Source organism: Lupinus angustifolius, chromosome LG03 (genome assembly GCF_001865875.1).
Source record: "Lupinus angustifolius cultivar Tanjil chromosome LG03, LupAngTanjil_v1.0, whole genome shotgun sequence".
Lineage (NCBI taxonomy): Eukaryota > Viridiplantae > Streptophyta > Magnoliopsida > Fabales > Fabaceae > Lupinus > Lupinus angustifolius.
This window is the reverse complement of record NC_032011.1, coordinates 25,035,529-25,173,131: the sequence shown is the minus strand read 5'-3', so window position 1 is coordinate 25,173,131 and position 137,603 is coordinate 25,035,529. Positions and strand designations below refer to the sequence as shown.

The 137,603-nt window shown below is 32.8% G+C and overlaps 25 protein-coding genes, 1 long non-coding RNA gene and 1 other non-coding gene across 45 annotated transcripts in view; 14 read left to right on the top strand and 13 right to left on the bottom strand.

The window, feature by feature from the left end:
• Window positions 1-4,973, top strand: part of LOC109344029 — a 5,994-nt gene extending 1,021 nt beyond the window's left edge. Inside the window, exons 2-3 of the long non-coding RNA XR_002107283.1 lie at window positions 2,286-2,288; window positions 4,850-4,973. This is a non-coding gene — a long non-coding RNA (uncharacterized LOC109344029). The remainder of the gene's footprint in view (window positions 1-2,285; window positions 2,289-4,849) is intronic.
• On the top strand, window positions 3,733-4,940 carry LOC109344028 (BURP domain protein USPL1-like). 4 transcript variants are annotated; one of them, XM_019582611.1, is made up of 3 exons: window positions 3,733-3,883; window positions 3,980-4,034; window positions 4,086-4,940. In XM_019582611.1, the coding sequence occupies exons 1-3, from the start codon at window positions 3,839-3,841 to the stop codon at window positions 4,823-4,825; spliced, it is 840 nt and encodes a 279-aa protein (XP_019438156.1). In that variant the 5' UTR covers window positions 3,733-3,838; the 3' UTR covers window positions 4,826-4,940. The 4 variants fall into 4 exon arrangements, with proteins under 4 accessions (XP_019438156.1, XP_019438154.1, XP_019438155.1 ...); XM_019582610.1 differs by having other exon boundaries at window positions 3,735-3,892; XM_019582609.1 differs by having other exon boundaries at window positions 3,980-4,940.
• Window positions 7,971-8,813, bottom strand: LOC109344027. The gene is made up of 2 exons (XM_019582607.1): window positions 8,706-8,813; window positions 7,971-8,584 (listed from the first exon to the last, which is right to left on the bottom strand). Exons 1-2 carry the CDS (start codon window positions 8,748-8,750, stop codon window positions 8,303-8,305), a joined length of 327 nt encoding a protein of 108 aa, XP_019438152.1. The 5' UTR covers window positions 8,751-8,813; the 3' UTR covers window positions 7,971-8,302.
• Window positions 15,761-17,398, top strand: LOC109344026 (BURP domain-containing protein BNM2A-like). Its single transcript, XM_019582606.1, has 2 exons — window positions 15,761-15,938; window positions 16,214-17,398. Exons 1-2 carry the CDS (start codon window positions 15,882-15,884, stop codon window positions 17,246-17,248), a joined length of 1,092 nt encoding a protein of 363 aa, XP_019438151.1. The 5' UTR covers window positions 15,761-15,881; the 3' UTR covers window positions 17,249-17,398.
• LOC109344025 (mediator of RNA polymerase II transcription subunit 32-like) lies at window positions 18,397-19,975 on the bottom strand. The gene is made up of 2 exons (XM_019582605.1): window positions 19,822-19,975; window positions 18,397-19,018 (listed from the first exon to the last, which is right to left on the bottom strand). Exon 2 carries the CDS (start codon window positions 19,011-19,013, stop codon window positions 18,573-18,575), a length of 441 nt encoding a protein of 146 aa, XP_019438150.1. The 5' UTR covers window positions 19,014-19,018; window positions 19,822-19,975; the 3' UTR covers window positions 18,397-18,572.
• Window positions 21,490-22,299, top strand: LOC109342464. The gene has a single exon (XM_019580445.1). It carries the CDS (start codon window positions 21,490-21,492, stop codon window positions 22,297-22,299), a length of 810 nt encoding a protein of 269 aa, XP_019435990.1.
• On the top strand, window positions 23,082-41,967 carry LOC109344024 (phosphatidylinositol 4-kinase alpha 1-like). Its single transcript, XM_019582604.1, has 26 exons — window positions 23,082-24,168; window positions 24,506-24,850; window positions 24,980-25,141; window positions 25,545-25,712; window positions 25,861-26,019; window positions 26,121-26,248; window positions 26,399-26,705; window positions 28,167-28,335; window positions 29,049-29,266; window positions 29,941-30,099; window positions 30,766-30,948; window positions 31,464-31,997; window positions 32,098-32,457; window positions 33,334-33,548; window positions 34,712-34,895; window positions 35,027-35,163; window positions 35,255-35,405; window positions 36,944-37,210; window positions 37,802-37,879; window positions 38,059-38,103; window positions 38,928-39,100; window positions 39,191-39,386; window positions 39,652-39,792; window positions 40,780-40,988; window positions 41,215-41,376; window positions 41,462-41,967. The coding sequence occupies exons 1-26, from the start codon at window positions 23,218-23,220 to the stop codon at window positions 41,718-41,720; spliced, it is 6,060 nt and encodes a 2,019-aa protein (XP_019438149.1). The 5' UTR covers window positions 23,082-23,217; the 3' UTR covers window positions 41,721-41,967.
• Window positions 44,048-50,546, top strand: LOC109344023 (AT-rich interactive domain-containing protein 5). Of its 2 annotated transcripts, XM_019582602.1 has the most exons (14): window positions 44,048-44,266; window positions 44,355-44,488; window positions 44,881-44,920; window positions 45,911-45,963; window positions 46,200-46,245; window positions 46,461-46,553; window positions 46,964-47,083; window positions 47,216-47,267; window positions 47,345-47,420; window positions 47,976-48,042; window positions 48,193-48,243; window positions 48,514-48,606; window positions 48,706-48,825; window positions 50,533-50,546. In XM_019582602.1, exons 1-13 carry the CDS (start codon window positions 44,063-44,065, stop codon window positions 48,808-48,810), a joined length of 1,134 nt encoding a protein of 377 aa, XP_019438147.1. In that variant the 5' UTR covers window positions 44,048-44,062; the 3' UTR covers window positions 48,811-48,825; window positions 50,533-50,546. The 2 variants fall into 2 exon arrangements, with proteins under 2 accessions (XP_019438147.1, XP_019438146.1); XM_019582601.1 differs by lacking the exon at window positions 50,533-50,546 and having other exon boundaries at window positions 48,706-49,095.
• On the bottom strand, window positions 51,157-51,996 carry LOC109342462 (agamous-like MADS-box protein AGL82). The gene has a single exon (XM_019580444.1). It carries the CDS (start codon window positions 51,973-51,975, stop codon window positions 51,157-51,159), a length of 819 nt encoding a protein of 272 aa, XP_019435989.1. The 5' UTR covers window positions 51,976-51,996.
• On the bottom strand, window positions 53,984-55,638 carry LOC109344022. Of its 4 annotated transcripts, none has more exons than XM_019582599.1 (3): window positions 55,311-55,638; window positions 54,940-55,021; window positions 53,984-54,306 (listed from the first exon to the last, which is right to left on the bottom strand). In XM_019582599.1, the coding sequence occupies exons 1-2, from the start codon at window positions 55,545-55,547 to the stop codon at window positions 54,953-54,955; spliced, it is 306 nt and encodes a 101-aa protein (XP_019438144.1). In that variant the 5' UTR covers window positions 55,548-55,638; the 3' UTR covers window positions 53,984-54,306; window positions 54,940-54,952. The 4 variants fall into 4 exon arrangements, with proteins under 4 accessions (XP_019438144.1, XP_019438143.1, XP_019438142.1 ...); XM_019582598.1 differs by having other exon boundaries at window positions 53,984-54,299; window positions 54,949-55,021; XM_019582597.1 differs by having other exon boundaries at window positions 54,950-55,021.
• Window positions 58,543-62,496, top strand: LOC109344020 (RNA-binding protein 24-B). Of its 3 annotated transcripts, XM_019582593.1 has the most exons (9): window positions 58,543-58,746; window positions 58,847-59,025; window positions 59,151-59,274; window positions 59,984-60,113; window positions 60,624-60,660; window positions 60,744-60,981; window positions 61,626-61,733; window positions 61,812-61,912; window positions 62,042-62,496. In XM_019582593.1, the coding sequence occupies exons 2-7, from the start codon at window positions 58,858-58,860 to the stop codon at window positions 61,718-61,720; spliced, it is 792 nt and encodes a 263-aa protein (XP_019438138.1). In that variant the 5' UTR covers window positions 58,543-58,746; window positions 58,847-58,857; the 3' UTR covers window positions 61,721-61,733; window positions 61,812-61,912; window positions 62,042-62,496. The 3 variants fall into 3 exon arrangements, with proteins under 3 accessions (XP_019438138.1, XP_019438136.1, XP_019438137.1); XM_019582591.1 differs by lacking the exon at window positions 58,543-58,746 and having other exon boundaries at window positions 58,753-59,025; XM_019582592.1 differs by lacking the exon at window positions 58,543-58,746 and having other exon boundaries at window positions 58,753-59,025; window positions 61,799-61,912.
• Window positions 60,465-72,328, bottom strand: LOC109344018 (cysteine protease XCP2-like). 2 transcript variants are annotated; one of them, XM_019582589.1, is made up of 7 exons: window positions 71,804-72,328; window positions 71,025-71,260; window positions 70,719-70,859; window positions 70,362-70,605; window positions 69,887-69,894; window positions 61,376-61,379; window positions 60,465-60,480 (listed from the first exon to the last, which is right to left on the bottom strand). In XM_019582589.1, the coding sequence occupies exons 1-4, from the start codon at window positions 72,261-72,263 to the stop codon at window positions 70,390-70,392; spliced, it is 1,053 nt and encodes a 350-aa protein (XP_019438134.1). In that variant the 5' UTR covers window positions 72,264-72,328; the 3' UTR covers window positions 60,465-60,480; window positions 61,376-61,379; window positions 69,887-69,894; window positions 70,362-70,389. The 2 variants fall into 2 exon arrangements, with proteins under 2 accessions (XP_019438134.1, XP_019438135.1); XM_019582590.1 differs by lacking the exons at window positions 60,465-60,480; window positions 61,376-61,379; window positions 69,887-69,894 and having other exon boundaries at window positions 70,235-70,605.
• LOC109344021 (psbP domain-containing protein 3, chloroplastic) lies at window positions 62,938-65,465 on the bottom strand. 2 transcript variants are annotated; one of them, XM_019582595.1, is made up of 10 exons: window positions 65,361-65,465; window positions 65,209-65,269; window positions 65,001-65,113; window positions 64,835-64,900; window positions 64,650-64,730; window positions 64,460-64,542; window positions 64,278-64,353; window positions 63,676-63,794; window positions 63,494-63,538; window positions 62,938-63,196 (listed from the first exon to the last, which is right to left on the bottom strand). In XM_019582595.1, the coding sequence occupies exons 1-10, from the start codon at window positions 65,422-65,424 to the stop codon at window positions 63,170-63,172; spliced, it is 735 nt and encodes a 244-aa protein (XP_019438140.1). In that variant the 5' UTR covers window positions 65,425-65,465; the 3' UTR covers window positions 62,938-63,169. The 2 variants fall into 2 exon arrangements, with proteins under 2 accessions (XP_019438140.1, XP_019438141.1); XM_019582596.1 differs by having other exon boundaries at window positions 65,001-65,114; window positions 65,225-65,269.
• LOC109342461 (AT-hook motif nuclear-localized protein 10-like) lies at window positions 67,706-69,609 on the top strand. The gene is made up of 5 exons (XM_019580443.1): window positions 67,706-67,952; window positions 68,111-68,160; window positions 68,728-68,853; window positions 68,983-69,144; window positions 69,523-69,609. Exons 1-5 carry the CDS (start codon window positions 67,706-67,708, stop codon window positions 69,607-69,609), a joined length of 672 nt encoding a protein of 223 aa, XP_019435988.1.
• LOC109342460 (protein CUP-SHAPED COTYLEDON 3) lies at window positions 76,197-78,473 on the top strand. The gene is made up of 3 exons (XM_019580442.1): window positions 76,197-76,424; window positions 76,870-77,162; window positions 77,797-78,473. Exons 1-3 carry the CDS (start codon window positions 76,211-76,213, stop codon window positions 78,343-78,345), a joined length of 1,056 nt encoding a protein of 351 aa, XP_019435987.1. The 5' UTR covers window positions 76,197-76,210; the 3' UTR covers window positions 78,346-78,473.
• Window positions 81,646-84,670, top strand: LOC109344017 (monosaccharide-sensing protein 2-like). The gene is made up of 5 exons (XM_019582588.1): window positions 81,646-81,730; window positions 81,906-82,466; window positions 82,910-83,826; window positions 83,945-84,132; window positions 84,226-84,670. Exons 1-5 carry the CDS (start codon window positions 81,652-81,654, stop codon window positions 84,668-84,670), a joined length of 2,190 nt encoding a protein of 729 aa, XP_019438133.1. The 5' UTR covers window positions 81,646-81,651.
• LOC109344016 (protein MULTIPLE CHLOROPLAST DIVISION SITE 1) lies at window positions 85,729-88,591 on the bottom strand. The gene is made up of 5 exons (XM_019582587.1): window positions 88,479-88,591; window positions 88,214-88,363; window positions 87,331-87,488; window positions 86,732-87,119; window positions 85,729-86,219 (listed from the first exon to the last, which is right to left on the bottom strand). The coding sequence occupies exons 1-5, from the start codon at window positions 88,512-88,514 to the stop codon at window positions 86,010-86,012; spliced, it is 942 nt and encodes a 313-aa protein (XP_019438132.1). The 5' UTR covers window positions 88,515-88,591; the 3' UTR covers window positions 85,729-86,009.
• Window positions 88,661-88,732, top strand: TRNAW-CCA. Its single transcript has one exon. It is a non-coding gene; the product is annotated as a tRNA-Trp (tRNA).
• LOC109344015 (RING-H2 finger protein ATL80-like) lies at window positions 91,478-92,243 on the bottom strand. Its single transcript, XM_019582586.1, has one exon. It carries the CDS (start codon window positions 92,160-92,162, stop codon window positions 91,599-91,601), a length of 564 nt encoding a protein of 187 aa, XP_019438131.1. The 5' UTR covers window positions 92,163-92,243; the 3' UTR covers window positions 91,478-91,598.
• LOC109344014 (MLO-like protein 9) lies at window positions 94,083-98,836 on the bottom strand. The gene is made up of 15 exons (XM_019582584.1): window positions 98,472-98,836; window positions 98,323-98,380; window positions 97,989-98,239; window positions 97,612-97,728; window positions 97,413-97,470; window positions 97,239-97,327; window positions 96,725-96,799; window positions 96,554-96,642; window positions 96,272-96,321; window positions 96,143-96,183; window positions 95,876-96,049; window positions 95,386-95,421; window positions 95,235-95,302; window positions 94,753-94,813; window positions 94,083-94,643 (listed from the first exon to the last, which is right to left on the bottom strand). The coding sequence occupies exons 1-15, from the start codon at window positions 98,622-98,624 to the stop codon at window positions 94,341-94,343; spliced, it is 1,623 nt and encodes a 540-aa protein (XP_019438129.1). The 5' UTR covers window positions 98,625-98,836; the 3' UTR covers window positions 94,083-94,340.
• LOC109344013 (protein S-acyltransferase 21-like) lies at window positions 99,509-104,402 on the bottom strand. 3 transcript variants are annotated; one of them, XR_002107282.1, is made up of 11 exons: window positions 104,270-104,393; window positions 103,755-103,868; window positions 103,542-103,662; window positions 102,927-103,114; window positions 102,432-102,500; window positions 101,942-102,013; window positions 101,717-101,845; window positions 101,497-101,577; window positions 101,226-101,432; window positions 99,840-100,812; window positions 99,509-99,804 (listed from the first exon to the last, which is right to left on the bottom strand). XR_002107282.1 is itself a non-coding variant. In XM_019582583.1 (11 exons), exons 2-11 carry the CDS (start codon window positions 104,315-104,317, stop codon window positions 99,904-99,906), a joined length of 1,938 nt encoding a protein of 645 aa, XP_019438128.1. In that variant the 5' UTR covers window positions 104,318-104,322; window positions 104,353-104,402; the 3' UTR covers window positions 99,509-99,903. The 3 variants fall into 3 exon arrangements, 2 of the variants coding, with proteins under 2 accessions (XP_019438128.1, XP_019438127.1); XM_019582583.1 differs by having other exon boundaries at window positions 99,509-100,812; window positions 104,270-104,322; window positions 104,353-104,402; XM_019582582.1 differs by having other exon boundaries at window positions 99,509-100,812.
• LOC109344012 lies at window positions 108,616-111,256 on the top strand. Its single transcript, XM_019582580.1, has 5 exons — window positions 108,616-108,770; window positions 108,885-109,002; window positions 109,808-109,904; window positions 110,195-110,281; window positions 110,790-111,256. The coding sequence occupies exons 1-5, from the start codon at window positions 108,740-108,742 to the stop codon at window positions 110,922-110,924; spliced, it is 468 nt and encodes a 155-aa protein (XP_019438125.1). The 5' UTR covers window positions 108,616-108,739; the 3' UTR covers window positions 110,925-111,256.
• On the top strand, window positions 112,239-115,462 carry LOC109344011 (glyceraldehyde-3-phosphate dehydrogenase B, chloroplastic-like). Its single transcript, XM_019582579.1, has 9 exons — window positions 112,239-112,474; window positions 112,831-112,944; window positions 113,440-113,601; window positions 113,697-113,864; window positions 113,988-114,148; window positions 114,241-114,302; window positions 114,379-114,428; window positions 114,534-114,940; window positions 115,099-115,462. Exons 1-9 carry the CDS (start codon window positions 112,376-112,378, stop codon window positions 115,229-115,231), a joined length of 1,356 nt encoding a protein of 451 aa, XP_019438124.1. The 5' UTR covers window positions 112,239-112,375; the 3' UTR covers window positions 115,232-115,462.
• Window positions 116,061-120,295, bottom strand: LOC109344010 (glutamate receptor 3.3). Its single transcript, XM_019582578.1, has 6 exons — window positions 119,860-120,295; window positions 118,326-119,659; window positions 117,959-118,236; window positions 117,607-117,638; window positions 117,111-117,517; window positions 116,061-116,602 (listed from the first exon to the last, which is right to left on the bottom strand). Exons 1-6 carry the CDS (start codon window positions 120,134-120,136, stop codon window positions 116,144-116,146), a joined length of 2,787 nt encoding a protein of 928 aa, XP_019438123.1. The 5' UTR covers window positions 120,137-120,295; the 3' UTR covers window positions 116,061-116,143.
• Window positions 125,532-128,025, top strand: LOC109344008 (F-box/kelch-repeat protein At5g42350-like). Of its 2 annotated transcripts, none has more exons than XM_019582576.1 (2): window positions 125,532-125,548; window positions 125,974-128,025. In XM_019582576.1, the coding sequence occupies exon 2, from the start codon at window positions 126,042-126,044 to the stop codon at window positions 127,788-127,790; it is 1,749 nt and encodes a 582-aa protein (XP_019438121.1). In that variant the 5' UTR covers window positions 125,532-125,548; window positions 125,974-126,041; the 3' UTR covers window positions 127,791-128,025. The 2 variants fall into 2 exon arrangements, with proteins under 2 accessions (XP_019438121.1, XP_019438122.1); XM_019582577.1 differs by lacking the exon at window positions 125,532-125,548 and having other exon boundaries at window positions 125,676-127,791; window positions 127,861-128,025.
• Window positions 129,587-134,802, bottom strand: LOC109344007 (U-box domain-containing protein 44-like). 2 transcript variants are annotated; one of them, XM_019582574.1, is made up of 4 exons: window positions 134,581-134,802; window positions 133,274-133,834; window positions 132,510-132,819; window positions 129,587-131,359 (listed from the first exon to the last, which is right to left on the bottom strand). In XM_019582574.1, the coding sequence occupies exons 2-4, from the start codon at window positions 133,820-133,822 to the stop codon at window positions 129,780-129,782; spliced, it is 2,439 nt and encodes an 812-aa protein (XP_019438119.1). In that variant the 5' UTR covers window positions 133,823-133,834; window positions 134,581-134,802; the 3' UTR covers window positions 129,587-129,779. The 2 variants fall into 2 exon arrangements, with proteins under 2 accessions (XP_019438119.1, XP_019438120.1); XM_019582575.1 differs by having other exon boundaries at window positions 133,274-133,838; window positions 134,609-134,802.
• LOC109344001 (epidermal growth factor receptor substrate 15-like) overlaps window positions 135,585-137,603 on the bottom strand; it is a 16,042-nt gene continuing 14,023 nt past the window's right edge. For 3 of the 4 annotated variants that reach the window (XM_019582561.1, XM_019582557.1, XM_019582558.1), the window contains exons 11-14: window positions 137,268-137,336; window positions 136,862-137,165; window positions 136,620-136,698; window positions 135,585-136,453 (exon numbers count right to left, since the gene is read on the bottom strand). In XM_019582561.1, coding sequence (XP_019438106.1) covers window positions 135,854-136,453; window positions 136,620-136,698; window positions 136,862-137,165; window positions 137,268-137,336 — 1,052 coding nt within the window. In that variant the 3' untranslated portion in view covers window positions 135,585-135,853. The remainder of the gene's footprint in view (window positions 136,454-136,619; window positions 136,699-136,861; window positions 137,166-137,267; window positions 137,337-137,603) is intronic. The other variant, XM_019582560.1, reaches the window with a different exon arrangement.

Below are 137,603 nucleotides of genomic sequence, written 5' to 3'. Positions count from 1 at the left end.
TGCTCGATTCGCCAGGTTTTCTTTCTCCTTTTTGGAATGGGTTTGGAATCCAACTAGTTACATTTCTTGTAATAGTTAACGTCTTTGTGGAAAGGAATACCATTTGTTCTCATAACTATTTATTTTTTAATAAATTATTACAGATCAAAAAAAAAATTCATGGTATTAAAATAAATACATTTTTTCAAACAATTGATACATTTATTATTAGCATATGGTATAAAACATGCTCAACCTCCATGAGCAAGATCAACATCACTTCAAAATCAAACTATGAATGCTCTAAGGTATTTTTTTCTTTAAATTCATCGCTAAAACTTCAATTTTTTATATAGTTGGAATATTAATTATCATTTATGTGTATTATTTTTGTGGATTTAGTAACTATATAAAAAACACTCCCTTATAAATATCAAATCCAAATCGATATAAGAATCACAATTAATAATGATATTTAGAGGAAAGATGATGAAAGGAATTTGCAATGATCGATAGGTAAACTTAAAAATAAATTGAACCTGATAATTTAAAAATAATCTCAATTTTACAAAGAGCAACATACCCAATCAAAACTTGTCATTGAGGTAAGGTAACAAGAAGGGAATAGGAAGAAATTTTTGTGTGTAAGCAATAAAAATTTGAAACTCTATATAGCTTTTGGCTTTAATTTAGTGCATATTAAATATATAATTCGATTTCTTCCATAAACTCATATGAAAAGATTGTTATAATGGTATTGGTTTCCGACACAAGTTTGCATCCTTTTCTTTTTAGGTAGTTTATTGGTTTTTAAGGCGGTTAATAAACTATTAGAGTTGTTTGGTAAAGAGAAATTGGATGAAGTTTGTACAAAAAGAAATTGTAGTATTTTTTGGTAGAATGAGGAAAAGAAAAGAAAAAAAGGCGCTAACGCCTTAAAAATGAAACTTCCATAGCTCTATTGCGTGTGAGCTCCTGGTGGGGAGAATAAAAAATCAAGATATCATGACCATTAGAGGTCTCATGCTTTGCTAAGAAGCCAGCATAAGAATTGTCTTCACGAAGAATGTGTTGAAGCTTTATGTGCTAGTCTTGTTGCAACATCTCACAAATAGCATAGATTATCGAGGAATAAGCATGGGTAGTCATGGAATTCTGAAGGATTAGAGATAGAGAGTCCTTGGAGTTAGTCATGCAAACGATATTTTTATAGCCTTTACTTCATGATATATGTAAACTATGGTGGAGGGCTGTGAGCTCCGCCTTCAAGTTGTCTGCAGTACCAATAGATCCAGAGAAGCTAAGGATGAATCTACCATCAGAGTCTCTCAGGATACCTCCAAAACCAGCAAGACCGGGATTTCCAAAGGAGCTACCATCAACATTAAGAGCTATGCAACCATCAGAGGACAAGTCCAATGCACAAGATGGGATCAGCTTCGAACATCGTCTGTCGGAAAAAAGCATTTGAAAGCTAATTTTTAGAAACCTAATTTTTAAAAACCTAATTTTTAAATTCATTCAAACAACTTTTCAAAAACCATGAGTTTTAAATAATTCATTTGTTAGTTTTAGCCATTTAAAATTTACCAAATTTCATTAATTACAACATATTAAAATGCATACCAACAATTATAGATTAATTATAAGTAAATATACAAATAACTATTAGAAATAACTACTAATAACTCTACCAAATTCCTAATATTTATTTTATTAAAAATAGTAATAATTTTACCAAATTACAAATATTTATTTAATTATCTACACATTTAATTATTCTAATTAAAAATAAAATTCAACTAATAAAAAACTAAATGATAATTAGATAAAGAATATATGTCTTTCTAATCATTTATTAAATTTTAGCTTACTTTGCCATTAATTTTATCAAATAACTATAATTCGATAAATTATGGGCCTAAACTTAATGATTTTGTGTGGGATTCCATTAACTTTGTCAAACATATGAGTATATTAAACATATATATCTAATAAAAAATGATATATCTTCATATTAATTTCTCATACAAACACTTTTAACTATAAGAAAATGACATATGTCAAAAAGTAATATATTTTTTACGGACTACTAAAGATATTCCCTTATTTTATAGGTAAGGAGTTAATTTCTTTCAAGATACTTTGATTATTAATGATTAATTTAAAAAAATATATATCTTTTATTGTGTATATGACAATTTGTAAGGAGTTTAATGAGAAGATATAGTATTACTCATCCAATATAAATAATTGGAATTTGTGGGGCAAGTGTCCCCTAGTCATCATGATCCATTGGCAGAAAGCCTGTGTTGAGCCATGTGACTCATGTCCCCAAATTATGAACTATACTTTGGTTTTTCTCATGTAGATTTATCTTGTGTTCTCTGAAAGCTAAATATAGGGATCCTTACATAGATTCACACTCACTATATTAAAATAGTTATATGAATTTAAAGATAGATTATATATCTCTATATTTTTAATAATCAATATCTATGTACTAGTTTGTTATTATATTTCAATCATTAAATTTAGTTAAAAGATGAATCATAATCTTATTTAGACGTGTGATCATGTTTGTCTCCAAAAAGATTATTCATTTACTTATCAACTAAATATTACTCCACAAACGAATAATATTTCTCTAATATGAGACTATGAGTACACTTTTGCTGCTATCGTTTTCAAGTTGTAGTAAAATAAAAAATTTGATTGAATATATACAATCATTAAAAAAGACACCAAATATAAACAAATATAAAGTAATCAATACGTTTGTGGATCCCCAACATTGCATGCTGAAATTTATAAAGACTTAAGTTTTGCAATATAGGAGAGTGAACTAGTCTTCTTTATCATTGGAGCTTAAGCTAATAATAATATAAATAGATTTGACATCATATTTTAAATGGAGATTATTTTAATTTTAGTAATGTATTAACTTACACGGATTAGTTTAATTTATCAAAATAATTGTCTCTATTGTGAAAGTGTGATAATGTTTCTTGGTTATCATAATATTCCTTAAATTTGATCGAAGACTGCTTATGGAAAATCTTGTTTAAGGAAGAAAGAAAATTGTTTATATTTTGTGTGAATCCAATAATGCAATCAACCTTACATAAAATGATTTGTGGATTAAATATAAAAATAACGTTCTATGTTCAATAGTTATGGGAGTAGTTGCTCTAATGTACATGAATTCATACCATTTGTATAAATTCATCAATTATATGTAAAAGTTTCAATCATTCAATGGTTTAGATTAATATATAAGGCCTATCTTAGCCTCCTAAACTACCCCTCTAACCTAAACTTTTATAATATAAAAAAAATAATACATTAGTAAGTTCATCTACTTTTTTTCATAAAGAGTAAAAAAAATTAATATATGTTGGTGCAACAGAAGCGATTGATGACCACAAGCAATTAAATAATATGCATAGAATAAATAGAAGAGAAGAAACAAGAAAATTTGTTAACGAAGTTCGGTCAATTGTGCCTACATCTCCGAAAGTGCTGAGCGGCTACTAAGATATTATTAGAGAATAAAGATTATAAATCATGGCACACTTATGGGCCCACATGCCCATGAAGTGTTTCTATTTGATATTTATATCTAATGCACATTACAACAAATAACATAAGTCCAATATATGACATTGATATTTTACTATATTCTAATGTGAGGTAATATAGGAATTCATATAACCTCATCAAATAATACAATGCTACACCACTCCCACCAATATTTTATTTGAACCCTTTGGACTTTGGAACCACCGATCTATATACTCTTCTGATCAATAGAAATTAAACTAAACTGAAAAGGGATTCAATATATAGAAGCTGAAATATGGGAGTAAAGTTTATGCCTTGGATCCTCTTTCTTCATCTACTAGTAATTTTGGTATCCTATGTGTTAATAAATTTTTCTTGAAACTCTTTTTACTTTCCTAAGTTATTCCTTGATTAAACAACTTTGTTTTTGTTGCAGTGTTCCTATGGAGATCAAGCAAGGGAATTGGCTGAAAAAGAAAACAAATTCTTGGAATTTGCACTTGAAGGTGGTGACAAAATCTCTACTAATATCAAAGATATACATCATGAGCATAAACATGCACATGTTATGGACCATATAGACCCTTCACTAATGGTATTCTTCACCTTGAAAGATTTGAAGGTAGGGACAAGAATGCCAATTCATTTTCCAAAGAGAGATCCATCAAACTCTCCTAAGTTATGGCCAAAAGAACAAGCTGATTCAATTCCTTTCTCATTGAACCAACTTCCATACATTCTCAAACTTTTCTCTTTTTCACCAAACTCTCCTCAAGCCATAGCCATGCAAAGCACACTAAGTGAATGTGAGACCAAACCCATCAAAGGTGAGGTCAAATTTTGTGCCACCTCTTATGAATCAATGCTTGAGTTTACACATAGAATAATAGGGTCAAAATCTAATCTTCAAAGCTTTGCTACTTTGCACCAAACAAAGTCAAGTGTGACTTTCCAGAACTACACAATCTTAGATACCCTAATGGAAATTCCAGCTCCTAAAATGGTGGCTTGTCACACCATGCCATACCCTTATGCAGTTTTTTATTGTCATAGCCAAGAAAGTGAGAATAGGGTATATAGGGTGTTATTAGAAGGTGATAATAAGGACAAGGTGGAAGCAATGGTTGTTTGTCACTTAGATACATCTCAATGGTCACCAAGACATGTTTCATTTCAAGTTCTTGGGGTTACTCCAGGAACCTCTTCTGTGTGCCACTTTTTTCCATCAGATCATCTCATTTGGGTCCCCAAATTGCAAATTCATGGTTCTTCAAGCGTGTGATTTGAACTATATATATGCACCTAGCTCTATGTTAGTACTAATAAATGCAAATTTTGCAGATCTGAATGATGTAAAATTTCATAGCATTTATATATGTGTGAGTATCCTTGTTAAATGCATCATAATTTTGATTTATATGATTAACTTCAGCATGCCATAATTTTGATTTATATGGTGTGAGAAGAAAGGAAGGGTAGTTCTCCCCTTTATGTTATTTCATCATATAACTAAAGCAATAGAGCTTCTCAAAGAGTGAAAAAGAGTAAGTTATATATGTTCATTATTTCTGACAAAATAACTAAATAAAATCTATTGAAACTTTAAATTTAGAACTAAAAGTATTTGACAAGGATTCACTAATAAATATAAAAGGGTTATTATATTTGCCACCAATACTAACAAACAGTCACTAAATTAAAGACTCTAATCATATTTTTAACTTATATTTAACAAGATGACTATTTGTTATTCGTGGCAAAGATATTAATACAGTAGTTACAGAAGATATTAGATTTTCATATAGACTATAAGATCAAAGTTAGATGGCTAGGAATAATGTTCATTAGAAAAGATAACCATATATTCCAAAAGATAATAGTTTTGAATACCTATATTGTACCCAAAAAATATAATAGCCTCATAGGATTGAGTTTATATTTTCGGGTTTAAAATGTTGCTTCACTTTTTTTCAGCGGTGGATTTACAAAGGCACCCAAGCCCAAGTCGACAATGGATCTTTAGGCTTCATCTTTCGTTTGTTTTTCTGTATCAATTTTATGGGGAGAGAGTTTTTTACCCAAATCTATTAATTTTGAATCAAACTTGCAAAAAACTTAATATCCTCGGTTTCATTTTTTATTTGTACACTAAATTCTCATCATCTCAAACTTCAAAGACATCCTTAACTTCTCTATTCTTTCAACAAACCAACTTTTTTCTCAAACCCCACACACTTATATTCTTCTCACACCATCTTAAACTCTTTTGCATCTTTTTTTGTTTGCATTTCGTGCTTCATTTAGACAAACCAGTATTGGAATGTATTTTAAAAAAAAAAGTTTCTAGAAGCAATTGTGGGAATATTTTTTTCTTTCCAAGAGGTTCTAGTAACTCCCATTAATGCGTTGGTCCTGCTTGCCACTCTCACTATTGCTATTTATTTAGTACTATTAATAGCATCCTTACTTTATAAGTAATGAAGTAATCTTTTAGAGTGTGCGATTCCTAATAATTATTGCTCTTAGAAATTAAACCCTTTTGGTCTTTATGAAGATATTTTATATGCCCCTCTTAGTATTGCTATGTTTAGCAGACTTTATAATATTGAAGAGGTTTAGTGGAACAATAGTTAATGTCAAGTATTAACGCATCAAAACCATGAGCCTTAGCAGTCTTCAGACCATAGAAGGCCAAAACCCTGCCACCCCAGTGGAGCATATTCCATGCAACGTGTGATTTTATAATAATCAGATCAAAATCATTCTTACCTTTTTAATGACATATCGACATATATATATATTAAAAAATTGTTAACCAATGGTATAACTATTCCATTAGTAGAGAATTAATCTCTTCTAGAATGTAAACAAAGCACTAAATTAACTTTTTACACTAACGGGTGTTGATACAAGTGATATATGCTTGATTATCCTTAAGTAATGTTTCAAATTCGAGTCTTATAGATAAAAAATAATTGTTGGGAAAGTTAGCCCCACATACATGTAAATGTTCCCGATTCGGATATGATTGTATTTAGTGGTAGATAAAAAATCTTAAAATATGAAAATATTATGAAAGCAATATTCTGAAACACGTTTAACACTCGGTATACCATATGCAAAATTAAATTATGTGAGCAATGATCTCAATTGTCATGGTTGGGTGCCAGAATGTCAAAATCTTCTAGAACTGCCAATAAAATATTTGGCCACTTTCTATGTTCATGTGGGGTGGTTGTAATTTAATATCATTGCATAAGGAAGGGGAAGTTAACTTCAAATCTGAAACTCTTTTCGACCATTTTGTTTTTCTGGCAAAATAATATACGTAGAGGAGAGGAAAATATGGGGATTGATTTAGATAGAGGTTCTACTCTCAACACTAAAAGAGATTCATTCCTAACTCCAACAACAAATGGAATTGCGTTTTGAACCATCATTTTCAATAATTTTGGAACTTTGATTTTTATGTAGCAAAGTTATTTTGTGAGCAATCACTAGCAAAATGGGCAAAACATGCTGGTCTGCTTGCATAACATATAAAATTTTGTTAACAAGAAATACAAATTTTGTTCATTTTCCTATTTAACTTTACCTACTTGTAAGTCATGTGGGCAATGCAGACAGCCTGAAGCGTGGTGTAAGAAAAAAATTCAAAAAAATATGATGTGATTTAATGCCTAAAAAATGTCATGTGATTTGATGTTTCAAAAAAGTTGTGATATGGTATAATTTGTTCAACTTCATATAAAATATAAAAAATAATTAAAATCTTTTTCCTTCAATTACTTTATTTAAATTTTCTTTATTGTATGAAATTTTTATTTTTATATCATTTATCAATGTTTATGAACCGCCGGACTATCCGTTAGCCCATTTCAAAATGAATATAATATGTAATTTTATCAGTTAAGACAATACTAATATGTACACACTTACTTAAATTTTACTGATATTTGTAGACATGGGCAAAACGGGTCTGGTGGCCATCTTTAATTATGACAAGAGCTTTCTAACAACTTTCATTGTATAGTTAACAAAGTTCAATTCGTATTCCCATAAACATATTGCCCACCTTTGCCATAAGGCAAATTAAATTTCATTCTCATTCAAAGAGGGATATTACACTTAGCATGATTATTTTCTTGAAGACTTACATGTTATCTTTTAGTCGACTAAGATTATTATAGGTAACAAAACTATACCAATATTTAACACAATTGTATATTAAGAGCTTGAACTTAAGACCATATTTTTAACCATGACTTTTGGTTTTTAATCTTATGATCAAAATTAAAAATAGGTGATAGTGAAGCTAAAATTTTATCATAATTATGAAAATCACCCTAACTTTAATAGACAAATTTTTCTGAGAACTCTCAACGGTAAAAGTTCGTGGAGGAGTAAAAGTTACACAAGAACATATCAAGAGAAAGCGTGTCTATTGTTGAAATTTCTGCAGGACACAAAAACAATTGCATTAAAGGAATAATAATTAATAACCACAAATATTAAAGAGATATATCTATAACTAAAGGGTTCAAGCGTTGATGAATACATCAAATACAATAATCTTTGAAACATGAATAGCTCAAATGCAAAATAAGCCTTAAATAATGCTAATCACTATATCACAAATACAATATAGAGTACTGTACATCATTTAATAGCATTCAACACATAAGCGCGGTTGAATGTGCGTTATTAAATATCAATTCTAACGTAATGATTTGTGTATCTTCATCTTATGATGGGACCTTTAATCCTTTTTGACAATTTGTTCAACCATAACATCATCAAGTTTCTTAAACTTAGCTTCAAATTTCTTGACAAAAGGATTCTTCTGCTTCTGCTCCTTGGACACAACACGAGTGTGATATAATATGACATTAGGTTTTATATCAAAGTCCCTAATGAAACGAGATTTTTCTGCATCTGATGCTAGTAGAAGATCATTAATTAGTTCTGGCATAGGTTGACCCTTCATTTTATTCTTCCAATAATCTTCTATATCTTTTCTTGCAAAGCTAAGATTGGCAACCTAATCACAAAAAATTGTAGCAGTCTCAGCAGAGAGAAAATTGATGAATGTTAAAGTATATATAAACCTAGGTTAAAAGAATAATTTGATTTTTTGATAAAAGAAGATTTAGAAAACTTACCGAGAGAAGAGAGAACACTATGAACATAACAAATATGGATTTCATGTCTATGCTAATGAATGGAGAGAGTTTATTAGAATTGCTAGGTTATGACTATTTCCTTATGCTATATATATATAGCTTATATTATAGCATATCATAATAGTTGAAAAAAATGAAGTACATGATTTAATTAATTAATTAATTAATTCAAAGTCCAAATGGTGGGTAGGCAACAATAAAGTATTAAGTCGGTAAGCACCTCAAATAGCTTAGGACAGTTATATGCGACCATTCACAACTACATGGCTCACACAGTTTCTGTCTTTTTGACCAAAACATAAAAAAATCGCTTGTTTTTGTCACACACATTTATAGAAAATCAACAATATATTGGTCTAGTGGTATAAAGATTTATTGGATTCCTAAGATCGAAAGTTCAATTCCTGAGAGTGATACTTGTTGAGAAGGACAACCACAAACCCCAAAAGGTAAGAAATACTCTTGGTAGTACCAAAAAAACACATTTATACAAAGGACAATAAATCTGTCACTTTGGTTTGTTCCTTTTTAATTGATGTAAATAGATTAAAAATCATAGTTAATATGATTATTTGTAATAAAAATCATAATTAACAATGAAAAGTAACCATTACATTTTTTATGAAACCTCCATAGCTTCATTTGAGCTCAAACAATCCCACCAATTTTATTTTTCTTTTAATGTCAAGTGGAGCCACTTGTTATAAGAATTATACTTCATTTATGCTACTTCTATAATGAACACCATAATGCTGTGTGCACATGTGATTATTAGAAGTAGAATGAGATTATTACAAGACCTTATGATAGGGTTTTGGCTTTTTCTCTACCTGTTGCACGTGTTTGCAATAATCATAATAGCACCACCCTACCTATGCATTATATTTTATAGTAATGATTTCAACTTCAATAAAGTTTAGAATATGTTATTAGATATATTCTGACTTTTGCTTTATTAATAATTTAATATTCATTACTTAACATGAAATATATTTGAATAATTTATAACTATGCTCAACATTAATGTCATCGTTACTAGTTAAGCCTTGGGTCAAGAGTTGTCAGGTTCTGTCTGCTGCACAATTGCAAAAATATTAAAATGAAAAGAAACAAAGTTATTATTCATGCAACATATGGTAGCCTGAGAATTTAAAATTATGACCCAAAATAATCCTTCAATTTAAAGTACACCAGTTAAAATAGTAAAAAAAATATAAATCTTATTTTGGGATCGATGAATTTAATATTTTTTGGATATTACTAAGGGTATTCTCATCTTTTTAGTTGAGGAACTAATTCATTTCGAAATTCATAGATATTCATTCCAACAAGTATCGCTCTAAATAGAACCTTACACTATCTGACCAACGTTTGATGAATTTAATAATTTAAGAACTAGTAAATTAGTTAACAAAATCTTTGTCTAACTTTATATGATGCATTTTAAGCAGGAAAAATGATAATCTTATACCTCTTTTCATTGAGGTCATTTTTCACACATAATCAACTATTCATTATTATTTTCAAGCAAGTATTTTTAAATCAAAATATGGGATGAAATTGATGTTCCTTATTATAATATGTTTTAAATGTGTGAATATAAAAAATTATAGTCTTAATTTTTTATTTTCAAATAAGATAGGTCTAGAAGAAAAGTGGATAGAGACTGCGTAAGATGATGGTCAAGCTGAAACACGGCAAAGCAACTCTCCTTATTGGTGAATGAGAGGGTTGACACTATGTCACTCATCAAAGAAAAGGAGAATATAGAGTTTAAAATCTATATACTGACATTATAAAGTTTTTACACTGTCAACATATTATCTACCATTAATTTGTAATAATTTTGTTTGAAAGTCAATATTAGTTAACATATAAATGATGAAGATTTACTGACAGTGTAAAAAATACTTACACTGTCAGTGTATATATATTAAATCTTATTTTTATATCTTACAAAATGTATTACTCACTACATTACTTTTCTAATGTCAAAAGATATGTTATCATACTTACATCAAGTAATATATGTTGAATGATAATATTTTATTTATTAATGATTGGTTTATAAGTGATTTGTATCACTTTTTGTGAATAGAAAGATTTAGTAATATTACTCTTTCTAAATTACTCAATACAACATTAATAATTACCCAATTAAAAATATGATAACATTAAATTTATTGTAGGACTTATCAATTAAACTGAAGTTAATATCTATATATTGTCAATATAAATATGAATGATGCATTGTGTAGGGACAATTTTTTCTCATTAAACAATATCATAGTATTAAAATAACACATTTATAAAGATGGTAAAATCTTTATTGTAATTATTTTAGTAATATTGAAGAATTTAATAGGTATTCGAAATTCATTTTCATACATGTAATAAAAGACTTATATGGATGTTAAATTGACCCCACTTTTCATTTTTTATTATGTATTATATAAGTTATGGTCATGTTAAAATTCACTCAATCTTGTGTATAATAAGTAACTAACTTTTAAGTTAGTAACAAATGAAGCGTTCATGTAATTCATGTAATGTTCTACTAAATTTCCAAGTATTAAAATTTGTCAAATATTTAATTTTTGTGAACAATATTTACTAAGAGATATAATCATATACTCTAAAATTGATTGGTTACTTACCTATAGAATGATGATTGAATATTATTGGTTATACAAAAAATCCTAGTCCATTATGAATGTATTTGAAAGTATATGAAAGTAATAAGTTGTAGTTCTATTTAATATAATTGACTTATAATCTAACTAAATGCTTATAAGCTATCTGCCAGATTCTAAGTTATCTAAGAGATTATAAATTAGGGGTTGAAAATTGAAAGATGATAAGTTGTTTGATTGAATCAAATCTTTTTATTAAGATTCCTTAATAAGTTAGTTAATATGTATTAAATGACATAAGTTAATGGATTAATTTTTTATAAGATACCTCAAACAACTTATCATATATATTATATACGATTTATAAGCATGTAATTATTTCATTTGTCAATAATTAATAGGTTGCCTATTTTTTTGAAATAGGCTAATTGAGTAGCATATAAGCTTCTTAGTCTTGTTATCAAATACACTCTATAAGCTATCCACTAAATAATTTGATAAAAAATAATTTTTTTTATTTGAAATGGCCTAATTGAGTAGCATATAAGCTTCTTATTGGTGTTATCAAATACATTCTATAAGCTATCCACTAAATTAATTGATAAAATTACTATTTTTTTATTTGAGATATCCTATGATTTAAATAGAAGGTAGGAACTTATACAATTTTCTATCTAGTAGATAATATTATCAAATAATGATAATTTAATCAGCTAATATATTGACTTCTAACTAACTTATAAGTTGAGACTAGTTTCTAAGTTATTTTTTTCATTTCATTACAGGTTCTACACAATTCCATGACAATCACACTTCTCTTCCCTCTTTCTCCATTCACTTCATCCAATGGTTTAAAATCTTTCCAATATTGCTGTAAAGTTTTTATATTGTCTTCATATCATTTATTATTGATTATATTATTTTTGTTTGAGAGGCAATGATAATTAATATTTAAATAATAAATGATTTGCTGACAGTATAAAAACATTTATACTGTCAGTATATACATATTAAATCATTTTAGGATTTATATTTGTGCAAAAATGGTCTTACGTGCAATCAAACATTTATATTTGATGAATAATTTACTCGAGGTATCTATGGTTGCACCCCATGGAGGATTCCAACTTTGTTTGTTAGCCCAAGAAAATATATAATATAATTCCGTGGGAGTAGCCGAAATATGAGGTATTAAGCTAAGTGGGTGTATTTATCAATCATTACATTTAGTGTAGAAGACACAACCCTACAAAAAAGATAACAAACTTAGAGATTAAAATCTATACATTGACATTGTAAATTTTTTTATATTATCAACATATTATCCACTATTGACTTGTAACACTTTTGTTTGAAAGTCAATAATAGTTAACATATCAATGATAGAGATTTACAAACAATGTAAAAATACTTACATCGTTGGTATATATATATTAAATCCTAATAAGAGTGTGCCAAAATGGCCGGTTGGCTTTTTCCTTGAAAGTCAACTTGAAATGTGCATCACTAAAAAAAACGATTATGGTGGTCATAAACAAATCCAATCCAAATTTATTTGCACTTAGTTTTGTTCCCTATATAGGTTATAGCTTCATGTATAGCATGTTGCATGTATCCATATTTTGGGATAGGGTTATTGCATTTGTTTTGTTTTTTGTATGTCCTAAATGGGTGGTTGTGATATATCTAGAAATACAAAGTCAACTTAGTTTCTGCAACAGAAACCCTACTTGTTCTTATAATAATACTTCATCAATGCCTCAAAACATGGGAGGAAACACAATGGACTATCATTACATGTCATTAATAAACCTTACAAATTAATTATGACACTCAAAAAATATTATTATCTCGAACTGAAAATATATCATGTTGGTTAATAATTTTAAACATTCATTATTACTAATGTTTTTGTTTTATTATTGTTAGTGTGAGACAAAATTTATTATCTTAAATCATGTTCATATGTTCCCTCATACTAATGAAAATATGTTATATCAATTACAAATTTTAAATATTATTGATTTGTGACAAAATATGAGCCACACTATCTTTGGATATGTACTATTCAGCATTCAACTAGTGGAGGAACACTTAGCTATATACCTTCCCCATTTCCATATCAACTATTGTAAACGAAAACAATGTTACATTTGGCACAAAGATTACATGTCTCCATTTTATTGTCCTGGTCTAATAAAAAAGTAACATTTTATTAATAACAAAAATTCTAAAAACATAAAATAATATATTTACATTACTTATAGAAAGCTTATTAATTATGAATATGGAGACACATTCATTTTAAGACAGATGATCCTTGTTCCACATTTAGATACGGTCAAAACCAAGATATAGGGTGATAGCATCACTTATGATATTGTAATGTTCAAATCGCTTTATAAAAAGGTTTCAATGTGAAGATGGGTATGAATCACATGTGTTACGGCGAAAAGTGGCATTATCTTACCAAATTGGTCATCTTCTTTATCCTTCCTATGACTCAAAAATGGGTTCATTTAAAGAAGAAAGGATCTAAAATGGTCCCAAAATTTTTAAATGTGGTTAGAGTAATTTTTTGGGGTCAAATTAGTCCCTACCAAATGTTGTAAATTATGCTAAAAGAGACTCACATTTGACATTTGTGAAACTATTTTAGGTTTTTTATTATTTGATGGACTAAACTAGTAAAATCGAAAAATATAAGAATATTTACTCTAATTAATAATAAATGATGATTTAGTGGGTGGGTCAAAGTTGGAAACATTTAAATGCATTTGTGGGATGAGCTAAGCCTCGATGAGTCTTTTACAGCTGTAGCAGATTCAACATTATTGTCAACATTCTCACTTTCACACTATAAGACTCACAAATAGTCAAATGAGTATTATTTTTTATATGAATTATTACTGATCAAATTCAACTTTTAATTTAACCAATATTGTGTATTAGTTTATTAACGAATTATTAGTTCCTTAACTACCTAAGCCTTATTAATTAAAAGACTAGCAATAAAACAATAACATATTGTGGTGTTCAAGCTCAAATAGACAACCTCAACCTTGGTTAGAAATACTTATATTCTATTCTATATTAAAATTTTGAAATGTCCCATCCCATCATCATTCCACTATACAAACAAAAGGAAAAATAAAGAAGTCTAACCTTTGAACGTAGAGAAAAATATATATATTCCGAACAACAGTATAAGAAATTTTTACATTGTCATTGTATTATTCACTATCTATTTTTAATCATCATTGATTTTGAATAAAAGTAATATAAATGAATCATAGATGATATACTAACTATATATAAATCTTTACACTATCAATATATAAATATTATACTCTTGAACATAATTGGTAGAAGAAAAGTATATTCACACGAGCAAGAAACTATTTTGCATGAATTTATATAAAGAATAAAAGAATAAATTATTAAGTTAAAAGTTATTGATAATTACTTTATGAGAAATAATATTTATATATTTAATTGATAAATTAAAGATGTTGATGAATGATATGATATGCAGTTTGTTATTTAAAATAAGGAAAATATTGTTAGGAAAAAATTTAAAAGAAAATATAAGATAATTTGTCATTTTCTTATACCATGTTTATTTCTATCTGCCAGTCGAAGGATGGAATTAAGAGTTTAACCAAATCACTATCCGATAACTTAGAATCATCTTCGGTACTTGAGATACAAATATACTTAAAACGATAGAAAAAAATAATATGATATAAAACTTTTATCTTTGAAATATAATAGGATAATATTTTACGTTAAAGTATAAATGTAAATATAAAAACCTTTCTCTCTTGTACTCAAGAAGATTATTTTCCCTATCGGAGGGTGACAAGTATATATGTTTGACAATATTGATAAATACCAGTTATCTTAATGTGTATCATACAGTATATTTGAAGTTATTCAAAAAAAGTGCGTTGACATTAAGAATTGATAAACACAGATTTATTGATGCACATAAATCCCATAAGTGAATCAATTATCAATGTTAACTTACAATTTTTAAGTAACTTAAAAATGTAGCACACGTTAGAAAAACCATATAAAATATTGACATATCATATTTAATTTCTAGGCGTGAAAGTCATTAAGTTGCACGTAAAAATGCACTGAAGAAAGTGTTCAACTATTGCGGTCCACTATGTATATACAGTAACTAGATCATCTACTAACGGGTATTGGTTCAAGTAGTACATGTTTGATTTTCCTTAAGGTCTCGAGTTCGAGTTTCGCGGATGAAAAAATATACCCGCTGGGAGAGTTAGCTCCACATACTTGTGGATGTTCCCGGTTTAGACAATATTGCCTCATGTGAGAAGATACACGTGGGAAACCCAAAAGAATGTAGATCCATCCAAATAAATTGACAGGGAAGCAGAACAAGGAATAAGTCCTCACCTATCAGCTTCTACTTTTTATACCTTCTATTCCCTTTGTGCCATAAGCTAGAACATAATTAAGATCTAAAGTTTCAAAGGGAAACAAAGAAATGAAACTTGGAGTTTCTTCTTGGAGCTTCTTCTTATGCACCCTACTTGTTTTTTTGGTAAGATCTAGCTTTTCTATTCAGTTGAATTATATCATATCTTTGTTGACTAATTTTATTTTCCTACAGATTTTGAAACTTGTGTCATATTCTTAACCTGTAGTAAAAACATTTACTTCATATATTTGTTTGAATAGAAGTTTTTGTCAAAGGATTTTGGTTCCTTTGTTTTCATGACACTTGATTAGAGGACATAGTTGCTTTTATGAAACAATTGTCCAACATATGTGACTTGATTTTTCAACTTTTCTCTCTCTGTCTCTTTGATGTTGCAGATTATACAAGACACTGGTGCTAGAAAGATTCAACTTAAGGAAGGGTCCTATGATTTGCAACACCTTACTACAAAGGGTCATGTACTTAATCATATTATGCAGGTTGAAGGTGGTGATCACGTAGAAATTAGTAAGAAACCTATCCCGAAAGATGATGATGACGATGACCATGATCGTAAAAAACTCAAAGGAAACCATGTAAAAGAAGATGACCATGATGACGATGAAGACGAGGATGATCATAAAAAAATGAAAGGGAAGCATGTGAAAAAATATGATGAACACATAAAGATAAAAGGAAAGGATGTGCATGCTAATAAGCCAAAATCTTCCATGGATCACAATCACATGGACCCTGAACTTAATGTGTTTTTCACACCAGCTGATTTAACTGTTGGGAAAACCATGCCTATCTATTTTGCAAAAAGAGATTCTTCAACATCTCCAAAGTTTCTTCCTAGGGAAGAAGCTGAGCAAATTCCTTTCTCAACAAGAAACTTACCCTCCCTTCTCAAATTCTTCTCTTTCTCAAAACATTCTGTCCAAGCCAAGGCCATGAAATATACACTCAAACAATGTGAATTTGAACCTATGGAAGGAGAGACCAAATTCTGTGCTACTTCCTTAGAATCTTTGCTTGATTTTGCTAGTAACATGTTTGGATCCAATTCACAATTCAAAGTTTTAACCACTACCCATCTCACAAACTCCACAAACCCTTTACAAAACTATACAATCAAAGAAATTAGAGAAATTTCAGTTCCAAACATAATAGGGTGTCACCCTATGCCTTACCCTTATGCAGTTTTCTATTGCCACAGCCAAAAAAGTGACACAAGTATGTATGAGGTGTTAGTGAAAGGCCAGAATGGAGGGCTAGTTCAAGCTGCAGCTATTTGCCACATGGATACATCTAAGTGGGACCCTGATCATGTGTCCTTTCAAGTTCTCAATGTTAAGCCTGGAACTTCTCCTGTGTGCCATTTCTTCCCTCCTGATAATCTAGCTTGGGTGCCTTTGCATCAGGCTCCATAATCTGTTATGTTTCTCTGTATAAAAACTATGCCAACAATGCTATTAGTTACTAGGAACTGCATCTTGGTGAAAAGCTATGTATCTATAGTTTGTAATAAAAATGTTGTTTTGGTGTGCCTAGAGTAATCTTTAATCTTGTGCTTATGCTCAGTTAATTAGTTGTAGATGAAGCTTCAAAGTTGCCAATGCCAATTATGGGGCACCAATGTAAAAAAGGCGGTCCAATGCACGAGATTTCCATCTAATGGGGTATGCGGAAGGTAGATGTAGATAACCACACCCTCACAAGTAAAAAGTTGCTTTCAAGATTTGAATCTATAAACTTCATGTAATAAGACGAGCAACCTTACCATAACACGAGAAAGAGATTTTTGTAACAGTTTTTTTTACACTTGAAATTCCCATCCATATTAACAAGAGCTAAAGACATCAGAGATAGATGTATAACTTTCAGTAAATTATCAATTACTCAACTTGATGCGATCATTTTGCTAGGTGTGATTCAAACACATGTTGAACTGCTATTCTTATTGCCAACCTCAGAACGTTACCATAGAGATGTCTCATAAATTATTTTTACATGACCATGTGTAGAAGGTGTCACTGATTACCTCTATTGAATTGCATTGCAGCATGGCCACAAATATAATAAAGCTGATTGCACTTTTAAAAACCATACCCATCCATCACAAAACAGTACCAAGATGAATCAGACAAAGATCACTTGTTCCCAACAGTATCTCATTCCTTGTCGCAAGCCAATCACATTTTGCCACATGAATAAAAGAATTTTTTTATAAAACAAATGTAACAAATTGGTTTGGGACATGGAATGAGACTCGATTAGGGACAGGTGATCTCTGTCCAGGTGAACCTTGGTATGAAGCTACATATGCCTCCTGGAAACACATCCATCAGACACAGCATGACAGTATCCATATAGCCCAACTAACCTTAGCATACCCGGTACAGAAAAACTCCTAAGGATCACAAAGCACATGGGTAAACCATATACAACTTCCTATTATTTGTATACCATGAGTATTGGTCAAGCCTCAAGCACTTGGCCATGTTATGTAACTAGATCTTCTGCTTAGTCAATTTGTGTGATATACATAACAAAAAAATTAACTATCACCAACAGAAAATAAGAAAAAATGAGGATTGTTTAACTAAGCACAGTAGTAACATCCCTTAGCACAAGGCTAGTACTTTTTTTTATTAAAAAAGCAGGTACTTAAATGTATATCAAATGTATAAAGCGGTTCAACCTAAGTACAATTGGCCTGAGAAATATAAGATTTTACACTAAAGAACATTAAAGCTACTGAGCAGCATCTTCAGAAAACCTGGTATCAAAAGCAGCTGATGGATGAGAAGGAGCTGAATTAGCAGCACCGGTTCCAGAGCCATGCTGCAATTCCATTACAAGCCATCGAACTGATTTACTCATCTGTTCCAACCGAACTGCACTGATTGGTGGAAGATCGGTCGTGGTAGCTTGTCCAGGCTTTCCAGCCGCATGCCCCGATGCCTCATCCACTAGACACTCTGATCCTATTCTTTGCTTCATAGACTCCACAAACTCCTCGGCTTGGTCACATACTATTTTAAATGACTCCCACTTCTGCTTGAAGTTTTCTAGAGCAGCATCAGTTGCCGTTGTCTTCTGAGCACCAGCATTTTGTTTGGTTTGTAGCACATTTGCCGCTGCCGAAACAAAATCTTGATAGGCATTATTTAGAGAATCAGCTACCCCCTCCATTGTGCCTGTTTATGAAAAAGCAAACATGGACTATGATTCTCTTAATTACAGATACTGCAAGCAATTAAGGCTATAGAACACTAAAAGCTCTCCCCCAATAAGAACCACAAATCCTAGACCAAATTGCAAAGCAAAAAATGAAATATTTGGTTAAATTTAAAGGCTTTGTAACTGCAAGTTCAGAAGAATCAACACAGATAAAATATCAACATTATATAATAAAAAAAAGTGAATATTTTCAATGGACCATAACCAAAGTACTTAGCCACATCATTACCAGAGACTGAAACCAAAGCTTAAAATATATAAGACCCAAAACAACAAAAATAAATTATAGGGGCTAAAACCAAAATTCGGAGATTTTCAGGGATGAAAATCAAATTTAAGACCAAAAAAGTATGCACGTGCAAAAAAATTACATTTTCTTCTCTGAATGCGTATAAGAGTGGAATAAATAAAGGCATCATCATCCAATGAAGTTTAGGTATTCATCTTCATCTAAACAATGAAAATCAGCTGCCAACAAAAAAATTTAATCTTTTCTACAATAGGCTCTTTGTTTTAATCAAAATATTAAGCTGATTTCAGAAAAAAAACACTTATAAGAACAACTTATGAAAAGAGCTTATAACATGGTTACAAGCTCTTTTCAACTTTTCAACTTATAAAATTACTAATAACCAAAGTTGATGCAATTACTGAATAGAAAGCAATGAATTTATAAAAAAAATTACAAGTCAGTGCATTAGAAATTCCCTTACAGTAAAAAATGATGAAAAATGAAAAGCAGAGTGAGGAAAAGCGTTACCTTTGTGAAATGAGAAAGAAGAAGATAAAGAAGATAGATCTGATAAGATTGATAGAATGAATTAAATCAATTAATTGATTTTCCAGATTAACGTGTTTTGTGTTTGGTATCAGGTACACCATTATCACTGCAAAACTGATGACCTGGCATTTCACCTATGGTCACTTCAACAAGGATACTTTGTCCAAAAAAATGAATATATTTCGGGCCAATCAGATTTATCCATATAATAAAAATCTAATGAGAACCGTTGCTTCCCATTTAACACATTTTTCATTCATAAATATGAATTACTTTATAATATTTAAATAATATTAGATAATGCATACATATACACATAATGTTTTATTTTTATTTATAATATTACTCATTTTAATTCCAAAAAATATTTTTACTTTTCCCATGATATTGATTTCATCATTCTATATTAGTACATATAGTTATTGAAGTGATAATTCAATTAGATAGAGAAATGAATATATTCCTTCCGTCCAACAATTTTGGTAAAATTAAAAAAGTTAAAGAAAATAAAATTTAATATAATAAATGATTTACTTATTAATTATAAATGAATATTAAACAGAACTCCATCAATGACTCATTGTTCAATCTTCTTATTAATGCATAAAATATTATATTTACTAACACTTTAGTTTGTATTTAGTTAATATAATATTTATGTAATGTTAGTATAAAAATTTATATGTAGTTAGTATTTTATTTACTTTTTATTTTTATTACTTTTTTGAAGATTAAATAATAATTAAATATAAATAATATATGATATATATATAAAATTTATATACTATTGATTCATTTTTTTTTTTTTTGCTTTTACTTAATTACTCAATCATACACATAACATATTATTTAAAGATATTTTATTTATTATTTTAACTTTAAAATAGAAAGTGTCCAAGACAATAGAGACACGTTTCTTATAACAAACATAAGTTTTGGTGATTACCATAAGACTAGATCAGTTTAGACACTTCACAATTCAAAGAGGTTCATATCGTAATTTTTATTTAATTATTTCATTACATAATTTAATGGGATATTGCTATTCAACTTTTTATATCATGTCCTAAAAAAATTTATCACCATATTCCTAACTAATCATATTCCACACAATAATATAAAAAACTATTTTCTACTTTTATGATTTTTTATAATTAGTTATCATTTTTAATTGGATTGTAACATAAAAAATGACATAATTAATCTCCATTCCAAAGAGAAAAAAAAAATTAGGGGGTAATGAACCCATAAAAATCTCTTACCCCTTCTTTCGGAGTAAGTACTAAGTACACTACATACAATGCATCTACCCTATTTAAAAAAAAACAGAAAATTGATTTATCATTTTATTAATTTTTAAATATTGTCCTATTATGAAATGAGTCATTGGTTGAGTTAGGAAGATCATGAGCGTTGATATATGACATTGGTATATAATGGATGGTGGTGATTATGTGATGATGAAAAACAACCCTAGCTATTTGCATGCAAATTATAAGGGCTATGAAAATCCCAAAAGAATTTGAGTAGACGTTTTCTGTTGGGTTCATTTCTCAATTTAAAAGATGAATTATAATCTTATTTAGTGCTATGTTTCTCCATTTCTCTCTTTTTACCACACTAATCCCTTGAAAAAAGAAGAATATAATGGGTAGAGATGAATCAAATGAAGAGAAAAAGAGAAAGTATTTCGCAAAAGAAGATGATATAGCCTCAACTTCAAACCCTACACAAAGACCTAGAATCACACGAAATATTAATTCTTCAAAACAACCAACCTCAAGTGTAGTTCTCCGACTAGGGCTCTTGCCCTCGTCCTCACGCTTTGATTTAAACTCATCACCACCACCATCACCACCATCACCACTACCACTTGATGTCAATCGATTATCACGTGTTGCTGTTGATCCTCCTACTCGCGTTCCTCGCAATCAAACTCAACCAACCCGCATAAGACATAGTGATGAAATCATCCCTCCACCATTCCCATGGGCTACAAACCGCCACGCCATGGTCCACACCCTCACCTACCTCGTTCATAATCAAATACAAACTATAGCCGGAGATGTCCAGTGTAAGAGATGCGGCCGCAATTTTGTGATCGAGTTTGATGTTAGGCAGAAATTCCTCGAAGTTAGTAACTTCATTGTGGAGAAGATGGATAACATGCATGATAGGGCTCCAGATATTTGGTTGAATCCAACACTCCCAAGTTGTAGATATTGTGGACAAGAAAATTGTGTGAAGCCTTTAATTACATACAAAAACAATAAGGGATCTATTAATTGGTTGTTTCTGTTGTTGGGTCAATGGCTTGGATTATGTACAATTGATCAGTTGAAATATTTTTGTAAACACACAAGGAATCATCGTACTGGTGCTAAAGACCGTGTTCTTTATGCCACTTATATTGAACTATGCAAACAAATCTACCCTCAAGGGCCATTTAGTCGTTAGTTTAGTGTATTATTCTCTATCATTTTTTCTATAGGTTCACCTATCCCCAACAATGTCCCATTTTCTGTCCTACGAATATTTTAAAAAACCCATTTCCTGTCCTACGAATATTTAAAAAAAAACAAAAGTATTCTGATTGACTTGGTATGGGACACCGTTTGGGATAAGTGATCCCTATCTTTATGTTTTAGCTTGTGATTCATTATATTTAGTTTATGCATTTTGATTTTCAATATTACAATAATCTAGTAGTTCTAGTAAATATTTTAGTAGTTGAATTTGGTTATTTTGATTTGAATAAAAAATTGTTTTTGTTTATAGTTTGTTTATTTGTATCAATCTGTTATATTTAAAATTGTTTTCTTATACTATAGACTAACAACTTGGTAGTTAAACCAACACTGTTGTCTCTTATTAGAGTGAAAGTCCATTTTCTTCCTGATTTTGGGTGGTTGGGAGAGATGGTCCAAGCATATATACATAATTGGTTTTATAAATATATAAACTTAATTGGATAATGCAAGTATGGATGTGTCCCTAACTCTATTGAAATATGTATCTTTTTCATTCACAAGATTCACAAACACAATATCTTACTAAAATAAATCAAATATGTATCATTTGAACGTGTTTGTTATCTAGCACAAAATAATTTCTCTTTCGCGCGCAAGCACACGCTGTGGGCCCAATTACAATTATTATAATCCCAGTCTAGTGTAGACAAAGCCAAAACCAGAATCTAAAATCATTTTAAACCAAACAGGAAATAAAAAAGAAAAGGAAAAAAAAAACGAAAATATGGGCATAGCATGTTGCAACGTTCATAACAACATCACGATGCTACTTCCTTCTTAGCACAGAGAGAAAGAAAGAGAGAGAGAATCATCGAACTAAATTGAATTCCCCGATTTGCCCTTCATGGAAGCTTTGATGGAACTGTGCGACTTAATTGCGTTGAATCCACCGCAATTCCACGATAAATTATCATGGATATGCGACAAATGCCCCTCGCCGGAGTATCTATCGGCGGGATCTCCCAGGGTTTCCCGTTCTCAACTCAACGCCGTCCTCGCCGTCGCTCGCTTCTTGTCCAAATCTCCCGATTCCGCCGATCTCCGTTCTAAATCGGTCGCACTCGAGTTCCTCCGTTCAATTCCTCATTCCTTCACTCAATCCTTCTGGCCTCAACCGTTTAACGCCGAATTTGTTTCTTCCTTCTTCGCTGATTTCCTTGGTTACATTTCCAAGGCCACCGAATCATCGTCAGTTTTCGCTGAAGAGGTTGCTGGATTCTCCGGCGAGGTAGTCTTATCCGCGATCGGGAACGGGAACGGCAACGAGCAACAACAGTCGCCGATAGCTAGAGCTTTTTTGATCGCGCTTTCGCAAAACTCGATTCCGATTTCATCTTCCGATGCTGATAAATTGGTGACGTGTTTAATCGAACAATTTGCGTTTCCGATCGCCGTTCCAGGCATGCCTTCGCCAGTTCACATTGACGTTTCTTCGTCTCAGAGCTCGCCTCTCAGTGTAAACCACCAATCTCAAATCATTGGCAGTCCTGTCAATGAAGCAATGAGCAATGTGTCTGGTTCTTCGAGCGGCGTGATGTCAAATGGAGGAAGCCATATGTGGAAGAGCAATGCTGATCAGTTGGCTCTGAATTTGGGTTTAAATGATGGCGCGGCTTCGTCTGGACCACAAGTTGCATCGTTTGAGGAAGAGTCTGTTGGAATGTTGGAAAAACAAGAAATAGCTTTTAAATTGATTGCTCACATTTTGGAAAAAGTGCAGATTGAACCTGCATTGTTGGAGCAGGTTAGGTTAATTGGGAAGAAGCAGATTCAGTCTATGTCCGCTTTTCTAAAGGTAAACTTGCTACATTGTTTTCCATGTCAAGTTGTCATGCTTAAGTGTATATTTTGGATCGATTAAAACATGATATGCCAAAGAAAGTACCACCGAACATGTTGCTGAAAGCTTAAAATGTCATAACTAAGTGTAAAATTAAATCTGTGCCACGAAAAATTAAGTGCATAGAAGGACCAATGCAGTGACATTTTTAAACTTTCAGAGACTTATTTAGTGACAATTTTTTGTGGAGGGCAACTTGGTGGCGTTTACTCATTGTGATGGAAAGTAGTTAAAAGTTACTAATTTAGATGTTCAGGGCGAGGCTTGTTTTAACTCTTCATAGTTCTCGCAGATAAGGAAGAGGGATTGGCATGAGCAGGGGTCACTTCTAAAAGCCAGAATCAATACCAAATTGTCAGTTTATAAAGCTGCAGTGAGACTGAAAATCAAGAGCCTCGCAGCACTGGATTCTTCTGATCCGAAATCTGTCAAGAGATTGGTTTATGAAGCAGTTGCAGTATTGATAGATGCTGCAGAGGCATGCTTACTATCTGTATGGCGAAGGTCGAGGATGTGTGAAGAGCTTTTCAGTTCCTTGCTTATGGGGGTAGCACAAATTGCTATCTCCCGTGGAGGTCAGCCGTTGCGCATTTTGCTAATTCGCCTAAAACCAATTGTTCTCAACGTTTGTGCTCAGGTGTTTGTTTACTTTTCAAATTTGTATTTCTGTTGACATCCAATTTTCTTTTCAAACGTATATTCCAATTTACGTTCAAGATCATGCAATTTGCTATTTTTTTGTATTTTCAAAATGTTATTGTAACAGGCTGATACATGGAGTAGCAACCAAGGGGCAATGTTTGAGAGTGTCACAAAGGCTAGCTGTAAGGTTATCGAATCCTGCTGGACTAATGAGCGGGCTCCCGTCGAAACATACATCATGGGATTGGCAACAAGCATACGTGAACGAAATGATTACGAAGAACAGGTTCATATTCTAATTTCACATAATCATTAAGCAAAAAATGACAATAAATAAGAATAAATATAACGTTGTACTGCTGCCTTTTCACATTCTTACATTGCTAATGTATAAAATGATTATGTCTATATATTCAGATAAACACATTGATTTGGCATTTCATACATGCCCACATATTTTCTGGTGTTCACTGTTCATGTGTCTTCTGAAAATTCATGTTTGTTCGGTCGCTTTACTTTACTAATTGCATTATTCATTATATACATCGATACAGTTGGTACACTTCCCCGTTTTATCACCATCATATCTTGTGGTCCAAAAATATCTGCATCTTCTTAAACATGTTAATGTTAGGTTACCTATTTGTACTTTAACTCATTGGTTGCCTATGGAATATTGTTGAGATCAGGATAACCAAGAGAAACCAGTTCCATATGTACAGCTTAATGTTATACGTCTGTTTGCTGAACTGAGCGCTGCAGTCAACAAGGCTGAACTGGTAGACACAATATTACCACTTTTTATTGAAAGCTTAGAAGAGGGTGACGCTTCAACTCCTAGTTTATTGAGACTCCGGGTAAGGAACTTTGTCTTCAGAGCATGTATTGTGAAATTGATGTGAAGTTCTGTAAATTTATTTCATGGCCCTCTATTTTGATCAATAATTTTTCACCCTTTAGCTGCTATGGCATGAATCTTACAGTGTTTTGTTGCAACCAATACAGCTTCTTGATGCTGTGTCTCGAATGGCCAGTTTAGGTTTTGAGAAGTCTTACCGTGAGACAGTGGTTTTGATGACTAGAAGTTACTTGAGTAAACTTTCCAGTGTGGCATCAGCTGAAAGCAAAACTGAGGCACCCGAAGCCACTACAGAGCGAGTTGAAGTATGTAGTATATCTTAAAATGTCAATAACACATGTTAGACTTGATTTGTTTGGTGGTATACAATATCAAGTGAATGCTCACTAGTTCAATTACATTCTAGACTCTACCTGCAGGATTTCTACTCATAGCTAGTGGCCTTACCAGTGATAAACTGCGTTCAGATTATCGCCACCGATTGCTTTCCCTGTGCTCAGATGTAGGTTTAGCTGCTGAGTCTAAAAGTGGAAGGTATACCTTTTTCCTATGCTGAGCTCATGACATGGCAATATAATACTGCATGAAATATTGTGGAGAGTTTGGGAAGGTTTTACTTCAATTTAATTTCCTAGATTAATCATATTTTCTCAAGATTTCACTTTCGATGCTTATTTGCTACAGGAGTGGAGCAGATTTCCTGGGTCCTCTGCTCCCTTCAGTGGCGGCAGTATGTTCTGATTTTGGTCCTACATTAAATGTGGAGCCATCACTTTTAAAACTGTTTCGAAACCTTTGGTTCTATGTTGCGCTTTTCGGCCTAGCACCTCCAGTACAGAAGACTCAGGTTACCACAAAGGCAGTTTCTAGTACACTGAACAGCGTGGGAAGCATTGGTAAAACTGCCCTTCAAGCTGTAAATGGACCGTATATGTGGAATATAGAGTGGTCTTCTGCTGTACAGCGTATTGCTCAGGGGACTCCTCCACTAGTAAGTTGATTAAAAAAGATTTCCCGAAGTCCTAGTTAAACATTTCCATTAGTGTCTTTTTGCTATTTATGATTATTGTTTATACAATATCAATAGTAAATCTGTTATTAAGTTATAGTTATTCATGATTCGCCGCTGTCTGGAGAGATCATGGTACCATTTAACTATCTGGGATCTTCTCTTCCTTATTTTTTCAATAATAAGTTGATTTGAATAATGTTAACTAGATTGCTATGATGTGCTTATGGTCAATCTTGTCATGGCTGGGCTTGTTTGGTATACACTTTTTTTTGTGATGAATTTGAGCAAGAATGGAATTGCTTGGCGTGAGATTGTGACATAACCATTATTGCTCCACTGTTGTTTAATTCTTTTTGTTTCATACTTGGAATCAATTTAGAATGGAATCATCAATGTAAGAACACCAAACTAGCAATATTTATTATAGCTTGCTAGGAATGACTGTTCTCACCTCTCTTCGAGGGAATAAGGATTCCTTCTGTGAAACTGAGGCCCAGAATGAAATAATCATTGCATGCCTTCCTTCTACCCAAATAAAGAATTATTATTATTGTGGAATTGAGGCTCCATGTACCAAATGTGCTCAAGGTTAAACTTTGTTAGGTGTGTGTAGCATTGTAAAAATATTGCCTATTTGTTATTACATTTCCTTTGTTGTCCAATGCTTTAGCAGAGGTATCCACCTTAGCTTACTGCCTTGGCAATATGTTAGGTCAACACCTGCATACTTTGGTTGAATAGGTTGGCATAGGGATCTGAACTAAGTAGATCTTGAAGACCTTATTTTGAAGCATGCCATGATTGTTAGGATGCAAATATTGAAATAACAACTAGAACATAATTTAAGTCATGATTTTTTTTCTTTTTTCAAAGCCCAAAATATAAAATGGCGGCCCAATGATGAGGCTCCAACCTGGTGAGGTCTTAGGAGGATAAATACAACCTTATCCTTGCAAGCAGAGAGACTATTTTCAGGACTTGAACCCGTGACTTCCAAGGTCACAAGGCAAGCAACCTCACTGTTGCGCCAAGGTGAGGGGAAAGTGGGAAACCAATGGGAGATACACATAGCTCCATGAACTCAATTAAATCGAAATATAGACAGCCACACAGGTAATGGTGGATATGCCATGTTATAGGTGTGGAGTTAGTGAAGAAGGAAAAGCGAGAAAGACAGCTAACCATAATTAGATAAATATATGACTGATATTCACGATGTGTTACAGTAACCTAACCTAATACTCCATTTAATACTAATAATTAGGCCAAGTAGTTGTAGTCTTGCACTACTGTGACCCTAATGTCTTAACAAACCTAAGTTTTTTGCGGTGATTTTCTAGATTTTTATTAATCCAATAGCTTTATCTTTTACCCCACTGAATTTAGTTTTTACAGTATATTGGCTTGAAGGTTTTTTTATACCTCTCTGTTTCTGCTCAGGTCGTGAGCTCTGTGAAATGGCTTGAGGATGAGTTAGAATTAAATGCTCTGCACAACCCAGGTAGTGGCCGAGGAAGTGGCAATGAGAAAGCTGCTCTTGCTCAGAAAGCTGCTCTGTCTGCCGCTTTAGGAGGGAAAGTTGATGTTCCAGCAATGACCACAATTTCAGGTCTACCACATTTAGTTGATATTTATTTTCATTATTTTATAGTCATCGCCATCTTCACATTCTTAGAGAGGTGCTGCATCTCGTGTTGGGCATGTAACATATCCTTCACTTGTATCTCCTCTCCATGTCAGACACATTACTGTTTGAAATATTGCATTGTAAACATCAGATGATTTTTTATGCTCTTTAACGTCTCTAAAACATGTATGTACATGGCTTGACATGTCTTAGGCATTTGCCGGAAAACTTGTTCATAACCTTGTACCATTGACAAGCATCGAGATAAATGATTATTTCTAATATGACAGGTGTTTTGTCATTAACTTGATATCATATGCATGAAGTTAGCCATTAAATATAACCTTTCATTGCTGAGGTCATTGATTTTATTTTTAATCAATTTCATGTGTTGGTTAAGATATACACCATAGTTCTTTATCTACACTAACACACCGACAATTGTTCATAGCTTCTTTCTGTTGACAAGAAATCCCTTGTTTTCTATATTTATTTGAAGTTCTCATGTCTCATGTTTGTGGTCATGGACTCGGTTAAATTTGCATATCTCTTCTGACTTGACTAATTGGAAGTTGTATAATGTGATTTATAGTTTTCTGTTTGGGCCCCTTTGCCCTTCTTAACTCCTATATTCATTTTATACCACACCAATCTATTGTAACTGTTGGGATGATTTGTGCTTGTTTGTTTTGAAGGTGTGAAGGCTACTTATCTTCTTGCTGTAGCTTTTCTTGAGATCATCCGCTTCAGCAGCAATGGTGGAATCTTAAATGGTGGAACTGCTATGGATGCTGCTAGAAGTGCCTTCACTTGTGCCTTTGAATATCTCAAGACTCCCAATCTAATGCCCGCCGTCTTCCAATGTTTAACAGCAATTGTCCACAGGGCCTTCGAAACAGCTGTTTCTTGGCTGGTAGGCTGTAGTTTAACAAAGGTTTTCATTTTGCTATAGTTTTGATCAAAGCTTGAGCTGAATGGGAACAGATTCAACTAACTTAGTTGTGTTTAACCTGATGATACTCCCATTTATGAGCATTTAGGCAAGCCACTAAGCCTCAACTAAGGAGCAGGGGCATGTTTGCTTAGTGCTAAGCAGTTATTATCTAAATGTGAGCTAGTCCCTTAAAAATTTTGAGCTAGTAACTTAATAAACAGCATATTCTGTCAAAGATTCATTTACTATTTCCCCAAAAGCTTAAGGTTGTAGGAAAAAATCTTAATCTTTTTTCCTGAATCCCTATGTAGCTTATTTAATAAAAAATAATAGTTTGTGAAACAGTTACATTTATTTGCTTTATTATTACTTAATATGTATCTGCATCCATTGATCTTTACGTCCAAAATTAATCTGTATATGTATATTGACAAATGCAATGGTTTCATGATTATGGATGGGATTGTATTACTATTATTATATGGTGATCTAATCTAGATTAGGCTTATGTGACTTAATGGTTATGTTTAGCTGACTTATTAGTGTTCTCTTTTATGTGTTTGTACATGTCTTTCTCTTTGTTAGAGGCTGATTTGTATGATGTAATTTGTCTCTCTGCTCCATATCAACATGATTGACTGGTCTGGCTTCAGGAAGATCGAGTATCAGAAATAGGCCATGAAGCTGAGGCCCGAGATTCAATACTTACTATGCATGCTTGTTTTCTAATCAAAAGCCTGTCCCAAAGGGAAGATCATATAAGAGATATCTCAGAGAACTTGTTGCCACAAATTAGAGATAGGTTTCCACAGGTACATTTTTAACTGTGTATGATATAAATATGTGTATGTATTATTTGCCTAATGTGTCTTCTGATTTTTTTCTTTAATTGTCGATCATATTTAAGTAACTTGGGTCAATCATACAACACTTTTGAGAAATCATGGGGGATGTAAACCATGGATTCAAGTGGGGTGGATGAAATGGTAGAGTGCATCGTCCTATGTGATAGAAAGGTACTACAGAAGAATAAGAAGGAATTTTACCGTACAACTATAAGACCTGTAATGTTACATGGAATTGAATGTTGGGCTGTAAAATGTTACTATGAGAATAAAGTCAATGTAACGTAGATGAGAATGTTGTGTTGGATGAGTAGACACACTAGACAAGATAGGATTAGGAATGGATGCATTAGGAATATGGTTTGTGCATGTTTGGAGGAGACCGCTAGAAGACTCAGTAAGGAGAATAGATCAAATGGAAGTTAGAGTAATTTCTAGAGGCAGCGGGAGACCAAGAAAAATTACAAGCGAAACGATTAGGAAAGATGTAGAAATTAATGCTTTGTCAATGAACATAATTTATGACAGAGCATTATGACATCGTTCGGTGTGTAGTAGACCACACCTGATGGGACTAAAGCTTGGTTGTTGCTGTTGTCAAACATATTTAAGATTAAAAATATGACTTTTCAGGTTTTATGGGATACTTCCTGCTTAGACTTGTTGCTATTTTCATTTAATGACGACTCCTCGTCTGCTGTCATCAATGATCCTACTTGGACAGCAACAGTCCGTTCCTTGCATCAAAGAATTGTTCGGGAATGGATTGTTAAAGCTCTTTCAAGTTCTCCATGCACTAGTCAGGGCCTTCTTCAGGTGACTTGATCCGTTTCATCGATTAGAATCAATATTTAAGTTTCTGTAATTTCTTAGAAAAAATATTTGTAAATTAATGTGCAAGATCCTATTCTATGCATGTGGCATGAGTAAAATGCTGGATAATGTTTTTTCCTCTGGGGGTGGGCATCATTGTTGCACCAGAAAACAAAATATAGGAAGTTTCATACTATAAGACAACTCCAATGGTTTGGATATTTCAACCTGTCATAAAAATGACAGAATTACTGGGAGAGTTACCGGTGTTGTATTCGATATCTATACCTGTACTCATATCCATGCACCATAGATCATAAGTATAACCTGCATATGGTTGTGCTACTGGTCCTAATTGAGTTGCATTCTGAAATTGGTTCCAAAATGTGGTGGGCACATTAGTTTTATTGTGCCTTGATTCTTTCCATTATATTTTATATAAGGTTTATTGTCAAATATTTTTCCCCTAGTAAATCCCAAGTCTTTCTCTGAACTTCTCTGTGTATATTTCATGTCAGGATAAACTTTGTAAAGCAAACACAGGGCAAAGGGCACAGCCCACAATTGATATTGTTTTCCTTTTATCTGAGATACGCATTGGCTCTGGGAAAAATGACTGGCCAATACAAACAGCAAATATTCCAGCAGTCATGGCTGCAGCAGCTGCAGCTTCAGGTGCAAACTTAAAAGCATCAGAATCTTTTAATTTAGAAGTTATTAGTTCTGGTAACTGCAATCAAGCTGCAGCAACAGTTAAGTGCAACCACGCCGGAGAAATAGCTGGCATGAGAAGGTTGTATAACAGCATTGGTGGTTTTCAATCCGGCGCTACACCTGGTTTTGGGCTTGGAGTTGGGCTTCAAAGAATTATATCTGGAGCTTTTCCTCAACAGCCTCAATCTGATGATGACTCATTCAACGGAATGTTGCTTAATAAGTTTGTGCGTTTACTTCAACAGTTTGTCAACATAGCAGAGAAAGGTGGGGAGGTGGTCAGGTCTGAATTTCGGGATACTTGCTCTCAGGCTACAGTGCTTCTTTTATCAAATTTGGTATACATGTCTTATTTGTACTTAGATGACAATAGTTAGAACTCTTTGGCAATCTATGTTCCTGTACCTTTATCTGAGTTATGTTTTTCTTATTGGCAAGAGTTCCGGATCCAAGTCGAATGTGGAGGGCTTCTCACAACTTCTTCGACTTCTTTGCTGGTGTCCTGCTTATATTTCCACCCATGATGCAATGGAAACTGGTGTTTTCATATGGACTTGGTTGGTTTCTGCTGCACCTCAGCTTGGATCTCTTGTCCTTGCAGAGCTTGTTGATGCATGGTTATGGACAATTGACACCAAGCGTGGTCTTTTTGCATCTGAAGTAAGATATTGTGGGCCTGCTGCCAAACTAAGGCCTCACCTGTCCCCTGGCGAACCTGAAGTGCAGCCTGGGGTTAATCCTGTTGAACAGATAATTGCTCATCGACTATGGCTTGGATTTCTCATTGATCGCTTTGAGGTTAGAAGTTTCTCATCTTATTTGTTAACATATGTTTTCTCCTTTTATCACTTGTTTATCTAAACATTAAAATGATTGCTGTGTTGACTGTATGCCCATTTTGACCATTAGTGTCCATACTGTGTTTTTATATTCCCTATTGTGCCCAAAAATATAAGTAATTCATGAATTTCTTGTATATATATATAGGAAGTGACTCAAGTTAGAAAAATTATTAGTATGAGAAATGAAAATAATTAATATGAACCATTAGATCTAATTCGAACAGTCGATATTAAAAGGTAAATGCACATGACTTTTTTTAAAATGATCATGTGACCATTAACTAACTTTTAATCTTAAACATTTACGTATGGTTCTATAATCCAGATTTATTGTTCTCACAGTTTTTATATGAGAACTGTTTCAGTCCCGATATATATATGCTTTTGCTCAACTTGTTATTAGGTCAATTGTTTTGTTTCAGTTATTTTATGTGGATTTTTCAATTCAGGAATCTATTCATGAATCATCGCTTATTTAAATCGATATTCAGTTCCCGGTTGCGGTTATATGGGATATTTTGTTTTTATGGTATTAATTTGCCACCAAATGTTAATTGCTATTGTTTTTATGCTGATGATCCGATTGATTAATTAATACTGATTTTGTTAACATTCAATATCTTGATACACATCATAAGCACCATAATGAACTAAGATTGATGTGCTTGAAGAAGGTATTGTCTTGTTGCTTACTTCCATTAAATATTATTATTGTATCTAGTTTCAACCTTAAGAATTTCAAATTACTTAACTAGTTGTATATTTTTGTTCCCTGGATAATTACTTAATTTTTTTAGGTTCCCTGTATAATTACTTATCTTGTCTTCTGTAGGCGATTCGGCACCAAAGTGTGGAGCAACTCTTTCTTCTTGGTAGGATGTTGCAGGGGACAACAAAGATCCCCTGGAACTTTTCACGCCATCCTGCAGCCTCAGGCACTTTTTTCACTCTCACGCTTCTAGGTCTAAAGTACTGCTCATGCCAGTTTCAGGGCAATCTGCAAAAATTTCAAAAAGGGCTTCAACTGCTGGAAGATCGGATTTATCGGTGAACATGAGTGTCTCTTACAGTTTATTTTTGGCATTCTTGGTGCATTTATCCTAAATTGTTTGTTTTCTTTACTTGTGTGTAAAGTAGTGCTGCCAATATCACTTTGTTTAATATTAATTGTTGCTAAATATGTGTCATTTGATGTTCTACATGAGCATCCTTTTTTTCTAGAACTTCGTATAATTCATGAAAGGTTACATACTACATTCCTTGTTCAATTTCTGTTTCTCACAAGGTTTTTATTATTCGGCACAACGGTAAAGTTACCTGCCTTGACCTAGAGGTCATGGGTTCCAATCCTGGAAGCAACCTTTTCGCTTGTGAGGGTAGGACTGTGTAAATCTATCATTCCCAGACCACACTAGGTGAGATCCTCGTGCACTAGGCCATTTTTTACTTTGGCGGCCTGAAAGGTTTTTTTGAAAACTGCTTTTTTAGATGGTCAAATTTTGCCAGCATGTCAATATGCTTCTAAGGGCTTAAGCGGGGATGAGTTTGAATTTGGAAATGGGTGAAATCACATGTTGACCAACTGTGCTCAACCCAGTCTCCGAATCTGCCACAAATCTTTTATGCCAAATCTCAGCGTGTTCTGATTATGTTCCCTGGTTTTAAACATCATTGATTTCTCACTTCCTTTCTCTTTTAATTCTAACAATAAAATGTTTTGAAACTTGTTGTGTTTATAAATTTATGGTCAATTCATGTTGAATGCTTTGTCTGTTAATTCTATTTTCAGAAACCTACGAAGATGATCAAAATACAGAGTGAATCTTCTGTTTTCTGTCTTTTCTATTTTCTATGGAACAACAGAAGATCCAAGCCTTATAACAACTACAAAGAATATATATCCCTCTTAATACTGTTTAATCTATTCTTTACTACAATTGAAGTTGCATCTGTTGGAGGTTGATTAGTTTGCTAAATGTGTGGGTGCACGGGGAATCTGTTATAGCTGCAAAGGACTTGTCTTGTTTTTCAAATTAGCTTTTCCTTGATTTCTTAGGCCTTCTAACAATGTTTCCACAGCATGCTTCTCAATCTTTTCATTGCAAGTTTTGATAGAGCAATTAGTTTCTTTGGAGGATATCTATCCAAATTGGATTTATTATGTTCACCTTTTTTGAATTAATCGAAAATGTCATTTGGTGCATTTGCAGGGCTTCTCTGGGTTGGTTTGCTCATTATCCTGAATGGTATGACACTGCCTATACGAATTTTTCTCAGTGTGAGGCCCAGTCTGTTTCTCTTTGTGTTCAATACCTTTCAAATGTGAAAGGAGATGCTGTTCAACTTGGTTCCAAAGGAAATGGACAAGAAAATGGAAACACTTTGGCTGATGTGGTAATAATTCTTTGCCCGACATTGTCATCTGCTTTGCACTGTGGGTTTTGGAACATTATTTGCTCACTTTAAACTTTTCCAAGGGACTAGAAAACTATTTTGTGCATTTATCCTAACATTTATGCATACAGAATGATCACCACCATCCTGTTTGGGGTCAAATGGAGAACTATGCCATTGACAGAGAAAAACGGAAGCAGCTACTTTTAATGCTGTGCCAACATGAGGCTGATAGACTTGAGGTTTGGGCACAACCGACCAACACAAAGTAAATATATCTGTTTTTGACCACTGGAATTTTGTTATATCTTTGGTTTTTTTCTTTCCTTGTTTTTAAGATATTTGGTATGTACTTTCAGGGAAAGTGTTTCGCGACCCAAGTATAGCTCAGATAAATGGACAGAATTTGCTAGGACTGCTTTCGCTGTTGATCCTAGGATTGCGTTATCCTTGGCTTCAAGGTTCCCGACCAATGCATTTTTGAAGACTGAAGTAACTCAGCTGGTTCAGGTATGTTTTCTTACAATATTGTGAACTAGAAGTCCTAATCAGTTGATTGTCTGCAAAGTAGGAATTGATGTAATAAGTCAAAACTTAAATGTTTTGAGCAACAATTGCTCCTTTAATATTTGATGTTGGACAGTGGAATGTGATTTGCAAATTTGTAATTGCGAGAGGAGCATATAGTGTGGTGTGAAGTGCAAACAGTTCCTGCAGGAATAGTTTTTTTATAGTTTTGATAGGCATAAGGGAAAATTCAATGTGAGACAAGGCATCTAAAGTTTTAAAAGAGAGGTATGGGTAGGTAGGGTATGCAGTACACTAGCATATTAAATATTTGATGCGTTAGGGGTATAGTTAGTCCTTAAGCTATATGGGTTCCTGATATGTTTCAAAATATTATTTGTGGTGCCGTTAATATAATTTTTTATAACCAAGGGTATGCTGTTAATACAGTTAGTCATTGATATTTTTTTTTGGTATAACAAAGGGTATCACCTCACCATATGGGTAAGGAACTAATCCCTTTCTACGTGTGTGGCTGTCCCTCCCAACAAGTGTCGCTCCCAGGAATCGAATCCTTAACCTTTTGTCTATCTGGGGATCCAATAGACCTTACACAACTAGACCAATATCTTTTCTCTCACCCACTGAAATTATCAAACAGATTAAGCATGGCAGCTTGTCTCTCACCCACTGAAATTATCAAACATAAACATTCGCAGTCTGAGCATTATTTCAAAAGAAACGCAAAATAAGGGAAACTTGGACATTAAAACCTAACCCAGTAATACCCATAGTTGTATAACTTTGACTGGTAGCTGATTCACGTCACCCCAGTCAGCAGTCTGACTTCTGGATTATCGTTCAAACCGGAAAACCTGGACAACAAATAAAACAAAATGCCGTATAAAAAAGCACTCTACATCCATAATAGAAAATGTACTTCTTTATTTTAAGAAAAAGTTGATTTACATTATATTTTTTGGCAAAAATCTATTTGTTTGTGTAAAAGTTATACGTATTGAAATTTCTTTGAAATTATAATATTTTATATTATTGTAGTTTGTACAATTATAATAGTAGATTATTTTTTACCTAATTTTTTAGTAATTATTTATCCTGAGTATATTTTGGTCATTGTAATTAGATGTCAATCCATGTAAAGTGGCTTATTTATTTGGTCATCTGATATTCAGATTTTTCATTTTTCCATTCTAGTTGGTATCAGAGCCTATTCCCATGTTGGGCCACCAGTATATTTCCATTCTAACAAACTTCTGAGTGCTAGGGGATGTTAAATGTTCAAGTCTCACATAGGTTGAGTAAATGAGCAAAGAACCATTTATAACAGTCCAACTTAGATGGGTCATATCTTCTGTCATGTCAGATTATAATTTTGTTATATATTTAAAATTATAAATTTGAATAGCAGATTTACTCTTGTGTTGTGCTATTTCCCCCATTTCTGTGATCTAAGCTGTTCTCCCTCATGACTCCTGCATATATTATCTGGCAAAAAATGACATAATAGCTTGTCTTTGCAGGCACATATACTGGATGTGCGCAACATACCAGAAGCATTATCTTACTTCATCACTCCCAAGGCGGTTGATGATAATTCAGTGCTTTTGCAACAATTGCCTCATTGGGCTCCTTGTTCTATTACACAAGCTCTAGAGTTCCTTACGCCTGCATACAAGGGACATCCACGGGTCATGGCGTATGTTTTAAGGGTTCTAGAATCCTATCCCCCTGAAAGAGTGACTTTTTTCATGCCGCAGCTGGTGCAATCTTTGCGACATGATGACGGGGTTAGATATCTACTGAAATTTGAGTTCATGATTTCCCCACTTAGCATGAAAGTCCTCAAACTGTGTGTCACTTAAAACCTGATTCTACATTTTTTACCTTTCACCATTTAACACCTACAACAACAACAATAACCAAGCCTTAATCCATTAGGTGGGGTTGGCTACTTAGACCGAATGACGCCATAATGCTACCATAAATCATGTTCATTGATATTTAACACCTAAAGCATAACATAAATCAGACTTCTGTTTCAAGTTACACAATGACATTCTTAAAATTTTGAGAAGTCTATTGAGAAAAGATGTTTTGCACCATAATCTCACTAGTCTTGTGGGAATTTTGTGTGTTATCTCTCCAATTTTATATACTCACTAAATATTTTGACATCTAAATTTAATTTCGTCCCCAAATCAAAATCCTACTTTGACTCATATTTGTAAAATGAGCTTTTCTTAACCCTCTTTGAATTTATTCTCCAATAAGTGAAGTAAAAGAGTAGATAACTTTATGCCAACATATGACCTTATTTATAGTGAATTTCAACTTGTTTTTGCTTGATAATAACCAGTTCAATATTTTATTTTTTTCAGAAATTAGTAGAAGGTTATTTGCTTAGAGCTGCTCAAAGAAGTGATATATTTGCCCATATTCTTATCTGGCACCTACAGGTATAACTTGTGATTGTCAATTGTCATTATTTCTTTTATGAAAGTTATTCTTATTTCACTTAATTATGTTGTGCACATTATTTTTATATATAGTTGATTATTTGTAACCTCACTTCTTTGTTATAAGTTCTTTGTTTTTTATTTAGCAAGTTGTTAAGCAGTGGGTTTCTTTTGGGCAGGGTGAGACTGTACCTGAGCCAGGAAAAGATCCCAATAGTGGGAAGGTATGATAACAGCAAGCTTCTTTGTATCCTGTATAGTTATTGCTATCATATACTGATGAAACATCATGAGTTCCAAACTAAAATCGGCATCAAGTGCTAGATCTATGCTAGTCCTGTACATCATTTAGACAATGTTTAATATTTACTGATCACTGAAACCAGATGCACTGGTTTCAATCATTAGTGCTGCTATAACATCAATAGCAGTAGTATTAATAATAATTATTATTACGATGTTGATACTTTGTCTCCATTGATAAATTTAATTTGAGTTATGTTGATATTATTGATTCTCTGACAAATTTTGCTTAAGAAATATTAGTCCCTCGATCCTTCTATACCATTTCATGTGTTTAATTTGACTTTTCATAAAGTTGAAGCACACCTTTCCTTTCTCTGATTAAAAACACATAATTTAATGCATCAAATCAAGTATTGTCAAAACTATCCTCAATGTTTTTTAATTTGAAAATAAATGAGAGTGAGAGTAATTGAGGAAAGTATAAACTTGGCATATTGACTCTTAAAGTGACAGGCATTTTGGGACTGCCCAGTATGGAAATTTAAAATATGAAACTTGCGGATCATTATTATAGTTTCAGGCTTATTAACTATGAAGTTACTATAATCAGATTACATTTAGTTCGTCAGAGTAGAAACATTTTTCTGGTTTTGCCTAAAATCTTTCAAGTTGACACTCAACTTTGTAGCACTGCTTTGTGAAGATGTAGAATATATTCAATGTAATCCTTTGTTTTTGTTAGAATTTGTTTTGTTTTTCCACATCATAGTTAATTTTGGTATTTGTTTGCGCTTTATTTCAGAATGGTTCATTTCTAGAACTTCTGCCAGCTGTAAGGCAACGAATAATTGATGGTTTTAGTCCAAAGGCACTTGATATATTTAAAAGAGAGTTTGATTTCTTCGACAAAGTTACTTCCATATCTGGCGTACTATATCCACTCCCTAAGGAAGAACGCCGAGCTGGTATCCGAAGGTATTAAGCAGATGCCTGTGGCATGCTCCTTATTTTGAACTAGTCAAATTTAAAATAGAACTTGACTAATGAATTTATCATCTTTGATAGGGAATTGGAGAAAATTGAACTGGAGGGTGATGACCTTTATCTGCCGACAGCTCCTAGCAAGCTTGTTAAGGGTATTATAGTGGATAGTGGTATTCCCTTACAATCAGCTGCAAAAGTCCCAATTTTGATAGCATTTAATGTAGCTGATCGAGATGGGGACCAAAACGATATAAAGCCACAAGGTTGCATTTTCAAGGTTAGCTGGTCTGTATTTATGATGATATCCTTCGCAGACTCAAAACTCAAGCATTGGTGTTTATAATTGAGTTTTTATCCTGCCGACACAACAGCAATACATTGTGTTATAGGCTTAAACGAACATAACAAAATAGCTTTCTTTTTTTAATACAATGTGTGCTCTGGTTACCCATACACTGAAGTTTATTTTCTTGCATTGTTGTCAGCTGTGCTTAGTCTGTTTTCTTATCATTCTTGGATTAACTGAGTTATCTTCATTCAAGGTTGGAGATGACTGTAGACAAGATGTTCTTGCCCTTCAAGTAATTGCACTTCTTAGAGATATATTTGAAGCTGTCGGCTTAAATCTTTATCTATTTCCTTATGGTGTTCTGCCTACTGGTCCTGAGAGAGGTATAATAGAGGTGAGTTTATTGCTAATATACTGAAGCATCCTGAATGTTTTGTGGCACTAACTAATTCAAATAAAGTAAAAGTATGGTCATAGATCAGAATGGGTGGTATACCGATCCAGCAATAACTGCAGCCATGTTTGTTCTTGGAAGTGTATTTCCGAGGGGTATGTTTGTTTTCGATGATTGATATTTTACAATGTAAGTGATGGTAATCACATGGTGTTCAAACTCTCAAGTTAGCTCCTGAACTCTTGCGAGTTTAATATCTTGGAACACAAAATTGAGTTATGCGTAAAGTCTCTATTTCAAACCTGTATGCGCGGTCTTGGCCTGAAATGCACACTTTTAGTTGCTATTGTTTGGTACTTGAGATGAAATACCTATGTTCTTCATTATGTGTTGGGTTTATTTTTTATGTATTTTATTATTATTATTGCTCTGCTTTATTAATCTACAAAATAGGAAGTCCTGAGCTAAGTATATAATATAATAGTAGGGTCCAGTTTGAGTTGTGTTTTTTACTTGATTACTTTAATTTGCTTTGTAATGGAGCTGAAATGTGAAATATTAATTAGGGATGTACTGTTTAATTATGTTTGATTCTTAAGGTATATCTTCTGAATAATCAGATTTAGTGGAGCACCTGTATTAAGTTGGGGAGGATTAGCTTCAGGGGGCTAAATAATTGGGGGTCAATTTTGAATTTGTCAATTTTCCAATTGCAGTTCATCCTCATATATTGTTTGGCACATTATTTTGATCAATAATTTTTAAGAGATTAAACGTAGAAGATTCTTTTATCAATAGCTTTTTTTAAATTATCTCCATTTTTGGTCTTGTAGTTTCGTTAGTTTTTTTTTAAATAATCGTTAATAAGTTTAAGCAGCTAACTGTTCCGGATCAGTATTAGGAACTATAGTCATGTTTTGTTATTTCTTATATCCTATATTGAATAACTACTTTGTGCATTCATAATTCATATTTTACATTTTTCAGGTTGTGCCTAATACACGTAGTAGAAGCCAAATGGGGGAGACAACTGATGGAGGTTTGTTGGAGATATTTCAGCAAGATTTTGGTCCTGTTGGAACTGCCAGTTTTGAGGCTGCACGTCAGAACTTCATCGTCAGCAGTGCTGGTTATGCCGTTGCTAGCCTTTTGCTTCAACCAAAGGATAGGCACAATGGAAACCTTCTCTTTGACAGGTAAGATCTTTGTCTTTCTTTGTCAACAAATCTAAATATAATTGCTCGCGGAATTGATTTTAGCTGAGTTTCTTCTGCAATATTTAAAATCTCTTTCTGTGCCCCCTTAATTGAATTCTTCTGTGATCTTCAGTTCCTCTCCTCCCTTTGCTTTTTGCCCCTACCACAAACATGTAAGTTGTTGGTCCAATAAATTCTTCACTAATTAATATGTATGCTGATGCAGTGCTGGGAGGCTTGTTCATATTGACTTCGGTTTCATCCTAGAAACTTCTCCTGGTAATAATATGCGTTTCGAAAGTGCACATTTTAAGCTGAGCCATGAGATGACACAATTATTAGATCCATCTGGTGTTATGAAGAGTGAGACATGGAGCCAATTTTTAAGGTAGTGATGGAATTTCTCTTTTCTTTCCTACCCATTCCATATTATAAAAAACTAAGTGTTTATGACTGGTTATTTGTACATCTAGTTTGTGCGTGAAGGGGTACCTAGCGGCTCGTCGTCATATGGATGGTATAATCACCATTGTGGCTTTAATGCTTGATAGTGGGTTACCTTGCTTCAGCAGGGGTGACCCAATCGGCAATCTTCGGAAGAGATTTCATCCGGAGATGAGTGAGCGTGAAGCAGCCAATTTCATGACGCACGTGTGTAAAGATGCTTACAATAAGTGGAGTACTGCCGGCTATGACTTGATACAGTACCTGCAGCAAGGCATCGAGAAGTGAGAGGTAATATAGAATTGACCTGACTGTACATGGTTGCTTGTAATTTTAATCATTGTTTTATTACGATTTTGTGACGAATTTTCACGGCTATAGTTATTGAGGGAGTAGTATAAATGGCAGATGAATATTTAAAAGCTGTGTATTGTTATTTTTGTGGGTTCATCATGCTGTAGAAATACAGCTATATAATGTTGTTTATTAGTGGCAAGTGCAATTCATTCCATTAATGGGTACAAGACCCCTCATCCTCTTCTTTCTACAACTTGTGGCAAATTTGGTGAAATAAAAGAAGGGATTGCTAATTTGAAGAATGCTATTCTTCCATAATTGTGTTACCAAAATTACCTAGTTCAACAAATGGTGGGTTTTGGATCCTTTTCAAAACCAGAATGCTCCCAGTTCAAATCATTTAATTGTTGTTGGTTTAGGCTTGAGGATAAAGCAAAAAGGAAGTAAAAAACAAGTTGTTGAGAATGACAGAGGACATAAACTTCACTTGCAGCCAAACATAATTTGCAGTGTGATGTTAACATATTTTCGGGTAAATGTTTTTTATATTATCAGCGAATAATTCATCATTCATATGTTAACTATTATCAACTTTCAAACAAAAGTAACATAAATCAATGATAGATGATGAATTGATAAAGTAAAATATATTACAGTAACGGTACATAGATTTTAAACTTTTTTTTGAAGGATCCTATTGATCACAAGTGAATCTTTGGAGGACTAAATTTGATTTCTTTACCATGATCATTAGTTGCATATGTTCTTTTATTTTTAATACTTAATATGATACCATATTATAGCTTTGAAATTTTCGTCTAAGTAGAAGAAATTTTATTATGTCATATAAGCATCCCCACTTTTTGGGTCACACTAATTCTCATTAGCTCCTTTGGTGCATTGCCCTAAAAAAATGAAGAGGAAACACATTGTCTGTCTCACATCTTGTGCTACTTCATGTACTATGAGTTGTGATTGATTGAAAAATATGTTTAAGTTAAAAATTTAATTATTAAATATGTTTCTAACCAATCACGGCTCATGGTACATGGAGTGACACAATATTGTGGGATAGAAGATATGATCTCAACCAAAGAGAATGCGATATAAGTGAGAATTGAAATTTTTTAGGCAACAAATAATGTTTGCATACCTAGAGATCGAGTTGCTCACTTAGCCACACCATATAGTTTATATCAAAGGTTTTTTTAAAAGATAATATACTTAAGCAATGGATACTACATTTATAGAGAAAAAAAGAAGGAAATGTTAGAATAATCATTCACATAATATGATTGAAAAATGGTCCATTATCATTCCAATATGATTGAAATTTGCAAGTACAAAAATAATTCACATGAACAATATTTTGATCTACTCACCTAATGGCTTTGGAAGCCCAAAGCAACTTGGAGCATACTAGAATAGTAGAATTTTCTCATGAAAGAATTGCAATTCTAAACTTAAAAATAGGCCTCCCAATTATGTTTATCCTCATTATTTAATAATTATGATGTAAAATTCCTTTTTAAGCAAGAATTTCAAATCCAAAATCTTACTTAATAGGAAAAACATATGTATTATATGGAACAATTATATTATATCCCTCCGAAAAGCATATCTTAATATATGATTCCAAATTAGATAGTAGGAAATAAAGAATTATATCTCAAAAATAAAATACTCATTAAACTAATTCTTAACGAGGAAAATATATCTCAAATAAAATAAACCGATTAATCTAATTTTAAAGTAACGAGGAGCATTGCGTTTTTAACTTTTTATTTATTTCTAAAAATTTAACCAAAACTCTAATTATTTTCATAATCCAATTTGAGTATTCATTTTTTTTTTTTTGAAAATGGTTTGACTATTAAGAATCTCAAAGGATTAAATCGAGAATTTTGAATTAGAATATCATAAGTATATAACTTAATTTACACATATAACTTTTTGTGAAATAAATAACAATCATTTTGCTTAAAAGCTACAAAAAATAATTGCATAAAAGACCTAAATAGAGGACCTTTTTGTGAAATAAATAAATGATTAAACGGAAATTTGATTATCTAATGATATGAAATTACACTTATATAATAGTATCTAAATCTACTACACAATACAACATAGGGGTAAGATAGTCTTTTTATCTGTCTCCATTTAGCAGTGTTTCTTCTCCTCATCATTTCAAAAAAAAAAACAAACCCTCTTTTCATTTGTGTAATAAGATACACATAATTTATCCTCATTCTAAATTGAATTTCATCATTTTCTTCTTTCCCTCATTATTATTATTATTATATATTTATTATTATTATCATTATTATTACAATATGGAGAATGGTGAATCTGAGAAACCCTCTGATATGGAGCTTGTTGTTTATGACGATAACAAGAATGACGATTCTACCCTCACTCCTCAACATCAACATCAAAATCTTCATCTCCATGATTCCAAATCAATTACTCAAAATGATTCACACCACAACAATCTTCCCAAGACTAAAGAAATCAAATCTGTGTTAAACGATAGTGAGGTACATAATCATCATTATTATTATTATTATTATCATAATTTGCTTGTTATATACATTGTAAATTGTAGTAATTATTTTGTATCAATAGATGAGTGAATATGAGGAAACTGGTACCCCTTTGGAGCAACAAGCTTTTATGAAAGAGTTGCAAACTTTTTATAGAGAAAGGTCTTTGGAATTTAAGCCTCCTAAGTTTTATGGTGTTCCACTCAATTGCCTCAAGTATGTGTTACTATCCCTCTTTATATGTTGCATTACTGCTATAAACACTTATTTCACTAATGCTTGCCGAGTTACGTGATTCACTCGTTTATCGGGAGGTTTTTTCGTTGTAAAGGAAGTCGTGTGATAATAAGTGATGAAGTGGTACTGTGCACCATGTGGCTATGAGTTGGACTTAGACAGGATTAGCCGATCGGAATCGGATTGGTTATTAAAATGATAGTTTAAAATGTGTACCTAATAACCCTTGGTATGAGATTCTGATTGGTTGTGCCTCGAGTCCTTGACCCTTATGCTTGGTGGTCTTTTCGTACTTGTTACTAGACTAGTTGATTTGCATATGTATGTCTTTTTACTGATAGCAGATTTTTTAAATTTTCGGTGAGTTGTAGGTTATGGAGAGCTGTTATCAAACTGGGTGGCTATGATATCGTAAGGATCGCTCTCTCATGGTCTTACTGATTACTTGTCTCTCTTTTTTGTGCTTATTGGCCATTTTCATGGTTCTTGCTTTCTAAAGTTTAATACTGTTGTCTAATGCATATATTGTAAACTTCGAACTCAAGGATGTTATTGATGCTATTGCTCCTGAGTTTGATCCTCCTCATCTTGTTAGCCGAAAGGGATGTTTATGTCGAGTCTAACTTCAAACATGTTAGCAAACATCCAAAGCACTACCAACACGCTTACCCTGTGTTTCATCGCTGTACTGACACTTCAGATATGGGAAAATCTATATACACCCGAAAATCGTTGTTCACATGCAGACGGCTATTTACAACATTTATTCTAATGGATGGTCCATCTGTATGGCTATTTACAGCATTTACATTGATAGATGATCCATTTTGTCTGGGTATTGATAGAATTGCCCTACAGATATTCTGTAGTTGTTATTTCTGTGCTTGTGTTTATTATGCTTTCTCAATGTTTGATGGCTGTGTTGATACTCTCCAAACTGCAAAATGATTTGACAGACACCACAACTGGAACTAACATTGTCGAAATCAAGCATTTTTCTAGTTGGTCCTGAGTAATTTTGTCAACTTTACAAAGAGCAGTCATTTAGGATTTGTCTATTAGCCTTTTTGTAAAATGGAAAGATGTGATAGGACTGAGCTCAAGTAGCTGGGGTCTGACTTGTGGAGACGTAGTAATATCTTGGACGTAAGATTTAAATGTTTGACTTTCCCTATAGTGGGGGTCGCGAGCCGTATTCCATATTTGTCAAATTACTTCTATTCTGTAACTTGATGAGCAGATTATTTTTGTAATATTAGAATACGACATATCATTGCATGTTTGTTTATTTGACATTTTTATAAGATTTATTTAAGTGGTTACTAAAATGTTTTGGTCTTTTTGTTAGTTATCTATTACCAATAGGTGACAGAGTTGATCTCACTGACTGATTTTATGTAGGTAACTGGATCCAAGTTGTGGCGACTAGTAGGAGAGTCTTTCCATCCCCCTAAGTAAGGCCTCAATATATATATTTTTTTTCATGTTTTGTAGTTCTAACTATACTAAGCCTGGATGGCCCCACATCTGGTATTTTCTGCTGATAAAACACTATGTAGTATGAGTTGCTTGTAACTGATTATTACTAACATATATAATTTATTTTCTACGAGATAGAAACTCTTTCAACGAATCATTTCAAATTAACATCCCTTTGCTAATTTCTATATTGAATACCTTTCTCTGGCAGGACATGCACTACAGTCTCATGGACGTTTAGAATCTTTTATGAGAAGGTGATGTTTATTTTTCATGGACTTTATGCTTAGTAAATAGTTCTCGTCATTGATTCCCTGTAAGACCTCTCTGGATACCATGAGACTGAAAACAAGAGTTCCTGTTACTATCTACTTTCACACCTAGAAATATTTCAAGTGACTTTTGTAACCTTTTTCAGCCACTTGCATGATCTCCGAATCTTCTCTTTCCTGAATTTTGTTAATCTGCACAGGCACTTTTAGAGTATGAAAAGTATAAGAGAGAGACTGGGGAGCTGCAGCTACCTGTTGGATCATTCCATCAACCTTCAAGTGTAGAAAAGGAGGTTTGTATACTGGTCTTTTATTTTTCTGTTGTCCTTTGATTGCATGCTTGCTTGAAGTTTACCTTCATTATGCAAGATGAACATTTCCCCATTTTCCGTGTGTGATGAGTCTGATAAGTTGTGAACATGAATGACACTCCTTGTTCCTTTAATTATATACCTATCTTACAAGACATAAGTGTGGATGGATGTGAGTGCTATGTGCTCAAAAAACTCATTTTGTTAGGTCTCTAGTCTAGGCATTCAATGTCGATGGCGGTTTCCTCCTGCTGGTTCTGTTCAGCAAAAACCAAATACAATATGTTTATGCTTTACAACAAGGAGCAGTTCAAAGATAGGGACTTGGAAGCATATATCAACGTTTCTCCCTCTGAACTTTTTATGTAACAAATAGTGAGTTTGTTTTGCAGACCACTGTTTACCAGACTCCAGGCTCAGGTAGAGCACGAAGGGATGCGGCAGCACGTGCAATGCAAGGTTGGCATGCCCAGCGCCTTCAATATGGTGAGGTTGCTGAGCAAGTTAGTAAGGTTTGTTGAGACCTTTAAACTTAACATGATGTTCTTCTTAATATCGTTTTGTTGTGTGTTCACATATATGTATGAATATTTTATTTATGGCAATGTTTCTACTACTAGAGCATTTATTTTATTTTTGAACAGGACAAGAACTTCAGTCCCACTACAAAGCGTGAAAAGAACCTCAAAAGTATTGGTATGCTCACTACAAACATCACCAACTGTTACTCTAAATTAATTTCAACCTCATTTCTTAATGTTTCAATGCATTAGGTGTGATTAATAAACAGAGGACACCGACTGGTCTAGAGCAGGCTGAGAAAGCTTCAAATATTGACGGAGATAGGCAGTTAAGTTACTGGTCCCTTCTGTTAGTCCCTTTCATACATTTATTATCTTTATTTCACCGTTGGTTTCTCCATTCATGGTCCTTTAATTCATGATATTAGCCACCACTTGAAGTTGTCTTCAGAGTAGCCACAATTGTTGATTAAATTACTTTTTCCATTACACAATAATAGATACTAGATTTCTTGGTTTACACTTTACAGAACAATACAATAGATAATTAACGAGAACAATTTGGTGTGTCCCAATAGTACCACCATATAAATATTTTATTCAAGACATTAAAGACTGTCCCTATGGGTTTGTATATCTGCTGCATCATTCCTCCCCAAGGGGCAAAGGTTTAGTGAACCAAAAAACAGACAAAAATATGCCATGGGCGTCCTTTGACATTCTCATAATGCAGTTAAACATGTTTCATTATTATTAATTCCTTAATCAGGGTAACTATTTATAATCCCAACTTTGAAGCTGAAAAAAGATATCTATGATCTGCGAGCTTAATTCAAGTTTCTTTATTTTTATGTAACCAATGCTAAATGATTCATCTTGGCAGATTGGTCACAGCAGTTGTGGACATAGGACCCCCAGCTGACTGGGTGAAGATCAATGTGCGGGAAACCGTAAGTCCGTTTAGTGTTATTCTTTACCGGATTCATGTCCTTCCTATGCACCATAATGGTTGATGTTATCTCATATTAGTCATATACTCATATATAATTTTTGTTTTGATAAATAAATAATTTTGGACCATTTGCTATCTCCATGTCCAGAAGGATTGTTTTGAGGTGTATGCACTAGTTCCCGGGCTCCTTCGTGAGGAGGTAAATGCTTTGGCTCGTTGTCTTCGTCTTTGTTCTTTGTTATTTTTTATGTGGGAAACATTTGTATGATAGTTGTGTATTTAATTCTGTTCGAGGGAACATATGCTGGTTTTAATTGTCAAGTAATCCAAATGTGACAAATTGACAATCAATAAAAATAATCACCAAAAGCTTAATTATTACATTCTTGCATAGATTTTGGATGGTAATCATAAGTTGCTGAGATGGGATTTAAGAATCAGGTTTTCCAATTTGTTAATTCGTGTATAGGTGCGAGTCCAATCCGATCCAGTTGGACGTGTCGTTATAACTGGTCACCCAGAACAGGTTGATAATCCATGGGGAATTACCCCTTTCAAAAAGGTAACCCTCTATTGTTTTTCATCCCTTTAGTAGTAGTATTACAATTTAGCCTTTTGGGTGAAAACACTTCACTCAAATTGCTCTTGTTTTGTTTTTCAGGTTGTGAACTTACCAGCAAGAGTTGATCCATTGCAGACAACAGCTGTCGTTAGTTTGCACGGTCGTCTATTTGTACGCGTTCCTTTTGAGCAGGGAGCTATATGAACTTTCCTCCTTTCCGTGCTTCCTCTCTCTCTCGACTCACCCGCTCTCTCACAAATGTATTTTATGGTTCGTAAGTTTTTCTCGTATTTCTCTCTTGTCCTTCACCAAACAGAACTAGTCTATTACTCAATTGGAATAGTCAAGACTACTATCAAATTTGTTATTATTGTATTTTACTATTTATTTTTTTATAGGTAGTGAAACCAACTTAACTAATGCAATATGCTTGATGTTACTATATGAAATTACTTTTAACCTATTTATATAAAAATATCTTTCACCTTTGTATAACAACCTCTAGCCTTGGATTTTTTGGGGTCCTAAGGTTTAGTATTTGAGCAAAGCTTGGAGTTAAAGCTTGGAATATAAATTGTTATATTATCAGTGCATATATATTACACGCAATATAATTTGTATAACATGTTTGTTCATCAAAATCCAATCACTTCTTATTTTGAAGAAAAAAAGTAGAACCCCACAATTTCCTTGCTATTTCCTAAATAGAAGGTGTTAGCCTTTGAAGTGGTTGAGAAAAAAAAACTTTTTTTTCAATAAGATCTTTAACAACAATTGTAATATCATATTACATATTCTAATATATACTTACAAGTTACAATTGTTATATCATTGCAATAAGAAAAAATATATTGCTTTTTCCATTCAAACCATGTAATTTGAATAGATTTAAAATGGATTTTATTCTATTATTAATTTGAAATATCTCCATGAAAAATATGAATAGGAGTTTGAAGAAGGAAAAATAATTATTGACTGGCAAGAAATAAAGAAGAATTCATTCAATCACATAGTTGGAATTTACATTTTAACACCGCAGTTAAGTAAGATTCTGGAAAGAAATGCAATAATTTAAATAAACAGAACGAAGAAATAGAAAGAGAACCATTCCTAGTTCTCATAATATTTTAATGAGTTTTGTTATTTGAGCCCAAAAAAATAACATATTCATACATTATTCTTATATATTTGTATTCATCTCAATATTTTATTTTCTAAAACTTAAAGTTTCAATGTCACTGTTTTCGATAATTCCTCAGTATCTTTCTTCAAAGTTGTATGAAAATGGGTTCTCGTGGTTTGATTAAACTGTGTCTCTTGGAAAACCAATCCTAGACAATTGACATGCAAAATGTGTATATTTTAATGAGTTTTTCTTCTTTTTCTTCAAAGTAAGTTATTTAATAATGGATATTATTTGTTTTTTGGAGTTGGGGGTTGATTCATTGAGAGAGAAAAGTTGTAAACAAAATCATCACGTTGATAATATTCTAATTGTAAACCAAATTACCATTTTGATTATAATTTATTATGATATAATTAGAATCATCATTATCTGTTAACATTAAAATTTATCTTATTCAAATATAGAACTTTTATATACATAGTTTGACTAACTTCATAACTTTTATATAGTTTTTAGAAGTAAAATATTAACCAAAAAAATAAAATATCTAGTTAATAAATAATGAAATCACGTTAAGTTTGTTTAGAAATTTGTGCATTGCACGAGTATATATATTTAAGAAAGATAAAATCCTTAAAAACATGAAGATAAAATTATTAAATATCCTCATATCTAAAAGTTTAAATGAACAAGATTTTCATTCATAATATATTTTGTCTCAATCTCTCAGTATTGGTTCAAGGGATATATTCTTTTAAGTAAAGTCTCGGGTTAAGTTTTGTGTACGGAAAAAATATCAGATGGGAGAGTTAGTCTCATATAACTTATAGATATTTCCGACTCAGACATGATTGTTCCCAGTGCAAGAATACGTGTGAGAATCCAAAAAAAACTCAACACTAAAGATGGCTCAATTATTTATTTTTTAATACTAGACTTCACCACTCAATAATCAAATTCAACAGGGAGGACCTTGATTTAACTTGTTTTTCGTTTTTATTTCATGATAAAAATAGTATTTCATTGTAGATAAAAGGTTGAAAGTGTAATAATATATTATTTTCTCATTTATTGCTACAATATTTTGTGTCTTTAGTATTCCTCTTAATAGAACTTGTGAGTGGCGCTATGAAAAATGGGAGTAGATAAAAGTATTGGAGATAAATCAGAATAGACACAACTGAACTAGCATAAAATCTTAAATTTCACACTCAACCCCCAAAATAAACACATTTCAACAATTGAATAGGCATAAACAAATGTTAAATGTATATAACTATGTGAAAAATAAAATAAAAACATCACCTAATTAGATTAGATTAGAAAATTCAAATTACTGTAAAAGAATATAAAACCTACTGAGAGTATAAAAAAAAGTATATAAGTCTACAAAACTTCAATAAGGTTAAAGTGACTATATATGCTTATTGCCTATTATTCCATCCATGCATGTAGTTCAACATTTGAGATTGAAGTGCATTTGTATCATAAAATCCATTAATCTGAAACCCTTGTGGTTGAATCTGAAAAGCTGCTTCATTCTGCAGATTCTGAGAATTATTAGGAGTCTGCATAGAAGTATCATATGGCCACAACATTGTTTGCATATTTTGATCAAAATGAAGCATAGATGACTGAGAATTCTGGCCATGGTTGAAAGTGTAAAATGGTATATGGTTCTTGTTATCACTATCTTGCTTCATATGAGAAGGACCATAAACTTGTCCTTCACATATCTCACTTTTGAATGGTGCTTCTTCTGTTATTACCCTTCCCTTATGATCTTGTTTCAACACATTGATTCTTTGATTACAAACATCAAGCTTATTATCCAACATAGTAACAAACATCCTCAATTGTTGTTCTCCCATGACATTGAAAGATTCATCCCAAGTTGGATACATAATCTTCAACTTTTCTCTTCTGACTTTAGCTATTTCACTTTCAACTTTTTTAACCCTATCCTTATAATATTCTTGCACATCATAGATCTTAGGACTCCTATCAATAGTGGTGTCCTTATACTTTTCAATAATGCGGTTTACCTCTTTGGTATCTTTAGGCCATGTCTGAAGTTGAGAACCTTGGTCATTAAAATGTGGGGCATAGATAATTACACAAACATCAATGCCACAAAGAGTAGAAAGTTCATAAGCTTTCTTCATTAACCCTTCCTTTCTCTTTTGGAATGTTATCATGCGATTTTTCTCCTTCTTTATCAGCTCCATTCTTCCACGACCCATTATATAATATGCACAACAATACCTTCTACACAGATCTAGAACCACATATAACACCAAAAGATTAATATATACTAATACTAATAGAGTGTAAAATTTATACACTGTATATGAGTAAAGATTTATACACATATGCTACATCATCGGCGATGAATTATACAATAACAACATATAAAACTCATACATCTTTTTCTCGTACTAATATAAGATAAGGGCATAAATAAAATAAGATACTGCACTATACAAGTTCATGAACATACCTTTTTTTCTCCTATGAAGTGTGTTTTTTTCTCACTCCTTGTTAATTCTCTAACTTTTTCCTATTCATATAAAGGTATATAACATGTTGGGCTAACATTACAGATATGAAAATAGAAAGTTTTAAAATTATTCCTTACTCAAATCTTGCTCATTTAGGATTAGGATCAATAGATTAATTAAAACCAAGCTTCTATTTTTTTAACTCTAGATTCTCTTAATAAATACCAGCTTTCCTTATTTAGCATTGCACCAGGACAAGGCCCATAAAAAATTAAAAAAAACTATATCAATATCTATGCATTTATAAGGATCATGACTCAATAAAAAAAAATAGCATCCTTACTAAAGGAAACATATATGAATGTTTAACTTAATTGTAAATTTAATCTCTTGTCTTTTATGATTGTATGATTTTAGTATCTCTATTTTATTTTGAGGATAATTCCATTTATCTTATATCATTTAAGTTATATAAGTATGAGATTGTTTGTTAGCTTATTGATAGAATTTGTACGATGATTGATCATCAATTTTTTATAGTACGTAAGACACTTTTCAATTTAGTATTATTGTTATTATCTTGGTTTTCGTATTTAATATTTATCCTTTTTGATGGACTTTTAAAATTATTGATAACCAATTAGAGTGTATTTGGGATACCGTTTGCAAAATTGAATTTCGTTGAAATGAGTTATATAGGCTAAGTTTTGGTCAAAGGAAGTTTCACATAGTGAATTTAAGTTTGGATAAGTTATGATTAAATATTATTTTGATATAAATTTATAATTGTCAAAGTACCCTTCAATTTTATTATATGTTATATATAATGGCAAAATGGGTGAACCAAGGGCAAGGAGTATTTTGTGCAATGGCAACAGGTTCAACATTGTTAATGGCTTAACATTTTGCATTAGTGGTTGTCTCACTATAAGTTCCCGAAGTCCAGTGCACTTTTTTACCAACAAGGTATTAGTCTAATAGTGTAAAGCCTCACTGGATCTTCAAGGTCAAGAGTTCGATTCCTAAGAGCAACATTTGTTGAGAGGGACAGCTATGAACCCCGAAAAGGATTAGTTCCTTACCCAGAAAGGTAACGGGATACCTTGGTAGTAGTACCAAAATCCAGTGCACTTTTTGTAAGTTCTATAACAAGTAACCATGGCAACCTCGCTGTATTGTGTTGTCATTGGTTCCAACATCAAAAGAATCTATACCTTTGCTAAGTTATAAATTTGACTGCACCAGTGTCAACAACACAACTACAAAAGGGACACACTTTCTTCTACACCCAAAAAGAATGAGTTGAATGCTAAATCTATCTCAGTCTCTTAGTTCTAGACTTCTGGTGTATATGCAGAAGACACAGAATTAATACCAAGCACAAGCCCAGTGAACATCAAAGTTAGAAGTCACAAACAATGCTAGAGGGACAATAAAGCAGAGCAACAAAGTAAGAAAGTCATTATGCCTTGACAACACCTTCATGAATGAGAACCATTGAACCTTGGTAAACCGCGCTAGAACTAAGTACCTCGATACAACAAATGGGTAGCAAAATTTACAGACTCAGCGCTCACCGTAATGAGCAGTTGAGCCGATACAGGTTATATTATTTATTTATTTTAGTTCACTTAATTAAACTAATGACACATCTAAAAATTGATCCCATGCATGATAATCTTTTACTATCATGATCATCTTTGTAATAAATGTTGACGAAATTCGTAAGCCATAACAATGAACAACAACCTATCCTTGAGATAGCTTCACAGGTAATGGCAGATAGATTTATTAATTATAACATGCCTCTTGAAGGATACTCTGCTTCTATCATGCCGACTTGTTACAGACATTGATTCTCAAAAGTAATAACAATATAGTATTATGAAGACGAGAAACTCGGTTGTGTAAAACAGACAGCCTAATTTACTATATCAATATGGTAAAATGTATATTTAGTAGCGATGAACTAAGTGAGAGCAGTGACAAGTCGGAACTGACCCTCATATCCAAACACGGTGTATGTCTCCATTTACTGCAATTATCACTAGTTAACTATTTCCATTTCCATTCCTGCAAAGAACATCATAAATTCACCAATGAGTCAACACAATCGATGCCCCTAAATCAAGCTAAGAACATATAAGGATGAAGAAACATGGTAAATAACCACTCTAGTCTACAAAAGAGCATCAAACTTAAAAATCTTATTAGCAATTTAGCATCATGGCATATATTCCCGTATTTGGCGCCAAGTGATCTAAGATGAGACTAGTCCTGGTTGCCCAAAGGCAAGAAGAGCCCGATATAGCACACAGCAACTCGGGAATGTTCATATAACCAGGCAGCACGCATCTGAGTCTCACTTGCGAGGCTCAAGAGACCCTCAAAAACCACCTTCACATAGACTCTATAAGTTTCTAGAATCCCAGTACAGCGAAACCTGACCTAGGGCATCGTGAGAATCACAAGTGGATCCGGGAAATCCCGCTAACAGTGCAATTCTAGGCCCTAAAACAAACCTAATCCAGACCTATCAGGTTTTCAGGTGGGTGAGGTCATTCTCACCCGTCACCATACACCGCCTTTTACGTCCTCACATTATAAACAAGACAATCACAAACTAACTAAACTGCTAGCAACAATCATAAATCATAACTAACTAAACTATTAGCAATATTGTATAGCAATAACTAATAACAGTAAAAGTAATTACAAGTTAATCATCTTGGTCTGGCTTCGTCGCTTCGCCTTTGTTACTTTTGTTTCCATATACCAAACCCGTTACCTAGAAATTAATGAAATTACAAAGAAAATAAGCAATAAACTATAAATTAGAATACATGAATTGTAAAGTAGAACATGATTTATTTAAGTTCAACTCTGACACAACCAGCAGATGTGTAACCGAGGTTACCAGATACTTTTTGTATCACTCCATGTATCACCTCTGATTGGTTGAATAGGACTTATTTAAGTTAAACTCGCAATTATTCAATATTTTCCTGACCAATCATATCTTTTGACACATAGACTGACACAAAGGAGTGAGACAACAGATGTGTAACCGAGTTTACCTGAGGATCAGGAATCGGTTTACGGGTTTCAACGTATCGATAAGGATCTGGTTCCAAGGCGGCGAGTGCAGCCTTCTCCTGGTGGTGGCGCTTGAGGTCTTGCGATGGCTTGATCCAAAGGAAGTAAGCTAGGGTTCCAGCAACAACCCAAGAAGCGAAGTTGGTTCCACCTCTTAAACCACCCATTGAATTGCTTACGAAAGATCTCATGTTCCCCACCGTTCTTCTCCACGCCATCGACTTTCAACACTCCTTTTCCTGATTAAGGTCTCCTACAGATCCTGCTTTCTCAACTTCACACGTCCTATGCACAAATTAGGATTAACCCATTCGGCCCAATAACACCAATTATATAACTTTGATCCGAATCAACTCGATGTTTATTCGAAACTTTTGTTATTTAATTTGGTTAACTTAGTTTATGAATCAAATGAGTTGAAATTTCAGTTAAAAATTAGTTAAAGTCAAATATAATTGTTAGGTTGGTGACTCGATTATATATATATATAATGTTTAATTTGAACTAAACAGTCTCTGAACTCTTGACGAATCAACTCAATTTGAGATGACAAGTTGAATCGAACAATTCATGAACTTCAATCGAGTCAAATTTGAGTTGGAGACATAACTCATTCCAAACTTTAGTCGAGTTTCGAATCGAATAAATCTTTATTGAGCTGAACCGAGGTAAGTACTAGTTCAACTCAGTTCAGCTTGTTTCTAACCCTACTTTTGGCATGCTCTAGCGTTATATCAATATTTGACCTAATACTAATAAAGTGTTGGTCTAGTAGTGTAAGGTTTCACTAGACCCCAAGGTCGATGGTTCCATTCCTGAGAGTGACACTTGTTTGGAGGGGCAACCACGAACCCCGAAAGAGATTAGTTATTTACCCAAAAGGTGAGGGATACCCTTGGTAGTACAAAAAATATTTGACCTAATGAACGATACTAATTAGGAGGAAGAACAAGGTACCCGAAAGTATTAATTAAGTATCCATATGGTTAGGGTGATCATGGATCGAATAAGACTTGTCTCTTACCTGACCCTAAATATTGTTAGGGTCATTTTTTGAACCGAGACCTAGACCCGAAGCTAACCTAACCCTAAATATCGACTGAGTCAACATTTGAACCTGACCCTAGACTCGATTAAATATAATGCATATTTCTTTTTGAGATAAAGTCTTCTACTTATTATTATAGATATGTAAGTTGACATGTGAAATAATATATATGTATATATATTGTTAATCATAGATATATGATGAAAAATTAGAGAAGTAATGATTTCGACCGAGTAGATGTTATTACTCTATGCACAATTGAATAGAGGCACATACAAACATGACTAGTGAGTAACCATGCGACCGATCGGGCTGTGTTATGTTTGTCTCATACCTAACCCTAAATATTGTCTGAGTCTAATTTTTGAACCTGAATCTAGACCCAATGAGACTCAATCCTAATTAAGTTGGATCATGATAAGATTAAATTGGGTGAGTAAATTGGATTGGATCTTGCTCACCATATACTTGTGGTAATAGATGATACGGGTTAATTGCAAAAGGTGAAAAGATGAACTTTTTCCTAAAAAGTAAATACATTTAGGTTTAAAAATTAGTTTTTAATAAGCTTTTTATAACTAAATAATTTTTATTAAAATTTCAATAACATTTTAGAATATATTTGTAGGGTGACTCATCTCTCTAATAAAGTTTAACACATAGTAGAAAGACTTATGATTGAGTTACACAAGTACCACTATTGTCCTTTGGAACAATTTTCAAAACTTTCATTTTACTATCAACCTAACCATTGTGAATGCATATCGAGATAAGAAAACATTATATAATATGTATGGATAAGTTACTCCAATAAGACTTAAGTGAGATTAAGGAAAATTTAGAAGATAAATATGCAATAGTTCAAAGAAGTGAACTTAAATGTATTGGTTTAGCAAGAAATCATCAAATGTATTATATTTTACTATAATTGATAATATTTGAGAGTAATGTGTTTTTAGCCCAAACCATATAAAAGAGAGTATAATTTAATGTTAAGTTTGCGTGATTAATTCATCCCCAAGTATGTTAGTTAATTATTAACATGGTTTGTGGTTGCTACATTATTCAACCTTCCATATCATAAAATAATGAAATTATTTATTTGTAATGTTAAGTTTCCCAAGTGTCCTAGAGTTTGATTGATGGGAGGAATGAAAGTGAGCTTGTGGCAAATACAACTATACAAGTCAAAGATCATAGGTATAATAATTGTGACTACATAAGGCATTGAAGGAGAAGAAATTGAAAGAAAACCACCTAACCAATTTTCATTTTTAAATTATCTATTTATATATCAAATGTTTTGTAATTCAAATAATACGCATTTTCTTTTAATATCTTATTGTCTACTTAGTGTAAGATAGCATGTTATCAAAATCCTTAGTTTCATTAAAAATTGTCTTAGTACAACTAATATGATAACTTTGAAATAACTTTTTTTTTTTAAATATTGCCAAAGTTGTTATTGTTGCCTATATATCAATAATGTTCTAACTTTTTTTTGTTGTAAAAAATGCATGATTCACACAAGGAGTGATTTAAATAAGAATATATAATGTATATCTTATATTAAGAGATAAATTATTTCACCTATCAACTAACAATATGACATATATCATTGGACTAACATCAGCTGTACCAAAAGAGTGTCTACTCTATGTGACACTTCATCTAATTAGTTTTTTTTTCTTTTTAGGGCTTTACCGAAAGGGAGCCCTTAGAGAAGTTCTCAAAGGCCAAGGCTGAACCAGGCCTAAGAGAGAGTTTGAAAATTTTAATTGGTTAAAATATATATATATTTAAATTTAATAATAAAATAATTTTTTAACTAATAAAATTATCGTATAGAGTAACATATTTTTTTGAGATAAAAGTTGTATTCTCGTTCAATCATTCATGACAAAGATGTTCATTTATGTTAGCTAGCTAGAATGAATAATTCTCTTTCATCTTTCCACAGTGTCAACCCACATCATTAGCAACACCTACCGTAATTGATTTTCCCTTTTCTATTTTCTTTCCTTTTAGGACTCAGTTGTGAATTGAATTTTGGAGGAGAACGGAGAAAAATAAAATATATATAAATTATAAAATACATTTATGAGATAACTTCGAACTTTCTCTTTACCCTCCAAAATTTAACTCTAAAATAAGCCTCAATTTCCCTCTTATTTTCTCTCCATTTACTTCTAGGGTTTTCCTTTTTCCCTCTGTCTTCATTTTTTCTCTCAATTAATTAAAAACCAAACAACTTTTTTCATTTCCACTTTTGTTTCCTTAGGTTAGCCTCTGATCACTGTGCTTTTTCAATTTCTCTCTTTCCCTATTCTTCGATTCTCTCCACTACTTCCTCTGATTCAAACCATCTTGTAATCCCTAAACTTTCTCTTCATTTTTTCAATTCAATATCATTCATTTGGTGATTCGATTTCACTTATTTGAAATCGTGATTGTTAATGGCAAATCAAGGGATTCAACTAATGAACTCTCCATTCGGTGACACAACTTATACGAAGGTATTCGTTGGAGGATTGGCTTGGGAAACTCAAAGCGAAACCATGCGCCATTACTTTGAACAATTTGGTGATATTCTAGAAGCTGTTGTTATCACTGATAAGAATACTGGTCGATCCAAAGGCTATGGTTTTGTGAGTACCTTTATTATCACAGTTTTTATGTTCAATTTTTCATACAGTGTCACACTCATTGTTTTAAATTGCAGTGTTTATTTGATTTACTATCTTATATGCATGGAATTGGAGGGTATATATAGGTGACTTTCCAGGATCCTGATGCTGCTATGAGGGCTTGTGCTGACCCAGCTCCGGTTATTGATGGTCGAAGGGCTAATTGTAATTTGGCTTCACTTGGTCGACCGCGACCTCCTATGCCTTATGGTATTACATAGCAGCTTCATCACAGATTTTGTATCTATCCAATTATACTGTATACTATAATTTAACCTTGGTGTCAGTTAATTACATTCTTTCCATTGGTGTTGTCATCAATTTTGTTTTTGTTGTTATTATTATTTATTGTTATCATCATAGAGCTGGTTGGATTACAATATTCACTTGCCTCTTTTTTAAAATAAAGTCAAGTCATGGGCAGTGTTGGATAGAGCTTGAGTGCTTGTCCACTTGAGTCTCCCTTTAATGCACACTTAGTTAAAAATTTAAAATATACACTCCTTTCGAAGACACACTTGTTCATATAATGGATGAAAGTTCTAAGTTCTGACATTTAGAGTGTTTCGTAGCATTGCTCTCCAGCCATCCAACTCTTATGGTTCATATTTTCTTAAATCTGCTTTTGTATGTTTGTGTCTGGTCTTGTGACATCTGTGTTTGCTCTTTCTGATTGACCCTTTTACCATTTTTGTTTTGCTTAAACAATGGTTGAAGTCTCATCAAGTCACATATGTGCTTGCTGTTTCTGATTGACCATTCTAGCACTTCTGGTTTTTTGCTTTACCATTTGTGTTACGCCTAACCAATATTGTTTTCTTTCCCTGATATGCTTAATCTGCAGCAACATAAGCATTCTATCTTATTCTTCCTGCATAAATTACTTCAATTTTGTGCTTGCTTCTTTTGTCTTATTAAGGACGGATAAGATCAGCCTCTCCTTATGTTGGAAGTTTGCAACCAACTCGTGGTGCATATGCTGGAGGTTATGGCTACCAGCAACCAGTTTCCTACAACTATCAGCAAGGATTGGCTTATCCTCCTTATGGGTGAGTGGGATGCTGTTATACATTATTATTGCAAACATTTTTTAAGACACTAGTTTTTATTGCTAATTGTTATCTTCTTGATTTTTCTTTATATTTGTACTTGTTACATCCGTGATTATCTCTATGGTGTTGTTATTACTTTATCAGTCATTAAGTCACGACATTGCTGTTGACTGCTAAATGATGGCGGTGATCACTTTGGTCAGCTAGGAACATATTCTTGCAATGACTGGGTTAAAGTCCTATCTCTTTTTTGCTTTATTTGTTTGGCTATCACACATATCAACCTCAGCATGAAGCATGCTTGTGTAGTAGTTAATCATTTGGAAACATGTATGTCGAAAGACGTGTCAATAGATATAATAAACTAATAATTATTTGCTTTATTTATGTCCACATGTGGGAGGGTTTCCTGACTACATTTGCATTAGGATGTATTACAACAAAATCATGCTGTAGAGGTGATCTTTTCAAATTTCAACATTATATGTGGTTGTTTTATCTTTGCAGGTATACGGCATATGGACCTGAGTACATTTACCCACAGGTTGTTTTAGTTTACTTTTAATAGGCTTAGGAAGAGTTTTTAGTGTTGTCTGTGTGCTGATGGCTTCTTCAACTTTTTCTTAGAGTGTGTACAACCCTTACACAGGCCAACATTACCTTCAGATATATGGAGTGCCTGGGGCAGTGAACACAACAGTGTATCCTTATGGACAAATGGGTCGGGCTATTCCTAGCGATCATGGTTATACAGCAATGCAGGGCTACACAATACCTGGTCATCAGATAGTGCCCTATGGTGGGCCGAATGTTAATGCTATAACAGCTTCACTCGTGCCTGCCATCCAAGCACCATACCCTAGTGGTACGCTCGTCTACCCTAAGCTTTGCTATATCTAACTTGCACTGTGTGCTATGCCTGATTGTTGCCTTGTGAGCATGTGTTTTACTTTTTACATGTCTTAATTGAAGTCGCACTGTCTTAATTTTGTTGTGATTGAAAGAGTGTTGCCATTCATTTTTATGTAAGAGCGTGCTATGAACAACCTTTCTCTTTTGAGAAATGAATGCTTATATAGTTCAGGAATTAACATTCACTAGGAAACACTTGAGAATGAACTATGTAGTTTTAACAGGCATTGATACACCAAGAATGCATTGACTTTTCAGCTGTTGGTATATTGCCCCCTGAAGAGGTTAATAAACAAGAAAGCATTGTCTATGCAGGCAATTTTAGTTTTCAAAGTTATATTATGTACAGGGCTTGGACTATGGTAATCTATCTGATAGAATTTGGAAGTTATTGATATAATTGAGGTAAATGGAAGTTCTGATGGATGGCAAGTTATAAATATGTAAAGAACGAGTGACGCTTGTTACACAGAGATGTATTGTAAGATGTATATATTGAATGAAGCATTCAAATGCCAACTGTATCTCTTGATTATCATTCAGAAGAAATTTCTTTATGTAAATGGATGTGATATGCAACTCTGTTGTCTTTTTCAGGAATTGCTGCACCAGTTCCAGGCCAACCACAATTTGTTGTTCCCGCTCCTTCTCAGTTTATGCAAGGTAGCGGTCCTGACCAAACAGCCGGGTGAGGAGGCAAATAAGGCGGGTTATTCATCTAGCATCTTACTCCATTTCTTTATTTCCAGTATAAACTTTTGTTTTGAAAGTACTATATCGCAGGTATCCTTAGTTTGCAGCAGGATTAAGAGCAGTGGGACAGCTACTTGAGTGTCGGGCTTCTCCAATCTAGCCTTGCAGGTTACTTATTTTGCATTCTATAGGTATTGCACTTTGTTTTATACAATATTGTTTAGCTGCACATGATCAGATCATAACTCAACAACTTGTTTTACGATTTGATTATGTTGTTTAGTAAGAGCATAGCTCTTAACAAATCTTGTGATGTGCAGGTCATATGTAGTCATGCTCACCGAGTTGTGTCTGAGTCGCTCCAGATGGCAAGAGAAACTGGAATGTGGGGGCTGCTTGTCCATGTGGACGTTTACGCTAGTGTATTTAATTTATACCTAATACTACTAGTACTCAGGAAGAGTGGCCATAGTATTGGATCAATGGATGCTGGAATAGGTTTCTGGCAGCCATGTAGAAATAATCTTGTGTAAAAAAATGAATGTCATGTCTGAATCAAAATATGATTCTTTGTAGTCATGCCCAGCATTGAGATTGTAGATAGTCTGGTCAATGTTGGTGCATTTTGTGAAGATGGATGGTCCATCACATTGAATGTGATTTTTGTGCATAGTAGTTTTCAAAGGTTGTATCATAAACTTGGACTAATTTTCTGACTTTGGAGAACCTGCAGTTTATTCAAAAGGTAGAATCATCACTATATTCCATTAGAGAAGATGCAGTGGTTCCTTAATTTTTTCCTATACACATGCTCTAACTCTAGATTCTTTTTCTAATTAGTTCTAACTTTTTTGTTATGGTAAAACATGTCAACTGTGTTGACAATCAAGTAGGAACCGACTCACCCTTCCCTCACGGTACTACTACACTATTGGTCACCCAGGAGTATTTAGCCTTATAAGGTGGTCCTTGCTGATTCGCACGGGATTCCATGTGTAGATTATCATTACAAAGGTGTTGCCTAAGAGTATTTTCTACAAGTCGTTGTATTTTTTGTCCACACAATATTTATGTTAAAAGTTTATAATCCTCGTGGCTATGTTTTGGTTGATGTTTCCCTCACCTTTACAGTGTGTCAATAGTTCTAAAAAATTGTCAAAATTGCACTAATTTGCTCAACTTGAGATATCTAAGATTCAATTTATAAATATGCATATTTCAAGAGCAGACGAATTAAACAATTCTAGCATTTTCAAAGGTTGTAACATAACCAGATGGAACTGGATACAGTTAAGTTACACATAAGATTGCCATTTTTTGCTTACAAATAAGGTGAAGAAAAATGTAATGAGGGAGTGCAGATAAGAGAAGGTATAGGCAGACATTAATAGAAAAGATGAATAACTATAAGAAAATCTCTCCCTCACAGACTCATTGTAACCATTTCTTCAAGTGAACCTAAATGATGCAACCACCTGCAAAATTCAAGTGGAATCTGAACCTTAGTATATATCTTTGCAGCCATTTAAACAAATTATGCAGCATTCTCAACAAAGTTAGATTCCAAAATCGGGAAAAAGCTCATCTAAAGTGAACTTATCTAAGGTGAGAGAATACATTTAGTAGTACAAAAAAAGTGAAGTTATCTCTAAATTGTTAGAAAGTAAAGGTGCAACTACTCTTACATCATTTACTAAGTTGAGATCTGTGTACTAAATCATAATCTTTGCCTTATTAAATAGTTGAATATGTTCTAACTACAAAGAGTTCACCTTCTTAACCTTGGATGCATACTTCTCTGTTTCCTCTTCCACAAACTGCAGGCAAGCATCATGTTAGAGTAGATAGTAAGTAGAATTATACTATGCACTCAAAAGAAGAAAGAGTTAAACTAATACACACATTATATACCAAGGTATATATATACATATATCTAGTTATGTGACCAACAAACCTGTCCTGTCACTGTATACAATCTGTTATACCATCCATTTGTTGCCATCCCAATTGCTGAATATAGATGCTTTCGACTCTCACCAGGATTTTGCAGAGAATACTCTATGTAATAAATCCCTGAACCATTGTTTGAGATGAGTTAATGTTAAATCAAAGCACTGAATAGCTTCAATATTTGCCATAAAAACTTCATTTTGGGGAAGTCTTTCTTTGTCTCTCATTATGCATATGCCATGAGTATCTGTTTAGGATCTAGAACATATATGAACATTGATACTTCCTATATAAATAGTCATGACCATTGGATTTCAAATTTCCTGCTTTCAGTAAATCTGCTATTACACTTGCTATTCTTTTATTAATGACGAGGCGTTGATCATGTAAGGCCGATTCCCAGAAAGACCAAAATGTCAAGTGTTTGATTCCTACGAGCGACACTTGTTGGGAGGGGCAACAACGGACCCCAAAATGGATTAGTTCCTCTTGGTAGTACAAAAAAAATGACACAATTTTATAGCAACATGCCAATATCCTTCTACTTATTCTATAATCTTATAACCCATATAGTAATATAATAGCTTGAAGAGTACAAGTAAGTACCATTTGATGATTTAGAACCTATGAGTTTAGCAGCCACACCCGGTGGTCTTTGCCAGCTTCTGTCCAACCCACCAACCTAATCAACTCATTTTAAGTAAATAGAGGACAAAGTTAGCATTATCTGAAAAGAAAAGAAAGAAAACAAGTGAATAATAGTTCTAAATCTTGTCATAAAATCACACCAAAGTCTCAGCAAATTCTTCCACTTTGCCAAATGATTCCATCTTTGTAAAATCTGGACCAAGCCCAGTGATCACAACACTCACTGAAACAACAAATTCATAACAGTTACTTTTATTAGTATAGAACTATAGATTATTATAATGCAAATTGGGAAGTAAAATTGAGAACAAGAGTGAAGAGTGTTAATACCATTGGAATCAGAAACCTCTTGTGGGTAGAAAGCAGTTACTGATTTAAATCCATTAGGCTCTCCTGTTCCTACTTGCCACTCTAATCCAACCATAAAAACAAACACAATGAATCTACAATTTAAACAATTCAATTCAAGCTATGGATCTATTTCAATTTCAAACTTTCAATTCAATTCAATTCACCTTGAGGAATAACTATCTTGAACTTGTTCACATCATCTGTGTAGATTCGAACATCCTCAGATACATCTAAGATTCAAAGCTCAAACACAATTGAATTAGAAAAAACATAACCATGAAACCAAAATAGTAAGATAAAGTAAGAGCACAAATAATAATAAATAATCACCATTGAGTGCAAATGCAATTGGAACAGTAGCTAAGGATGTAAATGCAGCAAGTGAAGAATGAAGAAAAAGGTGTCTTCTATTAACTGAATATTCATTTTCAGTGAAAGAAGAACTGATAAAAGAGAAAATTATATTAACCATGTTAGTGTAAGATGATAAAGAATATAAATTGAGAATGAGAAAGGGTGTAGGTGGATTAATTCTTACATCAAAGGTGGTATTTGTTTTTGTTTATGATGTTGTAATGTAATGGGAGACAACAATTGAGCTGAACAAATTTATAAAGAAAAACAACGTTAACGAAATGGAAGAGAAGATTAATGTTTGAAGTTTGAAGTTTGAAGATGAAAAAAGAGAACCTTTGTCGGAGGTAGATGGTGTGGGTTGGATATGGAGACAACTGATGCAAACAATGGACGCCATTCCTTTCTCATCACCTTCTCTCTCCTTCTATTTCTATTTATTATTATTGCTATTTTAAATAAACTCACTAAGATATAATACTCTCAAAGTCTCGGGTTCGAGTATTATGGATGAAAAAATATCTCCTGGAAGAGTTAGTCTAATATACTTATGGATGTTATTCCCAGTTTTGATAGGATTGTTTCTGGTACGAGAATACATGTGGGAAACAAAAAAAATAATTGTCTATCTTCAAAATTTAAGACAATGTTTATTTTAATAAATAAAATTATATTAATTCCTAGAAATCATATTTTCATAGAATATTATTAATGAGATTGTTATTCCCAAATATTTTTAATAAAGATGTTTGGTTGATTTGCTGAAATGACTGAAAATTATATTTGATTTATGATATATAGTCTTAGGAGTGTATATGATAATTCCTAATATTCTTCTATCTTAAAAAAATGGTAAAAATGTATCTAAGACATGTATAGAGGAGATCGTTATAAGTTTCCATAGGAAAATGGATGAAAACATTATAAGCCTTAATAAGTACCAATTTCATAGAGGAGACTGTTATTAATGTTTTGTGACATGAGTTATTATGCATCTTTCAATCTACATAGTCGAACCCATAAACATTTTCAAAAGGTTTATTTTGTGAATTTTCAATAATATAATTATTTTATATAATTGATCAATCGATTTTTTACAAGCAATAGAGACACTTGAATATACTAAAAAGGAAAGCAGATACAAACAAACCAAGGTGTTACCTATTTCTAAAATTATAATTAGGAATACTCATTCTATTTATATTGAATTCAATAAGAATGAAGTTAGATAAAATATCACACCAGATTCCTATTGATCAATAGTTCATGGTTAACTAGTAAATGTTGTTTTAACACTGTAAAAGAAACTTTACACATACATAACCCATTCTTTCTAGAATTAATATTTATTTTAATCAATAAAAATACAATGGAGTAAAAAGTTATATTTTTTATACTATCAAATATATTTTATCACTTTATGATAAGAAATTGATTTCTTTTGAAGTTTGTAATATCAATTTCAACAAGTATCGCTCCTACAAAAGAATCATATTAAAAACTCTTTCCTAATTATATGACACTTCTTCTATAATCAACCAAAGTTGGTGCTTATAAAAAAATATGACACTTATCGACATTAAAATTAACATTTTAAGATTCAGACATAAATTAAAAAACTTAAATATTCAAATGATATCTTCATCCATTTCATTATTACTTTTGATTTAAATATGTATTTATATTATTTTAGTTTTTTTACTCAAATGTTTTTAGAAACTATTAGACTCATATATATATATATTTTTAAAAGGATTAGTGTTATACAATTTAGGATCTTGGAAAATTAAGAATTATAATTAATTTTAAATGAAAATCTTTAAGATTCAAATATAAAATAATAATGATTTTAATCATTTGGCTAATATCACAAAACTAAATTACATGATATCTTTAAATAAAGAAAAGTACTCATCCATCCTATTATCTCGGTAAATAAATAAATAAAAATTATTTCATAATTAAATTTAAAATAACAAATAAAATTTATTGAAAATGATATATTACTTTATGATTTAATAATTAAGGAAATGCACGCTAAATAATTAAGAAATAGAATATTTGATCAAGCATGGAAGAAAACAATGATGGAATTATGAGTAGGCAACATTTGTAACTAGTAATTAACAAATTAGGATTATTTAACTTTTCAAACTTTTAACTGAGTAAATTAATTAACACGCACGTGCATATATGAGGGGATTAATTTTTTAAATAATATTTTCTTTTCTTTTCATACATATATGATTTGATTATTTATGTTGAATATTCACTAGGATTTTAATATATGTATGGATATATATTATCTTAATGCCAAATAGAGGTCATATCTTTAATTAGTCTTTAATTATTTTCCTAATTTATTGGCAATTACAAAATATTTTCATTAAAACAAAATTCCATATTCAATATATATATATTCATAATATTTGTATTCTGTATTCTTAAAATTTATTTTCATGATTCCAACAGAAAAAATCTGCATTAGTTTGATGTCTGATTTTAAAGTTTTACTTTAGTTCTTCACTCTACTGTTGTAAAATTAAGGTTTTGAACTTTGTCTGGTTTTCTTTCTTTTGATTAAGATTAGGGTTTATAATATGTTATATGAAATACAGAATTCAACGCTCATTTGTGTTGTTTTTGTTGAACACAGACACAGGTGCTGCAATTGAATCAACATGTCGCATCAACATCTCAATATTTTCAAACCCTTGGAAACTCAGAATCCGGTGGGAAACTCAGAATCTGTGAAAAGAAAGAGAGGAAGGCCAAAGAAAAATGGGTCCAATGGTTCAATTACAACTTCTAGTTTAGGTCATTCTGGATCAGTAGATACTCCTTTCACTACTGTTGCTGATTCTCCCTCAACAGTGAAAAAGAGAGGAAGGCCTCGTGGTTCAATTAATAAGCAACGTGATATCAAAGGTAATCATGGTCCATTTTTGCTTATTTGCAATTGCATGTTATATATATATCCATGCAAATGTGAATCATTTCCTTTTATTGCATACTAGAACTGAATAATCAAATTTTATGTAGTTGTGATATATAATGTTACTCTTTCATGGAAAATCTTTCTGCAGAACCAGAAGATAAATCAACACATCATGTTATCACTGTGAAAGCTGGGGAGGTATATGCTTAATCTTTCAGAAATATTTCATATGCATTAATATTGACCAATTTTTTAGTTTCAATTGCTAATGTTTGCTAAGTTGCCTTCTATTTCCTAGATGATAATGTGATATTTATTGATATTCTATATCTTCTGTGCATAACTAATTTGAAATGTTTAAGCTTTTGAATATTCATTAAATCATGGGGCCAAGTTGATTATTAATTATCAAAATAAATTTGGAACCTTTGGAAGAGTATAGGAAGTTCATTGATGGAAAACCTAGAACATATTTAGAAAACTTCCGTTCTTGCTGAAGAGTATAGAAGATTTGATCCTTAAAATGAAGAAATATAGTGTACTTGAAGTGCAAATGAACAATATTTCCAATAACAAACTGTTTCTAGAACAACAAATTGACTTTGGATCTTTATCATTAAAATATGAATGCTAGTATCAACTATTATTACTTATGATGGTTCATTTTGCTGAATGGTGTCATAAACATTGGATCTTATGTGAAATTTTATTCCCTTTTAGTTTCTGTCATTACCAAATATTGATGTTTGATATTTTGACATGCAGTGTATTTCGACAAAGATAATGGCCCTTTCTTTTGAAGTGAATAGCAATCTTTGCATATTAACTGCGAATGGAACCATTTCTCGTGCAACACTTCGTCATCCTTCATCTGGATCAGTGACTTATGAGGTTTATTATAAACATCCCATTCATACTTTGTTATGATTATGGTTTTGGTGTGTAGATTTTGATGATGATGTCAAAATATATGAACAAGTTGCATGCATGCATGGCGTTGTTGTGTGTTTGGTTTTTCAGGGACAATACGATATCATAACACTTGGTGGGTCATTGCTGTTGCTTTCTGATAAAAGTGGTTCATCCCATAGGTCTGGTGGATTGAATGTATCTTTGTTTGGGCCAAATGGTCTTGTACAAGGTGGTGTTACCGGTGGTTTGATTGCTGCTTCCACTACTCAGGTACTTCTTCTTTCTTCATCATTCTATATAGTATAGTATATAGAAATTGTTGGGTGGGTGTGAAATCTAAAAAACTTCAAGTTCCATATAGAAGAGTTTTGAAAGAAAAGAACTCACAAGTCTCTCATTGGAGAGACTAGGAACTTGGAAGAAAATCTCACCTTATAAATAGAAGTCTCCTATCTTCGTATTTTCTTGCCCCAAGTTGAATGCATTTTTATTCAATTTTTTCTTTCTCCTTCATATTTTCCGCTGATGCATTTCTGGCAATTACAAATGGTAGCCAAATGATGATGAAGATTCATGGAACACTATGCAGATACATGTTACTTTGTCAGTTTGTGTTCTAAACATGGTGTATATATATATATTTTGCAGGTAGTTTTATTGAGCTTTCCAGGTAACTATTGCAGTGAATCCGAGTTGGTGAATCAACCAACAAGTTCATCTGCCCCATTGGGTTAATTAGATATGTGAAATTGAGAAGGAAAATGTATTTATGAAGAACTTGCACAATGGGGTTTACATGTATTTATGAACTTGCACAGTGAGTTCATGAAAACACTGTCAGTACAAGGACTCATACTTTATGAATAATAAATAATGTGAGTTGCAATAGAATTGAAGAACTTATTATTAATATTATATTTATGAAATACCTAAGTCCTTTATTTACTTTTTTTCAATTCCAAAACTCAAGTGATATCAAGATACCACAATATGAATTAAATGAGTTTTGAACAAGAAAAGCTTTTATTTTATTTTATAACAGTATCAAATTACAAAATCTACTAGAGATAAATAAAGAATAATTTATAATTAAGTTTTAATTTTGGTGTTATAATACTCCCTTTTAAGTCATTTTTAATTGAATTACATATTAATAAAAATAGTTATTTAAAAATCTTATAACATTATAATTTTATCCTTTAAGTCTAATTTATAATTTCACAAATTTATTTCTTACTAAATGTCAAATAGAAAATATTAAATGTTGTATAAAATTTAGATTAGTTATTTACTCGATCAAGCTACCAGATCAATAATCGGAACAATAAATACAATCCACGTAAAAAGAAGAGACAAAGAGTAAGCCAAATCAGTGAATAGTATTATATTGAAAGATGTAACATTGCTTCAAAGGAAAAGATGAAAATGATAGATACTTTTAGAAATAATAAAAGAGACAGAAGATAAACAATTAACACACATGCAACTAGTTGAAGCAATACATGGAAATTAAACTTATTTCTTCTTAGTGGGATAAGAAGCCATCTTATAAATTCCACAAATACCCTCAGGTTTTCCAATGTTCCTCTTCATCCTTATGTACCCTTTCTCACCCCACTTTGATCCCCATGAATTTTTCACTGTTATATAATCCAACCCTTTTGATGTTCCATATCCAATAGCTGCTACACCATGATCTAACTCAGTTCCACAATGTCCATCAAATACACCCTACATATATATATAATCATATTATACTTAGTTTCTTTAATAAAAACCATACATAACTTACCAAGGCACATTTATAATATGATAATAATTGTTTATAATTAAACATGCATTACCCCACTATAAAATTGGAAATCTTTGGTTGAAGCCTCTATGGCCACACTAAGGGGTTGGTTTGCAAGTGCCTTCAATAAGCTTTGTTCATTGTTTTGTGGAACATCATGGTACCCACTAATGGTCACAACTTCAGTTTCTTCCTGTGGAATAACAAGTAAAAAACATTAGGGGACAATAATTGAAAGTTTAAGTATTAGATTAATGGAACTATTTTATAATATCATTCATCAAAAAGATTTTTAAAAGATATGCATTACTCATTTCACTTTCTGAATACTCATTTTGATATTAACTTGTTAGGTTACCTTTGTCATTTCACAAGTACCTTCCTCCATAAGATAAGGATAATCTTCCTCTTTATGTAGTCCTCCATTTTGTACAATATAGGTGAATGCATAGTCCATGAGACCACCATTGCAGCCATTGTTGAAAGTTCTATCACAGTCAATAAGCTCTTGTTCAGACAAAGATGTTAAGTTTCCTGTCACAATCTGGTTTATTCCCTCAACTGCTACAACAGTGGAAAATGCCCAGCAGCTACCTACAAGTTGATTTTCACCATTACCATCTCATTATGTATTTATAGTCAACATATAAGTGATACCAATGACATAATATATAAAACAAAATCCAAAACATTTGTCAAATTTTGGATTTGCTCTCTCTAACTTATGTTTTTTTGGGTTTTTTTTTTCCGTTTCTCACATGTGTTCTTACACTGGAGGTAATCATGTTCAAGCCAGAAACATCTTAAGGTATGTGAGGCTAACTCGACTAACGAATATTTTTCCATCCACAAAACTCGAACTCGAAACCTTGCTTAAGGGGATCAACCATGTAACTAACACCAACATGTAGAGTATGTCATAATAGTGTTGACACATCATCATCAATGACTAAAACAAAAGGATCAAACTAAAGTAATTAAGAATAAAAACTGAGAAAAATAATTTGGTGGAGTAAACTGAATTGTCTATATTTCCATGGATTAAAAACATATTTAAGTTGATTTACAATATTTCTGATATAGAAAAATGTGTGTAAAATTGAATTGTTATGCTACAAATAATAACTCTATACTCACCACATGAGCCTTGATTCTTGACTGGTGTGACAGCACCTTTCTTTCTCCAATCAACTGACTTAGGCAAATCAACATCTCTATAACTGAATTCCTCACTGGACTCTCTCCTTCTAGAAGATTCTACCTTGAGTCCAAGGTACTTATTCTTAAACTCTTGGTGGCTCAAATCAGCAAACTCATTCAGCCCTAGCCAATAGTTGCTAACAATCTTGTTTCTCTCATCAATGTGCTTCAGGTTATCCTTGAATATCTCAAACCTCAGCACTTTTTCCTCAATGGTTTCATAAATCTTGCCATGTTTTGACATCCATGATTCAAAGAGTTCAATGAGTTTATTCATGGACACTAAGTCCTCAGGTGAATAACCCACAATAGAGAAATCATGTGCAAAAGCTAAAGACACAAATAGGCACATGGAACATGCTAGGACAAGTGTTTTAGAGGAAGAGGAAAAGGACATAGTGATTGTTAATTGGAATGTAAATAGAAGAGAAGAAAAGAAGGAAAGGGGTGAGGTAGAATGAACAAAGAGAGTGGTATTTATATATAGGTTATGTTTTAATCTTGCTTTGAAGTAAAGTTTGTTGGATTGTTATAGCATGGTATACTGAGTAGCCTTTAAGTAGGTTCTTTCACTTGCCTTTACATCAAAGCATACAATCCCATGCCTTAATTATGTAGGTCAAAATATACTCTATACTTCTCTCCATTGTTCAGAAAATTAGAATGAAATGATAGTTATATCCTTCTACTTATATTTGTAATAATATTTTTATTCTTAAAACTGAGAGTAAGAATAGTACTTTTCGACGGGAGAAGATCCTGTGTTGGAAAGTAAGTTTTATATCGCCTACTCATTGTTTCGGGAATGGTTTAAATACATGTTGAACTATTCCTCTCATTGCCAATTGGTTTTGAGATGAAACCTTCAAATGCTATCCGAGCCAGAACTCAACTTCTTTCCGGTTGTCATAGGTCAAAAGATACCCTTTAGTTATGGCAAATGTAACCCTTTCACCTGGTCCGACAGGCTTATGTGATGAGACATGTTGGAAATTAAGTCTTACATCGCCGCCTGCCTCATTCTTTCGGGAATAGTTTAAATACGTATTGGACTATCACTCTTATTATCTAATACCATACTTACTGTTTCATTGTGACATTATAAGTATTACATAGTTTTAGGAACACTATATCTGAAGCATCCAATGCTGTTTGATTTACACCATCCTTCAAATCATGGGTTGGTGGATGTAAATTAGGTTTACCTTATATATGTTAGTAATTCACTTTTGAATTGTTTGTAGCTGAATTTTGATATGAAAATTATGATTACAAAAAATGGAAGATTTTTTTTTATTCAACTGAACGCAGTTTTGACTATTAAAAATCATAAAAAATGCAACATGAGTATGAAAATTCACCCTTATCTGTTCTATCAATGGGCCCAGGACAAGGCCCAAACTATAACTAGCAACTCTAATGGAATGAATTTTTCTTACGTGCAGGATTTATAAATTGTAATTATAAAATGTTTCGTTTTATTTTTCAATTTGTATCTTGCTTATTTAATAGACTTATTATTGCTGTACTAATTTCTTCTAAATAAAAAACTAGACAAAGATTTTTATTCCTAATTCCTTTAAGAAAAAACTAGGCACATAGATCAAAAGGCCACTATTTAAGAAAAAACATACTTGTAAGCCACTGTGCTAAACACATTGTTATGTTTTAATTATTTATTTTGTCATCAAATTATGTAAACATATTTTATATAGTAGTTTAAAATACTTATCTATAATAAGTGAGAGATTTCCAAAAGCTATGTATAAAAATAATCAGCAATTTTTTAATGTGGCTATTGTACTCTCAAAATTATACCATCATTTCACAAATCATAATTTTTGTAAATAAATAATATTAGTTAAAAATGTAGTTTTTTAGTTTGGAATATAAAAAAAGCAGCATCCTAACTTTAACTGTCCTTTTTATTTTGAAATATATTTTTGGCAAAGAATATATAAAAAGTAAAGGAAAACTAAAAATATTTTTTTTTGTGTGGAGAAATTTGTGAAATTATGGCGCTAAACTCCATAGTTATTCAGACTATAAATAGATTCTAATATATATATCATGCATGCATGTTATAGCCACTCACATGAAAGTTTTGGTCATTTATTAACAAGTTTTTTTAACATTACTTATTTAAAAAATAATTGTGTTAAGAATTGATAAAGACACATTATTAATACACATAAATTTGTAATGGTTTTTATATAAGACACTTTTAATGTAGAATTATCATTTTAAAAATTGTTAAAATATACCCCGAAACACATATTAAGAAAATTTTAAAAATCAAAAGATAATTTATAATTATGATATATAAAGCAGAAGCTAAGAGTGGGAAAAACTAGAAATTAGTGCAGTCTATTACTCCAAGAGTGGAATATGTTGTAAATGAAAGGAAACGATAAATGGTGAAGGACAAAGCAAAACAATGGAAAATATAATTGAAATTTCAGAGCACAGAAAAGCATAGGGGCATAGGCTTATGTAAACCTATACATATAATAGTATATAGTAATAAATGTATGATATAGATGGCGTGTTTATTGGATTCTGGTTCTGCTGTGTGTGTTGTATCTTTTACTTGGGCAAGTCTCTAAGATCTAAGGGCACCTGCACCTATCTATACCCTGTACCTGCCCTTAGCTTCTTCATTTACATTCATATTTCTGCTCATTGCTGTGTGCTCATACCATTTTCATTATACCAACATGGTTCAAGTGTTATATGTTTGATTCTCCTCAAGTAATGTATCGGATCGAGTCTTATAGATAAAAAATGTTCGTGTAAGAGTTAGTGTCACATACCTGTAGATATTCCCGGCTCGGATAGAATTGTCTCCGATGCAAGGATACCTGTTGGAAACCAAAAAATTACCATCTACATTATGTACTTTTTAATAATATTATTATATGAATTCATATACACCTCTACCCTTTTGTTTTTTATTAAATACATTAATATAATTAATGAAAATGAAAACTAAGTTCAATCATTCTCGAAATCTAAAAACATCATATTTTTTTTAATATAGGATTTATCTTCTTTGAAGAATATATCTTTAAAATATTTGTTAAAGTTACCATTTAATTAATAGTAACGTTTCCTCTACTGCCAGCTACACTCCCATGCATGCTCCTCACTACTCTTCTACAGTTTCCTAGCTAACAAATTAATATATATATATATATATAGCATCCAATCAGATATCTCTTTGCTCTAAGAAAATTTATCAAATTTATGTTTTAATCTATACTTTAATCCTTAATTTACTCAAGTGACATATGTGATAAGATATAATTTATTTAATAAATTATTTAGTTGTGATTCTATGATGCATATAATTATTATACGTGTAACGTGTGTGTGGTTTGATGCTCTAAATTGCAAAGACCGAGAGTGCAGTTGTTTCCAAATCCATTTCATATATGATGAGCGGTGACACACACATTTCACATTTGCATGAACAAAAAATGAAGCTCTTTAACCAACAAACAAACCTTGCATTTAATGCTATCTTTTCATTTTATTTTTCCAAGGAGGGAGCCCAACTCTGTCACAATATTATACAGATTCTTTTTACATATGTTCAAAATCTGAAGTCTACCTATGATAGATGGACTAGTTACTTAGAAGACAAGGATCTGCTGTTCTAAATTCTGTCCCAAATCTTGTCCTAGATCAATTATATTATGTCACGTCCATTAAAAAATTAAATATTCATAATTTTATCAGTTTTGCTTTATTGTAATTGGTCATGGACGTAGTTAGAGACATGATTAAGGACAACAGATCCTCATCCGTTACTTAAGTACTTGATCCATTGTTTTGAACGTTGTCTCATTTAATGTTTCAAATCAATTAAGATGTGAAATTTTGTTATTTTTTATTTTTAGAATTTTCTATTACTCATATGGTAAAATATAATAGGGTTAGATAAAAAATGAAACACAATTGATTGATGACATATGATTTTTGTTCATTATTTAGTTTATGTTAGAAACTATATTAATCAGAAATGAGAAACATGTAATTTTAATTAGAAAATGTTACGTTTAGTGATTTGTTAATATTAATTTACTTATTTTATATTTCTTAAAAAACACAAAAAAAAAACATAGTAGTAATTTTCATGAGACAAAAGACAAAGTGTGATGAATTTAAAACTATTTTAGTGATGTTTGGGGAAATGGTGGTTGGTTGAGTGGGGTCATGTTCAGGTGATACTGTTGCATTGTCCTACTCCTCTCCTCGTTTTCATCTATTATATATCATTCATTATATTATGTATATATATGTTATATATACTCTTCTTATCTTTCTTTAGAAGAAGAGATCATGATGATGTTATCAATGGAAGGTGTGTTGAGTGAGCTTAGTGATTATGAAAAGAGGAATGAACAAGGTTTACCACCTGGTTTTAGGTTTCACCCTACAGATGAAGAACTTTTAACTTTTTATCTTGCTTCAAAGGTCTTTAATGGAACCTTCACTACTCATCTCAACTTTGCTGAGGTTGATCTCAATAGATGTGAGCCATGGGAACTTCCAGGTATCATATCATAACATAATATATATATATATATATACCCTTTCTCTTTCTGTGTTTTATGTAAGATTATATTGTTAATTTCTTGGAATTCGATATTTTAAACATTTTCTTATAAATATATATTCACCACTGAAAGAGGGTCTAAACAAAATTATTACCTAACTTTCATTTTAAATTTGTAGTCCCAAAAAATGTATGAAAAAAAGATTTCCATCACTATATTTTTGTGGGCAAATTAGATATAACTTGGATTGCTTATCATGTATTATAAATCTAATAAATGAGAAGTATGAGGGAAATATGAGACAAGTGAAGTAGATAGATATTAGTTAATGGATAGTAGCATCCAATAATGCACATTATGGAATTAATTCTTTCATTAATAAGGTATATATATAGCATATGATCTTGCATTTATTATAAATCCAAGGTATTATAAATGCAGAAGTTGCAAAAATGGGGGAGAGAGAGTGGTATCTATTGAGCATGAGGGACAGAAAATACCCAACAGGGTTAAGAACAAATAGAGCAACTGGTGCAGGGTACTGGAAGGCCACTGGTAAGGACAAAGAAGTGTACAATGCTTCAAGTGGTGCCCTACTTGGAATGAAAAAGACCCTTGTTTTCTACACTGGAAGGGCCCCACGTGGTGAAAAGACCAAATGGGTCATGCATGAATATCGTTTAGATGCTCATTTTTCCATTCATTCTCACCCTCCTAACACATTTAACTCTAAGGTATCTATCTAATTCCATTCCTACCCTCTCTTCAATTTTTGTCTACTTTTGGGTTGACTATGTCATTTCCTATCTCCTATTCATGAACGTGACCCTTTTTACTTTCTAGACAAGCATCATTTTTTCACCATTTGGGTAGTTTTTACAAGCAACATGTCACATTAGTGAATGACCATTTCCCTTTTTTGCTTCTCATTAATTCATGCAATTACTAAACTATTCATTAGTTTAGTGTTGATAATAAGGTTTACACATTATCTCTTGCTGCATTTGTGTTCCAGAACATACACACACATATATAATATAACACATGTATATATAAATATATACATATACATATATATAGTGAGAAATGAAAACATGTAAGAATTACGTGAGAACAATGTGCTATTGTGATAAATGAAAATATTTAATATATACCATTAGATTTTGATTGTAGGATTAAGATTAAAAGATACATGCACATGCTATCATGTGACGAATAACTAACTTTTAATCTTAATCATCCATGATTGGTTGTAAAGCCTACATACTCACAATTGTTATAGGAGAACTATTTTCCCCTCATATATATATATATATATATATTATGAGGTCTCTAACTTTAAGATGGTAATGATGATTCTTATGACAGGAGGAATGGGTGATATGCAGAATATTTCATAAATCTGGGGAAAAGAAAACTCATGTGCTCCAAATCCAAGGAAATTTGGATGCATCTTCAAAAAGTTCTTTACCTCCATTTCATACAACTCCACCTTTCTTTACACAATTCCAAAATGACCTCTCCAACTCTAACCTTTTCCCATTCCACCCTTTTGCTCCCACTAATGCAATCACCAACAACACAAACCATGATGCCCTAAATTCCTGCACCCTTAAGGTCATCAAGGAACATATAAACCTTCCTAAATCAACCAAAACAGAAGATACATTCTACCCATACCAACTACTTCATGACACTAACATGTTGAGCAACACAAACTCAAGTAATTTCCAAAGCTCCTTGCCTCTTAATATGAATGATAGTGGCCTAATGATGGGGTTCTCAGGAGCTGAAGATGCTGAATTAAGGGACATGATGATGTCTACTTCAATACCTTTCAATAAACAAAGCTTGCAGCAGATAATGCTAGATTCTCCTATTGCAATAGATTCTTGGCCTTTGCCCCAACATGTTTAAAATATATGTATATATGTTTGGTGTTCCATAACATAACTACGGTGTTATATGTCATTAATAACTTGTATGGCAAGTAATGTCAATTATGTCATGCTGAACCTTTAAGTACATATTTGTCATGTTCTCTACCTAGCTAGTGCCTACAAATTAAGATGTCCATTAATGCAAAACCAAATTAAATCTTGGGCATTATGTGAAATTATAAGACATGAGACAAAATAAATTAAAAGTAAGAAAAACTTTGCCTATATAAAAAAAAGGAGTTAACTTTTGTGTGATATACAACAACGTAGTAGAAACGCTATTAATCATGACAATATACTACTGCGATCAAACAGAAAACATACAAAAGTGTTGTTATATATCTAAAATATGCGTTGTTGAATTGTAACTCTGGGGAAGTAATTTTCCGTAATCGGAATGGTGGGGTTAATTTGGCTGGAGCTGAGGCTGTGGTGTATTGGTGGCTTGGGCTCCATAAAGAGTAGGAGCATTTGTGATTCCACCACCTTGGTTTGGTTTTGGTTGAAGGTGCCCTTTTGTCCCATAAGCATTATATTTGTATTCTTCAAAATCATCATTGTATTTCACATATGGACTACTCTCTAATGGTAACCCTTCCAATTTTCCTTTCTCTTCACTACAACTTCCACATTTAAGCTCCATTTTCTTCTCATTGTTTGCCATCAATTCTTTATTATAATGTTATGTAGTGTTTAATATGAGATATCTCACTTTCATTGCTTTTATAACATTATTCCTAAAGCTACTTTTATGGATATATATAATATACTTATTATACATAAATACACCATAAACCATGCCTATATTTTGGTTCATCCACTACTTGGTTTGAGGTAGACATAAAACTCTAGTTTATTTTTTATGCCAACATGAGTGGTTTTATTTTTTAGCAAACATAACCCTATTTAGTAAAAATTATATTGGAAACTATAGTAATCTTACACCATCTATTTCTAAAATACTAGTAGTTATACAAAAATGAAGAAAAAACTTTCTTTTTCCCTTTCTACATCCCACTTTTCATGAATATAAGTGTAATATGAAATTATGAATAATGTTGATTTGATGATTTAGGAAACATATACTCCCCCTAAATTTTTGGCACATCCCATGCGGCAAAAAAAAAAAATGGTTCATAAATTCTCACAAGTGAAATCAATGGCTCGAAAATGTTCTCATAGTTTGGAGATGGTGGGATTTCTTTGTTAGAATCTTAATATAAGTAAATTACTATTTAAAAAAATATTACCTCTGTTTTTATTTCTCTAAATATATTTTTATTCATTTAGAAATTTAAATAGGGATGACAATATGGCCAGACGATCATTCCCAAATTTGCACTATTCATAGGTATCTGTATAGGTAATGAGTATCCACATGTATCAAACGAGTTTTTAATTTTAATTATATATATATATATATATAAATTTTATAATAATCAATATATAAGATATTTATATAATAATTTTATGATTATAGGCAAACTAATGCAACTTATGAAATAATAATAAAGTACATAAAATATAATATTAAAATAATAATAAAAAGTATAATATATATAAGATTTTGGTTAAAAATAAATTTATAAATATACGGATACCAACAAGGTAGATATCATAAAACTCATTTTGACTCAAGCTTTTATTGCGGATACAAGGTTATTTTTATAACTAAGAATGCATTGATTATTAACCCATTATGTAAGTAGTAGAAAAAAATTAATAATTACAAGAAAAAATAATATATTATTAAGAAATAATACAATACTCATGTTAATCAATTTAGTATTATATTATAGTATATTATTAAGAAATAAATGAATGAATAATATGAAATTGAATCAAATTTGATTAAAATATCTCTATTATTTTTTCGTATATTTGTCGTGATTAATTTCTAACCATAATTTCGATTTGAATTCCAATAAGAGAAAATTTAATTAGAGATAGTAATATTGAAAAGTAAAGATAGTAGTTTCACTGGGCTGGAAAAAAATACTAACAAAGAGTAATATATTTTGGAATAAAAGTTGAGAGTGATTATTAAATTAAGTGGGGGAAATACTTCAATAAAATTTGAAAAATAGTATACATGATTTATCTCCGGTTTATAAAGCATGAAGAGATATGAAATAAAATAAAAAAACAAAATATCAAAAGTTTTGAAATATGTGAGTATTAAATAGTTAAATACTTAATACATTGATAAGTAATAGGATACATTTTTAATGTCTTAAAAAATTATGTTTAAATTTATATATATATAGTTTAACACGTCAATAAATAATATAAAAATGAATTAAATTTGATTAAAATATATCTATTAAATTTTCATATATTTGTGGCAATTAATCTATACATAAATTCGATTTGAAATCCCATAAGAGAAAGCTAGTTGGAGATAGTAATGCATTGAAAAGTAAAAATAGTAGTTAATTACTGAGAGAGAGCAATAAATTTAAAGGTGTAGAAAATATTAGAAGAAAAAGTGTGTAATTATTAAGTGGGAAAAATGCTTAAATAAATAAGTGTATATTTGAAAAAAAAGATGTTAACCAATAGTTTTGAAAAACGTTATATAAAATAGTTGTGGTTTTTTTAGTTTGGTCAAACGTAAATTATCAATCAATTAAGAAATTTGTTTATAGATATTTATATTAAATGTTTGACAAAATTAAATTGTTTCACTTTATTTATTGATTAATATCTATGACTCACATTTCATAAACAAAATTATGTGTACTGTCCCCCATAAAAAAAGTCCTCTGCGTTAGAAAGTATCAAATATATGCAGTCATTAAAATTCAAAATTATTTATTAAAATAGCTTTGTCTTGAAATTAAATTGTACATAATTTCAAATTAGACACATAATAAAAAGTTTCTAAAACTACAACTATTTAGATCAATTAACCATGATTGGCCAGTCAAATAGTATGGTTTATGGTAAATACAATTTCAATATTTAATTCTAACACATAATTCATGAACTTCAATTAGTATTTTTTTTGTAACCTACATATGAAAAGAAAGTATTAAATTATATAAAATATTAACGTACCCCATTCCTATGAATGTGAAATGTGGTTCATAGGAATAAACTTAAAAAAATGTGATATTTCAAAGGGCAATAATGATGATGGAATAGAATTATAGAATATATGAGTAAATAAAAAAAAAGGTGTTTTTGACCATAGTAGAAAAGAATAAATAAAAGAATATAAATAGGTATACTCTCACACTCTTTTTGTTTGTACACAAATTCCATCAACTCATCTGAAACAATGAAAGGTGCCATTCTAGTTGCCATAGCTGCTTCTATCGGTAATTTTCTTCAAGGATGGGATAATGCTACTATTGCTGGTTAGTTCATATTTTCTCTTTCTCTGTCGTGTTCCGATTTTCGGCTACGCGAGATAACCAATACGATTATCATGTTGAAGTAGGGGTGGTGCATAAGTTTGCCATAATCTTAAACCATGCATATTTTTTTTACGTTCATATATAATTGTTACAAACAAATGATTATCATTTTCAGGTGCCATTGTTTACATAAAGAAAGATCTTGGTTTGGAAACAAGTGTAGAAGGACTTGTAGTAGCCATGTCCCTTATTGGTGCAACAGTGATCACAACATGTTCTGGAACAATATCAGATAGGGTTGGTAGAAAACCCATGTTGATAATCTCATCCATGCTTTATTTTGTGGGTGGTTTAGTAATGTTGTGGTCACCAAATGTATATGTGCTATGCTTAGCAAGGCTTGTTGATGGGTTTGGAATAGGTCTTGCTGTTACACTTGTACCAGTATATATATCTGAGATATCACCTTCTGATATAAGAGGATCACTAAATACACTTCCACAGTTCAGTGGTTCTGGAGGCATGTTTTTATCATACTGCATGGTTTTTGTTATGTCATTCAATGCTTCTCCTAACTGGAGATTAATGCTTGGGGTTCTTTCTATTCCTTCATTCCTTTCTTTTTTGTTAACTATATTTTATTTGCCTGAATCTCCTCGATGGTTGGTGAGTAAAGGAAAGATGGTTCAGGCCAAAAAGGTTCTTCAAAGATTAAGAGGCAAGGAAGATGTGTCAGGTAATGTTAAATCCTTATATTAATCTCATGTTTTATGCACTAACTTAACATTTTGATTCAACTTTAGGATCTTATATGATTGGCACATAGTTACATATATGTACACACACACATATATGTGTCATATGTATTTGTACTTTGATACCATAGCTTCATGTGTTATATGTGCTGCTCTTATGGAAACTATAAACTCACTTAAATGTATATAATAATGTCCCCTTGATTTAATACTATGGTATTGAAGATTTCATGTTTTGATTGTTAGATATGAAAGTTAATGTGAACTAAGAAATTATCCCTTTATATAAATTTTGTTATAATTAATATCTGCTATAATGTCTTAATGGTCTATAGTATCATGTGATTATGTATATGGAATTCATTTCTTCACATATCCTCTTCTTATCAATCATCTTATATTATGACTCTATTTATTCATGCAGGTGAAATGGCATTGCTGGTTGAAGGTCTTGAGATTGGAGGTGATACATGTATAGAAGAGTATGTAATAGGCCCTGCTACTGATGAGGCAGTGGATGGTGATGAACATGCAACCGAGAAAGATAAAATCCGATTATACGGATCGCAAGGAGGCCTCTCGTGGTTGGCGAAACCTGTCACTGGACAGAGTTCTCTGGGTCTTGTTTCACGCCACGGAAGCATTGTCAATCAAAATCTAATGGATCCTGTTGTGACTCTATTTGGTAGTGTTCATGAGAAGTTATCTGATGCAGGAAGCATGCGAAGCGCTCATTTTCCGAATTTTGGAAGCATGTTCAGCACAGCTGATCCTAATGCTAAAACTGAACAATGGGATGAAGAGAGCCTACAAAGAGATGGTGAGGACTACAAGTCAGATGGTGGTGCTAGAGACTCTGATGACAATTTGCATAGTCCTTTGATATCGCGTCAAACGACAAGCCTCGAAAAGGATATGCCTCATTCTCCGGGAAGTAATGCGAGCAGCAAGAGGCATCTGAATAATCTCATGCAAGGTTCAGGTGAGGAGGCAGTTGATAGTACAGACATTGGTGGAGGCTGGCAGCTGGCATGGAAATGGACTGATGAGAATAAAAAGGAAGGAGAGTTTCAAAGAGTCTATTTGCATCAGGAGGGAACTCATGGATATCAAAATGTATCGATTACATCAATTCCCGGAGAAGGCGAATTTGTCCAGGCTGCTGCATTGGTAAGCCAATCTGCTCTTTACTCCCAGCACCTTATCGGTCAGCAACCAGTCGGGCCTGCAATGGTTCATCCGTCCGAGACTTCTTCGAAGGGGCCAATTTGGAAAGCTCTTCTTGAACCAGGGATTAAACATGCATTGATGGTCGGAATTGGAATACAATTACTTCAGCAGGTAAGATATGGTTTCACCATGCACATTACCTAAGATGTGATTTCTACTTTACTGCATCAACTTAATGGTTTACGCTTTCTTATCAATGACTAATGCTTAATTCTACATGTATGTGCAGTTTTCAGGAATAAATGGAGTTCTATATTACACACCTCAAATCCTCGAAGAAGCCGGAGTTGAAGTTCTTCTTTCAAGTCTAGGAATTGGCTCAGAATCTGCATCATTCCTTATCAGTGCTCTTACAACCTTGTTGATGCTTCCATGTATAGGCTTAGCCATGAGGCTAATGGATGTCTCAGGCCGAAGGTACGAACCGGCTCCGTCTTTTTTCGATTCGAACCAAGTCTTTCGTAGTATTTTCTTATGTTGATTGTCAATAACAAACTCCATAATTTGCAGGCAGCTGCTACTGGTTACAATTCCTGTGCTGATAGTATCACTACTCATTTTGATTATTGGAAGCATGGTAGACTTTGGCAGTGTTGTGAATGCAGCACTCTCAACTGTTTGTGTTGTGGTTTATTTCTGCACCTTTGTGATGGCCTATGGACCAATTCCAAACATCCTTTGCGCCGAAATTTTTCCAACGAGAGTCCGCGGACTCTGCATTGCTATCTGTGGCTTAGTCTTCTGGATTGCAGACATCATTGTTACATACTCACTGCCTGTGATGCTCAGTTCAATAGGACTGGCTGGTGTCTTCACCATTTACGCCGTCGTCTGCTTCGTCTCATGGATATTTGTGTTCTTCAAGGTTCCAGAAACCAAAGGCATGCCCCTTGAAGTCATCACTGAATTCTTTGCTGTTGGTGCTAAGCATGCTGCTTCTGCCCAGAATGAGTGATACTGTTGCCACCATTCATTTGTATTACTTTTATGTAAGTAACGATGATTGAAAATGAATGGTGGATAATACAGCGGTGGTGTAAAGAATGCTTACATTGTTAGTGCATACATCTTTTTCTTCTAAAACATATGGATTCTGTCATCTTTTCCAATAATATTTTTGCATTTTAGAGTTGAAATAGTCTTCAGGATTAGACTAAAGGTGCATGATATAGCCTTTGATGCAATCTTCAGGATTCTCTACCATTACTTTACTATTATTATTATCATCATTAAATCAAAGACATTCCAATCAAGCATAATATTTGTTTTAGTGTATATCGAGCATTGCACTATATCGAGCTTTGGTTCATTGAATTTAAAAAAATTAATAATTGAGATTGAATATAACTAATGTAACTAATTTGAGTGTAAACAGATTCATTATATATATATATATATATAGTTATCTAGGCATTGCTCTCCAGAGAGCAAAAACAAAATACTAAGCAGTGGGATTGACTGCTATTTGAGCTAGAGCTGGCAGTAATATTCAATACAAATTTATTATTTTTTAACTTGTTTAAACAATATCATATGATATTTGCTAACCTTCATCTTATTTATTAATCAAGAATGTGATTGATACACCTAAATTAAATACATAAAGTTTATTTAACACTTCCTTATTTGTTTGTTCAAGTACCTTTACTCTCTTCTTTTTGTACTATTAATGGTATATCTCACCTTGTTTGGTAAGGAACTAATCATTTTCGGGTTCTTAATTGCCCCTCCCAACAAGTGTCGTTCTAAGAAATCGAAACATCTTGGAGATTCACTGAGACCTTACACCACTAGACAACCTCATGTTGGTCAAGTGCCTTTACTCTGCCCTTGAACATCGATTAATTCAATTGCTTTTACTATAATTTTGACATTATCAGTCTTCCATTGTGGAAGGATGGTGATGCCAACACTGCAATGTTTACTATGCAAAGGAACCAAAAGTGAAATGAAATTTACAGGCAAAAAAGATTGCCTTAACAAAAAGTAGAGGTTGGGGCAGGAATAAGTGCAAAAATCTCCCAACAGTAACACTCATTATTAAATGGTGAAATCTGAAAAACAGCTTAAGCTTTGACAATAGGCATCAAAGTAAATCTATTTACATTACTCACTATACAATTTAACAATTTTATGGCTCCCCCATTTAGTACAAAAATTTGGGCAAATGCAACTCTATATTTTTGGTTTCATTGGAGATTCCGTTACCCAAAAAATACAGCTTCATTTGGAGATTCATGGTCCACCTCAGTAATTTTAACTTGGAAAAATACATGCAGACGCCGAGTGCAAACTTAAAGACTCAGATCTTCTTCTAATGGTGTTGCACTTTCAAAATGATTAGGGCCATAATCTAACTTAGGGGAGGGAGAATCACTCGCTTGGTGTTGATTGTTTAAAGGGCTCTTCTCTACATGATCATTTAATCTGGCATGGGAGTTGAATGGTCTCTCGAATTCTTTAGCATTGGCAGGATCTATCACCAGTTTATCGAGTTTTGGTTCCTGCAGAATAGATCATACAAAAAATTTCAGTGGTGGACCAAATTAGGCAGAAGCCCGTCAGCATATACGTTTTTAATGAATAAAGTCAGTCAACTTCCTGATATCAAGGATTTGAGTCACAGCCAAAAGTCCAAAACACCAAAAACTGCCATGTTAAACGATAATTCATGCTGGGAAAGAAACAAAGCCGGGATAGACTATTTGTCTAACAAATGGCAGCACCCTGGCAAATTTATAGTAACTGGTTTCAAATGTCATTCCATTATAATAAATATCCCAAAATCAGAGACAGAGAGTACCTATATTCTGCTTTGTGTTGGGTTTATGACTTAGTATGAGGGTAACAAGAGTGAGTGACACTGGTTGAATTGCAGTTCAATTTTGAAAATAATGTCTCTATTTGTTAGAGCCGAAAAAACATTTGGATACAGACATGACAGCATTTGCATAGCATATTCTAAAATCATATCAAGCAAAACACAATTGAATTCTTCTTATTTAATGAAGCTTACATTTTGTAGGGCTTCAAGCTTTTTCTGCAGTGCCTCATGCTCAGCTCTAATACGGAAAGGAACACCATTTTTTTGATACACATTGCTCTGTGCCAAGTCCTCATCAAGATCAATAGCAGTAGTTGCAAAGGGATGATTAGCAGGAATCCACCTAACTGTATCAGGATCAACATCCGGAGGAACCGACTCTCCTTCTTTAAGAAAGACAGTAGGTCGCTTCCACTGGTATGCGCGCGATCTCCTTTTCTGGTGGATGGTTTGTTGCTCTTGAGTAAGAGTAACTGGCGCTAAGCGGTAAACCTTTCCGCACATCTCAACAGTTGAGTTGGTTTTTCCAACCTTGACCAAGGGATTATTGAATGGATCTTCATACTTGAGAGGCCTTGATCTGAAAAATATGCATATAAAAATAGAGATAGGCACACGAGGGGGTTATCATTGTAAGCATTAGAAAGTGTGTGGTACTGAGGGAACTAAAACTCAGTCTCATAAGTCATAATCGATAGATTCAATGTTATAGGCATACATACAAATAATAATGATAATAAATTGAATGAGTTAAAAGGAATGACATGGTATGGTATGGATGGAAATCATACATGCCTCTTCTATCAGACCTAAGTTGCCCACGTCTGACGAGATCAGCTACAGAACCAGGTCGTTCCTTTCTTCTGGTTCTGGAAAACACTTCCCTCATTGCTGCGACCAAAACAACAACCGCAACACACACCCAAATGGGAAACTTACTTCCGTTAATCTGCGAGAGGAGTACAAGAAAAAAAATACAAATAAATAAATACAGAAACCAAACCATTAAGGAGGGACATTTGGAATAACTCACAGAGAGCCTATTTGGCCTTTATCATATACACATTAAATAAGGAATTTGTAAGAGCTTAAGAAAATAGTTTATGACATACGTGCAAGCTTTCTTTGACTTATTTCAATAAACTTATCGACAGCTTATGGATCTATTTGTACAACTTGCTAATAAGCTAGCTGATTGAACCAAAACCGTTTCGTAAGATCACTTGATCGGTGTAAACATACATAAGCTCCTACCTTATAAACCATAAGATACATCAAGAGTGAGTTTAGTAACACCACTAAGGAACTTATAAGCTAACAGTTCGTGTCTAGTAAAGGGGATTACTTCAATAAACCACAAACTTATAAGCTCGTATTTGATAAGCCACTTGATTTAGCTTACAAGCATAGAAGCTAGGAGAGCTTATTTCATTTTATACCTATCAACTAGCTTATCAAATAATATCACCAAATAGTTCTAAAACAATATCAGCAATGTAACATATTTTAGGTCAAATAAACCAGTGTGTTAGAAAACACATTCTATGTAATAATCTAAACAGAATAATATAAAATCACATGTGATAAGTAATAATGATTGAATAAAAGATGAATTTAATTTGCTTAATAATGGATCTAAAAATAAAGAAAATAAAAACGAAAAAGGAGGAGTACCTGAAGTGAGGGAAGTGTGGAAGTAACGAGTTGATGATGAAATTTGGAAATGGAAATTGTGAAACGTTGTTTGAATTGTTGAGTTGTGAATTTGGAGATCCCTGAATTTGAAATACGAATGCGAAAACGAGTGCGATGATTGGAACAAGGCTACATATATACACATTTAACATTCAAATTTTAACATTCAATTCATTCATAATTAAACACACAACAATAACAACAATAACAACAATAACAAGATAGAATGAGAAGAGAAAGTTACCTGAATACAAAGAAAAGCAGAGTGAACGCACGCCATAATCTTCTTCCTCAACTTTCAACTTCAACTTCAATTTCAACCTAAACTATTTTATTTATGATTATTATTACAAATTTAGAGATGAATAACTCAAAACTATGAAACTATTAATAAGTATATATGAGAAGAGTGGATGAACATGAATTGGATCTGTGGCGCAATGGTAGCGCGTCTGACTCCAGATCAGAAGGTTGCGTGTTCGATTCACGTCAGGTTCACTTTTTTATTATATTTGCACACAAAACTACATCATACCAATTACCTATATTAACATAATTCTTTCGAAGTCATTGAATCCTTTTCCTCGTTCGAGAATCTCCCCCCTTCTTCCACTCCGTCCCGAAGAATAACAAGTGCTTTTTCTAACATAATCAATATATACTTACATACACTCTTATGTACTAATGATATAAGTAGCCAATTTTAAACTTACGTGTGGATATTTTTTCAACTCAATATTAAAAAAGTTAATACATTTATTCACCTTTTACACTTTCACACAATACTACATTTTCCATCTCTCTCGTGAATTTTATTTCTCTTCCTTTTCAATCCTTTTTCATTTCACCCACAATATTGTAACTTTAAACTCTCTCATGTTATCTCTCTTCCTTCTCAATCCTCCAACTTCCTCACATAAGTTCATGCCTCTCGATTTTGGAAATAACATGTTAATACATCAAATTTTATATATCACTTCTTTATATAGATTACTTTACCCTTTTAGGATTACAAAGAGAAGATGAATGTTGATAATAAATTATAGATCATGAAACCACAATATATCAATTGTTCCTTAAAATTGATGGGAAAAGATACTAGAAGCCTAAAATATGAAATGAAATTAAAATCTATAATGTAAGGTTAAATTTTTTAGAACACTGAGCATTGAGGAAAAGTTTTGATATTGTAGGAAGAAATGAAAAAAAATGAAAAGTTAACAGAGTTAAAAAGTTAATAGTGTGAGTTTGGTGAAGTAGAAAAGTATCCGAATGTCAATTTATTATTAATTACATGTACCATTAATACCTATGACATTATATTAGTGGAGTCTTTTTTTATCTGCACATGATGGCTTAAAAAGTACACATTAATTAGGTGCTAGTCATTTTCATAAAAACCCATTTGTACTATGTAGCACAACACTATTGAGAGCATTAAAGAAGCTTCTCATGACTTTATATTATGAAATTATTGTGGGCATATTTAAAGAAAAAAGAAAAGCAAAAGTCTCAATGCATGGATGTGGAAACCCTATGTCATTTCTCCACAAAGAAGTTTCATACTCCATTCCTAACCTTGGGGAATTGTTTTTCCCTAACAAAAATGGGTATTCATCATTGCATAAAATGAGCTTAAAAAATGAAATCACCATTGGTATATTTTAATCGTGATATTATTATTTCTTTTTGTTTTAAAGTGACAAAGCACTTACCTTGATGCCTATGAAGTGAGATTCTTATTTTATACACTATTTATATATTCAACGACTCTGAAGAGAAGGAACATGTAAATGGTGTTTGATTAGTGAATAATAATGAATTATGAAATGAAAACTTGAAAAGCAACAATATGTATAGTTATCAATAGTGGGATTGGAATATAGTTATTAGTTTGGTAAAGACAAGAAAGAAACCTTGGGTTGGAATCAATCTCAAGAACACTCACTATTCTTTAATTATTGATCTCAAGTGGGTTATCAACTTCTGGTTACCATCATTGTGTTTTGATTTTGATTAGGACAAATAATTTGATTCCTTTAAGAATTAAAGTACATTTACCCATTTCTCATACATGGCACTACAATCAACTTTTTTGTATTTGCTAACAAAGATGGCTCCAAATATACTAGTTTAACTGGATCATAGTTGATGGAATATTGCAGTTTATGAAAGCATCTATAATAAATATTTTGTAGTGCCACCATTTAATATTGTTCAACTCAAAATTAGAATTAGTTGACACTGTGAAATGTTCAGATACCACACTAAAAAAATGTTTTTATTGTGAGGCAACTTTAAGAGAAACTCTGATTGAAGACTATAAAGCATGTACATATAAAGTTCTAAAATCATTTATAAACTTGTAATATAATTGGAAGAAGAAAAATTAATCCCTCAAATATAAAGACTTCACACTTCTAAAAGCTAATCACTAATGTGTGGCTCATATGGCAAACTTTATCGTGGGTAACCTATTATATATATCGACTTGGTTGTAAATTTAGTGCACTCATCAGGAAATATATCATGTTCATAGGGTTACAAATTTCAAATGCATTTAAAAGTGAAATTAAAAGTGTGTATATGTGGTTAGAGGAACACTCAAACTCAAATAGTACAAGCACTTAAAGAATGTTGTGTTTGAAATTTACAATTGCATGTCTCACTTGCTACGGTTTGGACGAGGATCACCTGTATATATTAATGTCTCCAATGGTGTACCAAACCAATCAAAATGAGTTATTTTATTGGAATTTGTTTTATAAAAAACATAAATTAATATTTTATATTATTTTGAGAAATATAACTGGGTAGAGACAGGGAGACAGACTTTTTTGGGATAGAGGATCCTTCGTCTTTTACAGTTCATCTAAAAAGTACTAATTTAATCGACATTTAAAAATTTTGGGATTTATTTTAAATCTTTTCTGTTTGAAAGACTAAATTAGTAAGGTCAAAAAATACGATGGACTAAAATGGATTAGGTCAATGTGCCAATATAAGTGTTTTTTAATATGTATACATGAAGAGTATAAGTGTTTTTTATGTTATCAACAAATCATCCACCATTGATTTGACTCTCAAACAAAACTAAGTGAACAGAAACATAGTGTGTTTATCGATCAAAGTATGATCACAATAAAATAGAATGTAAAATTAAAGTTGAGAGAAAGAAACACATAATCACTTGAGATTACAATTGTAAACTACAATCCTAATCCTCTATGCTGATTTCAATTCACTAATTACATTTCAAATTTATAAAAATAAAACTAAACACACCTGATATTCAATATTTTATATAGACAATATTAGTAAATAAATTTAAAACGATTCGGAAACTAATTGAAGGTTTTTTCAACTAAGGAAGGAACCTATTACCATCGTTCTCTCTTTCCATAACCTTCGATCTCGCCTCAGGATCCGTTTCCGATGCGGCGGCGGAATTGGAGCTAGAGCTGGTGGATGCAGGGAAACCGCCGCACTTCTGGCACCGTGAAACCGTCAGAACCTGACGGCACGACGGACAAGAAGAATTCGATTTGAGCCACGTGTCGATGCAGGTGACGTGGAATCCATGGCCGCAGTGAGGAAGCACTCGAATCTCCTCGCCGGCAGCGAATTCAGTCAGGCAGATAGCGCAATCGGATAATTTGACAGCATATTCGGCGGTGGCGGTGAGTTTGGGAAGGGAGCGGAGGACCTTCTTGTTGACGCCTTTGTTGGATGAAGGGAGAGGAGGAGGTTGGGGAGTGGAGGCGGTGGAGGAGATACGGAGACAGGTGCAGCGAGCGACGGCGAGGAGGCCGAGGACGCAGATGAGAGCACAGAGGAGGGCGGCGAGAATGACGACGTAATCGGAGTCGACGACGGAGGATGGAGGAGAAGGGTGGTTGTCGGTTAAAAATCTAAAAAGACGAGTCATGTGAGAAAGGTATGTTGTGTTGTTTTGGTTTTGTTTGTTGAAAGAGAAAAGAAGAGAGAGAGTGTATTATTATTAGATTTACTTCATTACTTCTGTTGTCTTCTTAGAGGAGCATTATATAAGTAAAGGATGACGATATGTTGTTCCAACCATGTCTTTAACCACGTCTCTCACTAATTATAATGAAGCAAAATTGATAAAGTTAGGAATAATTAATTTTTTTTAACTGACATGGCATAATATGATTTGGTCTGAGACGGAGTTTGGAATAGGGTTTGGGACAGTAAATCTACTACTCACTGAACCCTCGACTCCACATCTGCTGTCTCTTTAGCATGACTCACTCCACTTGTCATGATTTCGTAATTGATTGAAAAAATACTTAAGATTAAATTTTAATTTAAATATATATATTTCAATCAATGAGGGAGTAATGATCCATATTTTATCACTCATAGTGGGACACAATAAGTGTGCTCTCACTTTTTATGCCCTTTCTCAATTTCTATATTTAAGTATTTACTATATTAACATTCTACTCATTAAACAATTCATAATTTACTTCTTCCTAAATATATACATTATACATAATAGAAATTAAAAAGAAAACATATACACTAATCGTATGTAAGATTTATACCTTATTACTATATCATTTATATTTTAATCATCAAATAAATGAACTATCTATATAAATATTACCTTTAAAATGGGATGTCAAAGATGTATAATCTCCTATATTTTCACATGGTCTAATATTAGAATAGGGTAAGATAAGTATATATTTGATATACTAATTGACTTGAAGGAAATTTAAAATTATAAATTCATTCAAAGAAATGTCTTGAAGATTGAACAAGTATACCAAAATTCTGTCATTTTGATGAAAGTATATCTCAACATCCATAATATATAGTAATCAAATCAATAATTATTTACAATAAAAAAATCTCTATCACATTTTTATACACAATGAATTTGAGATGAAAAGGTATGGTTTTTAACCACATCACCCATTTTAATTTCTTGGAAGACTTTAACTACAATCTCTTAGTAACATGCATATATATGGTTGTTCCTCATGCAATGTAATTTCTCATGACTAGATTCTAGATAAGAAGTTGCAAATGGTACCAAATATTTTCCTTTTCCTTTTTTAGTGGGGATTGATTATCAATAAGGGACCCAAAAGCTTGATATTTAATTGACTCTAACAAAAGTAGCACCAAAGCAGATGTTCACAAAAATTATAGCTCCAATTGTTCTCCCTATACATCCGTTTACAAGTTGAGTTTTGAAGGAGAAGCAAGAAAGTGAAAAACTTGTGAGTTATAAAATACACTCGTTGACTTTAAAACATTCGTTTTTTCATTCTTTCCTTCCAAGGCACAATGTAAAAAGACTCTAATCTACGGATAAGGAATCTCAAAGAAATTTTAAGATAGAATCCAGCAAAAGGAAAATTTAACTTCACAAATCATCAAAAGATATTCACAAATCATCAAAAGGAAAGTTGAACTTTACAAATCATCAAAAGATTTTTTTTTACAAGTCATCAATAGTGACTTCACATAATCTACCAACTATGTGATTCTAAAAAAAGCAACTAGTTGCTACCATATGAACCATAAACAACAGATTATAGTAGCTTTGCTAGTTACTACTTTTCTTAGACCCATACAAATTAAATTAATAGAAGTTAAATAGAAAACTTTTCATATGTTACTTTCTCCAAAGTTTCTATCCTTAAATTTTATCTTCTCATCCAAACAAAGGAAGATCCTACCTTTTGAAAATTCATGGATCGGATAATATTACCCTTAAATTAATATGACCATAGAAATTATGACGTAAACTTTACTAAAAAGGGAGTCCGAAATTACGCCATAATTTCTATGGTCATGTTAATGGAGACATAAAATTGTATACAATATGATAAATCAGCATATATGAATATGTATTTATGTGACAGCAGTCCATGCAAAAATGTACTGTGCCCTTGATCATGTTCTTCAAGTACAATACAACCAATTTTAAACTGTGCTAAGATATCTGTTGAACCAATTTCATGATGCATCATTAAGTGGTTGTTATTTACATCAACCTCAATTTCAGCAATGCAATCAAACAAAAAATGTTGCAGCAATCACAACCTCAACTTTGTCAAGTATATGTCACTCAAGGCCCACTTAGAAGGTCAATGTTTTCATACTGCTGGTTTTGATTATGATCGGCGTTGGTGGCTATAGCGGCAGCGTTCTGTTGAGTCATTTGTGTTTCTGCTGCTACTACTATGTTAGTGCCAGCATTTCCATTTGCGTGTGGTGAATGCGGTGGTGAATGTCCTGGACTCCCACCTAATGTTCGAACTTCTGTACCACGCCCCTTCGAATTTGCCTTCTTCAGAGCATTCTTATGCCACATTTTCAGCGCCTTCGATGTTTGGTCATCAAATATTGACTTCTTCATTGTTGAACCCATCTGAAATTGGCCATAACAATTTTTCTCTATCAGTTTTACATGTATATCATATATCATGTGGTCTAGTACTTGTAAAACTTGCTAATCAAAACAAAATGGATCGGTGTACCTGAGTAACAAGCGCGTAGAGTGGAAGTGTGACATAGCTGCACACGATCTGTGTTCCGATCCTGCGAAATATATCAGTTTAGTATTTTATATAGTTCTGTTGATTAATCGATAATCGCACACAAAGTTTACCTAAACAAACTGAAACAACTAACCAGTTAATCGATTAACTACTCTTACAGAATCTCAGCTATTCTAACATACTACATTTAAACATTGTAATGATCATACCATGTGTTTAACATTGGCAACTCAAGTTCAAGATGCTGCAGAAATGTATCTATGTGCTTGTTTTTATAAACTCTAAAATACCAACACGAGAAAATAGTTCGTGCATTATCAAGTGTGTTGATAGTATAAAAATCTTTTACGTCGCCCTCGGTTCCATGCATTAAACTCATGGAACAAACAGTGATTAATGTCATGTGTGAACATCTCTACTTGTGTAACTGTTAAGTTCAACATAACTATTCCATGACTTACCCAATAGCAACTCTGAAGAACATGAAAAATTTATCCTCGTAAAAGCAAGAACCCAAGCCAAACTCATACTGCATCATAGAGGAAAGATTCTTAGGATCGAGAAGCAAAACTACACAGTTGTCGAAAGAAGACACTAGGAACAGTTCATTACCCATGTCCAGCAGAAAAATGTCAGCTCAAATGCGTTCTGGACACGTAAAACAAAGCATCAAGTTGCAATAAACTCTTCAAATTTTCATAATCTCATATTAACATATTTGTCAAGATGATTCTAAGTTATCATTGGTAACTGCATCTGCAATTGTGACTGCTAGGGGTGTAAATGAGCCAAGCTATTCTTGAAATATTCGAGTTTGACTCGTTAAATGCTCAATCAAGCTTTCTAGAGTTACCTTTTCTTTTGTCACAAGTCAAGTTTGAGTTTACGTACTTGTTTCAGCTCTACTCATTTATATCCCTAGCGGCTACCATATCGCGATTTTTCAGTTTATGCAACCGCATCATGATTACAAGTTTGCGATTGCGGTCATATTGGTTGTATTTTCCACGTAAATGAGTTAAACGCAAACCTACTAAAATTGTTATAATTAAGATGAAGAACTAGTTATCCTGGTGTTACAAAAAGGAAAAATATTGAATACCTGAAAGAGGACAAAATGAATGAGATAAAGAACTAACTGAGGCCATTGAAACCAGAAGTACTTGTCCGAAACTTGCACAAGAGGGATACCCTGTACTACAGCATGCCTTTCTTTTATGTCAAGTGCCATTCGAGTTATAATTGCTTGAAGTTTTGTTCCAACAGCCAGAACCACCTTCAATTCATAAAACCATTAGTCCTTTATTTTTCCTTCAAAGTGGAAGAAAAGTATAAATTGGCAGTGAACATCGAAGATATGTATGCTTACCGATAATGGAAGAAAAGACAACACGAATGCAGCGTGCCATTCTGAAAAGGAAGTTACCTATTACATTCTAGTTGAATTTGAGTGCTAATTTATGAAACCAAAATGGTAATGATTAGATGAAGGACAAACCATGCACATTCACAAGTAAGAATAACACCACTGATGCCCAAAGTAGTGGACTGCAAAAAATCATGAATACACACATTAGAAAAAACTTCTAAGCTTGTTCGGATCACATTCATGAATAATCACAAAGATTTCAAAATAATCAGAAGTTTCAACTCTCTAGATTAAGAAAACCAGTGCTTTTTTAAGGCAAAAAAAGCTAATGTGAGCTATAATCTATTTTGCCAAACATGAAAGAAACATCTGAAGCTAAACTACTTATAACACATTAGACAGCAAAATTACCTGATTCCGACGACTACCTTAAAGTCGTCTTCTAATGACCTTTTGATGTACTTTTGAAAATCAAACTTACTTCCAGGTGCTAAATGGACCTATAAAAATGAAAATAGGATGTCAATTTATGAAAAAAGTAAAACAGTACAAGCACAATATTGCATTGGAAAAACTACTAACAGACACAAATCCATGTCGCATGGTCAAGTAGTCTGCCCTACGAACGGATCTGATAAATTGTCGAAAGAAACATACCTGAAAATTGATCACTGACATGTTATTGACCATGGATTGAAGCAAAAACATGAAAAGACTAACAAGTTTGTGGTGAACATGTTGCACTTTGTCTCCATCTATCTCAGAAATGTATATTCCCTGTTCTTTCACTTGTTCCAATATAAGGTGGTGATAAATTTGCATAATATAGTTTCATAAATGTAAACTTGCCACAATGTTAGGCAGAAAATGTTAGGAGTGTGTTTTAGTTATATCAGGAACCAACCTAAATATTTACCTTTAGTCGCGCGGCCGAAAATCGGGGTGCGCGAATCCTTTAAATATACCTAGAATTTTCTTTACTAAACTACATATAAAAGCGTACAGCTTAAATATGTCTCTCAAAGAATTACTCACAAGAGAATAAGTTTCTTCATCAAAACAAAAGTTTGAGATTTCGGTGTCAGTGATTCCTTACAAAATAGAAGGAAATTGGTGTTTTGGTCCAGAAACTGTTGTGATCCCTCACAAATGAAATCTCATGAGTAAGCCTGAATCTTCTAGGATCTGAACAATCATTACAGGCCGAAGTTAAGGATCGGAGATGTCAAAACTTGATGACATATATAATATTCACGAGACATTGACGTACCATTCAAGGCGTCTTCTTCAATGAGATGATCTTGTTCCCATTCCTTCCATGCACGAATCTGGCGCAAGGAACAAAGGTTCTTAAACTATAAATGCAAAAAAAAATCGCTGGAAGAGCAAAAAGTATCATAATTTCTTCTTCAACCATCAATTAGAGAATGAAAGAAAAGTTAAATATCTAAGCTTGAATCTATACATACCTTCGCTCTTCCGAGCGTCATCGTTATGGCACTATATATCACATGAAAGACAGCCAAGAAGAATATGAAAATGTGTAACTGATGCAACCCATTCACAGATATAAGAGGCTCATATCCCTAACATAAACAACAGAAAAATATTCAATTCCATGAGTTTCCTACAAAGACATGGCTTAATCTTAACAATTTTAAGCTTGTGACTACTCTGGTATATGCGGCAATCCGAAACCTAATCAGAAATGGAAATGGAGCTATGAAAATGCTGCTATATGGAGTAATTAATATGGAATTGTGCAAATTGAAAATAACAAAAGGGGAAATATTGATTAGAAAAGTGAACATTGGTTTGTAGAAAGAGGTTACTTATTAGTTATTACCGGTTTACAATTGACCATTCCACCACCACCAGCAAGAAATCTACGTTCATACGATAAAAGTCTTCGACGATGTTCGCCTTCATCCTCGCCACCCTCCTCCTCTTTAGGAGGTCCATGTGCTGCTCCATACGACTCTTCCGGACGAGAACATGGCAACATTTGATTTGCATAATGATGAGGAACACACACTTTAGAAATGTAGGATTGGCTAAATGTTAAGAGCAATGAAATAAATCCCAAAACCATAAGCTCTGCAAAAACAAACAAACAAACATTCTTATAAGAAGAAGAAGAAGAAAGAGAGAAAAACATGATCAGATTAATTAATGCATACCAGCTTTAATCTTTTCAAGAGCTTCTAACAAAGCAAGCTTCTTTTTTTGTTCAAACATCTGAAACATTATAAAAATTTAGATTCATGTAACACTTCGAATCGATTAAATCGAAAAATAAAAATGTAACATCATAGTAATAGATACATACCGATGCGAATTTATGTATAAGTTTCTCCAATGATATAGAAATGATAACAATAATTGCACAAACAGCAGCAACAGACCATGTAGGAGTTTGCTCTAGAGTTCTGTTATCACCATGACCATGAGAACCTGCACCTGCATCTCCACCTCCACCCATCTTCAATTATTCGATATAATTAATAAAATGTGATGATGACGATGACGATGATTGTTATTATGATCACGGAGATTGTTTAGTATTGAAAATCCATGGACTCAAATTCATGAATTGCATATTCTTGTCCTTGTTATCATGCATTGGTGTTCATGCATGCATGAAATGAGAACTTGTGTCTTCCTATGTTGCATTAATTCTAACCACCCCAAATGAATGGATATATTAAGTTTCCAAAAATAGCTCTACACTACACAAAAATTTTCAATTTTCTATTTCACACAATTATATTTAGGGGGCACCAACTTTTCCATCTCTATATATGCTCATGTTCTAAAATATACTCTTGCTCACCCAACAATAATAATCTGTCACCATAATAATGTTAATATTATTATGGACAAACTCTTACTTTGGTCCTTTCATAAATTGAAATTTTGAAATCAAATTTTGAAATCGGTCCTACATCAAGTTAGATCATATCATGTACCCGAAATCAACAAGATGTTAGTCTAGCAAAGTAAGGTCCCACTAGATCTCAGGATGACCAAAAAATTAAGATTCGATTCCTAGGATAGACACTTGTTAGGAAGAACATCCACACACAATTACTTACCTAAAAGGGTAAAAGGTTAGCCTTGGTAAGACCCAAAAAAAAATACCATGTATCCGAAAACCCTTTTTTTATACCAAATCCGAGAGTACAAATTTGGAATTATCAATTCTTCTTGGAACAATTGGGTGTTCACCCCCTATGATTGATAATTAAGTATAATAATTGAATTACTAAAAACTCGATTTTACTTTCTATATCATTTCCAAATATACCTTATGAAATGGTATATTTATTTATTCGTTTACAATGCCCAAGTACCATAAGGGACGTTACTAAATATTTCATGTTCACATTCAAACCTCAAAAGCAGTGATAAGGTCAATAAATTTGTACAGTTAAAGTTCATGATCCATTAGCATATACAGATGGAATGGCCTATTGCGTTAAACCACACAGTGAAAGACAAGACATTTAAAACTGCAACATAATATGTTTAGGAATTTAAAATAAAAATTTGCCGTTAAAATCAATGCTCAAGGATTTAAGGCAGCACATGAGATATCTGAATTCTATCGTTAACAATATATGATCCTGTTGGAGGGAGAAAGATTCAAGTTTTTTTGAAAAGTAATCATTGGACCATACTACATTGTAGGTCGTGAAAAGGTTTTGTATCTTTCTCTCTCAACCAAGGTCATATCCTGTTCAGGTAGGATTGGAATTCGTCTAGGAGAACTTGTTTTGCTGGGAATAACCGGGAACAAACACGGGAAGCTGGCCACCTCTATGTGATCTACCTTGCTGAAAATCCCTTGATGCAGAATCTCGGTCAGGAATACCGGTTACTGTGCTAGTATTTCTTGTTCCTGTAGTTAGCTGTTCACTCACAACAGGACTGCCGAAAAATATAGAACGACCAGTGTACAATAACTCTGTTCCAGAAATCTGAGAACTGCCCTGACCTCTGGATGAGGAAGAGACAAAGCGCCCAGCGGCTTGATCCCAAAACACTGACGAAGATGTTCTATTCTCTGAGACAGCCAAGGTGTTAGTTCTCATCGGTACACGTGAGCCATTTTCTTGAACTGGATTTACAGTCCCTTCACTCTCTTTAGCAGAAGATGGAGAGTGAGTTCCCAAAGGTTGTTGATACATGGGGTTGAAATGGTCTATGTTCAAACCTGGCCTCTGCATTGGTGAAGGAGTTAAGTTGGAGACTTGAGGACTGCTAAAGTTACTCATACTGTGCTGACATGAATCTATATCTTCCTTGCTTGCTTGACTAGCAGGATATGAACTCTTGGAAGGAGACAACCTTGAGGTCCCTGCCGTATCATATTTGCTTTGAAACCCTTGATTGCTAATCGGGCTGCTTCTTCCACTCACATTGCTACTGGATAAATGATCAGCATCATAGGGATGAGATCGAGAACCAATAGGGCGAAGCACAGATGATGACGCCCTAGCTTTGGCAGCTGCCTTAGCTGCCTCATTAGAGTCCAATTTTGCAAGTTTCCATGCACTTATTCGGACAGGGCGGTGGTTCAATTTTTTCCCTTTGTCAGGTGGCTGTATTGCATCGGGATCAACAGTGGATGGTAGACGTCCTGGCTCCAAATGCGGTATAATTTCATCCTGCATATCAAACACAAGACGGTTAATCAACATTCAGCTAAAGAACTAAATTCATTGCAGAAACTAAACTTGCAATGCACATGATGTCTCTTGTGGCAATTTCTTAGTGGGCATGCAATGCATTTAAACAATGCACTACTCCTGTGTACTGTCTTAACCGTACACTCTAGCCTTGTACCTAACAAAAAATAAACCACATACTGTTCCAATGAACAAGGGCTATTTGCCTATTTGTTATAAAGAATGATAGCATTCTGTGTTTTGAGAATTAGTTTGTTCCACTCTGCCTTAATTCTCCTTTCTACCTCTCACATAACTGTCTATATATAATAGTCAAATATAGTGATAGATTTATCCATCAATGAAATTAATAGAGCCATATGATTCAGGCTATTGTACAGAGATTGGAGTACCTGGTGATCCATAAAGATTCTTGGAGGTGTACACCAAGCACCTTTGTGTTGCAAACTCATTCCAACAGAGCTTCTTCCACTTATTGCAGTGACAGCTGAACTAGTAGGAGATGATGGTAGACTGTGCTGTTCACCCCCATCAACTGAAGGCCCGGGTGGTTCACTTAGGGTTCTCATAGCAACGACATACTCATATGTTGTGATACCCTGTACAAGGAAATGTCAGCTAAGAATATACATGTCAGTAGCAGAAAAAAGGTAATGAATATACCTTCCGAATCAGGATCATGTGGAAAAAGAATAACTCTCCCAAAGGTATGGCTGCCACGAAAGAGACTCCTGTGCATATGGCCTGTTAAAGGTTTAAAATCGCATAAGACCTAGCAATATATACTTTTAACCTTTTAACATCAGTTAGCGTAAATTGAATTCAGTTAATCCAATATAAAAATGGAGAACAAAGTTGTAAATGAAAAAGAAAGTCAGTGCACCACTATGATAGCAAATAGGACCCTAGGGAAACCAGCTCCAAGCTTTTCAACTATCTGATTTTTTGTACCCCTCTTATCAGCAAAGCATCTGACAAGCACAGCAATGCCAACTCCACATTCAAGTATAAGCTGTGACATGGACAAACACAAAGTAAGACAATTAATTATAATATGAAAGGTTTGTGAGAGGAACTAGATTAAGATAAGCATCTGTCTGCGACTTACCCAAACTAGGCTCACTGCCATAAGGCACACGAACGAGATATAATTCTTCCTTCCAACACAATTGTTCAACCACTGAAGAAAATGATGAAAAAGTATAATAATGACTGTTCTAATAATCTAAGTTAAATACAACAAATAAGCAAGTTAAGACATCAAGTGTGCACAGCATCTCAAGTCCCTAATAACTAACAAGTCTACTTCTGGATAATTTCATCGATAATAATCCAATGAGAAATTTGCAACTTGCATGAGTTACAAGAAAGTCAATATTTAAAAACAGTAAGTTTGAAGAAAAAAGTAAACTTACGATAACGGATGCTAATAAGTGAAAAAGTGAGCTTTTAAAATGATGGTCTGATTTTTTTTTATTGACAATTTCATATTAGTAATTTAGCATAACAGACCATTTGACCTGAAACTCGGACACGACAAAGATGAGTATGTAAATGACACAGTAACTGACTTGGGATCAGGTTGAAACGAAACTTACCCGACAATGGTGATCAAATCCATCAACACATTTGTCACAACTTCTGCAATGCTTACTGAACTTATTCACCTGCAAAATATAAATAAGGATGTAAAGACAACATGGGTTTACAATGTTTTGGTGAGGCAGATAAATGAAAGAAAACTCTTCAAGTAGATATTTTTATGTATAGACCATCAGGAAGTATGACAAAAAAGGTATACAACGAAGCATCCCAAAAGGAAACAATACTTACTAGATGAATGGGACTATTTATTTAGTTCTTTATAAAAAAAAGTGGGGTTATTTGTTCCTTCTTTCTTACAGGGATCTCATGTACATTTGAGGCAGCTTTGGAAAGCAAAAATTGTATTCATAAGCATAGAACCAAACCAAATTGCATTCTGCAATCTCATTATGTATTCTTCTTACTTTATTTAACTTACTTTTTTTACTTTTCTGTTTATTTAAGGAGATGTGGAGAAAAAATAAGCTTTTTTTAGTAATAGTGCCTACCTCAGCATTGCACAATGTACAGAACAAAATATCTTCCGACTCTCCAGATTGTTGCTGTGAAATAATGTCTTCATTACTCCGGCAATCTTCTCTAACAAGGAAACTACAGAAGAAACATCCAAGTTTGGAGCACCAATTTGAATTGTGACGTTCAGACATTCCTTCACCCTTTAATCCTATCTTGGGTTCTGCAATAGAAAATGATAATCCTGAGAGCATAATAAACTACCAAATCATACTAAAAATGTGCTATTGCCTATTAGAGAAACAGGAGATCACCAATTGTTGCCATTATATTTTAAACATATAAAGCAAGTAACCTTGTCAAATCAGTCAAGTTTGTAAACACGAGCCAATATAGAATTACAAACTGTTTTGCGGTTTGTGTACAGCCAGGACTTGCCTAGTCAACACTGTCACTACAGTGGAATTAATTTCAGTGCAATTTTTATTTTACTTTCATAGTAACTTAGCACGGTGATATAACAAAGACTAAAACAAAATTCCAGGGAACCGTTAACAGTTAAGATGACATATGACTCGAGCCCGACATGGTGAGTAAACATAAAGTGTGAAAATCATATCTACAGATGCTAGTAGCATTCAAAACCGAACCTGCGAGCTCTTCATCAAGTTTTGACCTATTCTTAGAAGTATTCTCGCAGTCACCAAATACTCCGAGATCAGCAGGATTGATGGCAGTGCATCGAATATAAAGAAGGAATACAGAGAGAGCCTGAAATTCATAATTTAGGTAGTATAATAAGTCATAAGGAATACCAAACCCTAAATTATAGAATCAAAATTCTATATCAGAATATTGCTTACCAGAATGGAATAAACACCGAAAGCGACATATTCATATATATCCTTTCCAAGAAAAGGAGCAAAGAAGGCATAATAAGCAATTGATAACAAGAAAAACACTGTTATTGCTACAACCTGTTGAAACAAAAAAATGTGTAAGCGAACACAACTTTTCAATGCAGTTACAAACTAACAATAAGGCTTAAATTCTTTCTAGCTTCATTCAAATGCGCTTAATTAAAATTGAATGCAAGTGGATCTACACTACACTACACTACACTACACTACACTACACTAAACTCAAATGAGAATATTACAATAATTCTAACACTAAATTCATAACTAGTACGGTTCGTGTTGGAGTTGAAAGAATCAGCAAAAAAATGATGAAAATGAGTGAAAATTAAAACGGCAAAAAGCATAATAACGGAAAATAATGAGCGAGAGAAAAATAAAAAAGGTAAACGAGAAATGGAAAAAAAAAATGGTGAGAATGAAGAAACGGTTAGATAATGAGAAATGAAGAAGGAATGAACCTGAAAAGTGTGAAAAGGAAGTTCCCAACCATGACGCCTAGCCATCATTGATTGATCTTCTCTCTCTCTCTTCTTTCTCTCTCTCTCTCTTCAAACCCTTTCTTCTTCTTCTTCAACTCAATTTCAACTTACTATAGTGCTATAATAACTATTGTTCTTTTATTAGTTCATATTTATTATTTATTCAAAACAACTCCTACTATCTTTTTCTATTTTTGTACTTTTTTTTCATAACATTTAAAGGATTTGGTCTTAGTCTTTGATTATTTATTTGATTCACAAGTTAATGATAATTACTATGGTTGTATTAGTATATATTTACTTATTTTCACATATCCTAATTTATATACCTAAATTATTTGATTCATTCTATGTTCTTAATGATTTTCTAATTAGTATTTCTTTTTTAGGATTGATTCACTTATTCCTTAAATAAGTTTTTTAAATATACTTTTCATTTTAGCCAACAATTTTAGGGAAAACCAGTATACTTTTCATTTTAACCACAAATTTTAGAAAAATCTAATAGTTTCAATTAATCTAAGTCATTATATGTACATAAAATTGATAGTTAGGATGAATAGTAAGTCTGGAGTAGGAGGATCCCCACTTTTTTTCTAGTGTTAAGTGGTTTTTAAAATGATTTATATCTCCTCCTTTTATATATATATATATATATATATAAACTTTCTCTTGTTTCCATATTTATTTATTTAAAATTAGAAAGATCTCTTCAAACTTAATTCCTGCACGTGTCAAAGAAATCTTTAATGGAAAATTATAATTATTTTAAAATGGGTGTATTATTTGCAAATGGTTTATTTCTTATCCATTAATTGATATACAATAATATCAACATAAATTTGTTTCCTAAAAAATATTATGAATTATTACATAGATGATAAGATGTCATTTTCAAAATCAATGCTTTAAATAACATTGATGATAGTTTTAGTGTCTTTAAATTCATTACTAACAAAACAGTAAATATTTTAATTTATTACATCGTCATAATTGCATTTCAATAAATAAATGTCAAATGTGTGACAAAATGATGACAAACTTAAAAAAAATATGAGTTTAAAATCTATGTATTGACAGTATAAATTTTTACATTATCAATATACGATCTATCGTTGATTTGTATTACGTTTATTTGGGTGTCAATAGTGGTTAACAAATCAATAGTAAATGATATATGCACATCATTACATAAAAATGATTTTTTCAGAAAAAATATTTAAAACAAATAACCATTGCATGACACTAGCTCATAATTACTTATGAAGTTATAACAAGGCTCATCTAATAATTAATCAATGAATATAAATGTTCAATTTATTGCCTATTGTACTCTTTCACATAAGTTAATTGCCACATATCTAGTGGCACACACAATGGATTTGGTAATAGAAAAAAAATGTATATACTGATATTCATTATTTATATTTAATAATTATAATTTTTTTTGAAAGAAAATAATATAAATTAATGGTGAATGATATAATAATTGTGTATAGATCAGTGTTGTGAGAACCAGATCGGACCGAATAGTTCGAATAGTCTGCTTACTGACCAGACTTGAAAACGGTTCCGTATTGTAGTCTTAACCGAGTAAGAATTGGACCGCTTTGAACCAGGAAAATTTCAGTCCGACTTTGTTAAATCCGGTTAAACCAAATTAATCCAGAAAGTTAACCAGACCATTGACTTAAAAAAATGGAACACTGATTTAATATTTTGTTTACTACCATCCAAAGATAATGATGATATTATTCAATATAATTATTAACTATATAAATGTTTACATTTATATATAACGATATATTTATAGATAAAAATTATTAATTATGTATGAAATCGTCCGGTCAGACCAAACAATTTAACCATTTAAATTGGTTAAACTTAATACGAGACCTCTACCGATTTGACATCCGGCTCGAGCTTCACAACATTGGTATAGATCTTTATACCGACAATACATAGATATTACATTTTTAGTAATATACCAAGATTTAATAACAAAAAAATAATTTTCACACATCATTAGCCTAAAGCTTTCCTCACAAGCAACTAAATATATATATTTTTCCTTATAATAAAGTGTTAGGGAAGCAAGGTGAAGCTTTTATTATATCAATTATTACAAAAAAAATAATGAATTGTTGTGCCGTCTCACTTATAATAAAAACATAGTAATGATTTGGAATCTTCCTAGTTATAATTTTTGTATTAGATCCATTCACATTTTGGGATGAAAGTGACTCAAACAATGCCTAAGAAAGAATAAAAGGCATAGCGACTTGACTTACCAACCGCACTAGTATCATTTCAAGGCTTTTGCTATTACTTTTTTTATAAAAAAATTGTGGATTTTGTTCGGTAGATGATTGATTTAGTGATATAAGACTCGATTAGATATTAAGAATAAACAAAATGTTAATGATTCAATTCTTTTGAACGACATTTGTTTATAAAGACAATCACACTCCTCAAAAGGATTAGTTCATTAACCATATGGTGGAGTGATATTCGTGGTACTTGGTAGTAACAAAAAAAAGTATAATTTTAGTTCAATTTTTTTTATAACTTACTTGTATTAGAAAACAATAGCATTTTTATATCAAAATGAACAAGAATGCATTTAACATAATAAAATGCAATGGACAAGTTTTATTAATACAAATTTATAGGTTTTTTTATTCCTTATACTCAATTGTTGAGGAAGTTAACAAAAGTCTTGAAATATATATTTAAATATAATTAATTTTTTCAACTGAAAAGAGAATTCAATTTCTTCAAATACTCACAGCAATGAACTATAACGTAATTTCCTAAAAAGCATTCGGCACAACTTTTTCTATGCTTTTTGGCATTTCCTTATAATTTAAACAACACAACTAATATTTTATTCTGTATCTACAAATTTAAAATGTCTTAAATATACCTTACAACTTATGTCATATACTATTGAAATATATTTTGGGAAAATATTATATTAGATTATTAATTAGTTCAACTTACTTACTATTTTTATATAATAAGTGATCAATGTAAAATTAATTTCCGTAATTAAAACATGTATAAAATATATTAGTTAGTTATGAAATAGGTAGAGTTAAGTCTTATATATTCTATATAATATATTGGTTAATTTCTTTTTAAATTTTATATATTCTAATATACTCTTATATTTTGCATTCCCCTTCAATTTACATTACATGATTTTCCAGAGAAAAATACATCATTAACTTGTGCCTCAAGAAGCATGGAGAATAGTAGTGCTGCAATAGTGAAGAACTATGCATACATGTTCTTATTTAAAGAAGGATTTAATATGTGAATATTTTTTACACATTCAGTCAATTATTCACTATTGATTTATTAATTATCATTGACTCTCAAATAAAAGTAATACAAATCAATGGTGAAGGATATATTGACAGTGTAAAAAATTTACAATATCAGTGCACATATTTTTAAACTCTTTAAAGAACTCTAGTCTATTGTGCCCTTTGATGTCTTGAGTTTCATCTTTAAAAATTATCATTATTATTAAAGACTTATCAAATGAAAAATCAATATTTTGAGTTTCTTCTTTTCTTAGACGTGTTTTTGTTATTTGGAAACGACATTTATTGGAAGGGATAACAACGAACCCAAAAAAAGATTAGTTCACTATCCATAAAATGAGTGGATATTCTTAATAATACCAAAAAAATTAAAGTATAGATCTCTCACTCTAATTAAATACTATGAGATTGTTAAGAATTATCATGGAGAATAAATAGGTAATCAAGGTTAAAAAATGAAGAGTAAATTAGATTCACTTTGAAATTACATAAATCACTTCTCTCTTTTTTATACATTAACTACCTTACATTAATCCTTAACTACTTTGCCTTAACTAGTCATGAGAAATAATTGTGATATTTTGAATATAAAAAAATGATAAGTATAACCAAGTTAAATAAAATATGATATATTGTCGAGACAAGTCCAAATAACATAAGAGTCGATATCTCTTTAGTATTTTTTAATTCATTATAAAATGTATCAACAATTTTAATGAGATATTATTTAAATTATACTATAGTGAATTATAATGAAGATGTATTGACTAATTTACTTAAAAAAATGAACGAATAAGTGACGGATTACGAGAATAAGTGATAACTCCTCATCTTATCCGTCAATTCTAAAGAAATATAATGATTTGAATTAGTGAATAGAAATTCAAGTGTTTGAATTAGTAAACTATATCATTAGATATCTATAAAATTGATAGGTAAATTTATCAAAACTTACTCATTCTCTTATCCTGATTACGATTGCACATACATCAGAAAGTAAAGTAAGAGTGAAGCAATTTGAACTTGGTTATCATCGAACCATAACTTCGTTTGTGTTCAATTCTCATTCTCATTCATTCAATCAAACAATTCAATTCAATTCAATTCTCCTTCATCCATGGCTACTCTCTCCACTTCTGTTATTCTATGTAACTCTCTCTCTCTCTCTCTTTATCTTCCTTTCACTATTACTGTATTATTATGTCTTTGATTCAGTATTATGTGATATGTATATGATTTTTCCCTTTCATCTATGCAATTAGCATCATCCTTCAACAACTTGGATCATCACTCTATGGTGAAGATCAAACCACAATCTACTTTCTCACTCAATCTAAATCGTTCCACCAAAAGGCCTCTATTGGTGAAAGCTACATATAGGTATAGTTCTATCTTTCCTCTTATTTTGTGTGTGAAGGCATTGGTTCATTCAATTAGTTATTGTTTCCAACTCATGATGTATGTTTGAGTACATGATAAGACTCTTAAATCTTACCCGAAATTGGTTAATATAGTTATTACCATTCATTTTGGCAATAATTGGATCTATTACACCAACAACGTGTTGGTCTAGTGGTGTAAGGCCTTTCAGATAACCAGGATGACCAAAAGATCGAGAGTTCTATTCCTGTGACCGACATTTGTTGGGAGGGGCAACCATACACCCCGGTTAGAATTAGTTCCTTACTCAAAGAGTGATGGGATATCTTTGGTAGTAAGAACGTTCGGGAGAAAGATGGGAACATGGTAAAGAACCATTTTGGAATGTTTTGATATGTCTGTACGGTTCGATATAAATATTTGATCATTAGTACTGTTTTTAAAATACTTATACACATAGTGGAAGGGGAATAGTATTTTTATGTTAATTGGTAGACATGCAGAGGGAGTGACATGCTTTGTAAGTTGTAACATTGCCCTTTTGATTAGTTTTAGGTATTTTCTTCTTCAAAAGGATGCCTTGTCCTCTTCTATATAAAATTAGTATTTTTATGTTAATAAAATACGACAGGCCAATTGGTGCTTTCAAACTGCAATCACATAATCACAAGGAATAAATAGAGAACACCAGAAGAAGCTTTAATTTGAAAAATAGTTTGACTAGATCAATTTGGAATATGTTCAGCACTTCAGCTAGATGAATAGATGTTATTAATCTAGTCCGCTGCTTGTTCTGCAACCACAGTGATGGAGGAAGGCCTGGCAGTGCTAGCATCTTTGTTGGTGGCTTTCTCTTGGGAGGATTAATAGTTGGCACACTTGGCTGTGTGTATGCACCTCAGGTAGTATTTGTTACCGTAATATATGTTGGTGTTCAATCTCGTATTCACATATTTGTCTAGAGTCGTCATTTATATGCTTTATATATGGAAGTTAAATTGGTCATCCCTCTTATTCGTACAGTTAATAGAAAACAATGTCTGCAGCATCGTTATAAGCAGTTGGTGTTACATATCTTTAAAATCTTTAAGATAGCAGGCTGTGCATTATAATATTTCTTGTATATTTATATGATGCAAACTAGGATTTATTTTTATTGCTTGAATATTAATTGCTATTTATCCCTCTATAGATCAGCAAAGCTTTAGCTGGAGCTGACCGGAAGGAGTTAATGAGAAAATTGCCAAAATTCATATACGATGAAGAAAAGGCTTTAGAGGTGAGCAGTGGCTTGCTCTTGATACCATCCTTCATGTTTGTATCCTAAATGGCATTTGCCACATTTAATCTTTCTGTCTTCTTATGCTTGAAGATGTGGTAATTGCTGTTAGGTGTATATTCGCAAATGCACCCCAAACTCATGGGTGATTAGTTTCAAAAATTTTAATAAATTTTACCTTAGACTTATTTGCCAAATTTATATAATGATTGTCATGCTTGAAACCTTTTCCTTGTGTGGTCCGGTTTTTAGAATACAAACATTGCAAAAGTTTCATGTCCTAATATTATGCAAGGAATTACTCCTTAGGATCTATTTGCAAATTGGGTTTTGGAGGGAAGTATATTTCATGGCTCTCAAACATTTCTCTTCCTTCCATCACCCTCCAAAAACCAACTCGCAAACGGACCCTTAGAGGCCCTCACATTACACTTGTTCTTCTGCTGCAACATGAAGGTTTTTAACTGCTGTTTACTGGCTCACGAGATTTGGTTTACTTGAGTTGCAGAAAACACGAAAAGTACTCTCGCTAAAGATTGAACAACTAAACGCTGCCATAGATTCTGTTTCTGCTCAGCTCCGATCAGAGGATGACCCAAATGGAGTAGCTGTGAACTCTGATAAAATTGAAGCTGCCACATGAGACTGCCAGTGTACTAAAAATCCCAGTTGGTACAAAATGTATTTGAATATCATGTAATATCTGTCCACTTCTTAGTAATAAACAAAGTGGTTTTGTTTTTATGGCAGCCTCTACTGTGGTCTGTGAGTATTAGTCATTTCTTTTAGGTTCATGTGGTCTGGCTCAATGTTTGAGCCAAGTCCTATGGAATGTGGCTGATTTATTGTGTTCCTTCAGCTGTTTTTAGTGAGGCTGCCATGACAGACAATCAGGCATGATACTACAGTTTCTCATAGTTAAACCTTGTCTGGTTTCTGTTCTTTTAAATAATAAGTTATTAATGTTGTTGTTGTGTATTCGACATACTAAGGTTTTGTCACTTATGCAACATGAAATGGATGATAACTATGTACGCATAATTGGGTACATATCTGCTGTCCCACAGTTTGTGTCACTCCATGTGCCATGAATTTATGATCATAAATTTATGGCACATGAAGTGGCACAAACTGTGAGACAACAGATATGCTCCCTGTATATTTTTGCCTTGATCATAACTATAAATCTATAATGTTCAAGGTTATGCCAATGCACTTCATCAGGGATTTTGAATTTTATTATAATTTGTCTAGACTAAATAAAAGAATGGAGATAACAAAAAAAGGCTATATAACGTGTTAAAGATTATATGAATCTAGTAATAAATCCCCACCTTATGAAGTTTATACATGATCTTTTAAATTTTGATTAGTTTCATAATTACTGTAATCTTAAAAATTTAGACATACTACATTTTTGTTTATCTTCTCATCACTTTTCTTTCTTTTGATGAATACACCTTGTTTTTTAAGAGAAGTGAATTTTAACCATTAATTCTTATTTGAAGATATAATTTTTTAATTAGTCATGTCACTACTTACTACTTTTTAATCTTAGTCATTTACACATAATTTAAATTTCAATAGTTTTATGCCTTGTTTTAATGCTAGTCTTACATTGTTATTTTCTTCATTATTGTGAGAAAATTAATTACTATATGAAGTTTGAGTGAATGGACAGAATGGAGACATCAAAGACAAAAAAAAATGTGTGGCTCAAAAATATGAACTCCTTTTATAACAACTCCAGCCCTTCTTAGAATATGAGGACAAGAGAAATATTATTAATTTTTAATTTTTTATTAAAACAAAATTTAAAGTCATGATCCGTAAAACTTTTTTCTGTGTCGTTATCCTCATCCAGTACTGGATTCTCCAGTCGAGAAGATGCTCATCTTTTTATGATTGACATCCAAACATTATCTTATCCTTATATATTTCTTTCTACTTATTCACCACTCATTTCATATCAGTCATCATCAACAATAATTTCATTTTTTCACAATCAACCTTAGAGAAACAAACAAAGAACAAAACAAGGGAAACCATATAAAATCAAATTTTGTTTATGTTCAGCTTTTGTTGCAAGCAACCATGGCTACACACTCTGTTCTAGCTTCTACAAGGTTCCCTACAAACACTAAGCTTCCATCCAATGCTTCTCACTGTTTTCCAACTCAATGTGCTTCAAAGGTTCCATTGTATCCCTTACTTGTATAGTTTTCACGTCCATATTTGTGACATGCATGGTTTATATTATGATCTTAAGATCTATGTACTTACGGTGTAAGAGTTTTTATACTGTCACTACATTAACATATGAATCGTGAATGATGTGTACTCACATAGTAAAAACACTTATTACTCTTATATTATAGGAAAATGTTAACAAATGTTGTTGTTACTGTAATAAAAGAGGTAGTTTTATCTTGGAAATGAAGAATTTAATAGAAGAGGTAGTTTTTGTTTTTCCTTATTGTTTTCCTTAACAAGGATCATTAAATGCTTAAAAGGGTCTTAATTACTTCACTCAAATTTTGCTTGTGTAGAGATTTGAAGTGACAGAATTCTCTGGCTTAAGATCCAGTTCATGTGTGACTTATGCCAATGATGCTAAACAATCTTCCTTCTTTGATGTTGTGGCTGCTCAACTCACTCCCAAGGTTACCTTTCTTGTTACAAGTCTTTATATGATTTGCTGAAAGATCCCTTCATGATATTATGGATATGCACAACTTGAATATATTTAGTCCCTGCAGAAATAAGTAATTTTGATGTGTCATTATTTTGGTCTTAGTCCTTGTCAATGATGTCTCAACACTACAATCGGCTACATCATCGATTAGTATGGCGCATGTCGTATGTTGGTGTTAGCCACATCACCAGCGTCTAACATTTTCGGAATATATAAAGACCAAAGCCTAAAAATAAATTATAGGGACTAAAACCAAAATAAATTATAGGGACTAAAACCAAAATAAAGTATATTTTCGGGGACAAAAAACATATTTGATCCTATAGTATAAAACATTTTTTTTGGTATGGAATCATGTAAAATGGAATAGCTTGATCATAAGCTATGAAGGATTTCATCACAAACAATTAGCTTGAGCCTTCCTCTCTTTTTGATTTGCTTGTATTTTGCAAACTGAAATCAGACCACTGGATCAACTCCGGTGAGGGGAGAGACTGTTGCTAAGTTGAAGGTAGCAATCAATGGTTTCGGACGCATTGGTAGAAACTTCCTCCGCTGTTGGCATGGTAGAAAAGATTCACCCCTTGATGTCGTTGTTGTCAATGATAGTGGTGGTGTCAAGAATGTAAGTTTTTTCGGCTTGGCGGAGTTTGTTAGTACATAACAATTAGTTTCACTTAAAGGAATGAATGGTAATGGCTTGCTGCTTCATATAAACAGGCTACACACTTGCTGAAGTATGATTCTATACTAGGAACTTTTAAAGCAGATGTGAAAATAGTAAATGATGAAACTATTAGTGTCGATGGTAAGCAAATCAAGGTTGTCTCAAACAGGGATCCTCTTAAGCTTCCTTGGGCTGAGCTCGGAATCGACATTGTTATTGAGGTGAGTCCTTACTGCCATTTCTTTCCACCGATATTGTAGACATAATATGGCTCTAGGGGACCCTAACGAAAACTTTGAATTGCCTCATATTGCTCTCTAATTGATGAATGATTTGATATTCAGGGAACGGGAGTCTTTGTGGATGGTCCTGGCGCGGGTAAACATATCCAAGCAGGTGCGAAGAAAGTTATTATCACTGCTCCTGCAAAGGGTGCTGATATTCCAACTTATGTTGTTGGAGTTAATGAACAGGATTACAGCCATGATGTCGCCAACATCATAAGGTTGGTAACAATTAAGGCCGTGCTTTGTGCTAATCGATAATTCACATTCCGTCCTTTTAATATGTTTGTTAATTGTGTCTTTTGTTTCTTAGCAATGCTTCTTGCACCACAAATTGTCTTGCTCCCTTTGTAAAAGTCCTGGATGAAGAGTTTGGTAAGCAAACACTATTTTTTATTAAGCGAAATTCGAGGCTGAAACAAACATCCCTTAATTTTCTCTGTATTTCCAGGCATTGTGAAGGGAACCATGACAACCACACATTCCTACACAGGAGACCAGGTACGATATCAGCAACAAGTTTGGTGGAACTTATCAAATATATCTTATTCTATACCGAATTATGCATACAATCTTCTAACTCAGAATATAATTATGCTTGTGTAGAGGCTATTAGATGCTTCACACCGGGACTTGAGACGAGCGAGGGCCGCAGCACTGAACATCGTCCCTACTAGCACCGGTGCAGCCAAGGCAGTGTCTCTAGTATTGCCAAATCTCAAGGGCAAGCTTAATGGAATTGCACTCCGTGTGCCTACACCAAATGTTTCTGTCGTCGACCTTGTTGTGAATGTTGAGAAGAAGGGTATTACAGCCGAAGATGTGAATGCAACATTCAGAAAAGCAGCTGAGGGGCCATTGAAAGGTGTATTGGATGTATGTGATGTTCCACTTGTTTCTGTGGACTTCAGGTGCACCGATGTATCTTCTACTATCGACTCTTCCCTCAGTATGGTCATGGGAGATGATATGGTTAAGGTGGTTGCTTGGTATGACAATGAATGGGGCTACAGGTTAGACCACTGTCCATAATCATTTCAATCTGACATGATTAAGGTGTCACTTACTCTTTTTTAACCCATCATAATTTTTTCAAAAGATATAGGACATTCATGCCGTTTTTTCGAAAGATATAGGACATTATTGATGGTTACAATGTTGGTAATTTCAGCCAAAGAGTTGTGGATTTAGCACATCTAGTAGCAGCAAAGTGGCCAGGTACACCTGCAGCAGGAAGTGGAGATCCATTGGAAGATTTCTGCCAGACTAACCCAGCTGATGAAGAATGCAAAGTTTACGAATAAGGGACTTGGTTTTTCATCACTGCTATCAAACCATTTATTTTGCCTTGCATTAATATATCATATGAGAAAGAATAAAATTTGCTTAGATAGACAATGATGTTGTGATATCTGAGGGATGATGTCCAAAGTTTATAATCTATCTGCAGCCAAATAATATGTTTTGGCATAACAATAGTTAATTCATGAATGTCTGTGATATTGCATTTCTTATATCTGGTCTTTATTTTTGGACTTGATATTCCCTTAACCATGTTATATTCTATGCTTAAATAATATGACCATTGCTTCTCTTTTTCTCCATATTCTCACCACCATATTTGTATTATAATGTCTAACAAACTTGTAAATGTTCATATTTCCAAATCAATATTGGTTTCATGTTTATATTGTGAAATATTATCAAGTTATGTTTTTTTTAAATTAATTCTTATGTTAATATTTTGACAAATAAAAATGTGGAAAAAATATTTGGAAACCATCACACCAGTAATGCTGAGAACAACCTCTGAGTTTACAAACTAAGCATCTTTAAGAAAGGAACCAAACTACACTTTATAGTAACATGTTCTAGACATCAACATTTGCATCAACTTTATCTCACTTTGTTTCATATTATTCTTAGTCTTAAATCTGATTCTTCTCAAAATTTCTAGCTTGGTTGCTTTCTAAAATACACTCATTGATCCATAGGGTTAGGTGTGTAGTTACTTTTTTCTTTGTTAAAAATAGAATAATCACACTTCACACATACTCATATAAAATCAATCTACAAATTCTTCTGTATATGAAAAAGACATGTGTTATATGTACAAGAATGTAACTTTAGTGCTAACAATGTTCTTTGTGAATTGTGATACATTTCACAAATAAAACTAATGAAAATTGTAATATATAATCAATGACATCAAAAAGTTAATTTTTTGAGTTGAACTCAGCTGTTATTTCTGTTTGTATCCTCTTTGGCTGCCTCTCTATTTGATCTTCATATGATATTTCCTCTCCATTTCTCTTTCTTCTATTATCCTTCTTTGAAGGATCTTTCTTCTCATCAATTAGTGAAAGAAATCTTTGAAAACGACCCGAAATTGAGTTAACATTAGCAGCAGCATGAGCAGGATCAGAAAGCCTTAACTGGACCATAATCTGCAAAAAGTATATGACAAGAGCAATAAAGCAAGCTATCCCGCAAATGAGAAAAAGACCCCAGAAACTTTGAAGCTTGAGCCGATCCGCATCAATTTCATCATCGTCTAAACTACACGTGCTTCGTGTCATCCATTTGTCATGAATGCGCTGCAGATCACCGGTTTCAGAAAGTTGTAGAATGGCAGTTGACAAATCCACAGCCAAAGGAGAGTCCCGAGGGAATGCCTAGCATTGCAGACAAAACGAGTCTTATGATAACACAAATTCAGCATGATGAGTTTGTCACATAAATATATATTAGCAATCTACCATTATTACATATAAGCATCAACTTCATGTTTGGAAAGGAAGAAAATAAACGCAAGGAATACGCAGACGTTGTCAACGATTCGGTTGCGATATATGGAAGACAACCTAATCACAGATGCGTGGAACATATCCTTGTAATCATGCTAGTGTAATTACTATAAAATGTCTCATATCAATCAATACATAAATTGAAGAGTTAGTCTTAGCCATATGCATATATCAGCACATTAAAGAGCAAAATGATGGAGAAAACAAAAGCAAGTGATTCAGGATGAAGATTATGTTTAATCTCGGCTAAACAAATTGCGGTTTGAGATTAACTTTCCTATAAAAAAATTCGAAAGACAGTAATCAGAGATGTTAGCAGCATATTCACATAATCTTTATTTCCACTGAATTATTGATCTAAAAGATGGGTACTCACAAAACCCCAGCCACTTCTAGTGAACTCCTGGCCTACAACCCTGAATGTGCACTGAGTTGATAAGAAGATTTCAACATAGGGCCGTTCATCGACAATAGCAGCAACGCCTCCTTTACCGGGCCCAAGCTGAAGTGCATTAGCATACTCTTCCAGAGATCCAAGCGGAACTAGCCTAGATTTGGATATTCCAATATCCTCCTTCAGATAATGTTCTGCGAATGAACCTACTTGGAACCCTATCGGTTCGTTGCTAGCTTTTAAGCTATCTATTCCGCTGATAGGAGAAGATAACTGTTGCACTGTGAGTATCGATGTTAAACTTGCAGTGTAGCTAGAGTTGATGATCAATACCACAAACATCCATATCAGTAACACGAACCGACCTAGAGTGCTCATCGTATTTTCTCCTGCCGAAGCAACACAGAAAAACTCAGTAAAGCTCACTCATTATATTATATTTACTTTAATAACCAAAACTAAAATAAGCATCCCTTACTGTGAGAAAAGAATAGAGTTGAAAGGCTAAACCTGCAGGGACAGTAAAAACAGACGGATAAGAAAAAACAAATAAGATCACAGTAAAAGAATAGAGTATGACGATGAATCATATCCTGCAATTGCTTCACATAATGGTAAGTTGTAACGGTGAATTCGGAAATGTTTTGTGCATCTCGTTGATAAGTATGTCGATATTTTAATCATGTTAACACATGGTATAAAAAACAGATTAGGTGCTGCTTATATTTTTTTCCGGAACCATAGCCGAGCCTACTTCTTATAACATAGCAAAAATGTGTAACAAATATTAATCTAAGCATAGTAATATGATATTCAATTAAATAACTGACCATAAAATTGTTATAAGTTGTTGTTTAGGTGGGCCCCTGAACTCATCATTTATTCTGTGTTCCAAAATCCATACAACTATTCCAATAAAAAAGAAGAAAGAGGCTGTCACAATCCACATAAGAGGAGTGAATGGTTGCAGGAATGACCAACCGCCGGAGTTCGTTTTCTTGAAAGGGGCCACAACAACAAGTCCAGATGCAGCATATGGTTGAGTAAAATCGACAATCTTTGTCCGATTAGTGACAATGGCAATGTCACCAATAGCACCATCCAAGTACTGTACCAAATTCGTGAAAGAATTATTAGCCTGTTGTATGAAATAATGAACAAAATGTTGGTGTATCAGATTTATAACGCAGTACTTACCCCGGTGGAAATTGAAGTGACAATTTCTGTATAACTCGGATTATTTTTACCATCTCCAAATGGGACAAAGTGGTAAGGAACAGCATATGGTAACAAGTTTACAGCTGATGTGAATACATCAATGCAGAACCCTTTAAACATATCTGTTCCAGGAATTGGCGATACAAATTCGCGGTAACTGACCCGGATAGGCACACCGATTCTCAATTGTTTTCCATTATTTGGGAAGACCCATCCACGGGGTTTGGATACTGTTTCTCCGGGCCATATTACACTGTTAAGTTGCTGGTTTGCACTTGATCTATTTGGTGGCTTAGCATACAATGTCTCAGGAGGTAGAATTGACAGACCAGAGTAGTTGGACCAGTAACCGACCCGACGAAAGCCAGTTCCAGCTACATTCATAATATCATACGCAGGATGAACAAGAGATTTGTCTGGTGCAAATTTCACAGGACCTGTTAATCCTACAAAATCACTCATCATTATGTTCTTCAACAGAAGTGTTCCATTATCAAAAACACTCATAGCATCAAGGTTAAGACCACCTCCCTTAGCATCGTGTAACCATGTGATATTGGTACAGGAAATGATCCCACCCTGATCGAAAAATTTATCAATAGCCCGCGCGACAAGCCAAACAGAATCATATGCATAGAGGCCATAAGAATGTAAACCCAAGGAGTGACCGGTTAACTTTTTCCACCTCGACAAAAATGCTCTTTTTCTATCAGAATCAGGTGTGTGGTGGCGCAAAACAACTACTCCTTGCAGAAGATCCATCGTCTCCGAAGGGAGAGAAGAAGAATCCAGAACAGCGGAGAGCCAGTCCGTGGCTATCCAGACATATCCATTCCCCGTCATCCCGAGATAACGTGCGACATTAAAGATCGTGAATCCGGAATCAGGGTTTACATGTAGAACAATGACACGAGATTGCAAAAGCGCCACCCTGACAAGCAAATCAGTGATTTCTCCTCGGCTAACTCCCGAGTTAAATCCAACTTTGTAAGAGATTCTACAGCGCCTACCCGCAAGTTGATCATCTAATGCAGACACACCATTTCGTCCGTAATCATCATCTACGTAAATTGCAATGACTTCCTTCCAACCATAATAATCAATAATTTCAGCAACTGCAGCCATTTGGTAAAAATCACTCTGCGTGGTCCTTACAAAGAAAGGGAATTGCAACGATGAGAGGGTTGGGTCTGTTGCAGCAAATGACAATAAAGGAACCTTGAGCTCATTCGCAACATGGGATATAATGTGTGCAACTACCGAAGATTGTGGACCTATTATAGCTATTACATCAGTCTCCATGAACCTCAAAGCTGCAATCAAAACAAATACAATATAAACATTCATATATATCAGGGCGGTCCGATGCATAGGGCTCCCACCTACTGGGGTCCGGAAAGAGTAGATGCACACAACCTTACGCTCGCGAGCGAAGAGTCTGTTTATAGAATTTGAACAAATAACATTCAGGTTACGAGGCAATTAAATTGAAGGATATAATATATTAGATTACCTTGAATCATTCCTAGGAAACCACTACAATTGGAGTTTTGCAAACTGAGAACAAGTTTAGATCCACGAAGAACGCTGGAATCGGCGTTGACATCCTTCACTGCTTCCTCCATTGCAATTTTAGCCACTTTCCCAATAGTGGAATCAAAGGTGAAGATAGCTCCAATGTTCACAATGGCAGGTCTTGAAGAAGAAGAAGAAACATTTGTTGCAGCCACATAGGGAAATAGTGATACTCTCAAAAACACAACCCAACATAAAACCCAACACAAATTCATCTTAACTACTTAAACCACTACCTATATCATACTTCAATTCATTCCAACAAGCAACAAATTTTCCATGAAACAAGGTTACTATAATATAATCTTATCTAACAAAACAAAAGAACAACAACCTTAAAAAAAACATATCCATAATAAATGGAGTAACCACTAACCACTAACCATACATGCATACACACACATATTACATATATATATATATATATATTATATGGAATGATGTATTTAAATTTATTATGTTATGCTAAAGTCTAAGCATACAATATATATTATGAGTGTTATGAATATATTTGTCTAAGTGCTAACCTGAACATAAGAAAATAGTAGAGTATGGAAGATGAATGAATGAAAATAATAGTAAGAAAAAAAAGAACATAGATTAGATTCTAAAACAAGAAATGGGGTTTGGTGTAAATTGGAACCACACTGAATGGGAAAGACACACAAACATGCATCACAATTATTAAACTACTACATATGTGTATGGGAAACACGTGACATTAACATTATCTTTCAATTTCTGCCTTCCCATTATCTCCGACAAAACTATCCTTTCACTTATCTTTTTGAGTAAGAAATTAATCAGTTTGAAGATTTATAGTTGTCCCTTCTTGATAAGGGTCGTTCCCAGGAATTAAACCATCGACCTTGAGAATCTAATGAAACTTTATACTATTAGATTAATCAACGTTGAAGATTTACTCGCCTCTACTCATTATATAATAAAGTATTTCATAATATTGTTAGATAAATTATTTTATTTAATTGTTGAGATAACTTAATACAGTGCAAAAATTAACTCCCTGGTACAAAAGATTACCTTAGGCTTAGGGTGAATATGTACAATTGGGTAAAATTGAAAATTTTGTACTATTAAGTTTTGTAGCATAAAAATATATTTTTTTAATTAACTTCAACCAGATTTGCATTATGACTTATATTTTGTTCTCATCCGTACTATATTACTTTACTATATTACTTAAGATTGTTAATTGTGAGCTACTCCACTATTGTACTTCATAAATATTAAAAAGAACAAGAACAAAAGTTTTTTATTTATTGTTATTTCTATAAACAAAAATTATTCTTTTTTGGTGTGAAGCACAACTAATAATAATAAGAAGTAACAAAGCTACTAAATTGATTTGTGGTAATTAATGTTTTTATGGACCAATTAGTAGTTTCTTTAGGTTTAAAGTTGGTTTTATAATATAACTCTATAAAAAAAAAATTAGTATGTATTGGGATAAAAATTTGCTTGGAGAATGAAGAAAAGAGTGTGATTTCCATTTTCAATTTAGATTGAAGGAAAAGAGGGAAAGAAGCGAGTTGGGTCCACGTGAAGTTGAAGAACAAGTTTTGGTGTGTTGGAAAAGAAAAGAATAAAGTTCGAATTATTAGAATATTAATATGAAATAAAATTGCAAGTTGACACCGACCACATAATTAAAAATAATATTTTGTATAGACTAAGAATAATTCATGCATATCTAGTCTTTTTTCGGTAAATGTCTATAACATTTTGTAACTTTTATTACAGAAATTATGTGGAAATGGATCTTAAGAAATTACAGTTTTTTATATCATAAGAATAGTTATAGATTACTTCTATCCATAGCACACGATCCTCTGATGTGTGTTATTCTTTGTTGATAGAGAAACTCTTCTATCTCTTTCCATTTTTTTCTATGTTCTTCCTTTATTGATGGCTAATAGAGCAATGTTTTTAGGCGGAAATAAAGACAATGTTTAAAGTCTTGTTCCTATCATTATAGTGTTTCCATCAAACACTATATATATAAATTCTTTTCCAATTTAAAACTTATACTATTAAAAACAAAATAGTATATATTTGGTGTAACAAGAAACATTCTTACACACTTCCTCATAATTGTTTTCATTCATGAAACTTGAACCAAATACTTATTTAATTAAGTGAAATCAAATAGTTACCATTTAATAATAAAGTAAATAGTCATTTCAGATTTATGTTATGCTAAAGTCTAAGCATACAATATATATTATGAGTGTTATGAATATATTTGTCTAAGTGCTAACCTGAACATAAGAAAATAGTAGAGTATGGAAGATGAATGAATGAAAATAATAGTAAGAAAAAAAAGAACATAGATTAGATTCTAAAACAAGAAATGGGGTTTGGTGTAAATTGGAACCACACTGAATGGGAAAGACACACAAACATGCATCACAATTATTAAACTACTACATATGTGTATGGGAAACACGTGACATTAACATTATCTTTCAATTTCTGCCTTCCCATTATCTCCGACAAAACTATCCTTTCACTTATCTTTTTGAGTAAGAAATTAATCAGTTTGAAGATTTATAGTTGTCCCTTCTTGATAAGGGTCGTTCCCAGGAATTAAACCATCGACCTTGAGAATCTAATGAAACTTTATACTATTAGATTAATCAACGTTGAAGATTTACTCGCCTCTACTCATTATATAATAAAGTATTTCATAATATTGTTAGATAAATTATTTTATTTAATTGTTGAGATAACTTAATACAGTGCAAAAATTAACTCCCTGGTACAAAAGATTACCTTAGGCTTAGGGTGAATATGTACAATTGGGTAAAATTGAAAATTTTGTACTATTAAGTTTTGTAGCATAAAAATATATTTTTTTAATTAACTTCAACCAGATTTGCATTATGACTTATATTTTGTTCTCATCCGTACTATATTACTTTACTATATTACTTAAGATTGTTAATTGTGAGCTACTCCACTATTGTACTTCATAAATATTAAAAAGAACAAGAACAAAAGTTTTTTATTTATTGTTATTTCTATAAACAAAAATTATTCTTTTTTGGTGTGAAGCACAACTAATAATAATAAGAAGTAACAAAGCTACTAAATTGATTTGTGGTAATTAATGTTTTTATGGACCAATTAGTAGTTTCTTTAGGTTTAAAGTTGGTTTTATAATATAACTCTATAAAAAAAAAATTAGTATGTATTGGGATAAAAATTTGCTTGGAGAATGAAGAAAAGAGTGTGATTTCCATTTTCAATTTAGATTGAAGGAAAAGAGGGAAAGAAGCGAGTTGGGTCCACGTGAAGTTGAAGAACAAGTTTTGGTGTGTTGGAAAAGAAAAGAATAAAGTTCGAATTATTAGAATATTAATATGAAATAAAATTGCAAGTTGACACCGACCACATAATTAAAAATAATATTTTGTATAGACTAAGAATAATTCATGCATATCTAGTCTTTTTTCGGTAAATGTCTATAACATTTTGTAACTTTTATTACAGAAATTATGTGGAAATGGATCTTAAGAAATTACAGTTTTTTATATCATAAGAATAGTTATAGATTACTTCTATCCATAGCACACGATCCTCTGATGTGTGTTATTCTTTGTTGATAGAGAAACTCTTCTATCTCTTTCCATTTTTTTCTATGTTCTTCCTTTATTGATGGCTAATAGAGCAATGTTTTTAGGCGGAAATAAAGACAATGTTTAAAGTCTTGTTCCTATCATTATAGTGTTTCCATCAAACACTATATATATAAATTCTTTTCCAATTTAAAACTTATACTATTAAAAACAAAATAGTATATATTTGGTGTAACAAGAAACATTCTTACACACTTCCTCATAATTGTTTTCATTCATGAAACTTGAACCAAATACTTATTTAATTAAGTGAAATCAAATAGTTACCATTTAATAATAAAGTAAATAGTCATTTCAGATTTTTTTAACTTTACCACTCCGATTCCTTAAAATTTGAAAAACTTAAAATGATCCCCAAATTTTTTAAATGTAGGTCAAATTAGTTATTTTAGAGTATAATTACTCCTACCAAGTATTATAAACATACTAAAATAGACTGATTTGATACACATTTGAAATTTTTGGGGACGATTTTAAGTTTTTCAATCTTTAAAGAATGAAATTGAAAGGTTAAAAAATATGAGAAAATATAATAAGTATTTACTCTCGATAATATTATGGGTATATGAAAAAGAGTAAAGTAATAGTATTAAAGTGTGAATGTGTAAAAATAATTTGTTAATTAATGAAACCATGTTGGAAGAATGATAACTAACTCTAACTCATGTTATAAACAACTTTCCAATATTCTATTTCTTTAGTTTTTTTCTTTTTGGAGTTTTCTATATTTAAAATAAAAAAATACATAGAGTTGCAACTGCAAATGGAGCTATTTATAAATATTTTTTTAAAAGTGACTTCACAAATTATTAACAAGAAACTAAATGTTACAAAGTGCAACCATTTTTTTAATTATTACTTTTTTTGGGTAACATGCTACAAACGTAGCTATGATTACACAGCATGTTATTAGATACGGTATGAGTGAAATAACAAAGCAAAAAAAGAAAAAGAAATAAAAAAGTGGAAAAAGATTAGTACTAAAATAATATATAAACAATGAAAAGAAGAAAAAAAGGTGAAGCTGATAAGTACTTTTAATCACTAGTGCAGTACACTATATTCCCCAATCACACCACAAAATTGTTTCTTTATCCTTAACCACTTCTTTTCTTCCTTATTTTTTTATTACCAAAACCATATATTTCTACTAAATCTTCTTATTAATAATTAACTTACAAGTGATATATGTCACTTTTTTATAGATATAAAAATTTATTAATTCACATAAAGTGTACCACTATATGTACTGTTATTTATGATTGTCCAAAAAAATATTTAATTTAAATAAAAAATTTCAACCAATCACAATCAGTGATACAAAAAAATAACACACAAAATAAGACAGCAAATGTGTTTCCCTTATCTACTTTATATATACTAGTGTGTACAGACACTTCGTGTCTGCCGACGAATATTATGTAATACTACATATTCAATTTTTATATATTTCATTTTTTGAATTAAAATCTATTTGTTGTGTTCGGTATACTTTATATTATATTTTTTTGTGTTTATGATAATGTTTAATTTAAGGTGATATATGTGATTAATTAATGTATTGGTGGTAGTTGCTTAGGATTATATAGTTTTTTGTAAAAATTAAATAATATTAAGGGTAATATAGGAAATGAAAATTACACCATGAGGGAAGTTATTTCAAGTTTTGGCTTTATATATAGTATAGATATATTAGAAATGATTGTGTTATCAAAAAAATAGACACTAATTTTAATAAGAGTGTATTTGTATCTTGTAATTTATGTTCAGTAATTACGGCTAATAATATATGAAGTGAGAAAAATTGTAAATAAATAAATAAACAAACTTGGAGACTGTGTTATGAATTTAATATATATATATATAATAGAAGACTTTGTAAAAACTTTGGTGTGGTGGGTATATAGAATGAATGAACATTTGTTGCAATGGAGCAACCATTTCTCTTTCTCCCAATTTCATTGCATTGTAAGTCTTCTTATACAAACTTCTATGCTTCTTCTCTATTCAATTCTTTTCTTCCTCTTTCTTCTGCAAATTATTCGCTATATCATTCACTCTCATCAATTTTATTATTATTCTTATTATTGTATTTTTTCAATTTCACATAATTGCTAATTTTCACTATATGTATCCACCCTCTTCAGGATCTGGATTCACTTATTACATTTGCCACCAAAATTCTCTTTTTTTCTTCATTTTGTTTCTCAGTAACGTTGATGGAGTTTTGGAACATGTTTTTAACTGTAAAATTATGTATGTTAGATGTTGAATTTAACTGAAGCTTTAATACTGTGTGGCGTTGCAATTGTTTTATTACCTTTTTATGTTTCCATTGTTCTATGATGCTTGATTCTACTTTATTGTGTTTTGTTTTTGTTAATGGATCCTAGAATGCAAGTTTGTTGCTAGTAAAAATGGGGTTTGTGTATTTTCTTGTGGAAAACTTGTGAGCATAATAATGGTTTCAGAAAGGTTGGGGGTAGAGGAAGCACTTTGTCAAGATATTCAGAGTTTGAGCGTGTCGAAGTGCCTTGTGAGGAGTGTTAGCCAGAAGTTGAGGAAGAGGAAGAATAACCGAAGTGCGTCCAAAGAAGATAATGATGGTGGAAAGGGAGTTTCTTTAAGGTGTCTAACTCTGTATGGTCGAGGTGGGGGATGCAAGGTTGGTGCTGATACGAGTGATGAATCTGGTGATTCGAGTGGTAGAAGGAGATCTAGTGCCAGTGAAGAAGGAAAGGGATATAGAACGATTCGTGGCCATGAAGAAACTTCCGTGAATTGCTTTTCGTATGGGGTGAAGGATAGGTTTTGTAGGAGACAACACAACATAAGGAGTTCTGAATTTGAAGAGTTGGTAACAAACAGTAGAATGAATATCTTTCTTCCTGATGATATCCTCGAAATGTGCTTGGTTCGGCTCCCGTTGACGAGTCTCATGAATGCTCGCCTTGTTTGTAAGAAATGGAGGTCCTTGACTACCACTCCTAGATTCCTCCAAACGAGGAGGGAGGGTTTGTATCAAAGTCCTTGGTTGTTTCTTTTTGGTGTTGTTAAAGATGGCTTTTGCTCTGGCGAGATACATGCACTGGATGTGTCTCTGAATCAATGGCATAGGATTGATGCTGGTTTTCTCAAAGGGAGGTTTTTGTTCTCTGTGGCTAGTATACATGACGATATCTTCATAGTTGGAGGATGTTCTAGCTTGACTAACTTCGGGAATGTGGATAGGAGCTCATTCAAGACGCACAAAGGGGTGGTAGCATTTAGTCCCTTGACAAAGTCATTGCGTAAAATACCACCTATGAAATATGCTAGATCGGTTCCTCTATTAGGAGTCTCTGAGGTCAGTTTGGATTTTCCATCTTGTCAAGGTCATCATAGTCAGATGGATAGACGTTTTCCGAGATCAAGGATTGGCGGGATTTCAGATGTCTATGAGGATCCTCATAAGCTTTCAATGAGATGTCATTCCAGATCTTCTCTCAATGAGAGTGAAGCCCTGTCCTTGCCGAGTAGAAAAGCATACAAATTCCTTAGACAACGAAGTGAACAGTCAAGCTCAAAGAGTGGTAAAAGATTTGTGTTGATAGCTGTAGGAGGTCTGGGATCTTGGGATGAGCCTCTTGACTCTGGAGAAGTATATGACTCCGTATCAAATAAATGGACTGAAATTCAGAGGCTGCCTTTTGATTTTGGGGTTGCTTGTTCTGGAACTGTTTGTGGCAGGATGTTTTATGTTTATTCTGAGACGGACAAGCTTGCAGCATATGACATCGAACGAGGTTTCTGGATTGCAATTCAAACCACTACATTCCCACCTCGTGTACATGAATACTACCCCAAACTTGTATCTTGTAATGGCCGTCTTTTAATGCTCTCAGTTTCATGGTGTGAAGGGGACGGTCAAATTGGGCGCCGAAACAAGGCTGTTAGAAAATTATGGGAGTTAGATCTCATGTATCTTACCTGGCGTGAGGTCTCAGTGCATCCTGATGCCCCAATGGACTGGAATGCGGTTTTTGTGGCAGACAAAAACCTGATTTTTGGGGTAGAGATGTTCAAAATATTTGGTCAGGTGTTGGATTTTTTCACTGTATGTGACGTGTCTGACATGGCAAACTGGAACCATATTTCAAGGAATCATGCTACTCAGGAGCTGGACGCTTCTTCGTGCTTTACCAAATCTATGGTGGTATTACATCTTTGAAATCATTTGTGCATGTATGCTGAATAACAAGAATCTTAAATCTTACTGTTAGGCCCTACGTTATTTTGAGATGCAACATGACCGGAAAGTACTGCTTTGTATTTGCTGCATGTATATTCGAACAAGTCTTCTGAATTCTCCAGTTCTCAGTTTCAGGTTTATCATGTACCTTCTTATTGAATTCATTTCACACCAATCATAAAGGTTTAATTTCACCCTGACTTTGCATTTATATTATTCCTGCTATCGATGGAGTTTCTGGTTTTGCTCCACACATGAGATATTTTTATATGGATGATGCCATGAAGAGCTTGAACACATAAATGTTCTCTAAACGACTTTTAATCTTTATCATCTATATATGAATGTATCGCTGCGACTTACGATCCATTGTTCTAATTATAAGCGCATACAAGATTCGACACTATCTCAGTTCTTAAGAAGATACAATCTGAAATCAGGTAGACATTTTTTGTTGTTGGAGATACAAGCTGTTTCTGTATATTTGAGCTATTGACATTGTTGAAGTAATTCAATTACTTAAGAGTTTTTTTTTGGGTACATTTATTACTAAGTTAGAGTTTGCATATCATTGGATAAAACTTGTGTTCTTTATTAGAAAATCATATTGTCATTAAAGTTTTGGGGACTTGTGAATAAACTGTTATATCTATTATTTAATGCATTTGCCTAATTTGCCAACCTGCATAGCGTTTTGGTGGGGATAAAGAATAAACATAAATTTACTATATTCATTATTATATGTCCCAAATAAGAAAATCATTAAAAAAGTTAAAAAAATAAGTTATTAGAATCCGTTTTTGGTATAATCAAAAATATTTCATCACTTATGGTTAAATAATTTTCTTAATCAAGTTATTAATTTTTTTTTGGAATGTGTGGAAATGTTACTTTCATGAATCTTTTGGCCTATAAGGAAATTTATGGAGCATTACACCACTAAATTAATATCTTATAATACAAGTTATCAAAATCTGTAATGAAATTATTGATGATAGAGATAATAACATAAAATAACTAGTATAGAATAATTTTATGATAAAGATATTAACATAAAATTGTCACATTTTTTTACTCATGTTATGCTGCTGTGTTTTATTTATTTTTCAAACATAAATATAACTTATGATGTTCACTCTGGCCTTGTTTTCCCCTTCAAAAGATAGAAGTGGGAGCAATAAGAGAGGGGATAGTATAATTTCTAAATAAGAAAAAATGTTTATTATTCAATGTCTTTCAATTCAATTAAATATATCATTATTATTTTTATTATATTTTAGTGCTATATCCAAAGTATAAAGTAACTAATGATAACGTATAATTAAATAAATCATTATTATTTTCATTGAGTGGGTGGTATAACCAAAGCTAGTTAATAAGGTTGTTGAAATTCATTATTTATGATAATAATTTTGTGTGAAATAATTATTCATTATCTAATTCACATTAAAAATTGTAACTTTAGGATAGTACATAAATATTTACACTATTACATGATATGTGTAAGTTGAAAGTTTTCTTATGTGACTTGTAGAAGCTAAGTGAAGATCCATAATTTATATTTTCAGAATACATCTGAATTACTTGAACAAGAAATACAAATATGAACATAATAATCCTTGCACTTAGCATTTCTTTCTTATGAAGTTAGAAAAAGTTACCAAAAATAAAATCTTATTTAAACTTTAAAGACATTAAGGATCCATTTTTTTATTTTTCAAGGATTACAAGAAAAGTGCAGACATATCAATAGTATCAATTACATATTTCTGAACTCAGTGTACAACATGTATCCATAAAATAGTGGCAAAAAAGGTGATAGAATCATGAACACAAACACTCTCTCCTAAAAGAATATGCAGAGCAGATTATAATCATACATACAATCCAAAACTGTTTGGAACAACACAAAATTACATACAATTTTTTATGATTATGAACTTGACATTGAAGCATCTTACAACAAGTCTAAGAGGTCTTCACATTTGGAAAGATTCCAGAGAAGTTGGGTATCTTATCGACATGTTTGAGAGCGCGTTCAGCAATTTGCCGAGTTCTATAGTCGCCATGCTGGAAAGCATCCACAAGTGCAGTGCTCACATTTTGATCACCAGAAACTACATACGCTATATCATCAGTCCGCAGTAGTCTCTCCACTGCCCAAACTGCCCTCCGCCTCAGATTCTCTGTCCTTTTCTCGAGTAACACATCAAGTATCGGCTGCACTCCCTCTGCTTCACATAGCACCAATACTCCTTGCTCAATAACCACTCCATCTTCTATTAAAGTAGACAAGGCTGCAAGTGCTGCCTCAACCACCTTCACATTTGTGTGGTCCAGAAGTGCTATTAACTTACGGACCGTCTGCCCTTCTAAAAGACAAAATGTTTCTTTTAAAGAACACACACCTCGGTGGATCCTACACATTCCGGTTATTACCTGCTGTTTGCCAAAGCATGTAAATATTGAAGCGCAAACACTCAGTGATGGCAACTCGGGTAGTTTTGTTAGACTTTGTGATTGTAGAGATAAATTCTCCAAAGCTGTAGCGGAAATCATCTGTACATTATCAAGTCCATTGGTCTGAAGCAATTCGATAAACAGTGCAGCAAGATTGTGATCACGGCAGAGTGCAAGGGCATCAGGCTCATCACCCAAGACATATGTAACCCTTGCAAGAATCCTCACCAGCCCTTCAAGAAACGGCGTCGTGAAGCGACTGCCTATGATCTCTCCTTTCTTAATGGCAATCACTCTAGATATGACCATCTGAAAAGCACCATCATCTAGGAGCTGTCTTGTGAGGCCCAAATCCCTCTCGGGTAGATCGGCTAGAAGGCCAACAGCTGCTGCTTGCTCTTCAGTGATTCCTGTATTTTCTGATATGACTCTAATTAGACTACCAAGCTGTCCAACTGAGCCACGTAACGCATCAGCTAGTTCCTGACCCATGTTGGGTGACAGATTTTTAAGAAGTTTTATTGAGGCTACACGCAGATCTTTCTGTGGTGCCTCAATGAATTGAACTAGACTGATAGTGGCACCAGAGCTTTTGATAGCAGCAACGACACTCACAACCGTAGTTTGAGAATTAGTAAGCCCAACAAGAACTTGGAGAAGTTGGCACTCAATTGCAGGACCAGTGTTGCTTATAAGATGGAGTAGGTTATGAACTATATCCTCTGAGACCAGAGTTTGGTCATTAGGTCCAAATGGAATGGAATCGAAGTCTTCCCCCGAGTTCACGACACTGGCGAGAACTGTAGCAGAAACCTCTTTTAATCGTGTTGGAAGCTGATTAGGACCCACTGCAAAAAGGTCATTGACAAGAGGGGAAAGAATTCCAGCCTCTATTAAAAACTTTGCGCTTGGCTCACATGATATCTGATTTAGTGCCTTCAGTGCAGCTTCTCTTGACTTCATATTACCACTTTTCATTATATTGATCAGTGATGGACCCACAGTTCTAGCAACCAAGACTTTAACATCATTGTTCAAAACCAGCTCACCAAGGTATCCAGCCATGGCTAGTTTGGTTTCTGGCGGACCTGCAAACAAATAAGACAATGGCTTGATACCGTCACAGAAATATGGAGTTCTGCAAATAACAAATCTCGTCCCCCAATATCTCGGGTCGATAACATGAATGCACTTCAATTACCCTCACAATACAAGTTTATCTAGGGATACATTCTCAAATACTTCCTTGCAATTGTCTTTTCTAATTTTTGGTACATGTCTTTTCTAATTACTTATAATCCATTAGTTCATGGTCTCTATCTTAGGCCCCATTACTGCTGAAAAATCTACATACTCCAAAAGAAAAGGAAAGAGGGTCATTACTATCTTGGTGTGGAAAATATTTCTCAATTGTTTCCAAAGGAAAACATTTTGGTCTGTTAGGTGTGACAGCCATAAAAATCAATAATCTACTACAACAATAACCAAGCCTTAGTTCCACTAGGTGCAGTCGATTACATGAATCGAACGATACCATAATGTCTATCATAAATCATGTCCATTGACAAAGAATTGATCTAGAAATCTTTCTTAATCGTTTTGCCTATGGTTTTTCTCGGTCTCCGCTGCCTCTAGAAATTCGACTAATCTTCATTTGATCTACACTCTCCTTATTGTAGCTTCTAACAGTCTCCATACATGCCCAAACCATCTAAAGCACAATTCTACCATATTTTCTACAATAGGTGCCATAAAATAAATATTATTTTCAATTGTTAAAATTCTATTAAATTGGGAAAGTAGCTTACAATTTTTTGATGTGGAAGGTATTTTACACCAGAAAATTGCAAGATGATGTATCATTTTCAATAAAAAAACTCCAACTGAAAATCTTTTCTACTAGGAAAATAATTGATAAGCTATTTTCCACTAAGAAGATATTCCACGATCAGACATAAAAGGCAAAAAAAGAATAAGAATATAAATATATGATTCTATAGTTTGAAGCTTCTTAACATTTTGAGAAAACATGTTATTCATTTCACCTAATCCTTGAAATATTCATGCAACACACACAATTTGTGTCTTAACAATCCAAATTATTCCAAAAAAGGAAAACTTATGCACAATATTTTAGCAATAACATATGCTGGTTCAGCATACTAATATAAAACAATGAGCAAATTGGTCACATAACATGAGTATGATGTGAAAAAATTTATAGAGTAGTTTTAGTACCTTCAAGAAGTTGGGTCAGAAGAGGCTTCAATCTGCCATTTTCAGCCATCTGCTTTACATTATTCTCAAACTTCTCCAGATTCTCTAATGTTTTATCAGCCTTTTCAACAGTCGAAAGATCTTCGGAATTGCTGCTAGTCATTCCAACTAATATAAGAATAGCTCCATTTATTGAACCAATCTTCTCACATATGGTTTCGGATTTAGAGAGCTCGTAAAGCAAAGAGACAGCTTCTTCTCTCTCTTTAGGAAGCTCATTATTAAGAAATTTTACTATTGTACGCACGATGTCGCCTTCCGCCAGCATTTCCTTTGGAGGAATGACAAGGTGTTAACATGAATCTCCAAATGCACATTGATGATACCAAAAAAAGGTTAAATAGATTTAGTCCCTGTAAACTATAGCAATTTCGATTTCGGTCCTTATATATAATACAAAATTGGTTTTGCATCCATGCAAAGTTTAATATGAACTTTTGGTCCCTGACATTATGTTGTTTCTCTTAAGTGCCAGTGTGGCTGATGGAAGCCAGAGAGAAACAATGTCACATATATCACAAGTGGTAGTAGGGACTAAAAAATCAAACTTTATAGGGACTAAAGACAAAGAAGGGGTTCATATCTGAGGCCAAAGTCCCTAATTTCCATTTTTTATATGAGGGCCTAAACCAAAATCACCTTCTTTTATAGGGACTAAAGGCATATTTAAGCCTACCAAAAAACTAGAAAGGAAATGAAAATATAACCAGCAAACCTGTGACAACCTTATTCTCATCATCTTCCTCTGCCACAATTCTAAGTGTTTCCAAAGCTCTACAGCGAATCTTACGGCTGTTATTCTTCAGCATGTCGACAATCATCGGTATAAGCCCTGCTTGGCGGATGGTATGCTTATTTGACCGACTTCTTTTGCAGATATATTGAACATACTTTAAGGCCTGAAGAGTTTCATTTTCTGGACTCCCCGAATTCAATGAGCGGCGAGCCATATCGAGCTGTGCAGCTTCATTCCTGGCAGTCCACTCTTCAATGGTGTTACGCAAAGCCATACTTGGATTCAGTTCTGTGCTCTTTAGTTCCTGCAGAGTCAAAGGGCAAAGCAGTTTCCGTCCACTCTCCCTGCATTCCTTGAACCATCTCTCAATTGCTTCACGTTCAAAAGTCTGTCCATTTTCTAAGGTTACAGGATCACGCATAACTTGCTTCGTGAGAGGACATACAAAAGCATCATACATAGGCTCAATATGCAACCTATCAAAAAGAAGGCTATCATCCGACTGGCTTCCACTTCCGTCCCAGCTTGAAGCCATCATATATTCCGTTATCTATTGCCACAAAGAACATGACAATAAGGTGGTGCCGATAAATTTACAAAAATGAACTTTACATAGAAAAAGAGCAAAGAAATGTAATGTAAATGTATAGCAAAGGCATTGGATAAGATATAGTATCTTCAACTATAAACCTGCAGATTCAAGGTTAAAGGAATGAGGGAAATTCTATCAACACCAACAAATCACTTCTCATAGTCGGACGGATGGATTACCCGTCTGCCTATTTACACTGATGTATGGCCCATCTTTTCCGAGTAGTGATTTTTTGGTGTAAGTAGAATTTCTCAATGAACAAAACATTGAAATGCCAAGAAAAGTGTCAACAGCTCAAATTGAAACTTGAAATCAATTATTTTATAAGTTAAAAACAAGAATAAAACTGCAAGAACTAGTGGAATTGTGAATCAAATGAAGTCAAAACTTCTCTGATGTTACATCCTGATTGATAATTCATCCAATGCAATGATAATCAACTAATAAAAGACTCTTAATAACCCAATATCAATAATTAAGAATCATAGCATAAAGATCTCGCATATTCACATAATTTAAATACTTCAGCTCAATTTCATTTAAGCCATCTCATCAATTGAAGGGGGTAATTTGAGTAATAATTCAACTAAACAAAAAATAGAAACTTTTAAGTTTGGCGATGATTAAATTAAATAGTGTTAAATCTAAGAGAAATGGAAAAATCTGTAAACAAGAGTAAGGTAATGAATAAGAACGGAACCTACCTGTGCCGAAGTTGTTAGAAGCAGCAAGGAAGAAACTTTTAGTTAAAGTTTGAAAATTAAAGAAAAAGGGTTGAAGAAAAGATGATTGGTGAAGGTGATTGTTGTTCCATGTGAAAATGGAGGAACAGAAGGAAAAAGGAAGTGGAGAGAGAGAGAGAGAGAGAAAGAAACAGAACAAGTGTTAAGGTTATTGCTTCATGATGTGAACAAATTGATGTATAAGAATAATAAAAAGGTTACAAATATCCAGCAAGGTAGTCTAGTAGTGTAAAGCCGTCCCAACTAGATCTCAAGATCGAGAATTCGATTCCTGATAGCGATATTTTGGTAGTTCCTTACCTAAAAAAGGTGAGAGATAGCTTTGGTAGTAGAAAAAATATCCAGCAAGGAAGGAAGTTGACTGTGTTGGAAAAGTCATGAGATAAGACAAAGGAGAGGGAGAAGGTGAAGGAGCTTTCATCCACCACACCTTCTAATATCAGCTTGCTTCATCTCATTTATTCCACTAATCATTCTTCATTTGATCTCACTATTAATCTTGAATATTACTATTACTGAATTATGTTAAGTGAGATAATACCAATTGATTTTTGGAAAGGTCATAAGATTAAAGGGAACCGAGAGAAAAGGTTGAAATCTAATAAAATAGAAATCAATATTATAAAAATGAATAAGTTTTAAGTATTAAGCTAAAACACTCTTTTATACACTCAAATTTATCAAATTGAAAAAATATTTCTCTAAAAGTGATTAGAAACCAAACTGTTAAAAACCAGCCATTTATTTATTTATATTTATTTGTTCCTAATCTGGTTTTTGAATACATTTCCAATTCAGTTTGGTTTCCTATGGCAATAGCATCATATTTCAGTGCAGCCTTAAACCTTTATATGGAGATAATAAAATGATGATAGAAGCTCATACTCTTGAACATTTAATAAAAGTGAAAAATAATGAAACCAAAAATGCATCAATGCAAAGGTAAAATAATATTGGCAATGCTCTTGTAATAAAGACTTCGCACGAGATTGTCATTGAACTTAGTATATTAAATACACACCAAGTCATTTCATTACATCTCTGTAACTCTAAAAAACACTCATCTCATTACACTCCTCTCAAAAAAAGCTATTCAAAGTCTTTAAAAACTAATACGTCAACTTCATATAACATATGCAGTTCAGCTTTTTTCTAGCTATACAAAAAAAATTGGATACTGGGAACAATCAAGGAATTGGAAACAAAGAAATACAGGAAAAAGTTGCGATGCACGCTAGAAAGCACTCCAACCATCAGAGCTTTTCTTCGGAGAATGACTCTCTGAAGAGACCTTAAATGGGCCAGAGGAGCCGAATGGATCAGAGTCATCAAAAGAGAATGCATCACTGTGACCGAAGTCTTTAGTGCTACTAATCGAGTCAAACCTGGCATGCCCTGCCTCACGACCAAAACCAAAATCTTTGCTGCTACCGATTGAGTCAAACCTTGTGAAAGTCCCAGGATTGTAGCCAAAATCTTTGCTGCTACTTATGGAATCAAACCTTGAGAGACTCGGAGGATTGTAGCCGAAATCCTTGCTGCTGCTGATGGAATCAAATCTCGTAAACCTTGGTTCTGCTTTGGGAGAATATCCACTTTCATTCATGCTGAAGGAATCAAACCTTGACGACATGTCAAAGAAATCCCCTGCCTCACTGTACCTTGGAGAGTTACCAAACTTGGAAGCTGGAGTTGCAGGCACTGAATCATCAAAAGTAAATGGGCTCTTAGTCTGGAAGGCACCATCTGTATGTGTAGATCCAGTTCTGATTGGGTTTATACCAAAATCATCACCAGATGTAAAGAAATCTCTCTGGTGGTCCAAGTCAGAGTCCTACAGAACCGAACATAAAAGTTCTATTAGCTTTAATTATCTTTTCACAAAAGAAGATTCGTCAGGTTTAATAATCATGAAAAAAAAGTCCATAGTAGTTTTTTTATCAACAACTGCCGTTAAAAACACACCAATAAAAGTAAAAGCTTTGTATAGCAAGCATTACCTTGGTAGGGTTAAAACCCCACACCGAATCCACATCATCGTTGTTGTCAAATGCACCCCAGGTTGATTCATCAAAGCTTCTGTTACCATTGATTAATCACATAAAATTACTAAATGCTCTACAGTCAAAGCGATGCAAGGTAGGAAGAAAGATAAAGCCACAAAGAATGGGAAAACACATATATCGACCACTTACAAAGTTTCACCCCCCAAACATCAAGAGAGAGATGGAATTTTTTTTACCTATTTGTTTCTGCATCTGCTTCAATACTTTCTTTAAAATGAGCATTTGAAAATCCTTGAGGACTCTCTACAGTAGTCTTTCCAGCTGGACTATCACGGGGGCTTCTTCCCAACTCATCTTCACTGTGTGCATAAGAAGATTCATCCTCAAGTGTATAATCACCATTGGTAGAATTTTCATGCTTTCCATTTGCATTCACTGGTGAACCAGCTGAGTGGTCATCAGGGAAACTTTGTTCCTCGTGAATGATTGCAGGTTTTGAAGATGCATTTTTCGTATCAAATGTGAGATCATTAGCAAATCCTGGAAGTAAACAGAGCAAGTAATCAAACAAGTTTCTTCACGTAAAACATGAATTTATTTATTTATTGTAAAAATATCCCCACTGGAAAGAATATTGCATACCTTCGTCTTCAAATTTATCCCAATCTTCATCCCAGAGAAATGTTTCCTCCGCAATTCCAGGTTGCCACCCTTATGACCCATCAAGTTCATACACATAAACATAAGCAATCACATTATCATAAGAAACAAAGATAAATGTATTCACTTGTAAGTTGTAACAATCCGTGGCATTAAATGGTGCCAAATCATTCTAGCCCTTATCCACTTCCCAGAGAGAGGATACAACATAAGAGAACATCACTTTTTCGCAACATGTTTTTTCTAACATACTTAACTGTTAGAAAATATCCATGGTGCCAAATCACCATAAGAAAGTGGCTTAAACAAATAGCCATA

Bases quoted from the DNA above. Each gene is read 5' to 3' on its own strand.
- LOC109344020 (XM_019582591.1), top strand. From the start codon at position 58,834: ATGGCAAATCAAGGGATTCAACTAATGAACTCTCCATTCGGTGACACA. The intron at 59,275-59,983 runs GTATTACATAGC...TGTCTTATTAAG, and splicing joins GCGACCTCCTATGCCTTATG to GACGGATAAGATCAGCCTCT. The intron at 60,114-60,623 runs GTGAGTGGGATG...TTATCTTTGCAG, and splicing joins TTGGCTTATCCTCCTTATGG to GTATACGGCATATGGACCTG.
- LOC109344021 (XM_019582595.1), bottom strand. From the start codon at position 65,424: ATGGCGTCCATTGTTTGCATCAGTTGTCTCCATATCCAACCCACACCA. The intron at 65,270-65,360 runs GTTCTCTTTTTT...AAATTTGTTCAG, and splicing joins ACCATCTACCTCCGACAAAG to CTCAATTGTTGTCTCCCATT. The intron at 63,795-64,277 runs GTACTTACTTGT...ACAATGGTTCAG, and splicing joins AGGTTCTAAATCATCAAATG to GGATTTATTACATAGAGTAT.
- LOC109344028 (XM_019582608.1), top strand. From the start codon at position 3,839: ATGGGAGTAAAGTTTATGCCTTGGATCCTCTTTCTTCATCTACTAGTA. The intron at 3,893-3,979 runs GTATCCTATGTG...TTTTTGTTGCAG, and splicing joins TTCATCTACTAGTAATTTTG to TGTTCCTATGGAGATCAAGC.
- LOC109342464 (XM_019580445.1), top strand. From the start codon at position 21,490: ATGGGTAGAGATGAATCAAATGAAGAGAAAAAGAGAAAGTATTTCGCA.
- LOC109344024 (XM_019582604.1), top strand. From the start codon at position 23,218: ATGGAAGCTTTGATGGAACTGTGCGACTTAATTGCGTTGAATCCACCG. The intron at 28,336-29,048 runs GTCTACCACATT...TTTGTTTTGAAG, and splicing joins AGCAATGACCACAATTTCAG to GTGTGAAGGCTACTTATCTT. The intron at 39,387-39,651 runs GTTAGCTGGTCT...TCTTCATTCAAG, and splicing joins CACAAGGTTGCATTTTCAAG to GTTGGAGATGACTGTAGACA.
- LOC109344014 (XM_019582584.1), bottom strand. From the start codon at position 98,624: ATGGGTGGAGGTGGAGATGCAGGTGCAGGTTCTCATGGTCATGGTGAT. The intron at 95,422-95,875 runs GTATTCAATATT...TTACGTGTCCAG, and splicing joins TTCATTTTGTCCTCTTTCAG to AACGCATTTGAGCTGACATT. The intron at 95,303-95,385 runs GTAATGAACTGT...TCTATGATGCAG, and splicing joins CATTTTTCTGCTGGACATGG to TATGAGTTTGGCTTGGGTTC.
- LOC109342460 (XM_019580442.1), top strand. From the start codon at position 76,211: ATGATGATGTTATCAATGGAAGGTGTGTTGAGTGAGCTTAGTGATTAT. The intron at 76,425-76,869 runs GTATCATATCAT...TTATAAATGCAG, and splicing joins TGAGCCATGGGAACTTCCAG to AAGTTGCAAAAATGGGGGAG. The intron at 77,163-77,796 runs GTATCTATCTAA...TTCTTATGACAG, and splicing joins CTAACACATTTAACTCTAAG to GAGGAATGGGTGATATGCAG.
- LOC109344017 (XM_019582588.1), top strand. From the start codon at position 81,652: ATGAAAGGTGCCATTCTAGTTGCCATAGCTGCTTCTATCGGTAATTTT. The intron at 81,731-81,905 runs GTTAGTTCATAT...TATCATTTTCAG, and splicing joins GGATAATGCTACTATTGCTG to GTGCCATTGTTTACATAAAG. The intron at 83,827-83,944 runs GTAAGATATGGT...ATGTATGTGCAG, and splicing joins GAATACAATTACTTCAGCAG to TTTTCAGGAATAAATGGAGT.
- LOC109344027 (XM_019582607.1), bottom strand. From the start codon at position 8,750: ATGAAATCCATATTTGTTATGTTCATAGTGTTCTCTCTTCTCTCG. The intron at 8,585-8,705 runs GTAAGTTTTCTA...TTTTGTGATTAG, and splicing joins TAGTGTTCTCTCTTCTCTCG to GTTGCCAATCTTAGCTTTGC.
- LOC109344022 (XM_019582599.1), bottom strand. From the start codon at position 55,547: ATGGCGTGGAGAAGAACGGTGGGGAACATGAGATCTTTCGTAAGCAAT. The intron at 55,022-55,310 runs GTAAACTCGGTT...ATTAATTTCTAG, and splicing joins AACCGATTCCTGATCCTCAG to GTAACGGGTTTGGTATATGG.
- LOC109342462 (XM_019580444.1), bottom strand. From the start codon at position 51,975: ATGGGTCGTGGAAGAATGGAGCTGATAAAGAAGGAGAAAAATCGCATG.
- LOC109344016 (XM_019582587.1), bottom strand. From the start codon at position 88,514: ATGGCGTGCGTTCACTCTGCTTTTCTTTGTATTCAG. The intron at 88,364-88,478 runs GTAACTTTCTCT...GTATATATGTAG, and splicing joins CTGCTTTTCTTTGTATTCAG to CCTTGTTCCAATCATCGCAC. The intron at 87,120-87,330 runs GTATGATTTCCA...CATATTTTTCAG, and splicing joins AGGTCTGATAGAAGAGGCAT to ATCAAGGCCTCTCAAGTATG.
- LOC109344010 (XM_019582578.1), bottom strand. From the start codon at position 120,136: ATGAATTTGTGTTGGGTTTTATGTTGGGTTGTGTTTTTGAGAGTATCA. The intron at 119,660-119,859 runs GTAATCTAATAT...TTTTGATTGCAG, and splicing joins TTTCCTAGGAATGATTCAAG to CTTTGAGGTTCATGGAGACT. The intron at 116,603-117,110 runs GTGAGTACCCAT...CTGCAATGCTAG, and splicing joins CTAGAAGTGGCTGGGGTTTT to GCATTCCCTCGGGACTCTCC.
- LOC109344013 (XM_019582583.1), bottom strand. From the start codon at position 104,317: ATGATGGCTAGGCGTCATGGTTGGGAACTTCCTTTTCACACTTTTCAG. The intron at 103,869-104,269 runs GTTCATTCCTTC...TTGTTTCAACAG, and splicing joins TTCCTTTTCACACTTTTCAG to GTTGTAGCAATAACAGTGTT. The intron at 103,663-103,754 runs GTAAGCAATATT...TATGAATTTCAG, and splicing joins TCGGTGTTTATTCCATTCTG to GCTCTCTCTGTATTCCTTCT.
- LOC109344012 (XM_019582580.1), top strand. From the start codon at position 108,740: ATGGCTACTCTCTCCACTTCTGTTATTCTAT. The intron at 109,905-110,194 runs GTAGTATTTGTT...ATCCCTCTATAG, and splicing joins GCTGTGTGTATGCACCTCAG to ATCAGCAAAGCTTTAGCTGG. The intron at 110,282-110,789 runs GTGAGCAGTGGC...CTTGAGTTGCAG, and splicing joins ATGAAGAAAAGGCTTTAGAG to AAAACACGAAAAGTACTCTC.
- LOC109342461 (XM_019580443.1), top strand. From the start codon at position 67,706: ATGTCGCATCAACATCTCAATATTTTCAAACCCTTGGAAACTCAGAAT. The intron at 68,854-68,982 runs GTTTATTATAAA...TTGGTTTTTCAG, and splicing joins CTGGATCAGTGACTTATGAG to GGACAATACGATATCATAAC. The intron at 69,145-69,522 runs GTACTTCTTCTT...TATATTTTGCAG, and splicing joins TTGCTGCTTCCACTACTCAG to GTAGTTTTATTGAGCTTTCC.
- LOC109344015 (XM_019582586.1), bottom strand. From the start codon at position 92,162: ATGACTCGTCTTTTTAGATTTTTAACCGACAACCACCCTTCTCCTCCA.
- LOC109344023 (XM_019582602.1), top strand. From the start codon at position 44,063: ATGGAGAATGGTGAATCTGAGAAACCCTCTGATATGGAGCTTGTTGTT. The intron at 44,489-44,880 runs GTATGTGTTACT...GGTGAGTTGTAG, and splicing joins GTTCCACTCAATTGCCTCAA to GTTATGGAGAGCTGTTATCA. The intron at 47,084-47,215 runs GTTTGTTGAGAC...ATTTTTGAACAG, and splicing joins TTGCTGAGCAAGTTAGTAAG to GACAAGAACTTCAGTCCCAC.
- LOC109344025 (XM_019582605.1), bottom strand. From the start codon at position 19,013: ATGGAGGGGGTAGCTGATTCTCTAAATAATGCCTATCAAGATTTTGTT.
- LOC109344018 (XM_019582589.1), bottom strand. From the start codon at position 72,263: ATGTCCTTTTCCTCTTCCTCTAAAACACTTGTCCTAGCATGTTCCATG. The intron at 71,261-71,803 runs GTGAGTATAGAG...ATCAACTTGTAG, and splicing joins CAAGAATCAAGGCTCATGTG to GTAGCTGCTGGGCATTTTCC. The intron at 70,606-70,718 runs GTAATGCATGTT...ATATATATGTAG, and splicing joins ATTTCCAATTTTATAGTGGG to GGTGTATTTGATGGACATTG.
- LOC109344011 (XM_019582579.1), top strand. From the start codon at position 112,376: ATGGCTACACACTCTGTTCTAGCTTCTACAAGGTTCCCTACAAACACT. The intron at 112,945-113,439 runs GTTACCTTTCTT...AACTGAAATCAG, and splicing joins CTGCTCAACTCACTCCCAAG to ACCACTGGATCAACTCCGGT. The intron at 114,941-115,098 runs GTTAGACCACTG...TGGTAATTTCAG, and splicing joins GACAATGAATGGGGCTACAG to CCAAAGAGTTGTGGATTTAG.
- LOC109344026 (XM_019582606.1), top strand. From the start codon at position 15,882: ATGAAACTTGGAGTTTCTTCTTGGAGCTTCTTCTTATGCACCCTACTT. The intron at 15,939-16,213 runs GTAAGATCTAGC...TTGATGTTGCAG, and splicing joins GCACCCTACTTGTTTTTTTG to ATTATACAAGACACTGGTGC.
- LOC109344007 (XM_019582574.1), bottom strand. From the start codon at position 133,822: ATGATGGCTTCAAGCTGGGACGGAAGTGGAAGCCAGTCGGATGATAGC. The intron at 132,820-133,273 runs GTTGTCACAGGT...ATTCCTCCAAAG, and splicing joins AGGAAGATGATGAGAATAAG to GAAATGCTGGCGGAAGGCGA. The intron at 131,360-132,509 runs GTACTAAAACTA...ATTTGTTTGCAG, and splicing joins TCTGACCCAACTTCTTGAAG to GTCCGCCAGAAACCAAACTA.
- LOC109344008 (XM_019582576.1), top strand. From the start codon at position 126,042: ATGGTTTCAGAAAGGTTGGGGGTAGAGGAAGCACTTTGTCAAGATATT.